Here is a 144,179-nt window from a genome sequence, read left to right on the forward strand (position 1 = left end):
TTTCTCGTATAAAAATACGCATGAAAGTTTTTTAACAAAGTATAACAACATTGTGCATAGCTACCCTATGTTTATTTCGGCTTGCCTATATATATCTTTACATGTGTGTACTTACAAGGCTGACATTTCGTCCCAAAAGAAAACATCGTATTTAAAAAAAGGCATCTGCAAGACAAATATCGATTATTTAACTTGATCTGAAATAGCTACATATATATAGTGGAGTACTTGAGACCTGAAGGAGCAATATGAGTGAGTTGGGTTTTACGCCGCTTTTAGTAATATACCAGCAATATCACGGCGGGTGACACCAGAAATGGGATTCATATAATGTGCCCGTGTGAAAAGCGAACGCTTTAACAGATGGACTACCACACCGCCCCACCAGGAGCAATATGACATCTATAGCTAGCACTATGTATTCTGACCTGTAACAGCACTATGGCAGTGAGTCAATGTGTGGATCTTTAATAATATATATATATCAATATGTATTCTGACCTGTAACAGCACTATGGCATATATGTCAATGTGTATTTAGATCTGTAGGACAATATGACATATATATATCAATATGTATTCTGACCTGTAACAGCACTATGGCATATATGTCAATGTGTATTTAGATCTGTAGGACAATATGACATATATATATCAATATGTATTCTGACCTGTAACAGCACTATGGCATATATGTCAATGTGTATTTAGATCTGTAGGACAATATGACATATATATATCAATATGTATTCTGACCTGTAACAGCACTATGGCATATATGTCAATGTGTATTTAGATCTGTAGGACAATATATATATCAATATGTATTCTGACCTGATTATGGCATATATGTCAATGTGTATTTAGATCTGTAGGACAATATGACATATATATATCAATATGTATTCTGACCTGTAACAGCACTATGGCATATATGTCAATGTGTATTTAGATCTGTAGGACAATATGACATATATATATCAATATGTATTCTGACCTGTAACAGCACTATGGCATATATGTCAATGTGTATATTAGATCTGTAGGACATATATATCAATATGACATATATATATCAATATGTATTCTGACCTGTAACAGCACTATGGCCTGTATATATGTCATATGTCAATGTGTATTTAGATCTGTAGGACAATATGACATATATATATCAATATGTATATATATAATATCAATATGACATATTCAATATGACTGTAACAGCACTATGGCATATATGTCAATGTGTATTTAGATCTGTAGGACAATATGACATATATATATCAATATGTATTCTGACCTGTAACAGCACTATGGCATATATGTCAATGTGTATTTAGATCTGTAGGACAATATGACATATATATATCAATATGTATTCCTGTAACCTGTATACAATGTGTATTTAGATCTGTATGGCATATATATCAATATGTATTCTAGATCACTATGGCATATATGTCAATGTGTATTTAGATCTGTAGGACAATATGACATATATATATCAATATGTATTCTGTCCTGAAACAGCACTATGGCATATATGTCAATGTGTATTTAGATCTGTAGGACAATATGACATATATATATCAATATGTATTCTGTCCTGAAACAGCACTATGGCATATATGTCAATGTGTATTTAGATCTGTAGGACAATATGACATATATATATCAATATGTATTCTGTCCTGTAACAGCACTATGGCATATATGTCAATGTGTATTTAGATCTGTAGGACAATATGACATATATATATCATATGTATTATGTCCTGTAACATGTCAATGTGTATTTAGATCTGTAGGACAATATGACATATATCAATATGTATTCTGTCCTGAACAGCAACAATATGTCTTACATTCAGGAGGACAATATGACAGATCAATATGTATTCTGTCCTGAAACAACAACTTACATTCATATAGATACATGTCATGATACATATACGAAGGCATACTCTTTATCAGGGCTTACTCGGTTCTGGGTGACGATTGTCATGTTGCTCGCAGCAATATATCAATAATCCATCAACTTCGTGACCCACGTAAATATGTCACCACGACGCACAATGATTCGTGTCACAGCTGAACATTGTCGTGCGATCCATTATCATTAGTCATACGTTTACTGCTCTCACACGACTGCACACGACACGCCTCTGTCCTTGGGAAAATTCTCCTTCGAAATACCCAACCAAAATGGCTGGAAATACCTGGACTCTGCGCGGTGGCAGCAAAGTCGACAAACATTATATCACAAAGATGAACCTTAGAGATCCCAACGAAACAAATGTTGTTGTTATTTATTTTATAAGAGCATGACAATTTTAACGTTGTTTTCTTTTATCGTTGAATGCAGCAATATTCCAGCTGTATGACGTCCATGTTTGAATAACTGTGTCGGGACCAGAAAGCCCACTGATTGAACATCGATCCACGCAACTGGGAAACGAAGAGATGCATCAGCCGAGACAAAGATGATGACCACTCGTCCCTTATGACAAGCATGGATTGCAGAAGCGCATTTCCTGGATCTTCACGGAATTACAAGTAACACCTGCCCAAACCACTGAGCCATGATGTGCAGTGAAGTTGCTTAAACAGCGCCTTCTTCACGGTTGTTGCACGCGAACGCACGCACGCACACACACATACGTGTAAGCTCGTGTTTACGTAGCTGCTTGTACTCGACCGGAATTTTGCCGCAGTTTTACACTCGCACAGTCTACTGACACCGAGTCGAGCATATCCTTGTTTCACATACAGGATAAGAACCAGTATTATCTTCTAAGGTCTTCTGTTATGACGACACAGGTGATCATAAGTTATAAATCATTAGTACATTAATGAACCGTGATATTGTCTCAAACACCCCTTTTAAATTAAAACCAAAACAGTTCGTCGACATCATAAACAATGTCCAAAATTGAGTGCAATCGATGATCGATACACGAACCATTGTTGAGTATTGCCACACTCGGCTGTGTACAGTAATTAACTAATGCATATTTCAAAACAAATTATTCACGTACCAATTCAACTCTCACAATGGGACATTATCTTGCTTACATGTTAGAGAAAACACAACAACGTATGGTATGGATTTACAACTTCTTTAATATTTACAACACGACGTTTCTGGGCTACTTCTTGCCCCTTCATCAGGTGAATGACAGAATATGATACAAGCAAAATGTATAGATATTAAGTGAGTGAGCCAGTGAGATGTAGATTGAGTATTACAGAGATTGAGATGGTATGTACAACGATTGAGTGATGTGTTCGGTGTTGATTGTAACACAGTTGTGGAACCAGTAACATCCCAACTATCTGTGAGAAGATCATTTGAATGGATGACATGATGTTTATACAGTTGAACAGCTTAAGGGCTAGTTATGAGTCGGAGAGAAGCCTGTTATGTATATCGGTGATAAGAAAGTAACAGATGAAGCCATTCATACAAACAGGATACATGTCGTCCTCGTGGTTTGGTAGACTGCCAGTTTTACCTGAAGTCATGGCGATGCATACGAAAGAAATGATCCCTAAAAATACTATGTATGTTAGAAGATTATGACAGAGTGGAATCTTTGATGATAGATCTAATGTCCCTAACATAAACATAATGTGTGCGTGCGATATATGTTTGGTAGTAATTCTAATAGTAGTTTAATTATATTTACATACATTTTTAAGTTACCACATTAACAGTAATTCAACATACAGCTAGGCATGGCAGGGTATGCCCATCTGCACTCACAATACCAGGTATCCTGGTAACTTGAGACGTAATGTGAGATTAGAGGCAATAACTCGCTCCCTTATATATACCCAAGGAAATGCCGAGCAAAATCTACAATAGTCTCGAAGCAGATAACTCGAGAATAGACTTTTCAGATCATTCTACGTTGTTTGAGCGCCACTAGAGACGCCTATGAGTGAATTTAGTTTTACGCCGCTTTTAGCAATGTTCCAGCAATATCACGGCAGGGGACACCAGAAATAGGCTTCACTCATTGTACCCATGGGGGGAATCGAACCCGGGTCTTCGGCGTGACGAGCGAGCACTTTAACCACTGGGCTACTCCACCACCCCAGACGTCTAAGAAGTTGTAGCACAAGTCTAAACGTAGTACAACACTGTCCATCACTGACGCTACAGGTACAATGTATAACAGGTAAAGGTTGTTGTCTTATAACAACATTGAACACGTTTTGACTATTAAAGCGTATTTGTTATTTAACGACAAGTTTGTTATCTAATCGACTCGTGACCAGGTAAATCAGTAACTGATCTGTAAGTAACGACCCACGCGGCAGAGGCATGATCACGATCATCCCAATCTATAGCCTGGATACAGGGGGAAATAATCTGCAAGATAACTGCACTGGGAAATGGTAAGAATCTAATGTGGCACCAACATTTACCATTGCTAAAAACACAAACAGACCAACAAATGCAAGAAGGTAATCAAGAACCCTGGAACCACTATCTCCTACATACCTAAACTTGTCATCCTTATTGCCGGTTCATTGCCATTTGTCGAACACTCCATTTGTCAGACGATCCAATTATCGGATAGACCAGTCAAGTGTTACCAGTATAACTGCCTGGTCTTACTTACTAAATAATGAGGTGCTCCCAACTGTGTGAAGCAGACAGTGAGCGACTCCAGCTTGTTTAGCTTGTTAACCAAGTTATTATTGTGATTATCAGTTGCGTCTAATCTCTGTTGGGTTGCATGTGTTTTAGAAACAGTAGGATTCACGGTATTTCCTGAGATATAGGACATAGGTAACCCTGGGAAGATTAACAAGAATCTTTAAACGCTTGAGTTTTACCCCCATCATGTTCATTAAATGCAATGTTAGGCTGAACAAGAACACATTAAACAGATTACACTTCTCCATAACCTGAGAGTGATCTCACATGTACCATATCACAGTCTAAGTCGGAAATCACCACCATGGCTGGTATACGGAGTGTTGAGTCTCGGGTCTCAGAGAGGAACCCCACAAATAGTCCGTGATGGGTTCACCTACTCCAGGAATCAAACCATATGTCAGACCACACACTGAAGATATAGCATCAAGACCTGCTGAGGGATATGTTTCACTGCTGGGAACTTCCTGAAAGGTGTCTCGGACTACTATCCATCCATCTTCAGATTTGACTCCAGTCAAGTTTATTAGTACATTGTACTTTGAGGAAACGGGCCAGAGAAGACGCAATACCTGTCCAGTTTATCTGCAGTGCAGGCTAACCTCAATTCAGACCGTTCCACATCTTCTTTCCTTCCCCAGCTTCAACAATGCCCTCTATCGACATTGCTTAATGACAACCCTTGTCCTGCCACTAACCAGACCTGATGCTGACCTTGTGGGGCAGTGGACTACAACCAGACATGGCAGATCCTTCCACTGTGCAGATGGTGGAGAAGACAAGATCCTGATCTTTTCCACTGATGAACATTATGCGGTAGACACCCTGAATTGTCAGATGCTGTTGGACATTCGCTGAAGCTGGTCTGGAAACAGACATTGTCTGTGTACGTTGTGTATATAGTGTCCTTCGCAATAATGTGATGAACTATATCCTTTAGATACTTCAAAATATGCTATTTCTAGTGTGACTTGGTGAATCAAGTTGCATGATAAACCAATACTGTAATTTATCCAAATGTGTGATCTGGTCTCACCCACTTTAGTGAAAGGTGAAGCAGGTAGTTACAAATAATAAAATCCTGATAATGTAACACGTGAGAAAACGTGAAATCAATGGTCCATTATAAAAGTCTAATTTTCATCAAGAAGTTAACCTGAATCAATATTCCCGTTGTAAAATATAGCTGTATTACAAGAACTCATTTGTTAAATTAAAATCAGCTTTAAGAAATTGTAAACATATCAAATTGTCTTTTTGTGTGCCAAGTGGAACGCACTGATTCACGGTTTCGTGTCTTGCACAGACACCCACCACCAGAACATCCACCTGATCATGATTGTTTCACTGGTGGGGAAAACATTTGGTACCCAGGTAGACAATTTACGTTGGCAAAATCAGTTATTAATGTCTCCATTAGACACGCAATGTCAAATGGCTGGAGATAAGCACTAAATCAAGTCATTAAACTTTCTACGCAAACCATCAATGTCCCATGATAACACAGACACTCTATTGTTGACGGTGTGCGACTTATTTCCATCCTGTGTGAAAAGATCCTGGGGCTTGCTGGATTGCTGAGCCCTACTATAACCGTCACGCTGTCTACTACTGCTCGCTTGTCGGTTGGTTCTCTCAGATCTCCCTGTTTCATGCGGATGTCTATCATTACTTGTTTTAGTCAACAGCTCACCATTCTAAAAGTACCCGATAATTCTCCCGTCCTTCACATCCTTAATTTGTTCTCGTTGTCTGATGGTAAAATCATTGGACACGCCATTACCATTATTTTTGAGTGCTGCTCGTGATTTCAGAGCGCCGATCCTGTTCCTAGAAAGGCGCCGTTTGGCCATGAGCGGTCACGGATTAGAAACAACGCGTTGGGAGCCGATTCGATGTGAGCGTATGGCATCACCACCAACCCAGGTATTGGTAACAACATGTCGCTCAAAATAACAAGTACCTTGAGTTAACAATACATCTCAGGTGCGTTCAGACTAAATTAGCATCTTTCATCATTTGATGCAGATGCAGTTATATTTCATAGGCGGACCCAGAGAGGGGTGCAGGAGTGCGCCCCAACCCCCCTTGTACTGAAAGTTTATTAAATGACAATTGAAACTCCCGTGAAAACGGGTGAAAATGAACTGTGCACCTACCCCTTTTCTCAAAAAGCTGTATCCGCCCCTGTATTTACAGACTCCGTGGCTGATGTGGGTGCAGTCGAATTTGGTATCAGTGGTTCACGAAGTGACATTGTTTTGTCACATTGAGGCTGGGTACATCTTGGACTCAAGAGTATTGAGTGACTTGTGTGGATTCCAGCTCATTTTTTGAAATGCGATAAACGACGAACTTGCGAACTCTGGCTTGGAATATCATGAGGTAACGATATTCAGAATTTCAGAATTCAGACCCCAACCAAAGGTTTTCGACTCCAATTAAGTAAAATCGTTCACCTCGAGCTGTCAACAGTTGTGGGATGCTTGGACTGCTGGCCGACACATATTCACAGGTTTTCCTTTAAAACTACATTGGACAACTCACCGACGCAGGAAAAGTGAGGAGGTCATAATTGCACGTCGTCTTAGACACTGCCTGACATTGATAAAGAGGTCATCCCTGTATGTTCGCACAGTGATGAATATACTACCGAGACAGTGAAACGTTATTCAATTGAATGCCCAGGCCACAATAACATTAAATTTAAGAAGTGCAGAAATTGAGAAAGAAAGCTCATTTTCTCTATTTACACTTTATGATCCAAACATATTCTATGGTTCAATTAAGGGGCAATATTAGAATTCCTCACCGTATCGTCAATTTAAAAATAGTGATTACCTGAACACTACCGAGACAGACTGGTTGATCATCTCATTTTCATTACTCACTCATTTGATGTATTTGGGCACACATGGACCTTAAGTTGTCCAAGTCGACATAAACCCAAATACCATACCATCACATCAGCTTTATCCCATTAATGTGGTAGGCCAAGTCCTACACAGAGGATGATACTTTCAGAATGAACCATGTCTCGGATACTGTTAGTCATTGGAACATGTGTACGTGTTAAGAGAATGAATGCCGATCTTGACGTTTGCTAAAAGTATGTTAAAATCAGGGTTCTTTGTGGACTAAGGATTAGGGTCTTTAAATGTCTCATTTTGATAGAACCAGCATTAATATGTATATTTAAAGACATAAGCATAAACGTTTTCGTGACATAGTGAGTTTAATAAGTTACCCAGGTATCGCGAAACTCAACATTCAGCACTATGTACATGTTGCATTGATTAAACCAAACAAAATGGGTGTGGTCATGAAAAAGGTTTTATGATCTGAGTGAGTGTGGTATTCAAACTCACAATGATTAGTATTCTGGTACGCCTAAAAGATACAACACTGAAACATGGTAGTGGAAGTGAAGTGAAATTGGGTTTAACGTCGTGCTTGAGAACATTTCGCTCATATGACGACGTGCATGCGTGTGTATGTGTGGCTGCTTGTACTAGCCCAGACTTAAGCTGGTTTTATGGTGCTAGCCCACTGAGATACCATGCAGCAGTGAAGCATGAATACCCCACTCAAACACATTATACTGACTCCGAGCCGACCAGTCCTTGTACCCATTAATGCCGAGCGCCAGGCAGGGACCAACAAGTACCATATTTTAACGTTTTTTGGTATGACGCTGCAGGGGATCGAACCCGCGACCTTCCCCTCTCCGGGCGGACGCTCTAACCACTACACCACGGAGGCGGTCACAAAGAATAAGAAGACGTTGTTATCCATAAAACGTGTCATCCATAAAACGTGTCATGTATTCATCATGTTCATCCAACTTCCAAATGACTTTCAAGAACTTCATTACTGGGCTGAGTTGTACAGTTCCAGCTGGTACTTTTATAGAACTGAATTCAGGGCAGATCATTGATCCACTAGACCAGAAAAAACACAATATAACATACAAGAACGCAAAACTTGATTTATACACATTGAATTTTAATGACATCTCGTAGAATACAATATACATGTGGCTGTATGCAGATGCTGATTGGCTCCACATCAGGACTGAGTGCCTGGTTCCGAACATCCTGGCGATCTCAGTATACAGAGTTGATGGCACCAGTCTCAGATCTTGCACCAGATCTGCCCAAATCAATACAATTAATGATTCAGTGTTTGGGAAACACATATGTTTGCATCAGACAGTGGTGATGTCAACAATGGCATCAGGTCAATGATCAGTAGGAGACTGACGAGTCCAGCGAAAATCTGATGATTAAGCACTCCCCTCCACACGTCTCTTAGTCTTCTTTAACAATGTCAACATCGGCTAGTTTGTCATCGGGCATCACCATCCCATACTCTTCTTCATCATCATCGTCAGCATCACCATCAACCTCCCGGTTCTCTTCCTCCAAACGCTCCAACTGTTTGGCGAGCTCAATCTCATCGATGTCGGACACCACACGGGCCTGCAACACAACATCCGTATCATTTTATCAAAGCTTTCAAGTCTCATACCTAAGATAAACCTTGCTATGCTTCAACACAGCCCCAGATAAAGACATTAGTAGAACATTAACAAAACGTCTGCATGGAGTTATGTCCCTTTCTGCAGAAAACGGAGGCATGGTGTTTGAGAGTTTGCATACTAAAGATAACTGGATATCAGTCAATCTATATTCCAGTGTTCAGTTCTGAAAAAGGTCAGCAAAGTTACTAGATGATGAAAGGTCAAATTCTCTAGAGGATGTCACACTCAGCCATCCTGGCTAGCCATCCTACTATCATGTGTCTAACTGTATGGAATACACCAATTGCACCACACACCTGCTGCTGGATGTTGAAGGCCCCTCCTGCATCCTCTATGCTCTCCTTGATCATAGCCACTGCCTGGTTCAGCTTGGCCAGCCCCTCTGTACGCTCCAGGGTCTGGGTTGTTATCACATACAGGGGAGGGGCAATCAGGTTGATCTGTAACAGAGGACAGGACATCAGGTCTGATATACTCGGATATATCAAAGGACAGGACATTGGGTTTGATATACTAGGATATAACAAAGGACAGGACATTGGGTCTGATCTACTGGCATATAACAGAAGACAGGACATAAGATCTGATCTACTAGAGTATAAAAGAGGACATGACATCAGGTCTGATATACTAGGATATAACAAAGGACAAGACATTAGATCTGATCAACTAGGATATAACAGAGGACAGGACATCAGGTCTGATATACTAGGATATAACAGAGGACAGGACATTAGGTCTGATATACTAGGATATAACAAAGGACAGGACATTGGGTCTGATCTACTGGCATATAACAGAAGACAGGACATAAGATCTGATCTACTAGGATATAAAAGAGGACAGGACATCAGGTCTGATATACTAGGATATAACAGAGGACAGGACATTAGATCTGATCAACTAGGATATAACAGAGGACAGGACATCAGGTCTGATATACTAGGATATACTAGCAGAATGGAAAAGTGTACCTTGATAGGCAGGTTCTCTGTGGACAACTCCAACCCTTTCTTCAGTGCTCGTTTCACAGCATCAACACCTTCATAATTTGTACACGCAACCTCAATATCTGAAAATAGTACAGCGCAGAATGGTTGTAATTAATATGTTCTTCAGATAAACAGGATTAACGGAAGGTTTAGCATTATTACATAGAGCATGATAAGTACACAAGCTTATTTACAGCCACAAAACCATGGAAATTTTATCACGTTAGGTCCCTGACAGATCACCCCACCGACTGAAACCAACCAATGTATGCGGTGTCTCCGAACTCCCATCACTCACATAACGGAGGGCAAGACAATAGAAAGTGTACTAGTTACCTGCCCTGATCTTCACTGCCTGTGGTGTCAGTCGACGTTTGATGTTCTGGAGCAGCACGTCCTTTGTCTCGTCATCAATGTTACACTCATCAAGGACCTCTGGGTTCCTGGAACCACACACACGTTCTATCAATATGGCAAACACCTGTGCATGTTATCTCAATGCAATCAACAACTGTTCCCCAAAGAAACCTTATGTCTAATTGGGAGAGTTAATGATGGAATATCACATCCTGATGTTATTTCACGGATTATTACAAAGGATGACTCAACATGGCACCAACAAAGGTGCCCATGTGCAATAACAACATTCACAATCTAAACTGGGCAGTTTTGACTCCCAGCACATGCAGTAACACATACCCAGTACTGCTTTGTGTTATGCATGGTTTATATATCCCCTATGTGGCTTTGTAGTGAGCCATACCACTGCAGGGCTCAATTTAAGGGATGTTAACCTACTTACACCAGGTGCAACCTAAGATAAAAACATAGTTGCACCATCCAAATTCCAGTTGCACTGCTTTTATTGCAATATGTAAAGAAAGAAATATGCTATTGAATTAATTAGATGTTTTATTCAGCAGTTTACCCACTCAAAAATTGACTTGCACCTGGTGCAAGTTAGAGTAATAACTAGGTTGCACTTTATAATATTGGGTTGCACCAGTGCAAGTAACAAAGCACTAAATCGAGCCCTGCACTGTCTTGTCCACTCTGCTCAGTGTAGCTAATAAATAAAATCAATGCAATGCCAATGAAAGCTGTCAAGAACAACATAATTTTTTGTATAACAAGCTCGAAGATTAGTCGTTATCGCGTGAATGGTGATCATGTTGGTTAAGAAAATTCTCGTGAAATGCAAGGAAGATTGTCATAGAGCCATTTGAGTGAGGCCCTTGAAACTAGCTATCCACCTCAAAGTCTTCAAAGAAACTGTAATAGATCATGCATATTATGAACAACAGCCAATCATGCCCATTTTCTAGGGATCATTTGTTCCATAAACTTATCTAAATGAACATAAGCTCAGATATCTGATTACTTCGTCTTGAAAGCAGTACTTATACTCAGTACTGACTGTTGCAGTAGTTATGTGGAAATGTCATCAGTGGCAATGTCATCAGTGGCAACCCCCATATAATGAGTTCATAACGATAATCATTGTTTGACTAATCTACATATTACAATGTGATGTGCTGGTTACAGTGTGTATGTCGTGTCAGTAAATAAGGAAAGAGTTACTTCCCCTTGTACATGGACAAAGCGGAGCTTTAGTGAAGGAACGGAAACAACACACTTATTTATCCAAATCTTTTATCAAATGACTCATATATGATTCAAGTACCATTAAATTAATGAAAGCATAAACCTCATGTTGACATGTTAAACTTTGGTGTCACATCATGGTGATTGCATATACCAGAAATAATTAAAAGAATCCAATTACAAAACTTCCAGTAAACATGGTAAATACTGTAATTTATTATTTAACTGTGTTTGTAACTGGGTAATTTATTAAGCCTAGTCCTGTTATTTTCCCACAAGTTAATCAAAGATGCAGAAGCATGCAGGCAATAACAATGCAAAATAGTCTTAACTGATCCATTACTGCAGCTAAAATGTGTAGCTTTGATCATGTTGATGACGTATACTGGGTGACTTTATTTCATAAAACCAAACAACTTACGTAACGGCATGTTTGAAGATTTCATATGAAGTACCAGGTTTCTTATACTTGTCGTCAAAGGCCCATGCAGTTTTTGTGTACAGCTCCTCAAACTGTTCATCAGATGTGTAGCCAAGTATCTCTGCCACGTGTCGCAGTATGCTGTTTACCTGGAGCAAACAGACAAAAGCAATCAAGCACTACACAACCACAGAGCACATGTTCTTTTCCACGACTTCCGAGCTATATTGTTAATACCACAACCTTTACCCTGAAGTCTGGACCAGGCAAACCAGTGGCTGACCATATGAGAAGCAGTCCATGTGGTCAAGACACGGCTACAAGCAGTCAGTGAAGTCACAGCCACGAATACACAATGCTATACTATCGACAAAAAATAAGGGAACTAAGAAATTGAATGCAGCAAACGTAGAGGTGAAAGGGTGCGTTACCGTAGCGTTGCACCCGAACGCAACATCCAATGACAATGAAATTCCACATGATGCATTACCAACACGGGATGCACTTGCACACAGAAGTCAACCACTGTAAACGTATTGGAGAACTCACAATCACTAATGCAAGAGAGTTGAACATATGCTGAAAAATGCCTCCGAGGCAGTATCTCAATGAACAAACAAAATGGAGAATTGTGGGGATGATAGAGGGGGGGACATCATTCTGTCAAGTTGCCCGAATGTTGGGTAAATCAAAAAGTGTAATTTCATGCCTGTGGGACAAGTACCGTCAAACGGGTGGGGTTGCAATGAGACCTGGGCGTGGTAGACCAAAATCAATGACACCACGACAGGATCGTCTCATTACATTAATGGCCCTACTGACAATGGAGGTTCATATCAGCACCTGCCATCAATAGGGTCTTCGGGCGTGACGAAAAAGCGCTTCCATTACTACCCCACACTGGGCGAATTTCACACTCAACCGTTAAAAACGGCTCTCTCAAGCACATCTGAAAGCAAAGGCGACCTTTCAAGGGTGTTACTCTTACAGCTCACCATAGGCCAAAGATTGGCATGGGCTAGGCAGCATCAGGGGCGGGGCTTTGCGCCATTGGCGTTACACCATGTTCTCAGATGAGTCAAGGTTTTGCCTCAGATTCACAGATGGCAGAAAACGCGTTGTTGGTGCCAGTAGCGGTGAGCGGTATGCCAGAGCGGCAATTATTGACCATGATCGATATGGGGTGGTAGTGTCATGGTGTGGGGCGGGGTTACACATGACAGGCGATCAGAACTGGTCATCGTTAATGAATCCTTGACTGGTCAGCGATACGTTGATCGAAATTTTGCGCGTCCTGTCGTGGCTCCACTGGCTAGAATCATCGGCAGTAATTTTGAATTCCAAGATGATAATGCCAGACCACATCGGGCCCAAATTGTCACAGCTTATCTCCGACGAGAGGGCATACAGTCATTGGACTGGCCCTTTAAGTCCCCAGACCTGTCCCTTATTGAACATCTATGGGACATTCTCGGTTGCAGGGTGTACGCCAGGGACCCCGCACCCGTCAACCTGGCCCAGCTTGGTGCAGCTCTTCAGGAGGAATGGCGGGCAATACCACGGGCAACCATCCGGAAATTAATCAACAGTATGCCATCAAGATGTCGTGAATGTGTTGCCCAACATGGTGGACACACCAGATATTGAACTTTACGCCCACATTTGATTTAGTGGACATTCAGAGCAATTTCACATTCACTGTCATTTCATCAGTTCCCTTATTTTTTGTCGGTAGTATATTTAGAAAGTGGTCAAATGAAACACGTTTTATTTCAGATTACACTTTCTCAGTAAAGTACAGATTCTAGTACTTTTGTTGGGTTGAGTCCCATCCAGGATTCAAACTCAGAGTCAGGTACCTGAAATCACAGTGCTTGACATCAGAACAATACACTGCTCAGTGCTACTGACAGCACTATCTGATTGGCCATCCGATAACCAAAAACACTTTTCACATGTGATGTAAATACATAGTGGGTAATACAGTTGTATGTTTATAATGTACAATGACATCATCAACGGGAAGTAATATTATCAGCTGGTATGTCTCAGGTATGTTTTCACACAGGTGTTGCAGATAGAAGGTGGAGTGACTTACAGCCTTGGCCTTGGCAAACTTCTCCTCACACTTCACCACCTCCTCTGGGGAAACTCGTCTTTTGGACAAGTCAATATATCCTGTTGGTTAAAAAGGTGTACAGTACAAGATTTAAGTCCCGATGAATATATTCACACAAAACACATCTTTAAAATGTAGAGTGCTTACTTATGACATCTTCACAGTTGTCATGATTACAGCTCTCTTTAGAATAATCATCATATTATTAATATGTCCAGTAATGTCAGAAGCCTGGCAAAATTTAAAGAAATAAAATGAATAAACAGCTGGTGGTGGGTGACTGAGAGCAGAGGAAAATAGATTATTAGCATAACCCAAGTTAAAGATCTAACATTTACTATTCTTAACATTTAACAAGCAACAATGATCAGCAAACGTTTCATGTCAGATGACCTTATTTCCTACTCCTTGAGGGTTAGGTGAGGTTATATGGGGTTTCAAGTCACGCCTAAGATTATTTCGCTCATATGACGACGTGCATGCGTGTCTATGTGTGGCTGCTTGTACTAGCCCAGACTTAAGCTGGTTTTATAGTGCTAGCTCACTGAGATACCATGCCGCAGCTAATTATGAATATCCCACTCAGACACATTATACTGACTCCGAGCCGACCAGTCCTTGTTACACCCATTAAAGCAGAGCGCCAGGCAGGGACCAACAACAACAACAATATTTTAACGTCTTTTCATGTGACGCAGCCGGGGATTGAACCCACGACCTTCCGCTCTCCGGAAGACACTCTAACCACTACACCACGGAGGCAGTTTACTCCTAGAGGGAACAACAGTCCAGTCCTACTGTATAAAAATGTGCTCCGGTCAACTGAGGAAGACCCTTCCAAGTCCAATCTTCTATTTGTATTACCATGATTAGAGCTTTCATTGGGGACATCATAATTATTCTTACCATGTTAACAGCTCTTTTTTTCTAATCTCAGACACTGGTTCTAAATATTTTTTCTGAGATGTTACTATTTCGCTCAGGGTTTAAGTAATGAATAACTTGGCACACACTGAAAACAGATAACCTTTTGAGCCATGTCAGTAAGGGCACCATGGAACATGTACTGAAAAACGTATTTACATATCCAACACATAAAATCCTATTAATGTATCTGGATGAAGCATAAAGATATACTGCCAATTTCTGAATTGATTCTTGAATGTATCAGTTTACATGAATCCTTTTACGACATTAGAATGTAAAAGAAACTTCAAATTCCCCTACAGAAGTATGAGATATTAACACAAGAAGTCACACCAAACCTTTATCTTTGTCAACTCTTATAACTACAACACATTCACTGCGCCCCACTCGGATGAGTTTGTTGATAGATCGGATACGTCTCCTGGACAGCTCACTGAGCAGAATCATGCCCTCAATATTGTTGTACTCTAGCAGATGAACATAGGCTCCCATCTCGGCAATGGAGCGGACGTTCACCATGACAACATCCTCCACTTCTGGGAATCTGTTCTTGTAAAATCGACATGACAGTACCATCTTGGCTGTTTATCCAACTCTGAAAGAAGATACCAAATCTTACAATACTGAAAACAAGGCAAATGTTCGATCTGTTCTCGGGTCTACACCTATCAAACCTCAAGGCTATTCTGAACAATCAAAACTTGGAATCACACATTTTGTACGCCCATGATGACAGACTGGTTAGATTTGTGCAATGGCTCATGATTGGATAGACATTTCAGTTTGATCTCAATATTTCTGACGCAAGAATTGATATATAACATTTAAAATGAAGCTATATAGGGTGCCTGACAAACCTATACATTCAGCATTTCAACAACAATTGTTCATTTGCGATTGTACACATATATGTCAGCTAGACAGTTGAGGTTGATTTGAGCGGGGAATTGGGCTTCACATGAATATTAGCCTGCTTCTAAATGGTCATTGCTATTTCTGTTTACTTGTAGATGTTTTTACATTAAAAGGACATGTCTTCTATATTGTGATCCATATTGAATGATCCAGGATTCAACATGAAAATGTCCAATACGGGAATGAGACTAAAGATAAACGGTTTCACTCAGGAGTACATATGAACGATCCAATCTGTGCGATTCTCCGTTAATCTTATAAAACATACTGAAATTCGGGAAATAGCCCAGAAACAAACCTACTAAACGGCTAACAGATTTCAGCAAAGCATACCTACATGTGCCTGATGCAAGAGCGACTGATTTTTAGACTGGGATCCTGTCTACACCACTGTGGAAAAATACATTTTCAATGCGATGCGCCACACAATCGGCAAACCAGTTAAATATATTTACAAAAGGACGAGTATGAATGCGAAACGAAGTAAATAGGAATGTCGATTTTACGTCTTGAAAGTTAGTCTGCAATCCATCTAAAATTGTATTGTAACATTAATATATTGAAACATTACTCAAAAGCTAAACGAAATGACTAAAACTGCCACACTGTGTATTCTAATGATACTACAAAGTCTAATAAACATGTGACAACTTTTTGCTTCACACGCCAAGGGAGATAATAATGCAGTCAAGTAATCCACATACCACTAAATATTTTCACAATCGCCACCTATTTTTCTGTTGTATTTGGGATTACAGATTCAAGTACTTATTTATAGTTGAGTCCCATCCTGTATTCGAATGAATGAGACACCTAATTACCACCTGACCTACTCAGCCGCCGAGGCTTCCCCAAAACTGGAAGTCTGACAACTGGCCCAGTCAATATCACGTACATTACTAATTATTGTGCACTCCTCCGGTTCCCATTACCGAAAACTTTGAATATACAGTGCCATATCGAACGTGGTCACTTGTAACATGTTATGTTTGTCAATTACAGATTGTTATACCGTTTTTGTAGTTAAGTCCCATCCCGGATTCGAGCCCACACTCAAATCGCCAGTACATACAGACAGCGATCTAGTCCACTCAGGCATCCACACAAAATGGTAGTATGATAAAGGTAGTCCAGATCGCATGGTGTGCTTTAGATTAGGTGCCAAAGTACATGATCTGGACTGACAGACTGGTACAGGTGTCCATCACCGCCACCCCACCAATGCATCCCCAACCCCCAACATTTCAAATCGGTCATAGTGCTTACAAATGTCCCAGTCAACCAACTGCATGGCTCTACAACATCCCCTGTTAAACCACTGAACATTAATACCACGGTGTCCAGTGTTTGCCCTTAACCCTGAAAAGCTGCAGGTCCTAAACCAGACCCATAAAAAGTTGTGGGTCCTGATTGGAATATGTAGGCCCTATATTTTAATATGGAAATAATGCTCTTAGTTATCGGGCATGAAAGAGTTGAAGGCCATGATAATGATCTGTAGAAAACAAAGGTTGTGGGTCCGAGTGTTTTTCAGTCATCTTCGGGCGTAAGGCGCGCGATGGTTATTTCGAGCGCTGACGATGTCTGATAATGAAAGTCAAAACAATATTCATGCTTGTAGTAACATAAAAGTGATGAAATAGGATGAAATCGCAAGACACAAGAACGATTTTGCGACACATTTTCTTTATCAGTTTCTCGGTACAATGTTTATTGTAATAAAATTACACATATCTCCGGTAGCTGAACAAGTACAGGCCTAGCATATTTGTAAGTGTCAGTGGAATGAACATCTTGAAGGGCATCTTTCTTTTTCATCCTGACAATCTTGATGCTCCTTTCGTAATGTACACAGTCATTTCCAAATACGTGATTGTTCCCCATTGTCTATAAATGCATGTATGGTCACTGATTCCTTTTCAAAACCTTATAGTGACTAGTCATCACAGGCAATTTGAATAATGCAGAGAAAATAAGAGTTATTTCCCTTCCATCGTGCACGAAAAGGGTGGTCCATCATCTTGATGGATACTTGAGTATCCATCAAGTACCACAGTGTTAAGAACACCTCACTACGTTCTTTTGGAAAATATCACCTGGACTCCCTTTGACACAATACATGATTGCCACAGTAGGTTATCAATAACCGATTCTAAAACTGAAAACGGATTTAATAATATGTCGAATCATTGCAGGGCCGGATACACACGTGTGTGTGTGTGTGTGCGTGTGTGCGTGCGTGCGTGCGTGCGTGCGTGCGTGTGTGTGCGTGCGCACACTAATGAGGAAAGAAGGGTGCACACATCCCCTACACCCCACACCCCACACCCCACCCCCTTCTGGATCCGCCTATGCATTGGATGCTCATAGGCTGCCTGATGTCAGGAGTGAGCAGACGTCCACAACCCACACATCACCCACCAATACGACAACACGAAAATTGCCGCCACAAATAATGTTACACGCTTAGAACTGTCACTCTTTCGAAATGTACTGTGTTATGATGTCCACTTTTGTAGCAGTTCGGTATTTGAGAAAACATGAAAACGAAACCATGAGCGCAAACACCCTGTGTTTTGTGACAAGACTTACGAAAAGGAACCGTAATTTACGTAATGTGGACCGCATGTCGGTTGAGCAGGAAGAATTTTAAAAATAGGTTTACCTTCAGTAAAACGTTAACGTAAATCCGGCATGAAAAACAGAGGTCGTGAAAGTCCCCGTGATGCCTGCAAGGTTGTCGAGGGTTGCTTCATCGGACTATAACCCGTGTTTTAGACATATAATGTAATTATTAATATTATTGCCATAAAATATATTTGACAGGTCGATACTAACTTTGCTGTAAGGGTAATCTGCCTTATAATGTTCAACCGATGACTTGGTTTTGTCGCTGGGCGAAACAACATTGAGACGTAAAATTACCACCAATTTGATATAGGCTTGTGGACACTCCCGTCTTGGGAAGATATGTTGATTAGAGCACTAGCTCCCTCTTTGTGAATCCAGACTTACAATTGATCACCAGTATAGACCCCCACCCATTCTTGTCGGATGAGGTGACTAAACAGATAAGTGATTGTACTCCGACTGTATGGCACGTTCGTTGCTCATTGTAAAAGTCCTTGGTAAATCTGGTCCCGATTATTTACATGGCACCGTGAGATAGCTGAGGTATTGGCGGCTGAGAAATTAAGCTAAAACCCCAAACAAACAAAACATTACATAGGAGCCGGATTACAGATGAAATGTCTGACTGTTGGTTTGACAATGAGCGCAGTGTTCACGACAACGTTTTGACACGAGATGTAAAGGTGCGGTGTCATGCCATGTTGTTTCAAGGTCATCCAAGGCTTGGCTCCACCACACCCGTTCACACTGAAGGAACGTATCCGCAAAGGTGTATTGAGTATAGTGTTTCTCCGATTCCTAAAGCATATGCCAGTTGACAGGATGAGAGCATGAAGAATGTTGCCGGACATCGGAACGATAACAAGTGTATCGAAAAGGGGACACCAAACTGCAGTTTTCCGGTTTCTGTGTGTCCATCATGGACTTGTAACAGTCAGTAATACATACATGGGTGCTTGTTTATAATATATTTGGTGTGAACATCTGTGTTGAAGATACTACATTGTGCGGTACTATCGTGAATCCTTTATGTTATTCCCCGTGAGTCCATCCTCTGAATCCCCAGTGAATCCATAATATGAATCTCCCGCGAGTCTATCATCTGAATCCCGCCTGAGAGAATCATCGGAATCCCCGATGAGACCACCATCGGAATTCCCTTTGAGAGCATCATCTGAATCCCCTGTGGGTCCAACATGTGAATCCCCCAAATCCCCCACCCCTCACGTGAGTCCATCCCCCTGAGTACATCATCTGAATCCCCCTTGAGTACATCATCTGAATCCCCCCTGAGTACATCATCTGAATCCCCCTTGAGTGCATCTTCTGAATCACCCTTGAGTACATCATCTGAATCCCCCTTGAGTGCATCATCTGAATCCCCCTTGAGTACATCATCTGAATCCCCCTAAGTACATCATCTGAATCCCCTTGACTACATCATCTGAATCCCCCTTGAGTACATCATCTGAATCCCCCTTGAGTGCATCTTCTGAATCACCCTTGAGTACATCATCTGAATCCCCCCTGAGTACATCATCTGAATCCCCCCTGAGTACATCATCTGAATCCCCCTTGAGTCTATCATCTGAATCCCCTTGAGTCATCATCTGAATCCCCCTTGAGTACATCATCTGAATCCCCTTGAGTACATCATCTGAATCCCCTTGAGTACATCATCTGAATCCCCTTGAGTACATCATCTGAATCCCCATCTGAGTCCATCATCTGAATCCCCTTGAGTACATCATCTGAATCTGAATCCCTGAATCCCCTTGAGTACATCATCTGAATCCCCCTTGAGTACATCACCTGAATAACCCTTGAGTACATCATCTGAATCCCCTTGAGTACATCATCTGAATACCCCGTCAGTCCATCCTCTGACATTACGTTGACAAGAGTGACTGGGACAGAAAGATGGGCCTTCATGTCAGTTGTTATGCATGCGATTTAGATCTACTTGCAGTATGCACAATGAACGTCTATCAATATGTGTATGTTCCCCGGATTTCAAGCTCATGTTTACACACACTGTACGTTCATATTGTCCACATACATTACCCAGAAGCCTGACGTGAGTGTAGAAAGTACAGCACACTTCCCCTCTTCACGATGTAACCCGACACTCACGCTACCCGTATTGTCGTTCAGCGCACTGATATAGTCTGTTGACTCATCACTTCAACCCTACCTTGTGTTCTTGAAAGAACAACTTTAACCCCTAGACAACACTGTATCCTCATGCATAAATTTAACACAGACTTACACTATTGCTTTGTCCAGGCAGTGCTTGGAACGTGACCACCGTGACACACGTGTGACCCCCTCGACTTTTCCCACGGTTGAGTCATGAAGCCCACCTGGATTCTTCGCTTCAGATTTGGCGAATCAGTCTGAAGGTGACTTTGACCATAACGTGTTGACCTTACAGTAACTATTCCTGTTAGTTAATTCATCCTTTACGCCATTCCTAATCTTCCTACTTCCAGGCGAGTGCTCACATGACTGTTAGTATGTTGTATCATTACCATAACACAACACTGTAAGTCTGTTGGGGTTTATTACTGAATAATTGCACGCTTTTATGATTTACAATTTGGAGACCTTCAAGCAGAACATTGCGTGAATCTTCCTTGAGCTGAGGCGGGTTGAAGTGTTTTGGAAGATATGGGCATGTAATACGGTTGATGTACATCCCAGGGCCTCCTTTCACAAAGCACTAAGGTGATCGTGAGTCACTAAGGTAACCTTAGTGCAATGTTACAGAATGGGAGTTAAGGTTAACCTTAGTTAAGGTTGCTTCGTGAAAGGAGCCCCAGATCTGTATGGTGATTATCCGGTAACCGGGTGAGGTGAGGTGAAATTGGGTTTAACGTCGTGCTTGAGAATATTTCGCTCATATGACGACGTGCGTGCGTGTGTATGTGTATGTGTGGCTGCTTGTACTAGCCCAGACTTAAGCTGGTTTTATAGTGCCAGCCCACTGAGATACCATGCCGCAGTGAAGCGACCAGTTCCGACCAGTCCTTGTTGTACCCATTAATGCCGAACGCCTGGCCGGGACCAAACGTACCGTATTTCAACGTCTTTTGGTATGACGCGGTCGGGGATCGAACACGCGACCTTCCGCTCTCCGGGCGGACGCTCTAAACACTACACCACGGAGGCGGTCTTATCCGGTAACCGACGAGCTTCAGGTGATCGGCTTCTATGCCGTATCCACACTGAACACTGAGGCCATCAGCTCTAGACTACCATCCCATTGTCACGTCGTACGGCCCAGCTATTAGATTCCGACGCTAGTCCCGTGTACACACTGACAATCCCACACCGATGATTGTCAATGCATTAAACTAATCTCCCCTCTTATGAAGAACAAAGCGCATATTGTACATTTGACCTCTTTGAAAAGAACACTTTTTGAGGTTTATGAAATGAAGGAATCTGTCTTCCCAGATAGAAACATACTGCCCACTGCTGGAAGACACATGTGTCAGTACGCTTGTTACGAAAATGCACTTATTTTCAATCACAATTACTGGTATTAATTTCATCTACATTAAACATTCTTTCTAATCATTGATTAATTTAATATTTATATAACAAGTAAACTGTCATTCTAGTATATATGGTGTTTATGTTCCTGACTCGACCATTGTGGACGACACGTAGGCACAACAGTTACCTTTGATTCACTCAGCAATATTCCAGCTATATGACGGCGGTCAGTAAATATTCGAGTCTGGACCAGACAATCCAGTAATCAACAGCATGAGCATCGGTTTACGCAACTGGGATGCGATGACATGTGTGTCAACCAAATCAGCGAACCCGACCGCCAGATCCGGCCGTCGCACTTACGACAAGCATGGGCTATGATGTGGTCGACATTTGTCAGCATCACTGACGTATGTCTACGATACGTTCGGAGAAACTTTGTCAAACCGCAACACGTGACAGCTGAAACTGGAGTGAATTTTGTGACAGTGTGTTGGGCTTTTGTCGAAGATGGCTTAACATAAGACGAGAAACCCCTTCAGTATGATTTTCATATTTTAGTCCTGTCACGACATAGCCATGTTTTTGGAAAAACAGTGGTTGCAATCGTGCCAATAAAATGAGAACCTCCTTGATGGAATTCAGAATCACAATCCACACAGGATTCAACTCAGTTACATCCCACACAGCCTAACAACTGGTGACGTAGTTACACGTGACCTGCTGCTCTGTAATCTATGATTGTAACTGTCAGATATCGCTGGAATAGTTCCTTAGTTTGAAGGATTGGTATAAGCACAAAAGTATGTTCAATATATTACATTGCTGGCATTCTGAAGATATATTGTACACTATTCAGGAAGGTGAGATAGACTTAACTGGTGACATTCAAGAGATCGAGACGTGTATGACTTTCAGAATGTCGAAATACACTTCATTGTTGACATTCAGGCGATTAAGGCATACTTCGTTGTATACATTCTGGAGGTCAATATGTACGGCATTGTTGACAGTAAGGAATTCTAGATACACGTCATGTTTGACATTCAGGTAATGACCCGTGAAGATGCGGGTTAGAATTGTTCTTCAACAACCCATGCTTGTCGTAAGAGACGACTAACGGGATCGGGTGGTCAGGACTTGGTTGACACATGTCATCGTATCTAAATTGCGTAGATGTTGATTTAGATCACTGGATTGTCTGGCCCAAACTCGAGTATTTACAGACCGCCGCCATATAGCTGGAATATTGACAAGTGATATGTCACACAACAAGCAAACCATTCAGAACTAGATACACCTCATTGCGTACATTCTGGAGACCTGGGTACACCTTACTGCTGGAATTTCGGAGATATAGATAAACCTGCTTGTTGTCATTCTGGAGATCTAAATACACCTGCTTGTTGACACACAGGGGACCAGGGTACATCTTATTGCTGTCATTCTTGAGATCTAGATAAACCTGCTTGTTGACATTCAGGAGATCTAGATACACCTGGCTAGCTATTCTCGAAACGTTCGTAGCCCTACGAACTTCTTAAACCCATTCTTAACACATTGGCTACGATCAAAGTTAAGAATTCTTAGGGCTACGAACGTTTCGAGAATAAGGGCCCTGCTTGTTAACATTCTGGAGATCTAGATATACCTTATTGTTGATAACACTTCTTGAGATTCAAGAGATCGTACATGGCATGTACACCTTCTAAACAAAATCTCCCTACAGCTCACAATTTGTACATTGTAAATTATTTATTACAGAGCAGTATAGCATATCGCATGCTTTCATTTCATACACTGAAGTAATGCCAGTAATGTATTGTAAATACTGCATTTGCCTTTTTATGCTCTTCCGAAATAAAGATATTCATTCATTCATACAACCCAAACTATCAGCCAAGTCGTAGACACATACTAATCATATTTCCTATCAAGATGTGTCATTTATATATGTATAATGGTTATCATTACATTCCGATGATGGACTGAGACTGTTGGTTAACATCTGCCACTTCTGCCTCCCCGAAAGCAGGCCACATGCCAACTTGTCCAATGTTTGTTGACAAGAAGCTTCAAACACTGCAGCGTGAAGGGATGTTTGCTTCCAGTTCAAACATCCGTCTTATTACAGAACCGTTTTCTGATCACATGACAACGTCCCGTTCATCATGGATACACACGAGGGCGGCCTGCTCAAAGTTTTGTGTCTGTTGTGCACCATCATATCGTCTGGAGGTAAGAAGGGTCCATCATTCTATGTGCACAGTGGATGCATTGTACTTTGATACATATAGCGCAGACCTTCAGACGGAAGTAGAACTTAAACGTTCAGCAAAAGAAACTGAAATTTACGGCATCTTGTGTAATTTCTGCACTGCTGATACTCTATTGTTCTGTTGCCAACCTTTGTCACACGGAAGGAGCTCTATCGTTCTATTACCAACGATTTATCACATGCTTACGTTGTAGTTAGATCTCAGTATAAAGCAATGTATTTACTTAAATGAGTGACGGGCATGCACGTGGATGTGTGGTTGTTTGTCTTTTTGGGACTGATGCCGTTTTTATTGTACGACCCAGTGAGTTCCCATGCGCCAATCCATGTTTTGCACCCTACAATGTGTAAAGAACACAAACCAACACTTTATAGTTGTATTACAAGCCTTAAGGACCTTGGGAAATACTTTATAGTTGTACAAGCCTTAAGGACCTTGGGAAATATACTTTATAGTTGTATTACAAGCCTTAAGGACCTTGGGAAATACTTTATAGTTGCATTACAAGCCTTAAGGACCTTGGGAAATACTACTTTATAGTTGTATTACAAGCCTTAAGGACCTTGGGAAATACTTTATAGTTGTATTACAAGCCTTAAGGACCTTGGGAAATATACTTTATAGTTGTATTACAAGCCTTAAGGACCTTGGGAAATACTTTATAGTTGTATTACAAGCCTTAAGGACCTTGGGAAATACTTTATAGTTGTATTACCAATCTTTACGTCATGGACAAACACTGCATTGCTATATTACCGCCCTCGAAAACAAACACTATGTTGTTTTACATGGACAAGCACTTTACAGTTGTGTTACCAACATGTATTACATGGACGAACATTTGACAGTTGTATTACCAACATCTGTTACATGGGCAAACACTTTACAGTTGTATTACCAACATGTGTTACATGGGCAAACATTCTACTGTTGTACTACCAACATGTGTTACATGGACAAACACTTGACAGTTGTATTTCCAACATGTATTTCATTGAGAAACATTTTACAGTTGTATTACCAACATGTATTACATGGACAAATACCTTATAGTTGTATTACCAACATGTGTTACATGGACAAACACTTAACAGTTGTATTTCCAACGTGTATTACATTGAAAATACTTTATAGGTTTATTACCAACATGAGTTACATGGACAAAGACATAAAAGTTGTATTACCAACATGTTTTACATCGACAAACACTTGGCAGTTTTATTGCCAACACGTGTTACATCGGCAAACACTAAACAGTTGTATTTATGAATTACCAACATGTACTAGTATTACATGGAAAAATACTTTATAGTTGTATTACCAACATGTATTACATGGACAAGTACTTAACAGTTGTATTCATTAATTACCAACATGTGTTGCAAGGATAAATACTTTATAGTTGAATTACCATGATGTATTACATGGATTAATACTTTAAAGTTTAATTTGCCAACATGTACTACATGGACAAACATTTATGAGTTGTATTTATCAATTACCAACATGTATTACATGGACAAACATTTTACAGTTGTATTTATGAATTACCAACATTCATTACACGGACAAACACTTTATAGTTGTATTACCTACAAGTATTTCATAGACAAACACTTTACAGTTGTATTATCAACATCCATCAAATGGACAAACACCTTTTAGATGTAATAGCAAAATTTATTGCACGGGCAAACACGTAGCATTTGACATGTGTATTGCCAACACGTATAACATGGATAAATCCTTATACCTGTATTGCCAAAATGTATAACATAGACAAACGCTTTATACCTTAGTTATATTACCAACATCTATTACAATGGCAATCACTTTAGTGTGATATGGCCAATTTTTGTTACACCGACAAGCACTTAATAGTGGTATTGCCAAAATATATTACATGGGCAAACACTTAATTTGTATAAGTAACTGCATGTTGACGAAAATGTTATATCTTTATTACCAACCTTGACCACATGGACAGATACTGCTGTAGCACCAGCTCACACCAGGTATATAGCTGCTGATGTTCAGCACCGTTAACCGAACACGCAAGTGATCTATGGCATTTCTGTTAGGTGTGAAGGGTTGCATCCCTTGGTCCAGCAGAAATAGCAATTTCAAGTTGAATACCCTCTTAATGGGCAGAGACAAACTTTCTACTTGGCTAGATAACGTAACTGCAATCCTCATGTTACTGAAATTTGTCACTGAAACAGTAGTTTTAATGATGCATTTTCAAAGCTATATTAACAGTCTCTGAAAGTTGGCTTTAATACCTAGATTTCACAAGGTCAAGTTAAACCGTTCTAATTTAAAATTGACTGATCGAAGAATGCAGCCAATGTGATAGAGGTTAGTTTTGACAATGAATACCTTTTCCACTATGTTTTCCTTGTCTGTAAAGACAAAGTTTACACTTCCCTTATGTATTTTGCAAAGACGGAGTTGGACTATTTGTCTTTTGGACTTTTTTGCTGCACAGATGCATTTGTTCATTTCCGGTATAACATCGAAGTAAATACATGGGCTTTTTAAGCAAAGTTGTGCGCCGACGCTGTACAAACTGTAGAACGAGTACAAAGTACAGGGCAAATAGATAAAGTCAAATTTTAATGTGCGAACGATTTCCTTGCAACAATGAACTGGCAATGGTTTGTTCTTTGCCATGCAGGCATTACAAGAGTGTTATTGTTCGTCAAAAGTAAGAGCAAAATGTTTCTCCCTTGCATTCAAATTCAGTGTACATGTATCGTGGACAGATTAACATAACGTTTGCTGATACCCTTGAAAATATGATTCAGAGTGACAGGAAGTTCTCCACAAGACTGTACGATGCAAGAGGCCGATAAAACTGCCTTAACTGTATCATCTTTAGACAAACGCATTCGGAAAGACATGACTGTATGTATGGCAAGAGGGATGACTTCAACTTTCCAACTTTTCTTTTTATGACTGACATTAGTGACAAGCTTGTTGACCTACACAGACATGTCACCTTGTCGGGAACACGTGGTACCATCACAATGTAATAGTGCTTCATCAACACATGCCTATGATATAGTCGAATTTAAAGTCATAGAGATTATCATTATGGTAATTGTGTTATCATTTACGCATATTGAAACTTATTACTGACAGTATGTACGTGTGAAATATGTCATAATATAATTTTTTGTTCTCTTTCACGTTTTGCTAAGAATGTTCAACAGCCTCCAAGTATATTGAAATAACAATTGTGATGTCATCTTTGTACGTTTGTGATGCGATTCAATACATATACTGAACTCATCATGTCACAGAATCAACAGCTTTCTCAAAGTGTCTCTCTCATTGAAATAACTCACCTGTTTCAAAGTGTGGCTGATGTCATCTTTGCGCATTGAGCATTATTGTGACATGCGATTCAATACATATTATATTGATATGACAATATTCGACTAAAATACCTAATACGGTAATACAACATGAAATAGAGCATAAATAATCATTATAAATATTGAGCAACATGCCCTAGTCTCAGCATTATGCTCTGGTGACTCTATAGCTGCTGCTTGATGCTTGTGGGAGATGTGTCTTTTGTTTATTTGGTTTTGGTTTTGCAGCTGTATAAACAAAACGTTTTGAAAAATGAACGGTCGCGATTGGATTCCCAGGTTGACGTCAGTGGTGTTATGAAAGCGGCATTTCACTATAATCACTCTTTGCATTCGCACTTATCTGATTGAACTGATATAACAGTAGCCAATGGTATTCATGTCTGGCTTGAATAACCAGTAACTATATTCATTCTGCTCTGATTGAAGCCATATTATGATTACATATATCCATTATTATACAAGTCTAATTTAACCATCAGTTATTATATTCGTTCCGCTCTAAATTGATAACAACAGATGTTGAAGATATTTCATGACTATAGTCTATACCCAGTATTATAAATGTCCTTTTTCCATAATCATGAATTATATTCGTTCTAATAACGACTGTATTGAAGACATGTTGAGGCTATACTAGTATTTCGTATATTATCTCCAGTTTCAATAATCAACGTGAATCACGTGAATGACGGAGTTAGTAAAATTAGTAAAACTCAGAACTTGGCATCCATAAATTCACTCCCGTATCAGTATAACTAATGCCTTCTAAATGCCGAAGATTTGATACGATAAACTAATTTCCAGTTAACCCATCCCAACTATTGAAGAATATGTTTAGTCCGTAATTGTTGTCATGCTACATTTTCAACTTATATTTTATTTCCTTCAATTCAGGAAATCCTGAGAATGTTTATGTAAGATATTGCTGGCAACATTGTGCTCTGGTTAGAATTATATCTCTGCAATGTTGTTAGGACCCGAGCAATCCATTTATGCATACACTCTCACACATAGACATTGTTCAGAAAGCATGGCACGTATCATTAGGAATCGGATGTGACCTTTCATAGTATTTGGTGTTTGAGTCAACACAAAGATATATCATCACACAAAGAGAAATCCCTATATGTGTCAAGACAAATCAAATGATCATCCTTGAGATAGCGATGCAATGTAAAATACTATCCATCTTAATCCATGCTTGCTGACATTTTGTAATTGGTATTTTCGCGTTCATTTCAAAGAAAATTAGGTTTGTCATCATTCCGACAAGGAAAGACAAGGCCAGCGCAAATCAAACTGTTTTTTAAAACAAACGCGTAAGGGCTTGCAAAGCGTGAGGGCTCATTTCAAGCATTCTTAACCACCACATTGGTTTTGTGATTTAGTATGCAAACAATGTGTGTAAGATGACTCTGTCAGAGACTGGTACTTAGTTAATGGACGTGGCTCCGTCATGGTATTTCATGCTTTGACATACAGCCATGATCATTTTGCCATTAGTTCGTTTTGTGTGCCAGAAGGAAAGGCTAGATGAAAGCATGATTTAGAGTGAAACTACTCCTACGGTCAGGTGAACTGGGTGCTCAGTGGTTGAAATACACAACAGTTGTTTTATTGAAACAGTCGGTATCCATTGTATTTATGCTTACCCATGTGTATAATTATACTGATAAGGCGCATATACTTTATGTTGACGTAAATGCAATGGCTAATGGGTGATCAGTGTTTGTATTTCAGCACTGAATCTAAAACTAAACACATACCATCATAATCAACGTCCACGGCACAGAATAAACAGTCACGATTATCAGGCGAAACCTATTCCATTGGCTTAAGACTCAAATTCTTTGACTGGATTACTACAAAATCAGTAACAGTTCCATGTGCCTACCCACATTTTCACAAGCCAGATGGACAATTTACTGGCACAAACGGAGAACAGAATTGAACATTGCGTACTTACTTGCTTTGTGCAAACATGACACCGTTATAGGTATTCCTGACCCATTATGGGTATTCCTGACACGTTATAGATATTCCTGACCCATTATGAGTATTCCTGACCCGTTATAGGTATGCCTGACCAGTTATAGTTATTCCTGAACCGTTATAGCTATTCACGACCCATTATAGGTATTCCTGACCCGTTTTAGGTATTCCTGACCCATTATAGGTATTTCTGACCCGTTATAGGTATTCCTGACCCGTTATAGTTATTCCTGAACAGATTCCAAAGCATACAATAATAAGTCAAAGGTCTTTGCATGAAGGCGACCATTTCCAAATGGCCCGCCGTTTGATTCACGTCAGAAGACATCTTCATGAATCACTGTCAACCTGAGATGGAACGAGGTGTTCGCTAAATGACGTGCCTATCCTGTCCCTCCGTGTGCACCTTTATAAACACTTGCATCGGTAGATGTGTGTAGCTCACCAAACACGGGAATATACCGTACAAGTTCAAATCGGGAATTGTATCAGAATTGTCCCTTATGTCGACCTTAACACATACTGATAGCTTAACTAATCACTTAGATATGATTATGGTGAAACCTTCCAGCAGGAATCGTGTGACGCTGTTTGAAATGTTGGAGTAGGAACATTCTCGATTATACCTTAACCCCATTTTGGAGTTCGCATGATACATCTTCAAACAAGAGAAAGTTAAACGGGAAAGTTGGGAGTCATTCCTCTTGTCATCCACTTTGGTGGATACTCCATACCTCTCTGCATAGGTTCGATTCCCTAACTGGGGATTCAATGTGTAAAGCCCATTTCTGGTGTCCCCCGCCGTGATATTGCTGGAATATTGCTAAAAAGGGCGTAAAACTTAACTCACTCACTCACCTCTTTGCATAGACCTAATTATGATGACTCGATTTCACTGGTACGTGTTATGTCTTGTTCGGATGATTAAATCAGTTGAGGGAGTTGCCAATGATCGCTGAACTTAAACTTCGTTTGACAAATTTCCTTGGTTAGACTTTGATCCCAGCTTAACCAGCCATTGTCTTCTGATTCCAATATGATAGGAGCCTGACCAGAATATCAGAGGTGAAGAAGGTTGGCTGGGTGTGCTAAAACGTGTGTGCTGACACTAAATTGCCCTGAAACTTACAACCCATGACATGCCTCATTAGCAGTTCTTAAACCCCTGAAACCCTATTTTGTAATAGTTCGTCTACCGGTAATGCATAAAGTCGGGACACAGCGAAACGTATGTACATTGACATACGTTGGTCCCGGGTGTTAAGCGACTGCATGTTACCCTATATCAACAGTCGATTTAACAGCATTTCTATTGTAATGTAGGACAATTGATAGACGCGAATGCTGTATTCTAAATTGTTATTTGTTGTGTTTGCGGTCTTTGGTTATATTAACATGATTTGGGTACCCGTGAATATCCGGGTTAGAACTTCAGTAACCCATGCTTTTCGTTAGAGGCGATTAACGGGATCTGGTGGTCAGGCTCTCTGACTTATGCTCGCTGACACATGTCATCGTATCCCAAATTGCGTAGATCGATGCCCATGCTGTTGACCACTGGATAGTCTGGTCCAGCCTCGATTATTTACAGACTGTCGCCATATAGCTGGAATATTGCTGAGTGCGGCGTAAAACTAAACTCACTCACTCACATGATTTAGTGTAGCCAGGAACACGTAGAACATGTTTCAGGAATACATGATATTGATATGTTAAGTAGATTGTCGGTAGAAGAAGATATTTTAACCTCAGCTGGACCTGCGACGGACGACGGACGAAAACGTTAATCTGACATCAGGCGTGTGGTTATTGACCTATGATGTGAACCTTGTTGTTAAAAAGGCATGACAACAACTACATATCAAGAATGTGAACATATGTGGAATGAATTTTATTAATGAACTCACCGTCGCTTGATGAAGGTTATCAGTGACTTGTTGGACCTGTACAATCTGAATGGCATTGCAGTATATATACTGACGCATTAATTTGTTATTCAGGTGAACGTAAAAGAATTCTATTGTGAACAATGATAATTCTATTTTGTAAGGTAATAAGTTACATTCGTAGGTGTGTAGTAGGTTTGCAACAAACAGCGATTTTGTTTTGTGTATGGCATACATGCAGGAATGACGAGTAATGAGAAATTAAGCGACTACTGGTTTCAACAGTATGTCAAATAAAATCTGTTATTTTCAGAACAAGGTATGAACGGAGATGCATCTAAGTCGTATTTGAAGCTTATTTGAATTATAACTCACTTCGGAATACATTTGTACAGTGTATCTGTATCAGCCGGTGTGGATACAGCATCCCTTATGTAGATGTTTCATATTGGACATGTTGCACGCCAGGTCACCCCCACGAGGAGGATGTTCTGGAGGAGCTGGACCACGAGTCGCATCTGTTCTCTCATCTCCTGGACGACCACCACTACATCCGTCACCTTCGTCCCGCCAGCGTTAACCAGACTCTCACCGTCAGGTTGGCAGTGGGGGTTACCGCCATCACAGATCTGGTACGTTTTGTTTTGTTAGTTTATTGTTTAACGCCGCACTCAGCAATATTCCAGCTATATGGCGTCGGTCTGTGAATAATCGAGTCTAGACCAAACATTCCAGTGATCAATATCATGCTCATCTATCTACGCAATTGGGATACTATTACATGTCCCGATAGGGTCAGCGAGCCTGACCACCCGATCCCGTTAGTCGCCTCTTACGACAAGCATGGGTTGCTGAAGACCAATTATAACTCGGATCTTCACAGTTTAGATCTGGTAAGTGACAGACACCTTGTTTTATGGTAACACGCTTACCTAATAAGCATGATGGCACATTTTCATGTTTAATACATGTATCTTTGTTGATCTCTTTCAGGATGAAAGTTCTCAAGAGCTGTCGGCATCTTTATTATTAAAGACGGTAAGTATTAACACACCATATACTAGACAATATTACTCTTACAAATCTCGACAATCATTCGGGGAATCCTAAGACGTCACGCAACTCCGCGCAGGTTAGGTTGTGACACTATATTATTTGAAGATATGATTTTTTTAGAATCGGTCATGATTTTGCATAAATTCCTAAAGGCAAAATGTGGCTGTACAGATCAAAATATGTTTGTTTAACGCCGCACTCAGTAATATTCCAGCTATATGACGGCAATCTGTAAATAATCGAGTCTGGACCAGACAATACATGATTGACATCATGAGCATAGATCTGCACAGTTGGGAACCGATGACATGTGTCAACCAAATCAGCGAGCCTGACCATCCGATCCATTAGTAGCCTCTTACGACAAGCATGGGTTACTGAAAGATCAATTCTAATCCGGATCTTCACATCTCATAAGCTGAAGTGTTTATTGAACAGGGTAAAATAGGCTTAAAGTATATGTTTCCTTGCTGCACCGATGAGTTCTATTCACTATGACACCCTGTGACGAGATGTAGCGCCTCAATTCATCTCATTCACAACGATGCACTGGCGGCAAGTATCTTCATGGACAGGTACGGCAAACAGGAGGCAGCCGTATTATGATGACAAAGTTTTGTCTTCACCCAGATAAGAGAAAATGGGTCTCATTGGGAGGCCAATGGAGATCTTAGATTAACCTACACTGTGTTGATGGCAGTGATCGTGTACTATTACAATACATAATGTCACAATTTAACTGTTTCAGTATTGGCGAGATTTTCGGCTGAGCTGGAACACGAGTCAGTATGGAGGCGTATCCTCATTGTCAGTGCCTGCCTCGCAGATCTGGAAGCCCGACTTCAGTATGCTACACACGTAAGTCTTTACTTCAATCAGACACGGCGTTGTCATGTGGTACAAGCTCAGACACAATTCCAGGGCATCAACAGTCTCCTGAACCTCCCACGTGACTGCTGTGCGACCACCCTGGGATCTGGGATCCGTATCACTACGCTTAACGCTAGGACCGAATTAGAAAAGGGTTCTAAATATCTACGGTGCATGAAAACTGTATCCTTGGTTACTCCTTATATTCGTTTTGATGCTTAAGCTATCAGTATATTCTTGAGTTCTATAATGTAAAGGCACAGCCACTCAGAACGTACTTTGAGATGTGGACAGGATGCATGGTACTGTAAACCTCCATTTGTTGCAGGATGTATGGCTCTTTGAACACCTATCCCACGACCTGGCGTCTATAGCAGCAACTGGCGATGTTTCCCTGTATTCTCACTACCGAGTCAGGAGCAGATGCCCCATCAACATCAGCAACTTCCCCTACGACTCCCACCTGTGTCACATAACGTTGCTCGACACCTCCTACTCCTCTCAGCTCATCAGGCTCCATTTCCTGCACCCTGGACATGATGACGTCAATCATGACCAGGCTGACCTCGAGGCCAATATCGGCAGTCAATGGACGGCCAAAGCTAGTACTGTTAAGAAGACCATTGGTCAACTGTTTGATCCCGAACTAGTTGACTACATCAGCGTGAGCGTGCGCCTTGTTCGAAAATCCCAGTTTTACCATTGCGTCGTTGTCGGTCCGGCCGTCCTCATTTCTCTTCTGGTTCCAGTGATCTTTCTAATGCACGTCGACTCTACAGCAAAGACAACTCTAGGTACTCTAACTTTGACACATTATCTATCCCCTTTCACCTTAACTTTGTTGTCAAGAAACTTACATATTTTGCCCATATTTGTGTTCCAGGTGCATGTGTCCTCATCTGCTTGACAGTGTTGCTGAAACATTTCTGTGACATCCTCGGTCCTAACAGGTCCGAAACTCCAAACATAGGTAATCATCGCCTCTTCATCTTCCACACACACTAAACATATAAATACCCACCAGTGCACCTTCTCCTGAAGGCAATTCTGAAATACATTTTGGGGATATTATATAGCTATGAACAGCCAGCGCCACGCTACAGTAAAGGTTAGGGCTTGACCCTTCACTGATGTCAAGTTGCGGATAATGTGATGTCCAGTGATCAAATGATTACACGGGTGTAGAGACCCCTATCTTACCCACTCCAGGAATGCTGGTCGGGAGATACAGCTGAAACTATTTGTATCAGCATGTAGTGAAAGGCAATGTTATGGCGATGTATTAGTATGTCCATATATTTCGCCTTCTAGAGTCGCCATCTGCCTTTACATTTACACATCTCCTGGCGTAGGTTTTAAGATGTTTGTTTAACCCAATCCTTTGAGGTTAAAGTCTCCAGAATTACTCTCTGAGACCAATAGATATGGGAACACTTGTGTACACTGGGACCTCAAATTTGCTTTGAAACTATAATAATATTATAATATAATAATTTAATGTGCAATGAAATATTCTTTTTATCAAATAAAACAAAGTGCAACCACTGCGTGATTTTGTTAAATAGATAATTTCATAAATGCCATTAAAGAAGGAATATTTCTTATGTTTAAAATATCCGGAACTAATGAAACTACTGCACGAGTTAAACATATGAACAGTTTATTAACCCCACATCATCTCGAGTTCTATGGTCTACTTGGCAGCGGTGTTCTACGTGGTGACGATGGCACTGTCCAGCGTGAGCATCATCATGGCGACGTTGGTGACGTCCACGTCGAGGCGAGGCAGCACAGGGAAGTCTGTTCCCGCATGCCTGAGTTCAGTAAGTTGCCCACATAGTAAACCAAATATATTTACTAAGTCCATAGTCTGAAGGAGCTGTTTAGTAATGTGCCTCTGTTTTGGCAGCTAAATATTGCAGCAGATATGCCTCTGGTTTCAGGATTATGATAGGGTGGGATGGAAGTGAATTATTAAGATAGTTTGTACTTGTTTCATTAACATGTATGTCATACATGTTTGTAATGTATCACTCTCTGTTAAATGTGTAAAACACGTGTAAAACACATACAGCGAGTCCCTTTTTGACAGAGTTTGCTGTCTAAACGCTGGCAGGATGATTCAAGTTAAGTCATGTCTCTCTGTCCAGGTTGAGATAAGAATAACCAGCTACTATGGTTACAGGCATTGTTTTTGGAACAGAGAACTCTTAATGAGAAAATATTTTAGAAACACCTTTTATGTGATGGGCAATTATTTGTTCTTATCATAGGTTTCGGGAAGTACTCAAATTCAAAGCACAAATGCAAACATTTAATATTGTGATAAACTGTAATCTTTTCCTGGTAAATGGCACATCATTGAGTCAGGGTACGAAAAGGGAGGCAACTCGTATATCATTAAATTCTCCGTTGCGTCGAGCAAGGTGATATCAGTACCGACGTAATCCCTCTCCAGGTATACTGGCGGTGAGTTAGATAAGGAGTTCGTGCATATATCTACTAGTGCTGATTTCACAATAGATTTTATAATCTATAAGTTGATGTTCTGGACAATACAAACAGGAGACCTGCGTGAGAGGCACAACTGAAGCAATATTTTTTCTGAATATTAATTATATATGGAATGTACATGATTTTTTCCGCATATAAACACGACAAATGTATTGATTATATAAACTACAAAAGGTCCAACTACACTGCTGCCAGGGTTTTAACAATACCAGGAAGTATGACCACAGAACACCGTCCTGCAAACACCTCCATTGATTACCATTGAAGATACTGGTACCGGTGTCCAAGTGCCTAGGTGTATCAGCTCCGTCCTACCTGTCCAGTCTTATTCACAGATACTAGCCATGTCGCTCACTCAGATCCAAAGGGGGCTCCAACTACAAGTACCAACATCACGCACAATATGCTTGACCACCAATATACCACCAAATCCATATCTCAAAGATGAACCATAATCCCAAGTACTAGCAAAGAAGGACTTTATATTCACAGAACGTATTTGAGAAAAGTGGTGTTAATACCGTGTGGGTTCTGATAAACGCATAGGATATGTTTGAATTTATGAAACCTCGCAAAAGGACCAAGTTCCAATGTGTCAAAACATTTGATTTTTCAACCGTGTAGTCCGCAGTTACACATAATAAACCCACAGCGAACTTGATTCCTTAATCCTATGAAATTTCGCTTCTAAACACGGTGACCACAAATTTCAAGACGTCAATCACCGGTTTGTCTGGTCCAGACTCGATTATTTACAGACTGCCGTCAAGCTGCTGTAATATTACTGAGTGAGGCGTTAAACATACAAACAAGCAAACAAACACATGGTCATAATATAGTAAGAAGTGTATACTTGCTAAGGGATGGAGAAAGGGTTTTGTTGCTATTATTTACATCTACATATCTGACTACAGTAGTTCAGGACCAACTGGCACGAAAACAACATGTGACATGCCGAAGTTCCTCATTGATAACATCTTTGTGAGCTTAAGTGCAAGAAAACAGTCAGTCAAGAAATACATATCCCTATGGAAAGAAATATCTGCTCCTCTTCTTTTGTTTCTCTATGCATTGGAATCGGCATTTCTTTAAAAGTCATCTGAGACGACGTCATTTGACAAAGAAGTAAATCCATGATCAGATTTCGTACAATAATAATCGGATATCCAATATCCTTCCATTGATTTACTGTCTGAACCAGAAATAGAGGATCCCTATGAGACCGTTGTACTAGTCTCATGTTTCAAGGCCTCAGACCACCTTTAAACGGTTCTGTAGTAGATATTTGGAGAGCCTGTCCAAATTGGACGGATCAGTGGCAGACATAGTGTCCGATGCAATTCACATATTAACTTGTACCGTATGTTCTCGTATTGTTTCTCTGTTGAATAATTGACTTGCTTTGGCAAGTGTTTGTGTCGCGTAAAACCGGTTCGACATACACACATGATCATGATATTGTCACAATGGCACAATCTGCTCTGCTTCCAGCAAATGTATCTAACTTTTTAAAGTTTAATGCTCTTGCAAAGAATCAGAGGCCTTTTGAAAAATTAGGAAAATGCCTTGACTTTTATTGGAAAATCATATTTGTTAGAATGATGGGTTTTAAATATCGGATAATGGTATCAGCATGTGTTAAGTTTCATCGTGAATATTTATGATGGTTTATTACGTTATAAATTATATTTGACATTTCAAATTCGTTAGCGAACAATTTGACATGAACCATGTACATTCATATGTCGTGTATTAGTAATAATATAGCTGATTCAAATTACCTTAGTCACTGTGCTTTTTACAAGATTAGTCAAGCCAGGATGGACAATGTGCTGTATACACTCGCACAGACAATGGAGGCTGCACAGCATGCACGGAAAGGGAAGGAAACAACGAGCCTAAATTCTATGTACGATAACACTGTTTCCGATGATACGTATGTGTTAGATATCCCCTTTATGTTGTGATAGGTTTTAGTGAGCGTGTAAGTTCAAGGGAAAGGCCACGGAACATTTAAAAGAACAGACACAGCATCATCTATTCACATTATCAATCATGGCGTCACTGTGCCCGCATTACGAATATGCTTGTACTTTGAGTATTTAATGATAACTGCCTTGCCAAGTTGAACTGAAGCGTGTATCTGAATTGTTTGTGTATATTAACAGCTCAACACTGTTTTGTACAGGTATTTAATGATAACTGCCTTGCCAAGTTGAACTGAAACGTGTATCTGAATTGTTTGTGTATGTTAACAGCTCAACACTGTTTTGTACAGGTATTTAATGATAACTGCCTTGCCAAGTTGAACTGAAGCGTGTATCTGAATTGTTTGTGTATGTTAACAGCTCAACACTGTTTTGTACAGGTATTTAATGATAACTGCCTTGCCAAGTTGAACTGAAACGTGTATCTGAATTGTTTGTGTATGTTAACAGCTCAACACTGTTTTGAACAGGTATTTAATGATAACTGCCTTGCCAAGTTGAACTGAAGCGTGTATCTGAATTGTTTGTGTATGTTAACAGCTCAACACTGTTTTGTACAGGTATTTAATGATAACTGCCTTGCCAAGTTGAACTGAAACGTGTATCTGAATTGTTTGTGTATGTTAAGAGCTCAACACTGTTTTGTACAGGTATTTAATGATAACTGCCTTGCCAAGTTGAACTGAAACGTGTATCTGAATTGTTTGTGTATGTTAAGAGCTCAACACTGTTTTGTACAGGTATTTAATGATAACTGCCTTGCCAAGTTGAACTGAAACGTGTATCTGAATTGTTTGTGTATGTTAAGAGCTCAACACTGTTTTGTACAGGTATTTAATGATAACTGCCTTGCCAAGTTGAACTGAAACGTGTATCTGAATTGTTTGTGTATGTTAAGAGCTCAACACTGTTTTGAACAGGTATTTAATGATAACTGCCTTGCCAAGTTGAACTGAAGCGTGTATCTGAATTGTTTGTGTATGTTAAGAGCTCAACACTGTTTTGTACAGGTATTTAATGATAACTGCCTTGCCAAGTTGAACTGAAACGTGTATCTGAATTGTTTGTGAAACGTATCTGAATTATGTTAACAGCTCAACACTGTTTTGAACAGGTATTTAATGATAACTGCCTTGCCAAGTTGAACTGAAGCGTGTATCTGAATTGTTTGTGTATGTTAACAGCTCAACACTGTTTTGAACAGGTATTTAATGATAACTGCCTTGCCAAGTTGAACTGAAGCGTGTATCTGAATTGTTTGTGTATGTTAACAGCTCAACACTGTTTTGAACAGGTATTTAATGATAACTGCCTTGCCAAGTTGAACTGAAACGTGTATCTGAATTGTTTGTGTATGTTAACAGCTCAACACTGTTTTGAACAATATTCCGTACGAACATTGAGTATCAGTTTGATTGAGTTTTCAAAGACGAATATTTGTCTTTTGGTTACTTCATGCACGGGGGCGGTTTGGTAGCCTAGTGGTTAAAGCGTTGACTTGTCACGCCGAAGGCTCGGGTTCGATTCCCCACATGGGCGCAATGTATGAAGCCCTAAAACCAAACTCACTCACTCACTACTTCCTGCACACGGTTGTGACGTTGTCAAACCAAAGACAATAATCAGGGTAAATCTTGGATTCAAAATCAAATTATGCGGATCCTGCCACAGCTCAGGGAGTATAACTGCGTTGAGAAAACTCGCCAACAAGGCCCCATTTAGGAATTGATTGTTTGTGAACAATAACGTGCCTCACGTATCATTTATCAGATTCCAGATATAGCTATATATGCATTTATATGGAGTATAGATCTCTTAATAACTAACAATATTCAATAAAAGGAATTTGAATATTTGAGACTATTTAAGAAGTTGAGAAATATTATTTTGAGCTTACGTGATGGCATAATGCATTTCTAAAACCAATTTGCTTTCTCATTAAAATAATTTTAGTAACGTTGCAGTTCAATAATCTTGAAAACGTGATGTGAATTTTCATCATGATTATGGCGTGCCGGAAAATAAATCTCCTGATAAAAGTGATATCCTGGTCCTAATGAGTTTGTGCTGTCCCTTGCGATCAATTTGTATTGATAATGTTGGACGTAACGTACTGTAGACCGAGCACACAAATATCCCTTTGCTGCTAATGATTTCGAGTCCCATGCGGATTCTGTATAATTACGATGTGTCTGTCCAGATGCTGCTTGGTCGATACGGCCTCCGTCGGTGGCTCTGCATGGACTCCTACAACAACGTGGACCAGACTGCGAGCTTCGTGTCCATGAAGACCTCGGCCGACTACCCTGAACAGGACTCTGATGTCACACCTCTGAAAGACGGCGAAAGCGACCTGAAGGAGGTCTCGCGCAATCTGCGCATGCTCGTTGGTAGATATTCTGCGGATCAGGTCATCAAACACAACGACTCGGAATGGCGGGAGGTCGCTCTTGTCATCGACCGTCTACTTTTCCTGATCTTCCTCGGGCTTTTTCTTCTGACCACTTTGTCTCTTCTCACATGATGGATACAGCTAACAAGATTCCTTCAGGGGTATTCAGGGGTTTCTCTGATAATCACGATCCCGAAGCTATTCTGTTAGTTTGCTTAATTAGGCATGACCTGTGTTGTATGAGCTCCAACTGCCTAGTCGCTTGTGTATGTGTTGTAAACTTTATCTCTCACTACCCCACATGGACAAATGGGTTACTGCCTTGAATTTTCTTTATTGTCAAATGTTACAACCGTATTCACAGTCTAGTGATCAGAGCTAAACTCTTTCGTTTCCCGTACTGTATTGAGGGTTTGTTCCGAAAGAGAATAGTATAGGATGTTGTCATGTCATGTTACTGATACGTGCAGGAGGAGCATGAAGCTGAAGAAGGGGATGTTTCGGTGGGTATGTTTGGGCATGAGAGTATATAGGGGTTGTACCTTCAGTGGGCCTGTTTGTTTAGAGAGTGCATACGGGTTGTACCTTCATTGGGCCTGTTCGTTTAGAGAGTTCATAGGGGTTGTACCTTCTTTGGCAGGTTTGTTTAGAGATTTCATAGGGTACCTTCATTTGGTAGGTTTCTTATCTGAGAGTTTATAGGGGTTGTACCTTCGTTGTATGTTCATTTGGCAGGTTTGTTTTCAGAGACTTCTTAGGGGTTGTACCTTCAGTTTAGAGAGTTGATAGGGCGTGTACCTTCATTTGGCAGGTTTGTCAAGAGAGTTCATGGGGTTTGTACCTTCATTTGGCAGGTTTGTTTAGAGATTTCACGGAGGTTGTACCTTTAGTTGGCAGGTTTGTTTAGAGATTTCACGGGGGTGTACCTCATTTGGCAGGTTTGTTTAGAGATTTCACGGGGGTTGTACCTTCATTTGGCAGGTTTGTTTTGAGATTTCACGGGGGTTGTACCTTCATTTGGCAGGTTTGTTTCGAGATTTCACGGAGGTTGTACCTTCATTTGGCAGGTTATTTTTAGAGATTTCACGGGGATTGTACCCTTACTTGGCAGGTTTGTTTAGAGATAGATTTCACGGGGGTAAATCCTTCATTTGGCAGGATTGTTTAGATATTTCACGGAGGTCGTTCCTTCATTTGGCAGGATTGTTTTGAGATTTCACGGGGGTTGTACCTTCATTTGGCAGGTTTGTTTAGATATTTCACGGGGGTTGTACCTTCAGTTCGCAGGATTGTTTTGAGATTTCACGGGGGTAGTTCTTTCATTTGGCAGGTTTGTTTAGATATTTCACGGGGGTTGTACCTTCATTTGGCAGGATTGTTTTGAGATTTCACGGGGTTTTTCCTTCATTTGGCAGGATTGTTTTGAGATTTCACGGGGGTTGTACCTTCATTTGGCAGGATTGTTTTGAGATTTCACGGGGGTTTTACCTTCATTTGGCAGGTTTGTTTAGAGATTTCACGGGGGTTGTACCTTCATTTGGCAGGTTTGTTTAGTGAGTTTATGGGGGTTGTACCTTCATTTGGCAGATTTGCTTAGAAAGTGCATAGAGGTTGTACCTTCGTTTGACAGGTTTGCTTAGAGGGCGGTTAAAGACTTTATTTTCTTTGGGCACGTTTGATAGCACAGGGGCTATGCTTAACAGGTGTGTTTAGAGAGAACGTAGAGGTTGTAGAACGACAAAACCGAGGACCCCAAATATCAGTTGACAGTTTTCCTTTGTAGATAGGATTGCCATATTTGTGTTTACCATTGTGATTCTTCTCCTTTAGTGCACTAGTACCGAAATCCAACAAATAAAGACGAAGCAATAACATCTACTGTGTAACATTTTGTCGTCTTTCTATATGTAACAGATACATGTTACATATATTTATATACGCTAAGTAATCTCGCATAATGTGATGTCGTACCATGGCCTCCCTCAGGAAGCACACTTCACTATTGTACGTACATCTAGAGCTGTGGCGTGGCCTAGTGGTTAAAGCGTTCGCTCGTCACGCCGAAGACCCGAGTTTGATTCCCCACATGGGTACAATGTGTGAAGCCCCTTTCTGGTGTCTCCCGCTGTGATATTGCTGAAATATTGCTAAAAACGGCATTAAACTGTATTCACTCATTCACTATAGTACATCCTGTTACACAGTACACCATCTTACCATACACCAATACATCCTACACGTTGTATTACGTCCTACCATGAGGATTTTTTATTAGTATTTTATTTTTCGAAGCGGTAATAATGCATTACACTGGACACGTCAGTCATGTTTGTGCCTGTTCGGTCAATGCATTTATTAGAATTATTTCAAGGGGTTAGGTACGTTAGGGGTTAGGGTTTAGGGCTTAGGGCTTAGGGTTAGGGTTAGGGTTAGGGTTAGGGTTAGGGACCTAATCCAATATAGTAGGTACATGTCCGGTGTAATACGTGAGTACCATTTGTTGTTTTTCCTTTTGCATTTTAATACTGCCGGCTCGGTCAATGCATTCTATTTATTAGGATTATTTCAAGGGGTTAGGGTTAGGGTTAGGGCTGAGGGTTTAGGGTTTAGGGTTAGGGACTTAATCGAATATAGTAGGTACATGTCCGGTGTAATACGTGTAACCATTTGTTGTTTTTCCTTTTTGCATTTTAATACTTTTTTTTTCACACAAAAACGGGAAACCAAAAACGTCGAAAGTACACTATGAAATGGTTTAATGTAGAAATTTTGGGCTAATGGAAATTGGCCTGGAATTTGCACTCAAGCCTCTTTCACATGCAACACAAATTTTGTAAAGTAATGATTCGAAGGCTAACTCACCCTCGTGCCGTCACTACACATGCTCATGTCTCCTTCGTTCCTCGATCCACATTATCCTTACAGTGTTCCCTACATCACTTTTCTGTCACAAAATCACCGATTTATATAAAAGCGCGTCATTCATGCATGCACCGTGAAATCTACGTCTGACGCCTGACGTCAACAACCCTTTTCAGTTTGAGGCATGTCGGCTCATTCCACGCTACACGTTAATTTGTAGATTACGGAATGGGACGAGTGTGCCAAATGGCATCGGATCCATTCGGCAATTGTCCGTAGAATAAAATCACGAGACACCAAGTCTACCCGTAACCTTCGTAATTGTCCGTGACCTTTTCGACTCTTTCCGTTCATTTCCGTGACGTCACAGGAATCACTCGATAAATTTGCACATTGTGCAACAGTGTAGACGTAGCTCAGTCGGTTAGCTGTCGAGCTAACAATCCAAAGGTTGCGGGTTCGCGTCCGACGGGTTCTCACAAACTGGTTGCTTGTCTTAATGAGACGTGACCTACGGCAGAGATCGTCCTCACGAGAAGTTGTGGTGCTGTATTCTAAAGGTGCTCCACACGTTGTATTACGTCCTACCATACACCAAAGCATACTACACGCGTTATTACGTCCTACCATACACCACTACATCCTGCACGCGGTATTACGTCCTACCATACACCACAGCATACTACACGCGGTATTACGTCCTACCATACACCACAGCATACTACAAGCGGTATTACGTCCTACCATACACCACTACATCCTGCACACGGTATTACGTCCTACCATACACCAATACATCCTACACGTAGAATTACGTCCTACCATACACCACTACATCCTGCACGCGGTATTACGTCCTACCATACACCACAGCATACTACACGCGGTATTACGTCCTACCATACACCACTACATCCTGCACGCGGTATTACGTCCTACCATACACCACTACATCTTACACGTAGAATTACGTCCTACCATACACCACTACATCCTGCACGCGGTATTACGTCCTACCATACACCACTACATCCTACACGTAGAATTACGTCCTACCATACACCACTACATCCTGCACGCGGTATTACGTCCTACCATACACCACTACATCCTACATGTGGTATTACGTCCTACCATACACCACTACATCCTACACGTGGTATTACGTCCTACCATACACCACTACATCCTACACGTTGTATTACGTCCTAACATACACGACTACATCCTACACGTTGTATTACGTCCTACCATACACCACTACATCCTGCATTTTGTATTACGTCCTACCATACATCACTACATCCTACACGTTGTATTACGTCCTTCCATACACCACTACATCCTACACGCGGTATTACGTCCTACCATACACCAATACATCCTACACATCGCCAAGCTTCACTACATCCGAACACATATTGCATCGTACCAGACACAAATACATCCCACCACACAGTACTACATCCTACCACACAGTATCATATCCCACCACACAGTACTACATCCTACCACACAACAACTACATTCTACCACACAGTACTACATCCTACAACACAGTACTATATCCTACAACACAGTACTATATCCTACCACACAGTACTATATCCCACCACACAGTACTATATCCTACCACACAATATCACATCCTACCACACAGTACTACATCCTACCAAACAATATCACATCCTACCACGCAGTACTATATCCTGCCATACACTATACCACACAGTATCACATCCTACCACACAGTACTATATCCTTCCACACAATACTACATCCTACAACACAGTACCTACACAATATCTATCCTACCACACAATACTACATCCTACACACAATACTACATCCTACAACACAGTACTACATCCTACCACACAGTACTACATCCTACAACACAGTACACCTACCACTACTACATCCTACAACACAGTACTACATCCTACAACACAGTACTACATCCTACAACACAGTACTACATCCTACCACACAGTACTACATCCTACAACACAGTACTACATCCTACAACACAGTTCTATATCCTACCACACAGTACTACATCCTACAACACAGTACTATATATCCTACCACACAGCACTATATCCCACCACACAGTACTATATCCTACAACACAGTACTATATCCTACCACACAATATCACATCCTACAACACAGTATTATATCCTACCACACAACACTACATCCTACCACACAGTACTACATCCTACAACACAGTACTATATCCTACAACACAGTACTACATCCTAACACACAGTACTACATCCTACAACACAGTACTACATCCTACCACACAGTACTATATCCTACCACACAGTACTATATCCTACCACACAATACTACATCCTACCACACAGTACTATATCCCACCACACAGTACTATATCCTACCACACAGTACTACATCCTACAACACAGTACTATATCCTACAACACAGTACTACATCCTACCACACAATACTGCATCCTACCACACAGTAATATATTCTACCACACAGTACTACATCCTAACACACAGTACTACATCCTAACACACAGTACTATATCCTACAACACAACACACTACATTCTACAATACAACAGTACAACACACTACATTCTACACCACAGGGGCACCTGCTGCCACACAGACCAGCCTGTATTCTCCAGTATTACAGCACCCATACAATCTGTGTTACTGGTGCATCACGCCCAGCTTCCCCTCCCTGCACAGTCAGCGGTCCGCTTCACGCCCTGTAAACACAAATAGTCTTCCCACAAACAAGTTTCGTGTCCCATCGAAATGACACACCTCCCTTAAGTTTATATACAGAGTGATCTGGAGAAGTCAAGGACTCGGATGTGGGAAGAATACACACACATGGTAAACAATTACATGTTGCTTACTATATATTTCTATATCAAATAGCAATTTAATTTATATCGTCCTATGTATATTTCTATATTTGGAAACAAACAATACGTTGTTTGCTTACACTGTTTCACTTAATGAAATACCAAACGGAAGTGCAAGGGTGTTTGGTAAGAAATCATGTGATTAGTTCTTTGACTACTCTCACACTGCATCCGCTGCCTATTGCATTATATGACATGACTTGGGGCTTGCGTCCTTCTAGGAGGTCATGTACTCATTTAACCTTTTACATAGGATATAGGTGGTATCATAGGTATTAGACACAATTAGGTCACTGCTATGTGTGGACGCTGACCTAAGTTAGCTTAGGCGTTCGGGAGTATGAAGGAAGACACGGTGTCACGCTTAACGTTATTCAAGGTGCGTGCGTGAGTGAGTGAAGATACGTATGTATGTCTGCGTGCGTGCGTGCGTATGAATGTATGTATGTATGTATGTATGTATGTATGTATGTATGTATGTATGTATGTATGGATGGATGGATGGATGGATGGATGGATGGATGGATGGATGTTTGTATGTATGCATGGATGGATGTATGGATGTATGTATGTATGTATGTATGTATGTATGTATGTATGTATGTATGTATGTATGTATGTATGTATGTATGTCTGTCTGTATGTATGTATGTATGTATGGATGGATGGATGGATGGATGGATGGATGATTTAAATGCACGGAAAGAACTTGCTTTTACAGCTAACTGCATTCACTCAGATCGATTTGCTCTTTATATTGCGTTCATCTGGAAGTCGGCGATGTTCGTAAAGAGGATTTCTCATTAGGTTTATGACAAAACTAAGGGAGATTGGATGATTTGAAACACGGACAGAATGCTCCAGTCGATCTGGAGATAGCAGAATCCGACCGTGATGGGCGCGATGGTGAACCATTATTGAGCATTGGCTTAACGTGTTTGATGACCGACGCCGCCACGCTTTGTTCTGTGGAGATCACCGTGTCAGTGCACCCAGTGTTCGGAGCCATGGATTCATTCAGGTGTGGTAAGTGATGTAATAACGCGATGCTTAGAGTTTTGTCTAACCTACCGGACACGTTGTACACGGGATACAGACGCATTGAAGATTTTGATGTAAAAGTTTTCGACAAAAAGCAATACAGAAATTGTGCTCATTATGCTAACGCAGAGTGAAACGATATGACTAGGTGTATAACAAACGAAATAACTTGACATTAACGTGTTCACCCGGGTGTTGTTGCATGAGGGCTGTAAATATCGGATCAGCAGGATTGAACTCCATGTTATGTCTCCATAGTTGGATTGATTGATAGCTTACCTGTCGCACGTAACCACTACGAATAGTACTTCTCGGTGTGCTGATATTGGGTATATGTCAGCTATTTAAAGCGGTGATATGAGGTTTACTTCAGTGATCGGGTTATGTTTCACCTAGATCACGGGGACCTGTAAATCATCCACTGCGAGCCAGGTTATCTGTTGACTTTGTGTACAGGTCAACGGGGTACAACATGCATGGCAAAGTCAGAGATTCGTGGTAGCACGTTTAGTTGATCTCAAGGCAATACTTGACTTATCGGTTCTTAATTTGGTTTGAGGATGTAGTTTTCAAATACTGTTTCACATTGACAGTACTACTGTTCACCCTTTCTGTTAATGAGTGAGTGAGTTTAGTTTACGCCACACGCAGCAGTATTCCAGTTATATGACGGCGGTCTGTAAATAATCAAGTCTGGACCAGACAATCCAGTGACCGACATCAAAAGCATCGTTCTACGCAATTGGGAACCGATGACATGTGTCAACCAAGTCAGCGAGCCTGGCCACCCAATCCCGTTAGTCGCCTCTTACGACAAGCATGGGTTACTGAAGATCAATTCCAACCCGGACCTTCACGGGTATCCCTTTTATTACCATTGCGCTGGTCACAAAGATCGCAACATTCAAATCCTGTATAATAATGTGAAAAGCAAACGAAACTCTGCCTCTCATATCATATGATTCTTTTCCAACTGATATTTTATCCGAAAACTGTACTGTATTGGCTGTTGCTGTGCACTCATAGAATACTTCTGAAGTTATTTTCATATTTGACGTACATCGTTTTAAAAACATGTTCGCATTATACACTAATTGTGACTTTTGAAATTCATTACATTTGCTTGTTTGACAGAAACTTACATTTAAAAAATGTGGGACCATGTAGTTGCACATGTATATCTTACCCAAGTCTTAGTTAAACCAATATATGTTTACACAAAAGAAACTAGCCACAATATTTTAAATATATTTGCAGGTATGAAGGATTGTTCTAGAGCCATAGTATTTGTTTCTCAAAATACAAGTATGTAATAAAGAAGCTCGGTGTAGTTTCTTTGCTCACAAGTCAAAACATTGATTACACAACAGTCTCGTTTCCTGGCGACTCGGTTTCGTTCTATTGCACAATTTAGTACAATAATCAGTCCAGAATGTTGAGACCAATTCATTCAACTGGATACATAAATATTAATCAGTGTTATGTGATACATCTAAGCACTTGTATATTTCAACACTACGCTCCTTCTAATCCTTACAAACACGTCGTGCAGCGTGCTCTGTCGTACAGCGTGCTCGGACAGACGGAAATCTGGAAATCTCAAAACGAGGCTCTGCCGCTAGAAACGTTTGGCGGTCTGGTACGGACTTGATATTACATTAATCATATTGTGCGTTACAAAACTACATTGAATAAGCGCAAAGAACACATAACAGGTGTAACCAGTGAGTCAGATGAATTGTGAATCATTTTACGACCTCATCAAACAGGGGCAGTCTGTGACGTCTTAGTTAAGGTCATGCGGCCTACACCTCGCCATAAAATATAGAAATACGATGTTATTAAAGTTTACAATTACAATTAACGGGTAAATACCGTTTTCTTATGATACAAGAAATTGGAATTCAGTGTAACCATAGTTGTTTGTGGTGTTGTCTTTTCACTTTCACACGAGAAAATTCAGATCGGCTGATAAGTAGGTCATTGTCTGAATAGGTTAATGAGACTCATGTTTCGGTTTCACTATATACGCATGAAGAGACACATTCGACGATCGCGGCATCAACAGAATACACGGAGAATACTATTGTGCGTAGGTTGGGAGGGTTTTTCACAAATCATTAGTAGATTCCGTTTAAAGACTTTAGGTTTCCATGATCTATGTGTCGTGCTTATGGAGGGGCGGTGGGGTGGCCTTAATGGTTAAAGCGTTGGCTCGTCACGCCGAAGACCCGGGTTCGAATCCCCACATGGGTACAATGTGTGAAGCTCGTTTCTGGTGTCCCCGGCCGTGATGTTGCTGGAATATTGCTAAAAGCGGCGTAAAACCAAGCTCAGTCAGTCAGACAGTCGTGCTTATGGCAATATACCCGTCGCTTATCCCTTGATAATTCGAGCCTGGGAGATATATTGCTATGCTGCTATCACCTGAAGGGAATTTTTTTCCATTTCCGTCTTATATCCGTCAAAGGTCAAGGTTACCTGAGGTTATATTAAAAAACAGGTTAAACGGGCTGACAATGAGCTGAAGAGTAGCCAATATTTCCTTTTTCAACATTAGCTGTATATGTCAACGCAGTTCGATGCCTGATTGAATAAATATTTGTTAGAATTCGTGAAGACCATTTGACAGCATGTAAACAGGTTCTAACATCTGCTGAGCGGTTGGGTAGCCTAGTGGTTAAAGCGTTCGCTCTTCACGCCGAAGGCCCTCGTTCGATTCCCCACATGGGTACAATGTGTGAAGCCAATTTCTGGTGTTCCCCACCATAGCATTGCTGGAATATTGCCAAATGCGGCGTAAAACCCAACTCACTCACTCACTCTAACATCTGCATTTTCGTAGCGTGACATTATGGTAAGTTTTTCAAGAAGACAGTTTTTGAAATAGTACATTCATAATGTCTAAGATGGAATCAATCTGATCTTGTACCTAGATCCTCATTGGCCAGATAGACTATTGGTCGACAGTGTGAAAACACAACCCATATACTTCCCGGGAACAGTGACACACAACGAACCATGTCTCCGCATACGTTTCATTGTTATCACTTATTAAACGCATGGATCGGTGGAGCAGCCTTGTCGTTAAAGCGTTTGCTCGTCACGCCGAAGACCCGGGGTCTATTCCCTCATGGGTACAATGTGTGAATGCATTTCACGTGTTCCCTGCTGTGATATTGCTAGAGGCGATGTAAAACTATACTCACGCACACGTCATGCATACACAGCAGCCATTGTGGTCATCCCCAGTTTGAACATCATGTCATTGTTATAACTCGAGTCTAAACATATTTTGATATCTATTCTTAGCAAAGACGATCGTTGGGGTAGCCTAGTGGTTAAAGTGGGTCAGCCTGGGTTCGATTCCCCACATGGGTACAATGTGTTAAAGTGTTATGATATCCCCCGCCATGATATTGCTGGAATATTGCTGAATGCGGCGTGAAACTAGACTCACCTACTCGCACTCACTCATTGCAGTGACGCGCGACAGGTACCTGATCAAAGCGCTACCTTTACAGGATAATACCATAGTGTATACCTGATCCAGATTAGTACAATATGTAATTTCTACTTGTGTAAGCTGGGTCGCCCAGCGGACATTACGAGAAACGCTGTCTTAGACGGAAGGTTGAAGGTCAGTACGTATCAGCGCCACTTCGATCCTGCCTGGATCTTGCATCGCATACCATGGCCTTGTGAGAAGTTGTATAGCGGGTCATTCCGTACCAAACAACTCGACAAGCGCTCGGTTACACGTATCCAACCAAACATATATCTTATGTACTGCACTTTATTCAACTTTCCAGGAACAGCACCACGAAGAAGCCGTACAGTGTGCCAAGTACATTACCAATGTACTGTACGAGAACTGTCCCAGCCAATGCACTTGTCATTGGTTTTACGCCGAAATGATAAACATCATGTGTTCTTGTCTAACAAAAAGAGTTCTCTCAGTGCATACAGATCAGTGCATACACTGGAAATGTAATCTTTGAATGCGGGACATGTTGCACCAAGGTGATCTAGTCATCCTAAATGTAGTGCACATAACGTCGTGTTAATCTGGTAATGTTTGTACACAGTTCATGTTACATCCAAGTAATCATTTATTGTCTGATTACAGTGCCTGTAACAAGAATAACGTTTGAACACAGTGTTTGTTACAACAAGGTATTCTAACAATGTTTGAATGCAGTTCATGATATTTCAAGGAAGCTAGTGTTTGACGGCAGCAAGGTTCTGTTCGAAAAGCAGTGCATATTACACCAAGGTAAGCTAATAATGTGTGAAGTCAGTTAATGTAACACCAAGGTAAGCTAGTAATGTTTGTACACAGTGCATGTTACACCAAGATAAACTAGTAATGTTTGTACACAGTGCATGTTACACCAAGGTAAGCTAGTAATGTTTGTACACAGTGCATGTTACACCAAGGTAAGCTAGTATTGTTTGTACACAGTGCATGTTACACCAAGGTAAACTAGTAATGTTTGTACACAGTGCATGTTACACCAAGGTAAGCTAGTAATGTGTGAAGTCAGTTAATGTAACACCAAGGTAAGCTAGTAATGTTTGTACACAGTGCATGTTACACCAAGATAAACTAGTAATGTTTGTACACAGTGCATGTTACACCAAGGTAAACTAGTAATGTTTGTACACAGTGCATGTTACATCAAGGTAAACTAGTAATGTTTGTACGCAGTGCATGTTACACCAAGGTAAACTAGTAATGTTTGTACACAGTGCATGTTACACCAAGATAAGCTAGTAATGTTTGTACACAGTGCATGTTACACCAAGATAAACTAGTAATGTTTGTACACAGTGCATGTTACACCAAGGTAAACTAGTAATGTTTGTACACAGTGCATGTTACACCAAGGTAAGCTAGTAATGTTTGTACACAGTGCATGTTACACCAAGGTAAGCTAGTAATGTTTGTACACAGTGCATGTTTCCTCGTAATGTTTGAAGTCTGTACATGTTAAATCGTAATGTTTGTATGCAGTACATGTTACACCAAGAAAAGCTAGTAATGTGTGTACGCAGTTACACAGTACACCAAGGTAAGCTGATAATGTTTGTATGCAGTGCATGTTACACCAAGAAAAGCTAGTAATGTTTGTATGCAGTTACACGGAACACCAATGTAAGCTGATAATGTTTGTACGCAGTGCATGTTTCCTCGTAATGTTTGAAGTCAGTACATGTTACCTCGTAATGTTTGTATGCAGTACATGTTAAATCGTAATGTTTGTATGCAGTTCATGTTACACCAAGGTAAGCTGGCAAAGTTTGAAGTAAGTGCTTGTTACACCAAGGTAAGCTGATAATGTTTGTGCGCAGTGCATGTTTCCTCGTAATGTTTGAAGTCAGTACATGTTAAATCGTAATGTTTGTATGCAGTACATGTTAAATCGTAATGTTTGTATGCAGTACATGCTACACCAAGAAAAGCTAGTAATGTTTGTATGCAGTTACACGGTACATCAAGATAAGCTGGTAAAGTTTGAAGTAAGCGCATGGTACACCAACGGACCAATCGTTCGTATCATTCCCACATGTCACTTAGCCCTGTCAGCTAAAAGGACGTCGCTCTCTAATGTCACCTGCTGGTCTCATTCCTCTGCAACAAAGGCGTTAGATGAATATATTAATGAATCACAAATTCAAAACATACAATGTGGAATTCTTAACAGCATATTTAATAGACAGTATGTAACACATATCACATTGTCACATAAAACAAAAACGCACTTTTCTCTCATTCATTATATGCATTTGGTTTTCTATGATGATTATTTATAAAAAGATGAATTGCACAATGTCTATAGTTGTGGATTGCCCCTCCACCTCTACAGCAAATCATCGGTCTCACTGCTAGACAGAACTAAACAGCATCTTAAGGGAAAATGTGTGGCGACAAGTCGAGTTGAAATCGTGACTAATTATCTGTCAGTAGATTCTACTATAGGGTGGGGTATGCGTAGACGTTTTTCTTTTCTCGTCATACTGTAACTTTAAATTAACGTTGTATCTGCTACATACCTAATACATCACTCACTCAGCATGTAAGTTTATTCTTCTATTCAGTCACTTATTAATATACATATTTGAACTACAGTAACCCTCAGTCTGCCTCTCATATGCAAATCAAATTTAAAATAGGGTTTTAAAAATACAACGACTCATAGTAAGTTAAGTACAGTTACAATTCGGTCACATCGGGGTCAAAGATAATAAAACTATTCATATGAAATCAACATGATTTTCAACACGAAAGATACATAAATGTGCCCATCATGAACGCCACAAAAAATACATTTTCAATATGGCTGTCGTGACAGCCATGTTTCTAAACGAATAGGAATTCACTGAACAGTGTTAGTGAAACTATAGCTGTGGTCAGTTTAAGACCACTGCTGTAGATAACTCGCGGACACAAATAGAGCAGGTAACAACGCTTTCTAGACCTTGTAATATCACTAGTAGTTGAGCATAATGGAAAACTGTAAATAACAAGTTCTGATTGCCCCGGTATTATCCCAGGTTATATCATCTGTGATATTGACATGTGTAGATAAGATCGCCATGTGTGACTATTCCGCAGACTGCCTATAGTGACAGCAATTCAGTTTAATGGATTTGCAATAATAAGTGTGCACAGCCACACCCAACATTGGTTGCTATGGTTTTTGCACTGCCGATCAACATATAGACAAGTTACGTTATCTCTGCAGCCATTTGATTTATGTACATTGGAGACAACGTGAACTATCAGCGGACTCCTTGTTATTGTACTGGTATTGTACAATTACTCAGTCTCAGCCTAAGATACCTAATACAATTTGCCGACATGCACAGTATATAGGTGTCGATACTGTGTACATTCTTTTCGACGATGGCGAGTCAAGCGTTGTCACTGAAATCGAGTTTTGGAACATTCTCCTCCATCGATTAAAATATTTAATTTAAAACACATATCGAATTTCGCTTCAGTACAACCGCATCCCACCACGGCGACGTGAACTGTTTTCATTAATCGATAATTCTTAAGAGTGAAGATAGTTCAGAATATCCAAATACTCTTTGTTGAAATTTCAGCTGCACTGAAGAGGTGATGCTGTCCTGCCCTGCATCCCTAGCAGTTAACAACTGAACGTCCCTCCGTTAATTAAACAAAGGCTCATCGAAGCTTAAATGAATTTTAGGTTTAATCAGAATTTATTAGAAAATTAATCGCTGTGTTATGTGAATAGTGGTCCGACAGATCGCCTGATTCGTATCGGTGCGAAGGTCTGTTATTCGTTACTAATAGGTCCTGGCAAGCGTGGTAATATTTGACACATTGTTCATAGTAATGCATCTTGTACATGTGGTTTGGAAAGTTGGGTTTAAGTACATAACAGGTGTACGTTGTTACTCATAATACCCTCACTCTGTTACTGGTTATGGCATGTGGGCACCACTTGGCATTTAAAGACAGACGGTGGATATTTCGGTAGGACGTGATTCAGGAGCTCGCTTTCTCTCACGGACCTACATATCTTTCGGTACCTATGTACTGAATGACTTGGCCTGACTGGAAGGTGTAGTGGTGTGAGGTAACATGGGACCTCAATTGACAGGCATAGCCTCGATCTCCTCCATTCAACGTTCGCCATCTTGACCTGGGCACGCGCAGCATTCCCAGAGGTCAATCTCTTGCCTGGGAATCCCCGGCTCGGTAAATAACCTATTGCGGCCGCCAGTCAACTCATAGCGCAGCGGCTTCACACTGAATCGATGTTCCTACGTCTGCAAAGACAAGCCCACATTCCACGAGCAATTTCTAAATTTGAATAAGAAATGTCTAGGAACAGACCCAACACCAATAATTCAGAAGTGTAATCTACAACTGATGGGATTCGTCTGCTTGAACTATTACTGAGCATGCGCGCTGACCTTCGCTGAGGTGAGATCGTATGATCAGCCAAGAGTGGTATAATAGGATCATATCGCGTGCTGTCCACACTTCAGAGAGGAGAGGCGGAGTTTATAGAGCAGCCCAGTAGCAGACGATACAGAAAGCAGACGACAGAAAGCAGACGACAGAAAACGGACGACAGCGCTTTGAGAATTGTTACCGTGACCAGCAGTGAGTGTCTTTACGTCTAAATTGTATTTTTATTCGTAAACATTACAATGACATGAAGAAACTTCGTCAACTGTTGATGGTATGATCCTACTTAATGCCAGTAAGAGGATGATTTAACGACCATTGACAACAAATAAAATGTTTAAAAAAAGACATTTTTGTGGCGTCACTGAACATTATACATCGACATCAGTGGGGTCAGCTGCACTTGTATTATGTACATTTCCTGGATGGCACCTGCAAGTGCATTGTGTTATAATGTGTGTCACAGCTGGTACTGATCAATACTTTTCAATACATATGTACAATGTTCAATGTATATGCATGATCCGGCACTTGTACAGCACTTTAAGTATTGCAACTGATGTGAACTTTTTTATCACAAGAACTTAAAACACTCTCTAAAGTGAGTAGTTTAAACCTGTCAACATTGGCTACTGTATACAGGGGACCTCTAGCAATGCTTACCGGACACTGTAACACTGTGCAGGAAAGAAAACTCATGATAGCGTATATAAATATTGATATATCTGTTTCCATATTCATGTCAGGAACAGAACACACATGACGGTATGTGCAGTACATATATGCTTACAGCAATATCAAATCACGCTCGGCCCGTTTGCGACAAATATATCCTCCAGTCGTATTCAGGTCATAAGATTAATTAACATTCCGATATCATGAGATCAATTAATGTTACAGTAATTCACAACATATTGGAATGTACATGGGTCTTGTTAGCTAACTATAGAGCCGAGGAGTTACTATCACCTTACGTACGGCGAGACTGACGTTGTTCCTCATCAGGAGGGGAATGTTGTACCCGTTGTAATATGAATGTGGAGTGTATACACAGTTTACTGGACTCTGAGGGCTATGGCAATGGTACATGGTGTATCTGCTTGTACAGGGTATGACAATCACACTTAATGATGTGCGGTATGACAATGGTGCATGGTGTGTCTGGTTGTGCAGGGTATGACAATCACACTTGGTGATGTGCGGTATGACAACGGTGCATGGTGTATCTGGTTGTGCAGGGTATGACAGTTGTACATGGTTTATCTGGTTGTGCTGGGTATGACAGTTGTTGTACAGGGTATGGTCACACTTATCTGCGGTATGACAATGCTGGGTATGACAGTTGTACATGGTTTATCTGGTTGTGCTGGGTATGACAGTTGTAAATGGTTTATCTGGTTGTGCTGGGTATGACAGTTGTAAATGGTTTATCTGGTTGTGCTGGGTATGACAGTTGTAAATGGTTTATCTGGTTGTGCTGGCTGGGTTGTGGGTAGTTGTAAATGGTTTATCTGGTTGTGCTGGGTATGACAGTTGTAAATGGTTTATCTGGTTGTGTGGGGTATGACAGTTGTAAATGGTTGTAAATGGTTATCTGGTTGTGTTGGGTATGACGGTTGTAAATGGTTTATCTGGTTGTGTTGGGTATGACAGTTGTAAAAGGTTTATGTGGTTGTGCTGGGTATGACAGTTGTAAAAGGTTTATCTGGTCGTGTTGGGTATGGCAGTTATAAATGGTTTATCTGATTGTGTTGGGTATGACAGTTGTAAATGGTTTATCTGGCTGTGTTGGGTAGGACAGTTGTACCGGGTTTATCTGGTTGTGTTGGGTATGACAATGGTACCGGGTTTATCTGGTTGTGTGGGTATGACAATGGTACCGGGTTTATCTGGTTGTGTTGGGTATGACAATGGTTACCGGGTTTATCTGGTTGTGTGGGGTATAACAGTTGTAAATGGTTTATCTTGTCGTGTTGGGTATGACAGTTGTAAATGGTTTATCAGTTGTGTTTGGTATGACAATGGTTACCGGGTTTATCTGGTTGTGTGGGGTATGACAATGGTTACCGGGTTTATCTGGTTGTGTTGGGTGTGACAATGTTACCGGGTTTATCTGGTTGTGTGGGGTATGACAATGGAACCGGGTTTATCTGGTTGTGTGGGGTATGACAATGGTACCGGGTTTATCTGGTTGTGTGGGGTATGACAATGGTACCGGGTTTATCTGGTTGTTTGGGTTATGACAATGGTACCGGGTTTATCTGGTTGTGTGGGGTATGACAATGGTACCGGGTTTATCTGGTTGTGTGGGGTGTGACAATGTTACCGGGTTTATCTGGTTGTTTGGGGTATGACAATGTTACCGGATTTATCTGGTTGTGTGGGGTATGACAATGTTACCGGGTTTATCTGGTTGTGTGGGGTGAGACATAGACTCACATCTAGTCTCTGAAATGAACATATTTTACTGAAAAAAGTTCATAGTAAAAAAATATACATATAATGAAAAGGAGCCCCGAGACTTTATCTGGCTCATTTTCTAGACTACTTGTGGGGTATTCTTGACAATTTGCTACAGGGTCTGTACGAGAGACTATGTGACAATGAAAACGGGTTTATCTGGTTGTGTGGGGTATTGCAATGTTACCGGGTTTATCTGTGATGTGACAGTTGCACATGGTGTATCTGGTTGTGTGGGGTGTGACTATAGTACATGGTACGTCTGATGTTGGATATGACTATAGTACATGGTATGTCTGATGTTGGATATGACTATAGTACATGGTATGTCTGATGTTGGATATGACTATAGTACATGGTATGTCTGATGTTGGATATGACTATGGTACGTGGTATGTCTGGTTGTGTTGGATATGACTAAAGCTAATGGTGTGTCTGGCTGTGTTGGATATGGCTACAGTACATGACAGTGTGCGAAATAGCCACTGGCCCGCTAGCCCGTGAGATGACTATTAAAAATCCAGTCGGGCCAGTAATTCTCCACAATCATTGGGCCGACTGGCTAGTGAATTTTCATGGGGTCATGTTGTAAATATATCACTGTCTCCGACTTGTTAAGTTACAATACACTTTTAAATCATGCAAGATTACGGCCTGATAAAAAAGTTCATCATATTAGGAGCTTAATGATGAAACCCGTGTCATGCCGTCAATATCTTATTTTCATCTATTTTTGTAATCTTTTGCTTAGTTTCTACATTCAAATTTCGAGCTATTGAAATATGTTGTGGGATAGTAACTTTCCGGCATAGCTAGCCCGACTAGCTAGCAAAATTTGGAAACTATTTCGCACATTGGTGCATGGTATATCTGGTTGTGTTGGGGATATGACTATAGTACATGGTACATCTGGTTGTGTTGGGGATATGACTATAGTACATGGTACATCTGGTTGTGTTGGGGATATGACTATAGTGCATGGTATGGTTGTGTTGGGGATATGACTATAGTACATGGTACATCTGGTTGTGTTGGGGATATGACTATAGTACATGGTATGGTTGTGTTGGGGATATGACTATAGTACATGGTACATCTGGTTGTGTTGGGGATATGACTATAGTACATGGTACATCTGGTTGTGTTTGGGGATATGACTATAGTACATGGTACATCTGGTTGTGTTGGATATGATAGTGGCACATGGTATATCTGGTTGTGTTGGGGATATGACTATAGTACATGGTACATCTGGTTGTGTTGGGGATATGACTATAGGCACATGGTACATCTGGTTGTGTGGGGTGTAACTATTGAACATGGTATATTTGGTTGTGTGGGATGTAACTATTGAACATGGTATATGTGGTTGAGTTAAGATGAGGTATCTGGGTATTACTATGGTAAGCTGTGTATCTGATTGTGTTGGTTGTGCAGGATGTGATGATGGTACCTGGTGTGTCAGGTCCTGTGGGGCATGAGAATTGAACTTGGTGTATCTTTGCAGATTATGACAATGGCCCATGGGGTAATTGGTTGTTTGGATAGGACACTGATACATGGTGTATGAGATTGTATTCCCTAAGACAATTCTACAAGGTGTGTCTTGTGTGGGACAAAAGGCTGGTAAATTTGGTACCTTGTTGTGTGATGCATGCATGTTGATGGTATCAGATTCTACAGGTTATAACAAGTTTGCATGTTGTGTCTGGTTGTGTATGATATGACATTTATACACGATGAATCTGGACTATGATGCTGGGACAATGTCACATGTTGTGTCTGGTTGTGTATGATATGACATTTATACACGATGAATCTGGACTATGATGCTGGGACAATGTCACATGTTGTGTCTGGTTGTGTATGATATGACATTTATACACGATGAAACTGGACTATGATGCTGGGACAATGTCACATATTGTGTCAGGTTGTGTATGATATGACATTTATACACGATGAATCTGGACTATGACGCTGGGACAATATCACATGTTGTGTCTGGTTGTGTATGACATGACATTTATACACGATGAATCTGGACTAGGTGCTGGGACGATGTCACATGTTGTGTCTAGTTGTGTATGACATGACATTTATACGCCATGAACCTGGACTATGATGCTGGGACAATGTCACATGTTGTGTCTGGTTGTGCATTATGGCATGACATTTATACATGATGAATCTTGACTAGGTGCTGGGACAATGTCACATGTTGTGTCTGATTTTCTAGATGATCTAGCTGCCAGTGGCATGACAACGATATACACCGCGTAGTATGTGAATAGTGTGACGATGGCCTACAGTGCATAGTAATGCTGCTAGAGATATCTGAATGATGAAAGTGTTGATGGTGTGTATACTTTTGTGTTACATTGTTGCTGGGTATATAGACAGGAACTGTGGGGTAATGTATAGCTATACTTGTCTTCTGCGTATTACGGGATACGAACACTGCTGCTAAGATGAGAGTGTTCACGTCACACAGTAACTGTCCTTATACACGTTTCGCAGATGATAGTTACACCATGAAAAACATAGCACGTCACATAGGATGCGATAGTTATCTGTATACAGATCATAGCACGTCGCATAGGACACGGATGTTATCTGTATACAAAGTAAAGCAGGTCACATAGGACATTGATGTTATCTGTATACAGATCATAGCACGTCACATAGGACACGGATGTTATCTGTATAACAGGTCATATAGGATGCGATAGTTATCTGTATACAGATCATAGCACGTCACATAGGACACGGATGTTATCCGTATGCAAAGTATAGCGGGTCACATAGGACACGGATGTTATCTGTATACAAAGTAAAGCAGGTCACATAGGACACGGATGTTATGTGTATACAGATCATAGCACGTCACATAGGACACGGATGTTATCTGTATACAAAGTAAAGCAGGTCACATAGGACACGGATGTTATCTGTATAACAGGTCATATAGGATGCGATAGTTATCTGTATACAGATCACAGCACGTCACATAGGACACGGATGTTATCCGTATGCAAAGTATAGCGGGTCACATAGGACACGGATGTTATCTGTATACAAAGTATAGCGGGTCACATAGGACACGGATGTTATCTGTATACAGATCATAGCACGTCACATAGGACACGGATGTTATCTGTATACAAAGTATAGGACACGGATGTTATCTGTATAACAGGTCATATAGGATGCGATAGTTATCTGTATACAGATCATAACGTCACATAGGACACGGATGTTATCCGTATGCAAAGTATAGCGGGTCACATAGGACACGGATGTTATCTGTATACAAAGTAAAGCAGGTCACATAGGACACGGATGTTATCTGTATACAGATCATAGCACGTCACATAGGACACGGATGTTATCTGTAGGCGGGTCACATAGGGACACGGATGTTATCTGTAGGTCAGTCATCTGTATACAGATCCAGCACATGCAGGATTCACGGGTCACATAGGACACGGATGTTATCTGTATACAGACCATAGCACGTCACATAGGTCTCAGATGTTATCTGTATACAAAGTATAGCAGGTCACATAGGATACGGATGTTATCTGTATGAAGATCATAGCACGTCACATAGGACACGGAAGGTATATTTATACAAAGTATATCAGGTCATATCAGATACGGAAGGTAGATTTAAACAAGGTACAACAGGTTACATCGGATACGGTATTTGTCGTCATGTCTGTTTGTCTGTATGCCTGCATGTCTGTCTGTCTGTATGTATGTATGTATGTCTGTGTGTATGTATGTATGTATGTATGTATGTATGTATGTATGTATGTATGTTTACTCCGTGTACATGTATATGTGTACTAGCGTATGTGTCTTTTCACCTATATGTGTAGCTATGTATGTTTGCGTATGTATATATGATTGCAAATGCATATGTGTACGTCCATATTTTGCATATCTGTGCAGGTATGCATGTGTTATCTAATGTGTACGTTCTCCCTGTTATACACTGGTACACCAGTAGCAAATATGCATGCCGCCTTCCTGCGATGAGATAACATACGATCATGCTATACCGCTTTATGTATATCATTGAATTACATCAATATAAAACCATGTATTCTGCTTTCACACACAACAAACGAATAATGCATATAAATCCCTTTTCCTTACAACACTTGTCCCCCACAAGGAAGGAGTAACTGCTACTGTTTGTAGCGATGGAACACGTTGCCAGGGCAACACATTTGACAAACTGCTTGGAGTAGGTGTGAGATACAACCGTCAGGCGTGCAGACTTCATTATTACCTCCTGTGTTGTAATTTCAGTTTCGAGATGTGTTTATCTACAATACGAGGCATTTCACACACAAACTCATTATTTCTATCTTAACGCTGTATATAATACGAGCGCAAAAGCAGCAGGAAACAGTGATATTCAGCCACACATTGACCTCCCTGTAGTTTCAGCATTCATAAAAATAAAGGTTCCACATTAAATATAAAGATAGAGATTCATCTCTTTGGCAAACCCATGCACATTGACGTGTTACTGGTGTAAACAGCTCTCCTGCCTTACAGACTTCTAGCAGATGTGTTCAGGCCAAAATAGCTTTTCGTGGTTTCTGTGTTAATTGGATTCGATTCTCGTCCCATCTTGAGGTGCCATCCGACCCACAATGTCGTCGATTATGCTGCTTAGAAATCGATGGGAGATGTCCTTTGTTCGGTGTGCTGACTCGTCTGGATGCAATGGATCAGTTACTTGTCTTGGGTCTGATATTCTCTGTTGGGATCACTTTCCCTCTCATTTCAGACGAACGAGGGGCTCTTTTTCCAGAATCACTTCTTTCTCTCCGGCTTAACCGGACCTACTTTATCTCGCTTCTACACATTTTCCTCTCACTTCTATATTTTACAGAACTAGTTTTCATCTCTCTCTTATTTAACAGGACCCTCTCCCTCAAATTTAACAGAACCCTCTTCCTTAAATTTCACAGGGTCACCCTTCATCTCGCTCTTATTTAACAGCACCCTCTTCCACTCACTCCCATTTAGCAGGGCCCTCTTCCTCTCATTTCTATGTAGAGACCCCTCTTCCCCTGTTTCCCACTTAACAGGATCCGTCGTCCTCTCACTCCTGATCAACGGGATCCGTCTTCCTCTACAATAATGTATACGACGGACTCCTCTATGGTTTCTATAAATTATTCACCCAATACAAATCTATCTCTATCATGTTGCGTGAACCCTTTTCCTCCCGCCTCCCTCAGTACAGCCAGTGACATAGTCTACTGATAGACTATACTGTTGGGTATTTAACTATGTTACGAATTTCGTGTCATAAATTAAAAATTGAAACTGGGCGTTATGAAAATATTGATCAGGAGAAAAGATATTGTATCTACTGTAAGTGTAATTGAAGATGAATACCATTTCGTTTTAATTTGCCCAAAACATACAGTACATCCAAATCAGCTGATTAAACCTTATGTTTGGAAGAAACCAAATATGTTGAAATTTTTGGAATTATTAAGAAACCCATCTAAAGATAGTATTGCAAAATTATGTAAATACATAAAGTTATGCATGTAAGTACCGAAATGTTTTGTCCAGCCTCCTTCTGTAAATGTAAAAAAATATGTACATGTATATTGCATTGCAATGGATAACCATATTCTATCATGTATACAGAGTAAAATGAGACGAGGGGCATATAGCCGAAGTCTTTACTGAATAAACAATCGACTTAACTGATAAAAGCGTGACGACCAGGGTTCGATTCCTCACTTTTCTTGGGCCCCCCGACGTAATATTTGCCTGCAGAATGGAAAAGCTGAGCAAAACTTAATTCATATACAGTAACAAGGACATGTGTCCTCTCACTCCTTTCCTACAGTCATTGGCCTTCGTGATGTATTTATTTGTAGTGGCGTTCTCTTTTCTTACGTGTGATGACCGCGATTGTGTGTACACGTGTGATGACCGGGATTGTGTGTACACGTGTGATGACCGGGACTGTGTGTGCATGTGTGATGACTCGGATTGTGTGTACACGTGTGATGACCGGGACTGTGTGTACACGTGTGATGACCGGGACGGTGTGTACACATGTGATGACCGGGACTGTGTGTGCATGTGTGATGACCGGGATTGTGTGTGCACGTGATGACCGACTGATGATGACCGGGACTGTGTGTACACGTGTGACCGGGACTATACGTGAAATGACCGGGACTCTGTGTACACGTGTGATGACCGGGACTGTGTGTGCACGTGTGATGACCGGGACTGTGTGTACACGTGTGATGACCGGGACTGTGTGTGCACGTGTGATGACCGGGACTGTGTGTACACGTGTGATGACCGGGACTGTGTGTACACGTGTGATGACCGGGACTGTGTGTGCATGTGTGATGACCGGGACTGTGCGTACACGTGTGATGACCGGGACTGTGTGTACATGTGATGACCAGGACTGCGTGTACACGTGTTATGACCGGGACTGTGTGTACACGTGTTATGACCGGGACTGTGTGTGCATGTGTGATGACCGGAACTGTGTGTGCACGTGTGACGACCGGGACTGTGTGTGCATGTGTGATGACCGGGACTGTGTGTACACGTGTGACGACCGGGACTGTGTCTGCACGTGTGACGACCGGGACTGTGTGTGCATGTGTGATGACCGGGACTGTGTGTGCATGTGTGATGACCGGGACTGTGTGTGCATGTGTGATGACCGGGACTGTGTGTGCATGTGTGATGACCGGGACTGTGTGTACACGTGTGATGACCAGGACTGTGTGTGCATGTGTGATGACTCGGGATTGTGTGTACACGTGTGATGACCGGGACTGTGCGTACACGTGTGATGACCGGGACTGTGTGTACACGTGTGATGGCCGGGACTGTGTGTACACGTGTGATGACCGGGACTGTGCGTACACGTGTGATGACCGGGACTGTGTGTACACGTGTGATGACCGGGACTGTGCGTACACGTGTGACGACCGGGACTGTGTGTCTATGTGTGACGGCCGACCTTGTACAGATGTGACGGTCATCATTGTGTGTACATGTTAGACGCCTGGGGCCGTTTGTACACTCGTGATGACCGTTCATGTGTGGAGGTCTGCACTTTACGATGACATTCACTATTCTCAACACCAACACCTGGATACAGTGTCGCGGTTTCTCATCGTCCCGTGTCAAATTACCAAGTACTAAAGCACTATCTCGGTCGGCATTGTCGGTCTGAATGGTTTTGCGACTGTATAAAAGAAATATTATGACCACTCGATAACATCTCTACACATGAACAGACCTTGGAATGTGCCGTGAGCGCACCCTTGTCCAGCTCACACTGGATACACCGCTGAGCGTGTAATATTCCCAGGCAGGCAGGGGCGGGCAGGGTTGGGTTGAGCGATGTCTGACAGGATCCCATCTCACTGACTGTTTCTGTTATTACAGCCTAGCGTCGACCCTTGTCGGTTTCCACCTCAGAGCGACGTTATCTCCGCTGTGACTCACACCTCTCTGTCTTCACCATCTCGGTCTCCATGGAGTAGCGCTCACTATCACTTGGCGTGTAAGTACCTCTGACCAATTGCACATAATTAGGATTATTACCGTTATGATATATTTAGCTATTTTCTCCAGTAGTGTTCTGTGATTATCATTTTGGTCTATTGATCAAATTATCCATTAGGTTATTTCGCAAAGGTTCCGCGTTAAATTGGACCATTTATCAAATCCCTCGTATCTTGCCCATGCTAGCTGTAGCATTGCTTCAGAGAGAAAAATATTCATTGAAACAAGTTTCAAATGTCTATTGATTGTTTTGCAAATGGGTACGATCTGCCGATTTTAGTTTTTCTCTGATATTATATATTTCGGTACAGCATTATCTGAAAGTCAGATTTTTATATATTAAAATTTAATCAAAAAGGATGTTCTGCTTAACAATGGTTTATTCATAAAAGTGAATAATATATTCCTAACACTAGACCTGACTCGAATATTTAAGTCTCACTTGTAATTCACATTTAGTGGTGCCCAGTTCATGCTGGCTCATTGCATTCCCATGCTGCCCATATTCCGTGACTATCATGTGTGAATATTAAGTTATGCGATGGACAAATATTATGTTGGGGCATATACACCTTTTAAAGTCTATTATCGATATTTCCTAAATTCAGTTTGACAACCTCCTGAAAACATTTTAGTCCATTAGTGTCGTTTCACCAAATATTTTACTAACACTAAAGTTCGCCTTTGCGTAGGTTTGTCATGATAGAATATAGCAGTAGGTGCCGCCATGCGTGTGTTGTGAATGACAAGTTGATGTCGTAAACCTCAGTCTGCTGGTGTGGCTGTGTTTTACAGAGCAACTTGAACCGTCGCGTATCTGGGTGCTTGAACGATATACTTCTATCGCTAATATTGGGCGGTGAATACAAACACAGATTAAGAGTCAAATCGCAGCACTATATCAAACAATTATGAATTTAGAAATAACACACCCATTCTGGTTGGTCCATCAAGGGTTTCAGTTGTTTGACGGCAGCACAATTGTGGAAACTTGTGTTAAAACTGTTTTATATCATTGTCGATAGATATTGTTATGTACAGTTGTGGGTTATAAAATGCACAGGTGAGGTTATTAGGCATTTTCAAAGTTTATGTGGCAATGTGGGAAATACTACAGAAATCAAACTCAAAGTGTATCGCGAAAGAGCATTGTCAGTACCCGACCATGACGCCATGCTTGTAGTGACAATGGACGATTCAACGTCATATAACCGCTAGGTTTGATTTCATTTCATAATGGGTGGGTGGTGGCCGTGCTATACACTGTTAATACATGTCATATGTACGAGTAACACATATGAATGTGAAAAACAATACTGAGCTCATAGCCATATTTCCGTACTGTGCTGTGCAAGGACTGGAGGGTGGGGTTGATTAAGGGTGTCTCAGAGGAGGGGGTGATGGCTGTATGTTGAAGGGCGTCATCGCATATAAGGTAGAGCGGTATTCCAGCCCAGACATACACATATTGACCACAGTTGACCCGAGAACCGCCACTATGGGCGGAACTTCAGCTCAGACATTACACGGGTTGGGCGGAGCTTCAGCTCAGACATACAAGCATTGGGCGGAGCTTCTGCTCAGACATACACGAATTGGGCGGAGCTTCAGCTCAGACATACAAGAATTGGGCGGAGCTTCAGCTCAGACATACAGGAATTGGGCGGAGCTTCAGCTCAGACATACAAGAATTGGGCGGGGCGTCAGCTCAGACATACACGAATTGGGCGGAGCTTCAGCTTAGACAAACAAGAATTTGGCGGAGCTTCAGCTTAGACATACAAGAATTGGACGGAGCTTCAGCTCAGACATACAAGAATTGGGCGAAGCTTCAGCTCGGACATACAACAATCAGGCGGAGCTTCAGCTCAAATATATGCAAGAGTCAATCGCAGATTTAGCGCAGACATTTATAACATATATTCAATGCTGATTGTCGGTGTATTCCCCAGACTCATACAGGTGGACAACACACGTAAAACACCGGATACCACGTCACTCCGCAAATCCCCATTTATACAAGTTCCGAAATTCACATATGATATTGTTATAGTAAAATTTGCAAATAAGCATGCTGTGTTTTCAGTTTGGAGCAAAGATACCTGTAGATTTAATCGCATTCAACTGAGAGTGCGTCGTTTTGAACCCGCAGCTTGAGGTTTTAAATGTACAATTTTACGATCTCAAATCTGCTGGAAACCAAGCCCTAGATGAAACAACACAGTATGTTTAGATCTACATGTTACTCTATTCCACCATGACAAGAAAAAAAGTCAGTCCTTTAATTTAGTGCTAGCCTAGAGTTTGAGTGAAATTCAACCTTTATCTATTTTTGTTTAAAAAGTTGTACCATCAGTAATACCTCTCTGCATAATTGTTACCATGGAGATCCATTTGGCGTTTTATATCAAAGGATGTACAACCCTCTGGAATATTCTTAAAACAACCCGGGGACATTCCTCAAATAGAAATCCATGATTTATTGCTATCAAAACTATTTATCCGAGAGATTGAAAAACGGTTTGAAACATAAATCTGTCCATATATATTGCAAATACATTGATGATATGCAATAATAGTCTCGGATATCAATACATTTATGGGGTTTATTTATGGGTTCAAAAGCGAGCGGAGGATGTATTGATCCGAACAAATGGATAAAAGTACCATGAAACACGTCATGAAAGATGATGGCGCATCATAAAATGTCCCAGGGATCAGATGGGAAGTGTGAAACAGTCGTGCTAGATCATCAGGCACCGTCATTCGCTGTCTTCCCGTTTTACTGATGCCAGATTCCTGTTGTGATGGGTTGGTAACTAGAAACGCCTGTTTACGATTCTTGGTTTACCAGCACTGTACCCTAAACGAACACGTGGTCTCAGAAAACGTAGATTTTTTTATCGAAACAAGGAACTGCATGTAAATTGAAAAGAGCTTAAGTAAGAGATAGGAGTTTCAGAAAATGCCTACTTGTAGACTAACGCTTGGTCTCTGAATATATATATTTACAAATGAACCCATTTAAATAATTGAAAAGGAGCCCCAGTGAAAACGGAGATTCAGAACCTGAGGAAATCTAGACTTGCTTCATTTAGGGCTTTAGGATTACAGGGAGGGCTAGGCAGTAGGGAAAATCATGCGGTTCAGGGACTATGAGGCAGGTTAGTGTACTTACTGTATTTTGGGATATGACATTACGGCAAGGGTGGGTCGAATGGCAAAATAATGTGGTTTGGGGACTAGAGACTACACGTGTGTCCGTGGTTTTCAGCGATATGGACAAGAACAGCATCAGATTATGTTGGGCACTTATGTCGCTAAGATCCTGGGTCGAAATAGGCTTCAGCAACTCATGCTTGTCGTAAGAGGCGAGTAACGGAGCTCTGTGGTCAAGCTCGCTCATTGCGTAGATCACGCCTCATAATTATGTCAATCACTGGATTGTTTGGTACAGGCTCGATTTATTATAAATTGCTTCCATGTAACCTGAATATTGTCCAGCGTTATACAATAAACTAAGACGCAGACATCCCAACATTACAGAAATACTACTGAATACAACTCATTTTCCCGGGCAGATAATGCTTGGCGACAGCAGCTCTCCACGAACACATTGTGTGACGTCCATACTGTAAATATATCGGGCAGTAAACAGCCCTGAATGTCACCACATAAGTCTGATTATACGGACATGTATACACAGAGCTATTAATTCTGAAGAAAACAACAAACCTATTTTGGTACGAGGAGGTTGACGTATGAGGATTGGTCATGTTAGGCCTGGGGTAAGGGATGTGGGTGGGGTTAGGGGTGGGGGTGGTTCTAGGGCAGGGGTTGCGGAGCTGATGACGGAAGGCGAGGAACCTGGAACTCATTATCAAAATCAGTACCCGAATATACAATCGATAGTTATCGCGCTACGGTAAATTCCAGCATGGGACCCAATTTCACCGAGCTCTGACAGAAAGCATTATGTCCAAGAAGTAAGTGTCGTGTACTGAGCGGCCTGAAAGTATGTCATTAACCCGGCCCAGTTCATGATATTTCCTTATCTAAGGTGCCGAAGGTGTGATTAATAGAGCGGTGTATAAATACATGATATCTTGTTGCCGACCATGTAACTCTGTCCGGCCATCCGTCATGTCTGTTGTGTCTCTTAGTCTGTCTCACAGTCCCCGAACCACATTAATTCTCCTACTGCCTAGCCATCCATGCAATGTAATCTACCTGCAATGCTAAAGGCTAGATTAATGCTTAGTCTCTGAAAATATATAATTTTGAAAGTAACAAACAAACTCATTTAAACTAAAAGGAGCCCCAGGGAGACCAGAGATTCTGAACCCAGGTCTAGCAGGTCTAGATTCCTCAGGTTCAGTTTCTGAATCCGGATCTTGTCTCCCTGGGGCTCCTTTTCAATTTGAATGGGTTTATTTGTTGCTATCAAAATTATATATATTTAGAGTTAGTCTGTGTGTCCCTCTCCACCTTCCAAAATTAACTTCCTGCTCCAAACAAACAAATAACTTTTATAATCAGACATTCACGCCGTGAAAGAAAATACAGAAATAAAAAGCGTTCTGTGTCAAAGTGATGATTCTTGAAGAAGCACCTCCGCTGATCTCTGTCTACACCGGCACCATGAATATATTCGGCTTCGAATATAGATGATCAGATGGCATACCATGTTGGCAGGTAGATGTAACTAACAATTGGCAAGCGTCAACATGCGACATGATCACATATGAACGTCTTCGTGTATGGAAAGGATAGGATAAGCATGTGGCATGTGTGTGAGACCGACACGCACGATTATATGATCTGCCACGCCCAAGCATTTGCTGAGGCTGCGAATATATGGCATGTGCACAAATGACAGTATAGGAAGTATGAGTGAACGAACACACCTGAGAGAAGAATGTCGCCCGAGTATGTGAACACACCCCTGAGAATGATGTCAGCTGAGTGAATAAACACACCCGTGAGAAGGATACCACCCGAGTATGTGAACACACCTGAGAATGACGTCAGCTGAGTGAATGATCGCACCCGTGAGAAGGATACCACCCGAGTATGTGAACACACCTGAGAATAACGTCAGATGAGTGAATGGACATACGTACCCGTGAGAAGGATACCACCCGAGTATGTGAACACACCTGAGAATGACGTCAGCTGGGTGATTGAACACACCCGTGAGAAGGATACCACCCGAGTATGTGAACACACCTGAGAATGACGTCAGCTGAGTGAATGAACACACCCGTGAGAAGGATACCACCCGAGTATGTGAACAAACCTGATAATGACGTCAGCTGAGTGAATGAACATACGTACCCGTGAGAAGGATACCACCCGAGTATGTGAACAAACCTGATAATGACGTCAGCTGAGTGAATGAACATACGTACCCGTGAGAAGATTACCACCCGAGTATGTGAACAAACCTGATAATGACGTCAGATGAGTGAATGAGCACACCCGTGAGGACGATACTGTCACATGTATAAGTATACCTGGGAGTGTGATATGAACACGTCGCATTAAAGGGAATGCATGTTCAGACAGCATGTTTGGCACTCTCTCGAATATACAACACGTCCCTTTTGTTTCCAAGATCCTTGTCGCTGCACAGGCTTCTTGTGTCAGCTACTTTTGACAGGGACTTTACAATTCTCCGTTCATCTCACGTTTCAGGATCCCATTAGCACTGATGGGTATTTCAGGAATAGCGCTCTGTAACGGATTATTTAGTTTGCGGATCTTGAATGTGAATCATTTGGCATCCCTGCTCCGCGGCGCGGGGGGCTATATACAGGGCGCTCTCCCGTCGTGAGGGTCTGCATGGGTAGGGCAGATACTCGGGCCAATCTAAGAAGCACAAAACATTTCTTCAAACCAGACGTTAGGTTTCCTTCTGTCAGCAGTAGTAGCCTCGTGTACACATCATATTTATTCAGGATTTGGCATCATTTCAATTCCATTTCTTTTTCTTGCAAGCTCAAATCAGAACGAGATAAAAACGTGTTTGTGAGGAAATAGAAGGCGATAAATGGGCTAAAACGTAAACCCTCGAGTAAAAATATTTCTATTTTAATTAACTCATAGAAAGATCTCTCGTTTCTTCTTTAAGACGATAGCATCTGGGATTAATCAGTTAACACTTCGATGCCTCTTTGCTGCAAGTGGATGCCAACCTTGTCCCACTGGCTCAGTTGTGGAGGGTAATCTGATACCCTAAATTGCCTTCCAGACCGTGGAACAACTACATTCCAGTATTCTGTTAGTGACATTATGAATGTATTTCCTAGTAACACATGTTTAGTTACTATCTAAGTCATCCTTTTGTCGCGGTGTTATGACTTTCAATGTTTCCTTTGAACCTTTTCGTGTGTGTGTAGTGCGTGTATGCGTACGTGCGTGTGTGAACCTTGCACTTGATAGGGTATTAGGATATATAGAGAACGTACATTCCAAAGTAGGTGGAGCTAAAATGATTCTAGTTATTGCCTTGTTTAACAGTCCGATCGAGTGAGTGAGTGAGAGAGTTTAGTTTTACGCCGCTTTTTCTTCGGAATTCTTGTATTTTATAAACAGAACGATTATAACTATGACGAGTTTCATTTGCATGAAGTAATATGGAGAAGAGACCTAAGAAACAGTAGCCTAAATATGAAAAGTTCACCAGTACTTACCTTTGTGTAATTGTCTTATTATATAGATAATGTATCCTCACTATTTCAAACAAGCCATGATTTCTTTAAAATTTGCAAAAGGATGGTGAATTATATGAAACTGTTAGGCCTCAGTTTTACCTTCACAGATACAGCCGATAAGACAGATACATTGATTTTATAACTGATTTATGTCCAGTATTTGCACTTGTAATACTTTTAATGATGTTTTGAAATGTCCATTACCCATGTGGTAATTAGTTTCTGTCTATGGATATAATGAAGGTGACTCTTTGCCCACAATTTGATATGAATATGTCGTAGCCCAAGCGTTACTTAAAGATACTTGCAGTTTGGAATTTAAAAATATACAGAAGAAAAGTATGATATGTATGGCTATATTTATAATAGTCCTTGTATATCAATGAAGAGAAAGGACAGACAGTGTTGTCTGCTCACTGAAAAGTAAATACTGTCTGCTATCACATCTGGCTTTGAACGGAAGGGTTATCACCGCGAGGACAAGAAAGTAAACTAAAATGGGATATCGTGGAAAAAAGATCTCCCCGACGTTAGCTGAACGCGAGAATGTGTATGTTGTTTGTTTATCCATCTGTTGTACATGTACCTTGGTTGTATAGCCTGCAGGCCTGGTTCCATTCGCATTTAATGGGCAGATAAACATTTGCGAGTTATGTGGCAATTTGCTGTGTTTCATGAACAAAGTAGTATATATACATTTCTACCGGTGACGGACAAGGACAGAAATAGATCACAGCTAAAACTTATTCAGGATGCCTTAGCCAGTAATGTCATGTAAAGGAAATGTTGTCCTTCTGAAATGTATTGCGTACAATCTGTTGTAGATTTCAGTATCCACCACGGATAAAGAACAATAACGTTTTCACGTTTTTCTTCCTATAAAACCACGAATTCTTTTCCAATATGTCCGGAGAGCATGCATGAATTATATTTTATGTCACATTCAGCGATGACAAGCAATGCGCCGAGCTTAACATTGTGTCCATCCAAGTTTTAGTAATCTTTTCCGCTAGCATGGCGAACCGTATCCGTCTGGTATTCCCATGAAGGCATCTCCTCTAGAACCACAAAGTTTATGAGCTTTGGATAGAGGCTGAGTCTAACAGCAGTGGCACGAAACGCGCTTACTAAATTGTAATTCGATCTATCATAGCAACCGTTAGAGTGATTTATAACAGTAAACAGCGTGGATGTGTCACGGTAGATATAAACAATTGGTCTGAGATATTTTCCAGCATTCAGGTGAGCTATAGATCATGACGCGTGTATATGACTTGTTCTGTGGTTGAAAAATACTTCATGATGCATTACCGAAGTTGAAGCCCTGTGGAAAGTATGTAACGGGTCTCATTTCAGGTATGACCGTATGTTCGTGTTGTGAGACCATTAAAATATATATAAAAAACTTCAACAATAGTACCTAGAAGATAATATCGGTAATTTACTGGGATAACAATAGTGCACAGTGTTGTTTCCTATATGGTGAAGTATACCTGCACGATCGATAGATATTAACATTCACAATAGAATATGTATAATTTCATACCACAAGCATCCTTGCCTTCCTATTAAAATGAATCGAGTAATGCGGCTCTCTGATTGTGTCTCAGTCTATCTCGATGACATTGGACGATTTGTGTTGACGCGCGGTATTGCACAACCGTAACCCTCGCTAGTGGACAGTCGTGCTCGGGTTGGGTACAACTGTCTTCTTCCTGCAAGTGCTAGTGTACAGTCATCCTCTCACTACACTTTTTACTTGTCCTGTCAATATAGCTCTGTCAATATATAGGCTGATAAATAAATGACAACTTGATAACAGTGTCCCACTGTGTGACGTCACACAAGATAACCAGTCATCGTTAATGAGACACCAGACTGTAACCAGGGCGCATACGGACACCCCTGGTTTGTACCTGGACGTTTGTTTTTCTGTTATTAAATCATATGGATGCTGCTTCCACAAACCTGTGCATGTCAACATTTTGTGTGTACAAACCTTTGTATGTCGAAGTATATCAACTATATATTGACCCATCTAATATCTGATGTTGCAGGAAGCACCCCAGAGACCTTCCGAACAGATCTTCTGAATCACGCCCAACCGGACCCAGTCCATCTAAACCTGCACTTCACCGACAGCAACTGACATGGTATTGTTGAGAATATTTTGGTTGACTCTTGTGTAAGACTGAAAACTTATGTAATAACTTTCTGCGTGGATCTTTTTCAGTTTTTATTTCAGTCAAACAGATAATAATACCACGTACAGCTGACTGCATAAATATTCGAGATAAATCAAACTACTTCATTTCTGTTTTCCAGACTGAGGCTACCCACCGGAAGTCAAGCCAAATGGGCAAAGAAGATGTGCTCCAGAACGGTTTCCAAGGATACAAGGAGGGATATGAAACACTCTCTCAGAATAAGTGGATGCTCAAGCTTCGCCATGTTTTGCAGACTACCGTCTTCCCACTACTGCTGACACTGACCACACCGAACTTCGTCATCATCTTGTGGTACACCGCGGTGCACAGTGAAGGTAGTTACAGCAAGATGGCTGACGTTTTCCAGGGCAGATCCATCCTGGGAGGTCTGCTGTACATGTGGGGTCAGGTCCGACCTTACAACACTTTGATAACTGCCATACTTGTAGTATACAGTTTCTATGCTCTCGTCACGATGAAGCTTATCCCCGGCAAGACTGTGTATGGACCTCTAACCCCTAAGGGCAATGTTCCCGTGTATAAGGATAACGGCTTCGCGTTTTTCATCCTGACTATGGTGCTATTTGTTGTGATTACTGCATTCCTTAAACAACTAGGTATGACCCCCACAATAATATATGACCAGTTTGACACAGTGCTTTCAACCCTGAATATTTTCAGCCTTATATTTTGTTTATTCCTATACGTGAAGGGTATAGTATCTCCCTCCTCGACCGACTGCGGGGCAACAGGTAATTTTATTTTTGACTATTACTGGGGAACGGAACTGTACCCAAGAATCTTTGGCTATGACATTAAGGTTTTTACCAACTGTCGGTTCGGTTTGATGGTCTGGGCTCTTTTGGTTTCGATTTTTGCCCTTAAAAGCTACGAGCTGCATGGATTTGTTGACAGCATGTTTGTTTGTTGCACACTCCAACTCGTGTATTTGGCCAAGTTCTTCTGGTGGGAGGCGGGATACATGCGGACCATTGATATCATGCTTGATCGTGCTGGCTACTACATCTGCTGGGGCTGTCTAGTGTTTGTGCCAGGCTTCTACACGTCCGTGAGTCTTTACCTCGTCAACCAGCCTGTCATTCTCGGACCATGGCTCACAGCGTTGTTCCTCACATGTGGTATCCTCTCCATCTACATCAACTACGACGCCGACAACCAGAAACAGGCAGTAAGGGGCGCTGACGGTAACTGTCTCATCTGGGGACGCAAGGCTGAGGTGATTCGAGCAAAGTATCATCTTGAAAGTGGAGAAGAACGCGAGAGCATCCTTCTTGCATCTGGCTGGTGGGGCTTTTCTAGACACTTTCATTACATCCCGGAGATACTGTTGGCCTTTTTTCTGGTCAGTACCCGCCCTCTTCGTCAACATCATGCCCTTCTCATACACCATCTTCCTCATCGTGCTGCTGATACATCGCAGCTACCGGGATGAGGCCAAGTGTTGCCAGAAGTACGGCACTTTTTGGGTGGAATATTGCAAGAGGGTGCCCCACAAGATTGTCCCGTATCTCTTCTAATCACGTGGCTGTTGTTTCATCGATACGGTGTAGAAGTATTTATGAATTCCCGGTTTGAGACAGTTAAGGCACAACAATGAACTATATGTGTTCATTGAAAGGAGAACTGTAACGAAATCAACTCGCTCGTGTTGTGCTAGATACCCGCCAAAGATTTCTTGCCTTACCACCATCATATGTGGATTCTTGGTCATTCGGTGCACAAAGGTGTTATCATTGTTGGTTATCAGGTGAAAGTTATTCAACGTGCTCGTACGCTAAACTTTGATCTGGGTTAACGGTTGAGTTAGCTGGATCTAATATCCAGTCTGTCTCTGAATGGACATGCGTCGTCGGACGGCAATATTTAAGCATTTTGTTCACAGTTGATGTTTTGTTACATTCTGTTATTTAGGCCAGCATGGGCCATATTCAGTCACATTTGCGTATATGCACGCGTGGGGAAGGATACGACAATTTTTGTCTCTTAATCGGTTTATGCCAACTCAGTTTTAATGCTTCTTTTTCTTGTTGCTTTATCTGCAGCATCTGTCACACGGTAAATTCCACACTAAGAACTAGGGAGGTAATTCTGATTGAACCCACATCATTAAGACAGCCTGTAGTAGACACTAATGTTACGGCAGCCTGCTATGGACACTATTGTTACGTCTACGTTACGGCATCCTGTAATGGACACTAATGTTACGTCTACGTTATGGCAGCCTGTAGTGGACACTAGTGTTACGTCTACGTTACGGCAGCCTGTAATGGACACTATTGTTACGTCTACGTTACGGCAGCCTGTAATGGACACTAATGTTACGTCTACGTTACGGCAGCCTGTAGTAGACACTAGTGTTACGTCTACGTTACGTCAGCCTGTAATGGACACTAATGTTACGTCTACGTAACGGCGGCCTGTAATAGACACAAATGTTACGTCACGTTACCTCCTGTAATGGACACTAATGTTACGTCTACGTTATGGCAGCCTGTAGTAGACACTAGTGTTACGTCTACGTTACGTCAGCCTGTAATGGACACTAATGTTACGTCTACGTTACGGCAGCCTGTAATGGACACTATTGTTACGTCTACGTTACGACATCCTGTAATGGACACTAGTGTTACGTCTACGTTACGGCAGCCTGTAATGGACACTAATGTTACGTCTACGTTACGGCAGCCTGTAATAGACACTAATGTTACGTCTACGTTACGGCAGCCTGTAATGGACACTTAAGGACACTAAAGCGGCGTAAAACTAAACTCACTCACTCAGACGCATTCAGGAATATATTCGAGAACACGTAACACATTGTCGTATGTAAAAACATTCATGAGTTCGTGTCATGGGAGAACGTCTGTTGCGACATTAATTTCAATTACCCAATAACGTGTAACAGTTCATTACACATGTACACAATTTTCATCTATGAAACAGCTGACCTAGCACAAATGATGAGTCAGTCCTCCCGTATCGATCCCGTCATTGTCACCAGCTTTCATGGATGTGCCCACGGCTTATTCCTTGCATATTTTATCTTTGTTTCCATGGCAACGATTGTCAGTGAGCATTAAGCGTAACCCAAGCTGGAACGTCGAGTGCATGTGTGGGACCCAGAACCGACGGTGTGCCTCAGATTTCGAAGTTTACGGATGATACAGTTGATAGCTCATCTGTCGGTAGCCTTGTGTCATTTGATCTTGGATTATTGTGCTTGTGATGCTGCGAAAACCACCACTAATATTTGTACTATTTGTCAATACAATGTGGTATGCGTAAGCGTGTTCGTGGCGTGGTTTGCGTCAAGTCTCATAGCAAACATTGGCATGACATTGTTTCTGACAGATAGTATGGTGATTTCTGTTTAGGAATGTATCTGACAGAGGGATATGACTTATCCCAAGTATGAATGTGTTCGCCACACCGACATGGACGACAAATACAGCCAATAAACGTACCAGACACACAGACAAATACTATGACAAACAGTTTCCCTTATACACGACAGATGGTAGGAAAAGACCAAGAAAGCAGTTTCTCGAAGACAGGTTTGCCTTTTCCATCTCTATTGTATTTGATTTCATAACGTGTCAAAGTTGGGGGTATCGGTAGGTAAGATATCCGCTTTATTTCACCAAATACGGTACCTTTTGTATATAGGAAGTAATTCGTGTACCACCAAGGTGAATAGGTGAGAATTACTGGCATCGGGTAGAATGGTGATTCATAGGAAAGAGGGCTTTTAAGAGTCCAATATATTGTCAGATGAATATTCAAGTCCCATATACCTCACAACCAAAGTTGCATCATTCAGGATGATTCTGATATTCAGAGCAACTACATGTGCAATATGTATACTTGGTCCATCTTTCCATCAGATGGATTGATGTTTGAGACGTACGCCACTAGTCCCATCTGCAATATCTACAGTGTTACCATCGGATTCCATGACTTCCGCCAACCATACACCGGGTTCCTGGACTCGGTGTGTGGTCGGGCACCTGCTGAGCAATATGACAACGAGCTGTTGTCCACTCAGGGTGAACAGATGCAAGAATTGATAAACGGATTTATAAATGCAAAAACATTCATCAATTTTGGTATTTTTTGAGTTCGGTATCGTCTTGCATGTATATTACATATTTTCTGTACATAAAGAAATTAAATCCATCTTTTGTTGGTATTTCATTGAATGAATTCAAGAAAACTGCCATCTTAAAACTCGGACATACTTTCCTGTGTTTGGTCCTTTGAACCTTATGCCGTACCACCAACGAGGTCGGTTGTGGTGTTGTCAGACATCAGCCTTGAAATCAGACCAAAGATGTTGAAAGATGGCACATGCCGTTAACCTGCTTGGCTCTCGGCAAAACAAACACACAAAAGCACTGATAGGCGCGGGTGTGTACTTTAGTTTGGAACATATCTATCTACGTCAAACAGCGTGGTGACATCACAGTTGACAAGTTCAAGAAGGTACCCACACAAGCACACACAACCTCTGCAACCAAGTTGAAATAATCGTACCCTTATGTTCACACTGAAAGTGAATCGGAACTGAAGATATGTGAAGAAGATAAAACGTTGAGTCGATCTGACCCGGGACAATCCATGCCACTTCAGTTGTGTGGCGTCACCCAAGCTGTCCGGTGTTTAGTGCACATAGATACCTGACTACGTGACGATAGCTGCAGGCACACAACAAGTGTTTGATTGTGGGTTGGTGTAATCAGGGCGAATCTGATGCTGTGACTATGAACAGATGGTCGTGTTACCAAAGGGACGCAACTCTATATATATAGGTAATGACGATCACGATGTGCATTGAGTATGTATAAACGTACAGAGAGAATGTAGAAACAAAATATATACTCCGTGTCCAGGGATATATAATACTATTCCCTGTTACACGTTCTGGGGGAGGTGGGATAGCCTAGTGGTTAAAGCGTTCGCTCATCACGCCGAACCCCCGGGGTCGATTCCCCACATGGGTACAATGTGTGAAGCCCATTTCTGGTGTCTCCCATCGTGATATTGCTGAAATATTGCTAAAAGCGGCGTAAAACCATAGTCACTCCCTCATCCAGTACACTACACCATACACCTCCGGACCCCTAGTGGGTCAAGGTAAAACCCCGGACTATCACTTCACTATGTATGTTGTTTTAACCGCAATCTGAAATCTGAAGCCATGTAATGAAGATAACATATACACTGTCATATCTGAGGCTACGTACATGAGGTTAACGCATGGTGAACGCTTTACGCCGTCCGGATTACCAACAGCCACAGCTGTAAGGCATTCGGGAAGTTGGGTGATGTATTCTCACACGAAATGCCCACAAGGTACCCTAGTATGTAGTAGAATTAGAGGTGAGAAGAGGTTGGCGTTGCGTTGAAGATTAAGTCTTATGTACAATGTAGTGCCTTGGCGGTCGACACCTCAGAACACAGAACACGGACTCCGAGGTGACTGGGCCTTGTTTTATTTCCATAAGCTGAGCGTCAGGCAGGGTAGGTAATAGTAATAGTAATAGTCCGCTTATATGGCGCTCATATCCAAGCACATTGCCTGCTCACGGCGCTACGTACATTACTATCCTCGGTCATAGAACACTATCGTACTTTCCGGTACGTTTTCAACTCCCTGGGGATCATACAGCCATGCTGCCTGTTAGGCGCAATGAACTTAACACTAACATTGCCAGCACATCCTCACGGGTACCCATTTTACAGCTGGGTGAACTGAGACAATGTGGATCTAAGTATCTTGTCCAAGGATACTACGCAAATGTGCCCACCTCGGGACCCGAACCTAGGTGCCTCCACCGGGGATCAAACCCGGGCCTTCAGCGTGATAGGCAGACGCCTTACTGACTGACTGACTGAGTTTGGTTTTACGCCGCTTTTAGCAATATTCCAGCAACATTACGGCGGGGGACACCAGAAATGGGCTTCACACATTGTACCCATGTGGAGATTCGAACCCGGGTCTATGGCGTGACGAGCCAACGCTTTAACCACTAGGCTACCCCACCGCCCCCAGACGCCTTTCCACTGCAATACTACAAGAAGTACCATATTTCAACGTCTTGTAGTACCACAGACTGGGAATAGAACAACAAACGTTCCGCATTCGGGATAGACCCATCCATCTATATCCGTTATGTACCGGCGTGTAAACGTCATACGAGGGTGACGAGTCAGCGAGTGAGTTTAGTTTTACGCCGCACTCAGCAATATTCCAGCTATATGGCGGTGGTCTGCAAATAATCGAGTCTGGACCAGACAATCCAGCGATCAAGATCATGAGCATCGATCTACGCAACGAGAATGAAGAAGTGATGTGGTATTAGACGTTCACCGCTGTAGTAAAACACATACACAGATCACAGTGCTGACGCACTCCGGAACATCAGGTCGCGGCTGGAGTTTGGGAACAGCGTCACATCTCTGGTTGAGACGATGACGGACAAACCATCACATGGCTTATCTCAGAGTTAGCAATACGAAAAACTGGGAATAAACGCGTGCAATATTACGACATTCTTATTTTTACTACAAACAAAACTCTCATCAGAAGTAATTATTGTAGAAATCACTTTATGTCCAAGTTCATTTACTGAGCATGTAATCACCTGTCCGACAAGAAGGGTGACTTTTCACTGGCCAGCTTTCAAGTTAAATCAACAATATGATTTCTGCTATAGTGTCGGCATTTTACTTTTGAGGTCAATCGAACAATCTCTGTCCATGTTGTCAAAGATTGTTTTATATGTGATCTCGCTCTAAGGTTGTTTGATCAGGTGTACAGACCAATCGGTCTTAGGAAAGCATTTAAACGAATATATGGCCGACATTTCCTAATTTGACGCATCAATTTGTCCGATGCAATCACTGATTCTGACTTGCATCAAACGTTCCCGTGCTGGTTCGGGTGAAAGGGTAACTGATCAGTCTGTGTGCACGGCGTCTCTTTCATACTTCGAGAGTGCACGGAGGTACTTCCTTGTGATGAACCCCTGAAGATCCGGGTTACAATTGGTCTTCAGTAACCATGTTTGTCGTAAGATACTCATGCTGTTGATCACTGGATTGTCTGGTCCAGACTCGATTATTTACAGACCGCCGCCATATAGTTGGAATATTGCTGAGTGCGGAGTTAAACAAACCAATCCTTGTGAGGATTCTCAAGGTATACAGTACCTTATGTTTTATATCCTCATAGATTCCTTGGGAAAACATCTTCATCAGTACCCCATATTCGTCCTATCATGTGAGTCACTTACCGACTCACACGTCAAAATTGGTGTCTTGAGATTAACGGTTTATTTCATATCATGTACGTTTGAAGACCTCGTGAATACCTGGTTTGGAGAGAGAGTCTATAGAAACCTATGCTTGTCTTAAGGGGCCAACTAAGCTGATCGGATGGTCGGGCTTGCAGACTTGGTTGATGCGTGTCATCCTATTTCGTATGTTCTTGATGCGAGTCACTAGACTGTATGGCCCAGACCCGGACATTTACAGGCTAATGTCATACAGTGCAGCGTTAGGCAACAAACACGAACAACTACATACACAATCTAAACATACAGATGTTTTACAGGAGATGTTGCGATATGACCACACATCCGGGTAATTTATGTTCGAGGGGTTACGTCAGTGTGGTCCCGACCGTTTGATTGCACGACGCTGGCAAAATACATGTTCGTTCAATATTTACTCATTTTCAAATCATAAGATTAATGTGGGAGTGTCCCGATAGGAAACAGAATCTTTTGTTGCTTTTAATACAAGTTCCGGATACAGATAATGACTTTCTTTTCATAGGATTTGAAAACATTTCATCTGCAAAAAAAAAAAATAGGCAACACCTGATCCCCTGCAGCCCGATCCTCGTTCAAAAACTAGTGATGCAAATCTAAAAAGATTAATCTAGCATTCTTCCCGAAACGATGTTTGATTTAATGGAGATTTAAAACAAGTAAACAAGTTCAAAACCTGTGTGAACAAAATACGCTCACTAAAGTAAGCGAGTGAATAGAGTTTTATGCCGATTTCAGCAGTTGTCCATAAATGAGCTTCACACACTCACCAAGCAAAAGAAAAACAAAAGAACACCCCCACCCTTCCCCTAAAAATACCAACCAACAACAAACACACACTCAAACAGCGTTTCAGTTGTTTCATCACAGAAACTTCTCATTTAGATTCAGAGGAATTTGGAAAGAGGAATACTGAATGTTTGTGGAAACTGATGACAAGCATAGACCTCTTCATACTCTCGCATTGAGCTTCCCAGAGTTACACGAGGATGGTAGGATTTCTAGGGCTCGCACCTCCCACTGGTCAGCAGAGTGGCGGTCTCAGTCGGATGTTCGACCACCAGCCCAAAACGTAGTGTTCCAAACGTAAGCACGAAAAAGACACCCACTGCTTCTCACATCGAAGATGAAAACATATGGAGTGAGAGAGTGAGGAATACTTTACACAACTGTATGATGTGGGAGGGGAGCTCGAGGTGATGTAGATTAGACGTTTACTGTTTTGTGACATCCACAAGTAGAGGTCCGGAGGTAACAAACAGAAACCAGGAGAGTCTGGAACATGCAACCACGATATTGCGGTTCTGGAATACTAAAGGACGCAAATTCGCAATGTAAACTGCGACGGCACAGAAAGCACAAATCCAGATACACCTCACCTCTCATCATATTTTAAGGTTCTGAAAGCCGTATGTTTACATCATGTATTGATATGCCACTCATTTTACAGATATATATCAAGCCGTTTGTATTTATGTTTTTCTCATCTCCTGTCGAATAAGAAAGATTTCCTAATCCACCCACTTGTCCGCTTTCATTAACCCGATCTGAGAAAGAACAGTTTCGATGTTAGCTTCTAGGACACTTGCCTGATGTTTTGGGTTTCCCGAGTTTTAAGCACCCATTGCACTTCAAACAGTGATGCGAGATAAAGAACACGTTCGCCATGGAAAATCGTCCAATATCTATCACCAGTTCTGACCACTGGGAGCCGGTTTGCACATGCTGTATACATCAGATAGCTTACGAGTTGTTTTGAAAACTAAATAGTATCTTGTACTACTACAATGAGGTCATATGAGGTGAAAAGATGTTGAAAGTCGTGGCCCTCATTATTGTAGACCACGTATGGGTGTTTGGGTGACTGCTTGTGCCGACTAATGCCGGTGTTATACTTCTTTCCCACTGACTTACCATGCCGCAGTTAAACATGGATATCCCACTTAGAATCAGTACATACCGACTCCGACCCGACCCTTCCTTCACCCCCTAGTGCCGAACGCCACTTTGTTTTAAAGTCCTTAGTATGACCTTCCACTTTCCGGGCAGACACCCAATCCACTAGACCACAGGGGTAGTCCGACTTCTCTTACTCTGAGTACGGAAATTAGATCTCTAATTACATCATACTGCTTGTTTACTGTAGGCTGTGATTGCATGCGATCCACTGCCTAAATATGTTGCCAAAGGGATAGAATTCGATACTATTTTGGAACCAGCCTAATTGCAGTTGAAAAATACAGTTTAAGACACAATTCTTGGAGTTGGGTTTTCAGCAGTATGACATATCCGAGTCTCCCCACCACAGATCGAGAAGTAACAGCATTGCTTAGAACATGTCAATAGTCATTAGCAGTGGCCAAAAACTGTCCCGTAATTACAAAACGTTTTTGAGTAAGTGGTCAAATGTAACTTCTAATGTAGCTTTCTGCCATGCGAATCATCACATCAGAGGGGTACATAAACCACACAATCTTGACTACCAGTTCTTCTTCTGATTTTGTGGTAGCCGCATCTCATGTGTGGGTTAGGTCGCTGACTTTGTGCGCTGGATGCCTTAGTCTGAGAGTGTGGAAAAAGTAGTAGAATCTGAGATTTACCGAGAAAGTGTAATCCAAACCTTACGTATTCACATATGTTCAGCCCTCAGATTGAAACTGTTACAGTGAAGCATCCTTGGTTACCTTGTTTAACCTATACTGAACAATGCCAGAAGCAACCGAAACCTCTACAAAAGCATTTTAAATCATACATAAAATGGTTTAATAAAAAAGCACAACCTAACCAAACCTGTGATCTTTCGTCCATTGGTCGACATTCCACTGCAACTAAATTTCCAGTGAAGAAAGGGGCGGTGGGGTAGCCTAGTGGTTAAAGCGTTGGCTCGTCAAGCCGAAGACCCGGGTTCGATTCCCCACATGGGCACAATGTGTTAAGCCCATTTCTGGTGTCCCCCGCCGTGATATTGCTGGAATATTGCTAAAAGCAGCGTAAAACTAAACTCAGTCAGTCAGTCAGTCCAGTGAAGAAAAGTGTATCAACCAGGAAGTAGGTAATAGATTCGCTCTATAGTTCCCAAGGGAAATGCGTTATAAATAAACAATAATTTTACTGCCCTTTAGTAGACCTTTGGGCCTAGTGAAACATGAGATATGTCAAACCTATTAACAGTTCATGCTTCATCCAAGGTTGTTTATTAGGTTATCAACATTGTGAAAGTGAAATATCCAAAGGTCTAAACTCGGGAAAAAGGACCATAACACTTGTGTCGTTGGCAGAAGCTATAGCATCAAAAGGTCACACTTCCTGTTCATTTAAACAACTTGTGCTTGCCTAAATAAATGTCAGCATTCGTCTTCTTGCAGATGTTCAAAAGCAAGTTATAGTAGGGCGGAACTTGATACAACACAACACAAAAAATACAAACTGACCCAAAGGTGTCAGAAAATTTCGGTTATGGTTTGTATGTTGATCATTAGAAAATTGGGGATACAAGGTCTCCTACTTTGAGAACTGACGTACAAATACCATTAGGACATTTCAGAGGCATCCGATGTGGAGTGAGCTGAAAAAATCAAAGAGATCTGATATTTATGCTGAAGTGTAGAATATTCCAGCTGTATACAGTGGATCAGGTAATCCAGTGATTCACAAAATGAATATGGACCAATTGGATTTTATGACATGTAATCAAACATGTCACTGACGGGCTTATCCTTTCAGTAGCTTCTTACAACAAGCACAGGTTATTAGAGACCCTTCTTACCCAGAATCTCAATGGGTGTAACAATATGACTGTGGGTGGGAAGGACAGTTCACCAAATCCGTTTGTGGCAGGAATCTGGTGTGATGCAGTTCCAGACATATGATATTCCTGGAATCCAATGCTGGCATCATCTGACAACAAAGTCCACCAACTATCAAACAGGTTGTGTATGACATGTTTATTGACACCAAGACCACAGGCCAGACTAGGTTTGCCTCAAAATAACTTTGTAATAAATCATAAAAAATATCACTTTAGTCATTCAATCAATCTCACGAATAGGTTCTGAGACATGGATATATCCCAGAAAATATGAACACATTTCTGTTTAATGAACATTCACACCATCTCTTACATAATATAATGTTTGAAGAACAGCCTTTTAAATATCTCAAGGGATGCATTCTCATTATGCCTTTAACCATGTGTATCCTGCCATCTGCATATTATGCTATTTAAAATGTCTGTCTGCCAAGAGTTTTAATGCCACGTTTACCTTTGAAGTGTCAAAGGAGCTACAAATGCACATGAACTGCCTCTGGTTAATATGGATCAATCCAGGTTAAATAGGTTCAGTAGGATGACCACCACAATCCAGTTGTGTTGAGTAGTCACCTGCTCCTGGTTACATGGCGGCTACGATTTGTCCGAGAGAAAGTGGACTACTTCATCAAAGTAGGTCAGTCCTTTTTCTCGCCATCTTTCCTCCAAGCTGTCAGAACGCTCAAGGATCTCTACATTGTACCGATTACCTGTAACATAGAGAGAGCTCCACATTATGCAGACTATCTGTTACACAGAGAGAGCTCCACATTGTACAGACTACCTGTAACACAGACAGAGCTCCACATTGTACTGACTACCTGTAATACAGACAGAGCTCCACATTGTACAGACTACCTGTAATACAGAGAGAGCTCCACATTGACAGACTACCTGTAATACAGAGAGGCTCCACATTGTACAGACTACCTGTAACACAGAGAGAGCTCCACATTGTACAGACTACCTGTAATACAGAGAGCTCCACAGAGAGACAGAGCTCCACATTGTACAGACTACCTGTAATACAGAGAGAGCTCCACATTGTACTGACTACCTGTAACACAGAGAGAGCTCCACATTGTACAGACTACCTGTAATACAGAGAGAGCTCCACATTGTACAGACTACCTGTAACACAGACAGAGCTCCACATTGTACAGACTACCTGTAACACAGAGAGCTCCACATTGTACTGACTACCTGTAATACAGAGAGAGCTCCACATTGTACAGACTACCTGTAATACAGAGAGAGCTCCACATTGTACTGACTACCTGTAACACAGAGAGAGCTCCACATTGTACAGACTACCTGTAACACAGACAGAGCTCCACATTGTACAGACTACCTGTAATACAGAGAGAGCTCCACATTGTACAGACTACCTGTAACACAGACAGAGCTCCACATTGTACAGACTACCTGTAACACAGACAGAGCTCCACATTGTACAGACTACCTGTAACACACACAGAGCTCCACATTGTACAGACTACCTGTAATACAGACAGAGCTCCACATTGTACAGACTACCTGTAATACAGACAGAGCTCCACATTGTACAGACTACCTGTAATACAGACAGAGCTCCACATTGTACAGACTACCTGTAACACAGACAGAGCTCCACATTGTACAGACTACCTGTAACACAGACAGAGCTCCACATTGTACAGACTACCTGTAACACAGACAGAGCTCCACATTGTACAGACTACCTGTAATACAGAGAGAGCTCCACATTGTACAGACTACCTGTAACACAGACAGAGCTCCACATTGTACAGACTACCTGTAATACAGACAGAGCTCCACATTGTACAGACTACCTGTAACACAGAGAGAGCTCCACATTGTACAGACTACCTGTAACACAGAGAGAGCTCCACATTGTACAGACTACCTGTAACACAGACAGAGCTCCACATTGTACAGACTACCTGTAATACAGACAGAGCTCCACATTGTACTGACATGACAGACAGAGCTCCACATTGTACAGACTACCTGTAACACAGACAGAGCTCCACATTGTACAGACTACCTGTAATACAGAGAGAGCTCCACATTGTACTGACTACCTGTAACACAGACAGAGCTCCACATTGTACAGACTACCTGTAACACAGACAGAGCTCCACATTGTACAGACTACCTGTAACACAGACAGAGAGCTCCACATTGTACAGACTACCTGTAGACTCCACATTGTAACTACCTGTAGTACAGAGAGAGCTCCACATTGTACTGACTACCTGTAACACAGACAAGATCTACATACTGAACTAATTCACGGCTCGCAAAATGCCACACTCCAAAATTGTCCTGCCAGGTAAATAGATAGCATTTTCTACTCATCCAGCATCAGATTCATTTAGCCTCATTGATAAAAAGTTAATAAAGTTTCATGCTCTCAGTTATTAAAACCATTTTCTGTACTTAATCTTTCAAGAACAAACCACCAGCACAGCAGGAATACAAGAGTTCTCCTTCTGTAGGCCTAACCTCACAGATACTTCTGTAAACAACTCGCATGACAGCATCTGCATACACCAACATTACATAAATCAACATTGGTACCATCTATACATCATCATCATCATCATCATCATCATCATCATCAACTCACCATACAACTTTGGAATCAATTCCTCTTCCACATAGTGTGGTGGACCTAAAACCAAGAATCAGACAGCTGTGTGTGAGAATGAGTGAACCACGGTTTAGAGTGAGTGAGTGATAGCAATACAGCAATATTCCAGCTATATGGCGGCAGTCTGTAAATAATCGAGTCTGGAGCAGACAATCTAGTGATCAACAGCATGAGCATCGATCTGCGGATTGGGAACTGATGACATATGTCAACCAAGTCAGCGAACCTGACCACCCAATCCCGTTAGTCGCCTCCTATGACAAGCATGGGTTACAGAAGATCAATATTCTAACCTGGACCTTCACGGGTCACCATGGTTTAGACCATTTTAGATACAGTATTAAATATGTGGACTGGACATTCTAACATGCTTTGCTAAAAGATCAATGGCGCAGACTGTACTTAAAAAGGCGATAAAGTACACTTTTGTACTACGTCACTACGCTATTCTAGTCTGCCCCCTTGTAATCTAACATACCCTTGGTAACCGACATTACGATGCATGTCAGTTGTCATTGCCATTGTCATTGTCTCCTGCAGTACAACTAACTCCATAGCACACCGTTTCTTGGCTTGCAGTTGCTTCACTCGGCTAACATCACTTGTGAAAACATCACGCATCACTTTTTTTACAGAAAAAATTCTTAGCTCAACTCACAACTAAACAGCGACATGGCAAATTTGCTGACTGAGGAACTACAGTCTACTATGTCTACAGTCCCACAATGCATCCGTGGAATGTCAGGTGACCAGTCAGTTTCATCTCGATGTACTGATCTAAACTTATATTGGAAGTAGAAATTCAACAGTCATAATGTCCCATATGGTTTACGATAATCTAACATTTAATTCAAATTACATAGAGATTATATTTCACCTGATCTTAAACCGTCTTCAAACTGTTTATCACTTGTTTTCATGGTAATGTGAGTGTTAATGTTGGGGGGGGGGGAGAGGGGGGGAGAGAGAGAAGCGTGCCAACAGAACAGCACGTCAGTTAGCACTGAATGCAGGATTGTTAATTTAGGTCAATAATTGACACTGTCATTTTTCTGAGGTGTTTTTGCCTCATTAAGTATTAAATTTGGCATCTTAGAAAAGAAATACAGTTCATTCTACCCCTTTGTATAGTGTAATAATGTACAGTTAGGACGAGGACGCATGCATGGAGCCAATCTACAATGGGGTAAAGCAAACTGTATTTCTTAATGACAACCAGGAAGAGCGAAGGCAACATTCCTGGATACACATTTTGCATCAATGTTGAATCTTTTATTTCTTTTGAGGGCTTTTCTGGCAAAATTATGTTTCCTTGCTCAAATCAGAAACAAGGATGAAACTCCCTAATATGATACCCTTAAAAACAAAATCTTTTCTTCTTTGTCAAATCTGATATTAAAACTGAATACACCACATATATTGCTCACACATATATGATTCACATTGAGATAGTATCCATTGTTCCCCAGCTGTTTGGTTGGAATGGCATATGTTGTGTCCCAGTATCTGATAATAGTGTATGACACCATAGAATTGTCACCTTACCTTGCTAAGATTTTATGGTGGTCAGCTTACTCCCCTTGTGTGTTTATCTGCCTGATGACCTACTGAACTTGATGCATGACCTACTGCTCCAAGTACTAACCTGGATGGAGAGCTGGATCATAGTTCACCGTTACGATGACCATCCTGGAACCTGGAGCTGATAAGGACTTCATCAATGTGGCATATCTGAATGTAAATAAGTTACGCGGTCCATGAACCATTGACAGGCAGCCTTGTGACTGTATATACTCTAGTCTTGGTTAATGAAGGCACCATATGTTGGACTAGAAGTAACTGTGACACTCGTGACAGATCCATGTATTACAACAAATTGTAGTGACAGATCCATGTATTAGAACAAATTGTAGTGACAGATCTACATATTAGAACAAATTGTAGTGACAGATCCATGTATTAGAACAAATTGTAGTGACAGATCTACGTATTAGAACAAATTGTAGTGACAGATCTATGTATTAGAACAAATTGTAGTGACAGATCCATGTATTAGAACAAATTGTAGAGACAGATCTACATATTAGAACAAATTGTAGTGACAGATCCATGTATTAGAACAAATTGTAGAGACAGATCCATGTATTAGAACAAATTGTAGTGACAGATCAAATTAGAACAAATTGTAGAGACAGATTCACGATTAGAACAAATTGTAGTGACAGATCTACGTATTAGAACAAATTGTAGTGACAGATCAATGTATTAGAACAAATTGTAGTGACAGATCTACGTATTAGAACAAATTGTAGTGACAGATCAATGTATTAGAACAAATTGTAGTGACAGATCCATGTATTAGAACAAATTTTCTAACAGATCCATGTATGAGAGTGAGTGACTATCACTTTACGCCACTTTTATCAATGTTTCAGCAAAATCATGACTGGGGACAGCAGAAATGGGCTTCACACTTGTAAGATATTTGGGGAATCAAACCCGGGTATTCACCCTAACGAACAAATGCTTTAACCACTTTATCCCACCGCACCCCCACATATTGAACAAATTGTACTAACAGATCCATGTATGAAAACAGATTGTTGTAACATATCCATGAATTAACAGAAATTGTAATAACAGATCCATGTATAAGAACAGGGGTGGTGGGGAAGACTTGAAGTGAAAGTGTTCGCTTGCCACATCGAAGGCCCAGGTTCATTTCCCCAGATGGGTACAACGTTTAAAGCAGGGTTTAATGACACCTCCATGTATAAGATCCTGGTCTAGTAACAAGCCCCTGTATCTGAGCAGGTAACAGTCCTATGTAGCTGGCCACGTACCGTTCCCTGTCATCCCTGTTGATGGCTACCAGAGCAGCTCTGTCATACACAGCATCAAACTTGTCCTTGTACGATCTGTAATGGAAACAAAATATGTCCATCATTTATTGGAACGACATGCTTTGGGGCAGAACTTGTGGACAACAGTTGAATGGGATATATGTAGGGTTTTCCCTTGACCTACAGAAGTAAGCATTAAGTGGACCCCAAAATTAACTTTAAGTGAGTGAGTGAGTTGAACCACACTCACCAATATTCCAGCTATATGGCGGCGGTCTGTAAATAATCGAGTCTGGAGCAGACAATCCAGGGATCAACAGCATGAGCATCGATCTGCGCAATTGGGAACTGATGACGTGTCAACCAAGTCAGCGAGCCTGACCACCCGATCCCGTTAGTCGCCTCTTACGACAAGCATGGGTTACTGAAGGCCAATATTCTCCGGGTCAGTAACTTTAAGCTACTCCACAGCAAATATTAGGCTGGCTCTGTAAAGTAATGTACCTGGGTTATGTGCTGTACTATAAGACTTGATCTGTACTTAACCTACAGCACCAAATACTTATTGTCAAGATATATGATCATTACTGTGCATCTTGGAAGGATGCAATATATTTTTTCAAAGTTCATTCTATATGCATATGGGATGCACATGTAAAACACTACATTTGTCTAAGGACTTAAGTGTCTGCTTTTGTGGAAGATTGTTCTATTGAAAAAGCTAGCAAGTGTCCAGATATCCATAAACCATGGAATAATGCAGGTGTCTTTCTAGAAGCATGTAACAGTCAATTACACCATCAATTGGAATTGAAGGATCAACAGCATAATAACTTTCAGACATTTGTGGAAGTGATTCTCAAGTTGTTTGTTCCCCTGAAATAATATGACATGCAAATGCTGCATGGTTGTTGAGAAATATACAGTTAAATGCCTTTTTATGAATAATCATGTGAGCTTCTCTATAAAACAAGAAGATAAATAGCAATGGCAACATACTCTTCATGAATATGTCTACTAGTTATGATGATGTCAAATGTTTTGGTGTGTATATGGCAACGTGGAAGGAGAGTATTGAAAGGTTTTTAGGTTCTGTTCCAGAAAGGAGCACTACCACCAAATTCAGTTGAATCCAAACTTGTAAGCATGGAAACACAAAAAATATTATATTCAGAATTCCAAAACTACCAACAGGTACCAGTACACCACCAGACCTATCTTTGTGCCACGTTTGGTGAAGAAATAGTGAACGGTTTTAAAGTTCTGCTCCGGAAAAGAGCACTACCACCAAATTCAATCAAAGTTGAACTCGTTGCCATGGAAACGCCAAAAATATTTTATTCAGAAATCAAAAACCATCAAAAGGCACCAGTACACCACCAGACCAATCTATGTGCCAAGTTTAGAGAAGAAATATTGAACAGTTTTACAGTTCTGCTCCAGAAAAGAACACTACCACCAAAGTCAGTCAAAGCCGAACTTGTTGCCATGGAAATGCAAAAAAATATTTTAAACAGAAATCCAAAAGGGACCAATACACCACCAGATCTATCAAGAAATAGTGAACAGTTTTGAAGTTCTGCCTCCGGAAAATATGAATGTGCACAGACGCACGGACGAAGCGCATTTTAATACCCCCTGCAAAACAATAAACTTTTCCCAGACGCAAGAATCCTATATACTAGACACGTTTTAACTGCAGACTGACAAAATACCAAATGAGTTTCCAATTATATACATACAGAATATAAACATATATATTCAAAAACACCAATAAAATCCAGAACAAATTAAACATAATGTTGTTTGGTTAAATAAATTCAAACCTAAAGACAGAAACAACAATTCCCTCCACATTATTATATTATTTATCTTTCTCTCTGTGATCTTCATGTGAATGAGCTCAGCATGCTAAACAGTTTCAAATGCAGTGATTTGAAGAAATGATCTACAAGTAATATTTTGAGACATTTTTATTTTTATTTTTTTTATATAGATATTTGGCTATTCCCTCCAGTAGATATTTTTTCCTGACTTGCTGATAATACAGTGGATAGGGCTTGGGTTGTATTATTGCACTGGATGGTGTCAATCTTCTTATCTTAGAGCTGTGTTTTGTGTTAAGATCAAACATAAAGTCTGAGTCATAATATTTAAACATATCTATAAATAAAGCGATTTGGCAGATTTTTGCAGCGAGTATTGTTTTTTCAAAGCAATTTCTTGAGTGAGTGAGTGAGTGAGTTTTACACCACACTCACCAATATTTCAGCTATATGGCAGCGGTCTGTAAATAATCGAGTCTGGAGCAGACAATCCAGTGATCAACAGCATGAGCATCGATCTACGCAACTGGGATACAGTGATATGTCTCAACCAAGCCAACGAGCCTGACCATCCGATCCCGTTAGTCGCCTCTTACGACAAGCATGTGTTACTGAAGATCAATTCTAACCCAGATCTTCAAGGGCCCTGTTATCTCTAGGGACAGTGGGGTAGTCTAATGTTTTAAACATCCACTCAATACACGGAAGACCCGGGTATGATGCCCAACATGGGTACAACGTGTGAAACCCATTTCCGGTGTCCCCCGCCGTGATATTGCTGGAATATTGCTGAAAGAGGCGTAAAACTATACTCATTCACTGCTATCTCTAATGTTATTTTGCAAAGTAATCTAACAGCTGAAGATTCCGAGCCAAGTGTCTCAGTCAGTGGCTATCGCCCTGATCATAGCCCTTGTATTAAACTCAACTTGGGTGACTGATGGGTTTACAGCTGCTGTAAACAGTAGTTGGTGTCTTCTTTGTGTCAGTAGGGAAGATAGGGCAGTGGGACAGGTTGGCGATGTGGGACAGGTCATGAAGGTACTGAGTTCACACAACCCCAGACTAAACTCAAATATCAACATCAATAATAGAGAATCACATCTCTGTTCAGTAATTTCTAACTGCATCAGCTCAGGAGATTCTACAGACTTTGCAAGCTGAATTCAACACACGTTAGTTTAAAGGTAGATTATTTCATAGCCACATACCTGTTGAAGTCAAACACATCGCATCTGTACACACTGATCCGGCCATCACTACTCTGAAAGAAAATGTTAAATTTTGACAGAAAAAGCCTTGTGAACTAAAGTCAGTCACACTTTCATGCTAGGGGTGTGTTGAAGGACACTGGCTGTTCCATATCCATTCAATCACCAATTCTACTGCATCATCTGTGTGCGATGAATTTCTGAACATATTTGCTGTAAACCTCTTGTAAATGATCCACTTACAATGTATTTCATGAAACTGCCACAAACATGACAAGAAAGGATCAACCTCCTCTCACTGAGTAGCTCAGTTTGATCCACTCTCATGTCCATATAAGATGGACATCGGTCATTAAGATACCATGATACATGTGTGATAACTAAACTAGTACAATGACCGAGACAATGACCGAGACAATGACAGACACAATGATGTCACATTTCCAGTGTTCACGAATGGTGTTTCAAAGTAACAGGACGTTGGATCTTGTAAGATTCAGATGTCTGTCTGACCCACTGAAAATTCACAGGACCCACAGAAGAACATTTCAGATTTAACATGTCTTGTAACTGGTTCGATTCCCCACATGGGCACAATGTGTTAAGCCCATTTCTGGTGTCCCCCGCCGTGATATTGCTGGAATATTGCTAAAAGCGGCGTAAAACTAAACTCAGTCAGTGTAACTGGCATTGAAATGATTAAAAAGCATACAATTTATAAACAGGAAACAAGTGTCACATGTCACATAAAACAACTTCAGTCAAAGTCTTTGTGAAATTTACAGTCGGTCACTGGGGCCGGCAAGCTGTCGACTTCCATCTGACCGTCAGCGAATCTGACGGATTTGTCTGAGGGTCTGAAGCTATTCGTGAACACTGCATTTCCCACAAATTAAGAGACATGTCAACACTAGTGGTGTAATGATTTGTCTGAGGGTCTGAAGCTATTCGTGAACACTGCATTTCCCACAAATTAAGAGACATGTCAACACTAGTGGTGTAAAAATGCGGCTCTGTACTGAGAGTATATGAACTTGTGAAATACAAGTGCTCTATTGGGATACCAATCGTATTGCAAGCAATTTATCAGGATACCACACCATATTGTGCCTCACCATATTTTCACACCTCTAGTCTGGCCATAGAGTGGGTTTTGCTTTGTTCCTGGGGATGAAAGAATTATTACTATTTCTGGTTATCACTCACAATATGCAGATCGATAATCAGAGCTCAGTGATTAATCAGCAATCGATCAATAATCGGTTTTAATCGTAAACCCCACCAAAAAACTCATGTGGGTGATATCGAGGCACAATCATAACATCTTACAAACACAACAGGGTTCAAGACGACTGAGGATGTTTCTTGTTGAGACACGCACGCGAGTATGTTGTTTACGTTGCAGTCTTAAGATTGCCTATCTGTTGATCTAAGAAAGAAAAAGAACCCTACTTTCTAAAGTTAACTTGATGTTGCTTAGTATTCCTAGCTCATTGATAAACGTGATTCGCTCAAAGACTCCAGCACTAATATTATTACATTCCTAGGCATCTGAGATTCAAATGCAGGGATCAAAATAGTGCTTCATTTGCATATCATGGCATGGTATATATTGAAATGGCATGGATGAAATATTTTGATGTGCCCTAATGGCACACATCAGTATTCATTCATTGGAAAATGCGATGAAATTTGACCTACTAAAATGATTCAAAACCTATTTCTGCACCCCACCCAACTGTTAATCAGTGGCACTCTCATTCTCACAGTATGTGGCATTTCTATCCCTGTAATCAGTGTAATGATTCACATTCTGTAACATACAGGGCCAATTTTATCGCAACAGTATAAGCTTGACTTTTGCTTTTTGCAGATGCTATGATGAAATTCATGTGTGGTAGAAAACAACTGCAACCTGAACTCTTATACTGACAATATTTTCAGCACTCACCCCTACTTTGAATGCAATTATAGTTTGATTTAAACTGTTACGAGGTGCTTTGTTTCAGTCTGTCTGTGCTGAGAATGTTTGTTTTTTTAAATTCTTGGTTGATTCTGATTATTTCCCGGTTATTGTCCGGACTCCACTCCAGATGAAGACTGAACACAAATCCGCTATGCTGTTACTTCAATGACAACACACGGCATGTGTGATGGTCAAATTAGTTTTGAAAGTTCAAACAGCGGAACTCATTAATTTTATTCAAACAAAAGATAATGCAGCAACATAAGGTTATGTTTAATATGGAACAAACTTTAAGGATAACAACTTCTTTTTATTCGTGAGTGCGACGTTTCGATACAGATTCTTGTACCCTTGTCAAGCATTAAGGATTAGTGCACTGCTGTTGTTATTTTAAGCTGTCTAAGATATGGCTGTCGAAGTTTTGGGAGGTTACCCAATTTGATATGGAGAACACTCGTTGTAATAGACAGATTATTAGATCATCGCTCTAATCTCATTACGCAACATGTAATCACAACTTTTGAGGAGCCATCCTTTACCCCACAGTTGAACCGAATCTACGGTACTGCAAAGAGCGTTATTGCGAGGGATGACTAATTCAAAACAAAATCATAGTTGGTTGGTTTGTTGTTTAACGCTGCACTCTGCAATATCCCAGCTATATGGTGGCGGTCTGAAGATAATCAAGTCTGGACCAGACAATCCAGTGATCAACAGCATGAGCATCGTGATACGATGACATGTGTGAACCAATTCAGCGAGTCTGACCACCCAATCCCGATAGTTGTCTCATACGACAAGCATAAGTTACTGAAGACCAATTCAACCCTGATCTTCACGGTTAAATCAAACTCTTCGTCCGCCTTATTGTTGTTCTCACATGTGTATAAATATCTGTTTCCCAACTTTATCTGCATCCTTTATTAGCAGATGGACATGAAACACTATATTTTCCCTCCCTATGTCAAGACTCCTGTTATTTAATGAAACAAATACAATTACCATGAACAAAGACGCATACACACATACACAGAGAACAATTATTTTTTAAGGCTCATTTACACTTTTACACAAAAAGAATAAATTGTGTAAAAAATTATATGCTCAGGACAGATTCCAACAGTAAATTATAAAGTTTAATAAAGCTAATCAATCAAGAGAACTACCCACCCAGTCATAGGAAAAATACTTGAATGAAACCATCTAGAACTGCCAGTAAACACTGAAAAATGCAGTTGCCCTTGGAAGTGATCTAACTTGGTCACTACCAGAGATGCTTATTGTGTGACAATACCTCCCATTAGACAAGCAAGCTACTTATTATGACCATGAACACTGCATGAAGCTGGTGCAAAGAGCAATAGCTAAATGGTGGGATGAACAAAGGGGGATAACTCCAGTGTTCTCCTATTCTGGTATGACCTTTGTGAAAGTCAATATTGTGCCTTGCTCATCTGGTGAATCTAAAAGTGCATGTTTACCTAATCAGATATGACCACTCATGTCGGACTGTCCAGCTAGCTCCCTGCCTACCTTGTATAACTCCTCTCATGTCTCATTGTGCTACTTACTCTGGGGAAAACCGAGAAGATCCGGGATAGAACTGCTCTTCAGTAACCCATGCTTGTCGTAAGAGGCGACTAAAGGGATCGGGTGGTCAGGCTCGCTGACAACAAACAGACAAACCAGAGGAAGTTTGGTTGATTTACGCCACACTCAGCAATATTCCAGCTATATGGCAGCGGTCTGAAATAATCGAGTCTAGACCAGATAACCCAGTGATCAACAGCATGAGCATTGATCTATGCATTTAGGATACGATGACACATGTGTCAACCAAGTCAACAAGCCTGACACGTTAGAAGCCTCTTACGACAAGCATGGGTTGATGCAGACTAATTCTAACCTGGATCTTCACGAGTAAGTTACTCTTCTACCTACCTTGTATACATCTCCTGGAATGTCTGTAAGGGTTTCCTTGCTGTACTCTATGTTTTGCTCAGTGAAGAACTCCAGCACTGCCTGCTCTACGGCCTCGACGCCGACGACAGTATGTCCCTGGTCAGCAATCCTGCAACATTCCATCTACTACAGCACGCTGAGACGATCACCCTGCAACATTCCATCTACTACAGCACGCTGAGACGGTCACCCTGCAACATTCCATCTACTACAGCACGCTGAGATGGTCACCCTGCAACATTCCATCTACTACAGCACGCTGAGACGGTCACCCTGCAACATTCCATCTACTACAGCACGCTGAGACGGTCACCCTGCAACATTCCATCTACTACAGCACACTGAGACGGTCACCCTGCAACATTCCATCTACTACAGCACACTGAGACGGTCACCCTGCAACATTCCATCTACTACAGCACACTGAGACGGTCACCCTGCAACATTCCATCTACTACAGCACGCTGAGACGGTCACCCTGCAACATTCCATCTACTACAGCACACTGAGACGGTCACCCTGCAACATTCCATCTACTACAGCACGCTGAGACGGTCACCCTGCAACATTCCATCTACTACAGCACGCTGAGACGGTCACCCTGCAACATTCCATCTACTACAGCACGCTGAGACGGTCACCCTGCAACATTCCATCTACTACAGCACGCTGAGACGGTCACCCTGCAACATTCCATCTACTACAGCACACTGAGACGGTCACCCTGCAACATTCCATCTACTACAGCACGCTGAGATGGTCACCCTGCAGCACGCTGGAGACGGTCACCCTGCAACATTCCATCTACTACAGCACGCTGAGACGGGTCACCCTGCAACATTCCATCTACTACAGCACACTGAGACGGTCACCCTGCAACATTCCATCTACTACAGCACGCTGAGACGGTCCATCCCTGCAACATTCCATCTACTACAGCACGCTGAGACGGTCACCCTGCAACATTCCATCTACTACAGCACGGAGACGCGTCACCCTGCAACATTCCATCTACTACAGCACGCTCGGTCACCCTGCAACATTCCATCTACTACAGCACTTTGAGACGGTCACCCTGCAACATTCCATCTACTACAGCACGCTGAGACGGTCACCCTGCAACATTCCATCTACTACAGCATTCCACCTACTACAGCACTGAGGCCACCCTGCAACATTCCATCTACTACAGCACGCTGAGACGGTCACCCTGCAACATTCCATCTACTACAGCACGCTGAGACGGTCACCCTGCAACATTCCATCTACTACAGCACATGGCGGACGGTCCCCTGCAACATTCCATCTACTACAGCACGCTGAGACGGTCCTGCACCCTCTACTACAGCGCACTGAGGAACATTCCATCTACTACAGCAAGACGGGTCACCCTGCAACATTCCATCTACTACAGCACACTGAGACGGTCACCCTGCAACATTCCATCTACTACAGCACGCTGGAGACGGTCACCCTGCAACATTCCATCTACTACAGCACGCTGAGGTCACCCTGCAACATTCCATCTACTACAGCATGCTGACCACCCTGCAACATTCCATCTACTACAGCATGCAACATTCCAGCACGGACGGTCACCCTGCAACATTCCATCTACTACAGCACACTGAGACGGTCACCCTGCAACATTCCATCTACTACAGCACACTGAGACGGTCACCCTGCAACATTCCATCTACTACAGCACGCTGAGACGGTCACCCTGCAACATTCCATCTACTACAGCACGCTGAGACGGCCACATGGGACCACAACACTGTCGAGACTATTGTTCAGGGGATAACAGAATTGTCAGTTTTACATTAAATTACAATTACTTCACTTTGCATGCACAATACCTAACTTCTCATCTTGTGTTATGGTCATGGCTGTAGTAGGAGTGAGTGAGTGAGTTAAGATTTAATGTTACATCGGCAATATTTCAGCCATATCGAGACGAGGCTGTAGTAGGAAACTGTGGACTTGTTACATCAATCACAATTATCCAATATGAAACTTGCTGAATGTCACACAATGTTTCTTATGCAGAGATAAAGATTACGGCGTATGACAACTTCTTGTTTATTGCAATGCTTTGGTGAGGATTCTTATCATGTATTTTAAATGTGTCAGAATCTATACAGAAACTTTCCAATCACTTAAATCCCTTAACATCCTAAATACCAATCAAACGAGATGTTTTTGTTGTCAGCAACTGAAGCAACATGCAACATTCCTAGGCCAGTTGCTGAAATGCACAGTGTCACTTGATACTTGTTGTCTGCGAGCCTCTTATATTGTAATAGACCCATGAAGGCCTGGGTTAGAATTGATCTTCAGTAACCCATGCTTGTCGTAAGAGGCGACTAACAGGATCAGATGGTCAGATTCGCTGACTGGGTTGACACATGTCATCATATCCCAATTGTGTAGATCGATGCTCATGCTGTTGATCCCTGATTGGTCAAGACTCGATTGTTTACATTTATATTGACTTATATTGTAATAGGGAAATATGGTATTAAAAGTTGGGAATGAAATCTGGAATCTTTTCATTATCTGATCCATCAGGTCATGGATCTCACCATTTCTATGAAGCCATTCAAATTTAGATACAAACCATTTTATGTCCATAGATTTGCCACACAAAGGTATAAGAATCTTCTGTGCAGATTTCCCACCAGTCAGCTTATCAGCATACTTCACGAGAAGGCTGGAATGATATATGATATGAATCACTGATGAAATCCTAGTGAATGCACTGGCGCCACTTGTGTTAGTTTTAATGCGTGTGTCTTTACAACAAAATGGTTAAAAGCCATATAGTAATTTATAAAGAGATTATCATTGATTATTTAGCTGTTTATTGTACCGTGTTTAACACAACATACTCCAGAACAAGTGTAAAGGGATTCCTAAACCCAGGATCATATACATAGGCTATATAAAGGGATTCCTAAACCCAGGATCATATACATGGGCTATATAAAGGGATTCCTAAACCCAGGATCATATACATGGGCTATATAAAGGGATTCCTAAACCTAGGATCATATACATGGGCTATATAAAGGGATTCCTAAACCTAGGATCATATACAGTGGATATATAAAGGGATTCCTAAACCTAGGATTATACATGGGCTATATAAAGGAATTCCTAACCCAGGATCATATACATGGGCTATATAAAGGGATTCCTAAACCTAGGATCATATACATGGGCTATATAAAGGGATTCCTAAACCCAAGATCATACACAGGGGCTATATAAAGGGATTCCTAAACCCAGGATCATATACAGTGGATATATAAAGGGATTCCTAAACCTAGGATCATATACATGGGCTATACAAAGGGATTCCTAAACCCAAGATCATATACATGGGCTATATAAAGGGATTCCTAAACCCAGGATCATATACATGGGCTATACAAAAGGGATTCCTAAACCCAGGATCATATACATGGGCTATAAAAAGGGATTCCTAAACCCAGGATCATACACAGGGGCTATATAAAGGGATTCCTAAACCCAGGATCATATACATGGGCTATAAAAAGGGATTCCTAAACCCAAGATCATACACAGGGGCTATAAAAAGGGATTCCTAAACCCAGGATCATATACATAGGCTATATAAAGGGATTCCTTAACCCAGGATCATATACAGTGGATATATAAAGGGATTCCTAAACCTAGGATCATATACATGGGCTATACAAAGGGATTCCTAAACCCAAGATCATATACATGGGCTATATAAAGGGATTCCTAAACCCAGGATCATATACATGGCTATACAAAGGGATTCCTAAACCCTATAAAAGGATCATATACACATGGGCTATAAAAAGGGATTCCTAAACCCAGGATCATACACAGGGGCTATATAAAGGGATTCCTAAACCCAGGATCATATACATGGGCTATAAAAAGGGATTCCTAAACCCAAGATCATACACAGGGGCTATAAAAAGGGATTCCTAAACCCAGGATCATATACATAGGCTATATAAAGGGATTCCTTAACCCAGGATCATATACATAGGCTAAATAAAGGGATTCCTTAACCCAGGATCATATACATAGGCTATATAAAGGGATTCCTAAACCCAGGATCATATACATGGGCTATATAAAGGGATTCCTAAACCCAGGATCATACACATGGGCTATATAAAGGGATTCCTAAACCCAGGATCATATACATGGGCTATAAAAGGGATTCCTAAACCCAGGATCATATACATGGGCTATATAAAGGGATTCCTAAACCCAGGATCATATACATGGGCTATATAAAGGGATTCCTAAACCCAAGGATCATATACATAGGGCTATATAAAGGGATTCCTAAACCCAGGATCATATACATAGGCTATATAAAGGGATTCCTAAACCCAGGATCATATACATAGGCTATATAAAGGGATTCCTAAACCCAGGATCATATACATAGGCTATATAAAGGGATTCCTAAACCCAGGATCATATACATAGGCTATATAAAGGGATTCTAAACCCATCATACACACTATATAAAGGATATCCTAATCCCAAGATCAATACACACATTCCTAAACTCCAGGATCATATAAAGATAGATTCCTAATCCCAAGATCACATATACACATGGGCTATAAATAGGGATTCCTAAGCCCAGGATCATATACATAGGCTATATAAAGGGATTCCTAAACCTAGGATCATATTCATTTGCTTTATAAAGGATTCCTAAACCAAGGATTATACACAGGGGCTATATACACAGCTTTCTAAAACCAAGGTCTTTTTGAGGAGATATACACAGATTGCTACACCAAAGATCATATACTATAAACAACTTTCTTTAACCATCCTGAACCAATATCTACTCACCCACCATACTTAACTACTACTTACGGGTGTTCAATGTCTTTGTGAAAGCCGATTTTTCCAGCTTGCCAGTTCTCAGACCAGTCATTGACATTTAGCACAGAGTATTGGGAAGAGTCAGTTTCCTGTGTGTTAGATGAACTGTCAGTCATCTGCAATATAAGTCAAACTTAATAAGTCAAGTTTCAGTAGGCTGACAGGTTGCTCCTACTAGTTGTATACCACTGTCCATATTATGGCTGCACCTATTACAACAAACAAAAAACCAAAAAACAAATTACCATCATTCTTCATCACCTCAACTTCTAAAATGCCCATCAAAGAAGTCAATGTGTAACCTCAATAAAAGTAACTTAACATTTTAAACAATAAAGGTGGAGTAAGGGACACAAGCATTCTTTTAATTAGTAATTAATACAGAGAGTTTCATGTGGTTATCTCCCAACTGACAGACACCCATTTGACAGACAGTTGATTGACAGAGATTGAACTAAAAACAGGCCTACCATACAAACGGTCAACAAATCATCAAAACTGAACTCATATACACCAAAACAGAACAAAAATCACCAAAAACTGCAACAATATCCTCTAAAACCGAAACAATACATCTGTAACGGAAGACAAATCGTTTGAAATGGAAACAAAACTCGCATATCAGCTACAACAGCGCATGAGAATGGTCGCCGAGCGTACAAAACGGCATTCATAGCATCCCAACACGGCTTTTATTCATTCAAGAAAAGGATTGGGCACAAGTTATCCAACTTAGAAAAACCCTCTCCCAATAATAGGATGTGTACAACAGAAGTTAACTGAGAAAACGTTTTGTTTGAAAGACATAGATATGTACACATTTGCAAACATTCTGATTTTCAGTAACTGAGAGACCTGCATTGCCATGTATGATACGATTAATACCAATCAGCGTTCTAATTTTAACAATACCTTCTAAAGATTGTAACAGTTTCTGTCTTTGAATAGTATACAATGGACATTCAAGGAAATAATGAAAAACATTTCCACATCCATGGCCACACAGACATGATGCGTCATTTTTTAAATATTTATTCTTAATCAATCAATTAAGTGTACTCATCTTATATCTTAATTTTGTGTGCAAAACATTTAACTTCATTAATGTATTCCATATGAATGATATTTAGGTGCACATTTTTCTTCCACATGGATATAAGATTTAAATGATGCAACAGAGTCACTATTTCTTATAGCTAAGGGAATATCATTCCACACTTTAACTGCTGATGGAATAAAAGATGATGTTGAGTACCTCAGTCTTGTACATGGTTGACTAAAATTATTGGAGTTTCTAACTCATAACTTGTCTGGTTGCCTACTACAAGTGGAAATAATTCCTGGAGAAAAACTGAATGTTGTTCTATTTAGTAGAAACTTTAACTTCTGAAATGCTCCAATCATTTTAGATGTCTTTTTGACAATGTTTTCAATTTGATGGTGCCAACTCCCGTTAGACGAGGTTATACCAAAATGTTTATGAAAATCAACTGTTTTTAAATTCAAGTTAATGTCTTTTCGGACATCTTTCAAAGTAAATAATATAGCTTCAGTTTTTTCTTCTTGTGTTTTTATTATGATTGTATTATCTTAATTATTAAACTATCGATAGTCATACTTATGCAATGATAGTTTTTCATTTGTTCCATCAATTAATTGCTATCAGAGACTCAAGAATTGCAATCCAGGGGTGGAAATAACTTTAAAATTGCTAGTGTACTCCGGTACAGTGGCACGTGTAATGTCACTTGCACTGATAATGTTTCCACTATACCGACCGTTTTCCTGTTGATTTTTTTAAATAAACAACATAATTAACATTGGAAAGTCAACTGGACACCGGTACAGTGTGATATACAAATTTGCTTGCCCGACAGAAAAAACACTGGACTCGGACGTCGGGCAATGGGTTATTTCCACCCCTGCAATCCATCGACAGTTTGATGCATCGTTACAGCACTACTACAAACAATCATCTTGAGTAACACATGTTATATTTGGGATTACTTAGTAAAGTACAGATCCTAGTACTTTTGGGGGTTGAGACCCATCCGGGAATCGAACCCACACCCTCAGCGTCAGGCACCTAATCGCCAGCACACAAAGTCAGCCGTTTAACCTACTCAGCCACTGCGGTATCCACAAATATTGAAGTCGGACAACTTGTAGTCTAGACTGCGGACTTTGTGTACCCCTCTATATAAGTGTAAATTGGCTTGGCTCCCACAGCCGAAAACTATGAACACACAATGCCATTTAGAAAGTGCTCAAATGTAACATGTTAGATTTGGGATTACACTTTCTTAAATTCATAATCATCTTGAGGGTTGGCACATCAAGATCAACAGGCTGTGCAATAAGTGCAACCCCAACATCTTTGAGATCATCTCCTTGTTTCAACGTGAGCAGTCTCAAACAGAAGTATTCATCCTCAGATTGTCAGCTCACTGGACCTCCCCAACCAGAAAGAAGAAATATAAGAATATGGATTCACATATCAGATCTCTGAAGAACCAGAACTCCCCCACATTTAGTACACAGACCAAGTTGGGGAACTGTTCAAGTCAATGAAAATTGAACTTAGTGAACTATGGCATTGACATAGATATCTTATTGCACAAAAGCATAACAAGTCAATGAATTTTACATAATGAATATTTCAATATTAGATACCCACTAATTATTGTAACATGGATTAGCTATTAGCGCATTGCCAGGAGAGACACATTCATACAATCACTCAACCATGCCCATTGTGAATTGAGCCACACCATTTTCAACTCTGCTTTTCATAAATGTGGCTTTCCTGGGCTATAATCCTGTCTGCATAATGGGAGGACACCCTTCAAGTGTGTTCACACAAACAAAAGGGGGCAATTTATGGATGCCAACTTCTTTATTATGAGGTGTATGATGTTTGGGAGTATATTGTAACACTTCATCATATATTCACCAGATGAAATGAATCGTTGTGCTCCTCATATAAAAAAGTTGACATCTATAAATTTTCATCTTTTATATGTATCACTTACAAAATTCGGTAAAAGACTTTATGCTAAGAGTAATGACAACGAATTTCAAAGATCAATTTTTCTGGCGATACACTTCCTGATTCTTGATTGGCATTTGAAGTTGGACGATAACATAACAACGCATGGTATGAATTTACAACTTCTTAATAATTCACACCACAACATTTCTGGGCTATGTCGTGTTGTAAATAATAAAGAAGTTATAAAATCTATAGCATGTGATCGAAACTTAGTGATGATGAATACATATTGAGTATAAAGCGTAATACTTGTTTTTTTGTGTTTTCAAATCTTATTTCTCATTCGTCTGTTTCGAACTAGAGGCAGAGAAATATGCCTTGATGATCAAATTGGCAAGACTACTTTGACCAGTTTTGAGCTAGTTCATATAACAGCCATTCTCAGTTAAAATGTACAATTGCCAGTGGAAACTCGCGGGAAAAAAATGTTTCATGTTCGGTATATTGCATTACTTTTCATGAAGTACAAGCATTAGAGAACCTGTTACTAAATATTCAACACTCAGGCACAGACAATTACCCTGCAACAGCTCTTTATACTACTGTACCCTGAAGTTACAATGAAACTTACGTGCCGACACCCAAGCCACAATGACCAGCTGCCTTTCAACTAGCAATACAGTGATATTTTCAAAAACAGCAGAATAAGATAGACAGTTTCACATGTCATCTATGTGGAAAAGCAATATGAACATCCGGGCATGTACTTTATTATTTCAGATTTTTTTATACTGGGTATGAAAGGAAATGACATTGTTAAAACTGATACGCTTTCTCATCGATAATGCTAAAACAGAATTGCTGCGTTTCATATTTGATTATCACCTGTCCTTGTGATACTGTATTGTCTCGCATAATCTCACATGCTGGTCCAAACGATCTTAACAGTCATCTGGATAACAACGCATTCTTTTTGAGTGACGTAAATTACAATGTTTCATTAATTTTGATACAAATAAACAATACCAAATGACAAAAGGTGCAACTCTTAAATGCCTATATTTAGAAGTTGTTTTTTTTCAAATTGACAACTAATTAATGAAACCAACAACTTTTGGTTAACCTGACCTTGAACATTAGACCCTGATCAAAATACCAGTGTCACGTAAATTACCAGTCAACAATTGCAACTTTAAATATAAATGGTCATTGGTTATACTATCATAAGCAAGGACCAAAGCAGAGGTTTTCGAAGAACATTTGGCGATATATGAGCGTATAAAACACAGAAACTTGTATATGAATAAAAGCAGGTAGCTTAAAATCACTGGTCCGTGTGTTGTACTGGAAACACCATTCTCATCAGACCTTTTAGTCACTACAGGCTCCCGTAGAACAACTTCTGCAGTCGCTTCATTCTGGGTCATAGTAGCTAGAATGCCTTTTACATTTTCTCCATATTTTCTGACATTTCTTTTTGTTTCTTTTCGCTAAAGGTTAATTTTTCTTTTTTCAGCTCTAAACAGTGTACTGGTCTGCTTATAATACTTTTAACACGTTCCAATTCTTTCCTATTCCATTTGTTTCCCAATTCTGATTTTCCCGTTCTCTGTATTCTCTTTCTTTCTCTGCTTGAGAATTAGCTATAATATCTGTAATAGATGACCACAATTCAAGCAATAATGTATAGATTCCATCATTTAACATAATACCACTTTCCACACAATCCCAAATAAAGTAATGTAATTTACGTTAACAGTTAATATTAGACTTCATAAATGCTTTATTATGAATGCATGCAAATAACATCACTACTTTGAAGAGTATCCCAATAGCCATTTGTTTAAGGATAAAACATGCATGTTTTTAAGTATTATCATCATTGTGTGCAGTTTCACAAGTATCATATAAAGAACTACATCAATAAATAATCAAACACTGAAATTAGTTCTGTTTACATCTTTAAATTTAAATCTCCGCGATCCAATCACAGGTTTACTGCTTTATCACTTGATAGGAAACAATATCTTTCAATATTCAGCTTACTTTATACACCTGTGCTTTATACAGAAAAGATTAATGTAGAGGCAATGAAAAGTAATTTACGTCACACTTCTTGTAATTTACGTTACAGGGCCATGCATGGAAGGCAAAGAATGGGTTTCATAAATCATGTCTGAATTATGAAAGTATTTAAACTGAGTAATCAATATATTATCGTAATGTTGCAAAAATGTAACTTGGAATTATTATACAGCATGTGTCAAAACAGTACAGTCATCCTTATCATTGGAAAAAACTTATTCTACTTCAGGATGAATCAGGAAACTCCGGTTCATCAAAGTTCACATTCGAATGAGGTGCTGAAATGACCACTGCTTCCAACGTGTGATTGTATAGGGTATTTGTGGTGCACTTTTGCACTTACTAGGGATTTCTGAACATCTACTAAACGTAAATTACAAAACGTAAATTACATCCTTATATTAAATTCCAGGATGAGGGCCACATTACTCCGTTTTGGTGATTTAATGTTTGGAAACATACACGGTTATGCTATCCATGTAAATGGATCAGGGCCAGCATCGATTCCCATGAGACTTATTTTACTGTGACCGTCCGCATTGGGATTACATCCTTAAAAATCGTTCCAATAACTGAAGATAAAATGGATTAGTTCGTTCTATTAATTTTACTTGTTGATCAGTTGACATTTGTTTTGCAAGCAATATTGTGTTCGGCATAGAATACAACCCATTTTACTTGCTAAACTTGTATATATGTAGTAAATGTTATGTACATCAGTTACCATAACGTAAATTACGTTACTTCTACCGACAAAATTAAAACAAAAAATTCTTTTTGTTTCTTTCTCATTCTTGATTTGTATGTTCTTAAATATAAAAGCACACTTTGAAATTTCATTATTTGGGTTTATTACGTTGACTTGTAAGTAATTAGTATTATCTAGAAGAGAATCATTGACGGCAATATGCTTTGCCGACAGCAAGAAAATCATAACCAACTGTAAAGAAACAGTCAGTTTCAAATATTTTCTCAAATGTTTGTGACTATTGTAGTTTACCAAAAATTTCTATTACATCTGACTATTGAATACTGTCGATTTCATAGGAAAAACGGTTTCACGGTATGGATAGCGGGGCCTGTAACCAGTCCGACAGCATTTGTACAACTTAACTGAGAATGACTGATAAATAACCTCGTATTCCAGGCCATGCCCGAGCACACCTTGGTATAGAGCAAAGTCCTCTACTCTAGTTATACATGCTGGACTAGGTTAGGACTTAGATTACAAATTAAAACACAACTGCATTTCAAACTACACAGATACTGTCTGGCATGATGAGGCCACTGGGAATATTTGGTAGACTCTGAGAATCGTACACTAATCGTGAAAAATTAGGAAAATATACGACAGATTTGCTACAGTACAGGCGTTCGATGGCACGTGACGTTCTGGGACAGAGAACGTGCCAGTCGCATATTATATAACTTACCTTGTATAAGTGGTTAGCAATACAGTAATGTCTGGATTCCACGCGAAGGACTCTGAAGGCTGCCTTTGTAAGAAAGTTTAGCATCAGAATGTGAAAACATACATCAATACCCTTGTTCCTGATACGATGTGCTAAGTGACACTTGGAATCTCGGGACCTCCAGTACTAGAGATCGATACTCCGGTTTTCGTGCACTCGGCTGGAATGATCAATTTATCAAGCGTTACGCTGACTTGAGTCCCGTTTTCACTCGAGAGTCTCAACTTTGTGATATTAAGTTCAAAACGGACCAGCGTCAAAACGCGTCGTACTTATAAACAGTACCTACTGATATCCTATTTGTTTTACCCCGTTTAAACCCTGAGTAACCTCCCTTACTTCAGCGCCACCTATGTCCGTTCAAGCCTTCCGAGCAGACGACGCTTGTTTGAGTTGGGCAAAAGTGGAACCTTTAATCTGGAGTGTCTTTCTGCAATGTTGCTAGCTGTCTGCAAATACTGACCGAAAGGAGCGAAAGAAGTGAGGCTGGCGCTCTTACGGCGGAAACTTTTGACGATATTAGTTGACAGTGACACCGACAGAGCAGCAAGGCGCCAAATGCATGGATGTGAAGCATGTTTTTATAGGTACACAGAGAACGGATGGTGACGCGTCTGAGGGACTTTCTGTTTACGGGATGAAGAAATAGAAACGTGAAAGGCAACTTGAAAAACTACGGAAGATCGACAAAGAAGCGGAGGTGTAGATAGGTGAAGGTGTTTACAGTGTGTAGAGTTCGCGGGACCACGTACCGCGTCACACCCACCAGGCAGCATCACACTCACAGCTGCTTGATATCGTACGTAGGCGAGACGAAACATCCTAAACGGGATCCTAAACCCAGGGGATAGATCAGGGCAAAAACTGACAGCAAGAAGGGCACGTTCATAGAGACAACAAGCAATGCTTAGTGCAGTTTTAACATAGATATGCGTTTCAATAATTGGTGTTCTTTGGCCATTGTTTACTTCTTATGCGTGTATGAGAGAGTGAGTGAGTAAGTTTGGTTTTAACGCCGCTTTATGGTGCCAATAGGCCTAAACACGCAATCGGTGCGAATAGGGATTCGAACCCACAGTCATAGCTAGGTTTCTGGCATGGCAAAGGACGTAACGTTTCACATGGAACTGTGGTGCCTTCGACGACAGGGTCGCTCATTACCCGGCTGTATTATGCCATGGCCCACATCCTAGATGAGCATCCCTCTGACATGATATCCTGAATGAGAGGGAAAAGCTGCTTCTCAAATATGTATATTGACAATCAAAATGGTGCACTTTGATAAAGTGCCAGTAGGCGCCGAGATACATGCAATATGCATGTACGTAGACCAGGGGCTTACTTCAATTTGTTTAGATCTACTGGTCAGGGGCGTAGTTACCATTATCAAAAATAAAGCCGGGCTTACACATGATTGTTGCTAAAGAGGTTGGGCAAGCCTCCATACTATATAAATATAAAGCTTTGCAATCTATCGGGTTTACACGAAAAAATTGGCTTGCTACGCGCCTGCCGGTCCATTTGAAAGGACAATGCACTGGCATTGTCAGTGTGAAAAAAAGCTGATTGTGTTTACTTATAATTTGAATGCAAGTAACGCAGTGATCAAGGGTATTTCTTCAAGTTAAGTATGCATGTATCAGAGAATTCTCCTGGCAGAATCTTTTGAGACATTTGCCTGCTGTGGATCTGACAAATCAGAGAATATCATAGCCGATCGCGACGCTGTGGCTCTGCCAGCACAGCACACCACACTTACTAAATTGTTAATTAGCAGTTGTCCGTGCTAGCCTTGATTCCAGGTGGTCTCGAAAACGGCGAAACGAAGTACCAGCTTCTGTCAGTCGCCTTTGGGAACAAGGCTGGGCACAGTATGTAAAGGGAACATAGTAGTCAAACAGTGTTTCCTGCATATTAGCTGTCCAGTGCATGAGTTTGAGCCAGTACCCTGTCTGAGCAGAAAATCAATCTGCTTATTTGATGGAAAAGAAGTTGGCACAACTGACAGAGCCTAATTTACATGTGTATCTAATCTCCATGGGTCGGAAGGTCAGTTGGGGTGTCATCATAACCTAAATGGTTTTAAGCGTGAGCTTTGTCATGCAAAGACTCCAGACATACCAGACACCCCAGATTTACATCTTCATGTGTGGGATTGGCTGGGCTTTTGTTTTGTGTATGCTACATGTGTCGACATGGGCTGCATGAAGAGAGATACTTGACCATACTATGGACATACAACGACTTTCCGGGAGTCTTTGCCTTCGTCTGAGGCAGAAAAAGACACTCTTGTTTCGTGAGACTGCATTGCAGGCCATGCTTCCTGAGTTTGGGGAAAATACTGTTTCATGACCTCCCCCAACAGAACACTCGTTTGGTCGAAATGAGGGTAGGGTCTTTCATGTCAGGTACTTCAGTATGTTTTATTCTTTTGGAGCAGTACCTACAAGAGGTATCTGGACATAAGCTTAGACGTAAGGTTTCATGCCATGTCTTTGTTTGTTAAAACTCTACCTCGATAGTCCTCCAAATCTTATCTTTGTACATATCATAGTACATGAAGGTTAGTTTTTGCCCTCTTTCCACGAAACACAGTTGGTAGATGGGGGCATGGTTTGTGCTTTTACTATTTACGGGATTAGAGCAAAATATGTGACAAAGAGCATTGTATGGTAGTACGATTATATTTCTATTTGCTATTTGCATTTTGCATTATTGAACTCTTACTGTAGTCCTTGTTTCTCATTACCCGATCTGAGGGTTAAACGGTCAAGTCAAATGTTATATGCCTGGCATGTTTACGTTATTACTATTTTGAATATAACAGAGCTTTACATTTAAGCAATAACTCGCTTCTAATTCCACTGGAATATCATCAGTGACGGTGAGTATCGTAGATATGGTATCAAGACGCAGAAGTAGAACTTGGGCGAACGTCGCTTTCACAAAGAGCTGACAATTCTCTTTTAACAATGATACAGTGTTTTATTTCGCGCTGGTTTCTGCCTCAATGTGCCCTCCTGTAACTCTTTTTGATATATGCTACGTCCAGAGACGGATTCATGCAAGAACACCTGTAAAAACATTTTGAAATCTTGATAAAAACAGCATGCTCCATTCTACCTCAAAGGTAGTGAAATGTGAAAACCAAAGGCTGGAACCTGCTGGAATATTGTTCGACAAAGGGGAAAGCAACTGATAATAGGAAAGTCATCCCTCTTGTTACAGCCTTGTTGGGAGTGTTTTGTGACTTTGAATCTTTACGCATAGATCTAAATATGACACACATGAAGCGGTCTCACTGGTCTCCATCAGTTCAGGTGGGTAGATCAGTTAAAGGGAATTCGATATTTGATTGTTATTGAACGAAAACATATCATCAATGTACCTCCTGAGGCTAAAATTAAACTTCTTGGCAAAGTAACTTGGTTTTGATTTTGCGGAAATCATGTCAACTGATCCGCGTAGGAAGGTATGACAAGAGTAACCTCTGTGAAAGAGAAAGAAAAGAAAAACAACTATCGTCCCGTCCTTTTCTATCGCATCAATGAAACGATGCACTCATCTGATTTATCAGCCTTTGTGCTATTTCCAACTTTTTAACTATTGCTGCATTCAAATGTTATAAAAAGCACCATGGATTTCAAAGTGATGAAGTCGGCGAAACATTTGAGTGGACATGCCCTAACTACGGATCTGTCACCATATCTACAAGTTGCCTTTCTTAATAATGGGTGAACTCGCAAATGAAGAAAACAAATATGAAGAATAAAAGAGACTATACGTTTAGTGTTACATTTTTATCAATATTTCCTCTTTTTAATATTGTGGCATAAATGAAGCATATACCAAATTCAGAATTCCTTCTCTACCATGCATGCTTTCCTAAACCAATCAGTTATTCCTGCAATGTACATACAAGTCATCATGGATGAAATAATTCAATAGTATATATATCCACATTATTGTGTTCCATACTAAATGTGGCCATCATTTAGCGTTGTTACATGTTATGACAGGTGAGTGAGTTTAGTTTTACGCCGCACTCAGCCATATTCCAGCTATATGGCGGCGGTCTGTAAATAATCGAGTCTGGACCAGACAATCCAGTGATCAACAGCATGAGCATCGATCTACGCAATTGGGAACCGATGACATGTGTCAACCAAGACAGCGAGCCTGACCACCCGATCCCGTTAATCCCACATGGGTCGAAGCCTCTTTCTGGTGTCAAGCATGTTGGGAATTTACTGAAGATCAATCATTCTCAACTCCGACAAGATCTTCACGGGTTTCACAGGTTGTTATGACAGGTGTTAACTGACCCATTTCAGTACATGTAGTGCTTAACCCCCACATATGGAATACTGACTTCTGCATAAGGATGCATAGGGTACAAAACTAGATTTACATGATATGGATGGTGTAGGCGTAAAACACCAATGATTCACTTTCCTTACATGCCCACTTATAACACTCTTGCCGTTGTTTTTATTGTCAGTAACAATATGTTTTCTATTTACCAAAACGCGACTTGCTTCATAAAAACTCGAGTGAGGACACCATCGATGCTGCTTTGGCTTGGTTGTGGAATACTAAATAAGGATCGCAATCTTCTGCACAGAGGGACGACCCTCAGACTGCAGTCCAAGCAAGTTGGATTCTAGCCCTCCAAACATCGCTTCGGTTATCTGCAGACTCACAATTTATTATGTACATCAGTCAAAAGTTAAACCTTCCTTAATATCAGTGATACCCAATTTATTATGTCGACATCAGTCAAAAACATACCTTTAAACTTACTTCCATAAATGTGTAAAATGACAAATACGCACAAATTCGTCGGTAACGGAACATAGTATTCATAATACCCACTCCAAAAAAACAGTGGGTAAGGACTAATTTCTAACTCAAGGTGAAGTCTGAAAATAAGCAACGGTTACAAAGAGACCCCCTGTCAAGCGGGCTTAAATGAAGACAATCGGAAACAATGACTGATGCATTCGATAAAGGGTCGCACTATTTGACTAGAAAGTCGTGAAAATGGAAACACATTGAAATAATATAGGATATAAACTCTCCTGCCGCGTAACACACGCACAGCCACTGACTGACCAGCAGGTTCAACTGCAAAGGTAACCGGTCGTTCATATCCTGGAGAAAGCTTTCTCAGTCGACAGACGACACCATTTCTGCAATTGCAACGAGAATGGCAGACAAACTAATTTTCTACGCACGTGGCATTTTCATTTCCCAGAGTTCTTTGTCTAATAATTAATTATTTTTCATATCGATGTGATTCAATTAGTGTCATGCAAACCCCTTTGTCGATATATGGCACTTTAATTTAGTTACGATTATAATGGCCAGCCAGTTTTTTTTTTTGAGTAAATACAAGCATTAGAATCTAACTTGACTGATGATTAGCCTCGAAGCTATTTCCCAAAGCTGTTTCCCAAAGCTGTTTCCCAATTCCCTCCCACTATATTTCGTCCATAAAGTATCTAACACAATAAATGTTCAGAGTTGTGTTTTTACGTCATAATGAGCAATTATCTCTGTCAAACATGTTGAGGGGACCATGATGATTTATGAATTGCAACCCACATCTTAGTCGCTACAAGCCGGGTGCGGCATTGGGGTTCGTAAGTCAAGGCATGGCTTTTCTCGAAACTCCAATAGAGTATAGAAAAATAATAAACCTTCATGACATTTATCTAATTTAACATTTCCTTGCAGTTAGAATGTGTGATATGTCATAGATGTCAAGTTTGATATAGTTGTGTTTGACATTATTTACTACCAATTAGAAATCTTGCCCGTTTTCCAGCTTTGCACATGTCCACCATTTCCTCGCGCTCTTCACCTTCCAGATGTGGCACCACTTCACTATTCGCTTTTTCACGGCAAAGAAGTGTTTCATTTCTCGGTGATTTCGCTTAACTAGAGAAGGTCGACGCAATCCATTACAAAGCGTCTGTTTCACCTTTTCGTTTTATCTTCTTATGTGTAATTTATTCTAGGTGTTTATGGTAATTAGATCAGCCTTTCTCCTTTTCACTAAAGATATACCGGCCAAATGGAATATGCGGAAATTGCAACGAACTTCTACAGTGGAGCGCGTCGTTGGTGGGATATATTTTTTAAATCTCCGATTCACAAGATCCCCAGGAACTACATTAACAATAATTTGGATCATTTCAGGGGGCCTGGATAGCCAGATGTTGAATATGTTCGCACGTAACGCCGAACGTCTGGGTCTCATACGCTGCAAGGGGACAGTGTGTGAAGTCCATTGTATGTGGCCCCACTCGCAAAAGTATATTACTAAAAGAGGGATCAAAGCATTTTCTCACCTTTGTGATTTTATCAAAATTGGGGGAATCGGGCGAAGTTAACGTAAAATCATTTTAACACGTTTACTCAATGTTAGTTGTGTACTACTATATTCACTCGAGCAGTTTTGTTGGTGTTAACTCACTACTTAAATGTTTCTACAACTCCATATTCTTCACCAGCCTTTCCATACAATATAGCTCCAATATTTTTCACCTAATGTTTCCTTCAATGTTAATTTCAATGCATATCACTGTTTCACTTTCAAATAAAAATGGAATTCATATTCAGTTGAAAATTAAGATTTATCTACCGCTATAGGCATGAGAAAAAACAACGCCATGCCTTAACAGCCAGCAACACTGGACACGGGCGCTAATCTTGCTGTTCATGTCATGCTGGCATAACACGGAGGATTAGTTGCCTCTTAGGATTCTGTCGTTAGAATGAGATAAGAGGAATTGAAATTAAGCGGAAATCGCTATATGGAATAAACGTATTCCCGCTTGTTTCAGAAACATATACACTGGATGATATAACCCTCGATTGTGTATACTGAAAGAATGTAAAGTTGACCTTAGAATCAATCTGGAGTACCGACAGCATTATCTCCCTTTGTACATACTGTTTATTGTCGGTTGCATTTACAATAGGACAAGATATGGAAAATATTACATGTATTTTGGTCATGTTAATATATTGAATGTATTTTGGTTATGGTAATATGAGGTGCCTGGTAGAAATAAATGAACTTTCCTGAACTTTTATCATTTGAAGCGAGTGTTAAGAAGCGTCGGCACCAAGCTTACCAATCTGCACTTTCCCATGTGCTGTCCATATCAAATAGTGTAAAGACAAAATCATAAAATTAGTCTCATTTTATAAATTAAAAACCACACATAATTTTGTTGCAATTTCTGAAATGGTGTTATTTGGTCTCTTAGCTCCTTTCCGAAAATATATAGGAACGAATATGTTAATGACGACTACAGGCATGCATGTCTTCAACCGGAATTACCATGAATTATCATATTACTGATACGGTCAACTACACAACTTTTATACCATAAGGATTTTACGAACACCAAAGCTGACACCCGTTGTCAAATCGTTGTCGATTTTCGTGGATCCTTTTGAATGCGTTTTCTGAAATGTTGTAGTTTTTTAATAGACAGCGTTTAGCGGATGGATCTCTGTGAATCACATTCTTTCAAATTGAAACTGCCATTCGTGTAGTTAAGTCGATGTTGCACTTTGATCAAACAAAGTTGATTCATTTTTAATCTGTGACATTTATCTTCTTCTTTGCGTGGCATTTTAGAAGTTGTGAAGTACAATGTTGAAAATAATTATAGATAACCACTTCCTTTACTTCGTGCGCGCGACGTTTCGATACAGATTCTTGCACGTCTTGTTTCGTGAAACGTCACACTGAAGAATGAAAGTTGTTATCCATAACTTTGTGAGTATTTACCTTCTTCCTATTACTGTTGACAGCTTTCAACAAATGTAGTTTGGTCCTGTCTTGGGTGAGATAAAACATCAGCGGTGTCTCCCACTCTTCCGCCTGCCAGTACGTGTGGCCGCTATACACATGTGGTGAGTGATTATTGTTTAGCGCCGCGACGGTGGTAGCAACCCATCAGCTATACGCGGCGTGTGGATAGTGTCGGTCACTAGGACCCGTTTTAATAGGCGTATTGTTGAATGGAAGAAAATGTTTATCACCGGACTATTTGTTCTAAATACACCCTCACAATCCCACCCCACCCCCCACCAAAATTAAAAATAAATAAATAAAGGAACGCATAAGCCATTTTAAGAAGAATTTATTGCGTTGGTTTAAGAGCAGCAATCACTGCTCGGCACCGTCTCGACACAGACCGGATAGGTCGACGAAGTCGCTCTTGTGGAATTCTTCCCCATTCTTCCTGCAATGCGATGGCTAGTTGTGGAAGTGTCTGAGGCGTGTTTTGACGTTGACATACACATCGACCGAGTTCATCCCATAGGTGTTCTATCGTGTTTAGATCTGGTGATGGGGAAAGCCATGGCAAGACATTGGCGTTAGAATTGGCAAGGTAGCGGACCGTGACGCATACTGTATGTGAAGTAGCGTTGTCATGCTGAAACAACGCCCTCTGTCTGTTCATACAATTCAATTCCCCTGAACCACCATTAAATCAGATCTTTTTGTGCTGGATAATCCACCCCACACCATGACACTGTCGACACCGAATATATCGATCTGTCGAATGCAATTAGGGGCAAAACGTTAATTTCACCGACGGTAAAGACGCTGTCTTCCATCTCGCCAGTGAAGAAGAAATCGTGATTCATCACTGAACCAGAGTCGCCTCCAGTTTCTAAGGTTCCAGTTCCGGACTCTACAACATGAGTGCAAGCGATTGCGCCGATGGAAGCCTCTCAAAACAGGGGCGACAACTGGCCTTCTGGGTCGAATCTCCACTTTGAGCAATCGATTCCTGACAGTGTAGCGGTCCGGGGCTTGGATGGATACTCTTGGACGGCCGCTTCTCTGGCGACCTTTGGCGGAATTGATCTGCAGGAAACGATTCCAAAGACGCGATATGGTGCTTTGATGGACGTTGAAATGTCGGGCAACTGCAGACTGCGACTCACTATAGTCTGTTTGTAGTGAAAACGTACCGATGAATTTCACTCTAAACAAAAAGGTAAGTCGAATAAAGTGAAAAATTAAGATTGCGAATCCTCATAATTTTACCTTGCCAATTGAACATTCAAATCTCAGAATTTTATTCAACTGAGGATAAAATTTGTTTAACAAACTACCATAGCTTCAAATCGCTATTATTGGTTTGTATTACAAGGGCGTATGTACTTCAAATGAAACATCGAGAACAAGTTGAACATCGAGAACGAGTTGGTGTAAGTAAACGCTCATCACGTATACCGCACGTGCATTTGTTTCACTGTTCCTACTGCGCTCACCCCCTCACTTAACTTGATTTACTTTTTTGTTTAAAGTGAACATCCATCGGTACGTTTTCACTGCAAACAGACTATAGTTTCATGGCGGCCTATGGCGATGTTTCGATTGGCGGAACTCAGTCGTGGCATGATGATTTCCTCTCTTCCAGGTAAAAACGACTGACAAAATTAAACACAGCGTTTGCCTTTTTATAATAATCGATATTGCATGCTTTTCCGCCTATTTGCACATGCATTTTGCTTAGCATATTTTCTTGGTGACGATTTGGCGAATATTTCTTCAAACGCTTCTAAAATACAGGAAAAGCTTGAAATTGCCGCGTTTTGGCACTGAAGCTGTTTACAATTACACAACGCAGACGTTTTGGAAAGAAATAGCATATTTTTATTGTTTTTACCGCAGCTACTTGAGTCCAATATTTTCAAAATCACCTGTGCGTTTCCTATTTGAAAAATGTACCTTGTATGCACCAACAAGAAAATATCAAACTATGTCATGAGAAATGTGTTGTTATTTGAATAAGCGCCGTAAAATGCCCGAGTGAGTTGTTATGCTTGTAACATCGAAGACTGACTGACTGACTGAGTTTGGTTTTACGCCGCTTTTAGCAATATTCCAGCAACATCACGGCGGTGGACACCAGAAATGGGCTTCACATGTGGCCATGTGTACCCATGTGGGGATTCGAACCCGGGTCTTCGGCGTGACGAGCCAACGCTTTAACCACTAGGCTACCCCACCGCCCCGTAACATCGAGAATCAATGGTGGTGGTAGTATAGTTTTAGGGCGACTTGGACAAGAAATAGGGTTTATTTAATTGAAGTTGAACTATCATAAGTATGAGTAGGCATACTCCAAGAACAGATTAATATTGTATTTACCATGTAAAACCCCCAATTATATTCAGATATTTTGATGAAATGAAAGGATCCGCAGTTGATTGAAATATATCAAGACATTAAGCAACCGTTATTAGACTTGAAAAAAAGTATGATATGATTTTTCAATAGTAAATAGCAGAAAATCAAATAGAATAAGAAAATGTTAAAACGATTTAAAAGCAAAACATATATTGTGTTTAATGTTTCTACCAGCTAGACGACATATGCTGAGATGGTCTAATACCTGCCTGATACAGTTACGTACTCTGGAATAGCCGTTTGAATTGGACAGTGTAGGATGTTGGGGCCACTATTGCAGCAAGGGAAATGTATTACGTCTCTCGAGCACGTCACGTCACGTCAATGAGATTCTGTCTTAAGTTCACACAACGGGGACGCTCTAATAGATAAAGTTACCTGTGAAGGTCCGGGTTAGAATATTGGCCTTCCGTAACCCATGCTTGTCGTAAGAGTTGACTAACGGGATCGGGTGGTCAGGCTCGCTGACTTGGTTGACACATGTCATGTCATCGGTTCCCAATTGCTTAGATCGATGCTCCTGCTGTTGATCACTGGATTGTCTGGTCCAGGCTCGATTATTTACAGACCACCGCCATATAGCTGGAATAAAACTCACTCACTATTAGATAAACTTGAACTGTTTCAGGCGAATTTTCAGTACATTGGTTAAAGAGAGCTGATACTCCTTTTGTAGGTTTGTAGTGCACGGTGATCAAGACGAGGACTAGTTAAATCAACTTCATCACGTCTCTTACGATGGCGACTTTTGTAGGCTTGTAGTGCACGGTGACCAAGACGAGGACTAGTTAAATCGACTTCATCACGTCTCTTACGATGGCGACTTTTGAAGGCTTGTAGTGCACGGTGACCAAGACGAGAACTAGTTAAATCGACTTCATCACGTCTCTTACGATGGCGACTTTTGAAGGCTTGTAGTGCACAGTGACCAAGACGAGGTCTAGTTAAATCAACTTCATCACGTCTCTTCCGATGGCGACTTTTGTAGGCTTGTAGTGCACGGTGACCAAGACGAGGTCTAGTCAAATAAACTTCATCAGGTCTCTTACGATGGCGAATTTTGTAGTCTTGTAGTGCACGGTGACCAAGACGAGGTCTAGTTAAATCAACTAGTTAAATCAACTTCATCACGTCTCTTACGATGGCGACTTTTGTAGTCTTGTAGTGCACAGTGACCAAGACGAGGTCTAGTTAAATCAACTTCATCACGTCTCTTACGATGGCGACTTTTGTAGGCTGGTAGTACACGGTTAACAAGACGAAGACAAGTTAAATCAATTTCATCACGCCTCTTACGACGGCGAATCTTACAATTTTGCTTTACTAAAGGACAGAGTCTGTACACATGGCTTCCAGTAGATCCCACATCCCACAAGTCATGCCATTTAGTTGAGACCGACTTCACAATGGCACATACCAAATCTCTTCGGCAAGGCCTGAATTCAGAATTGTCAGCCTCATCCGTGAGCACTCCTGACATAGCAAGAATATCTGCTGATTCTTAACCATGCAAACCGACATGAGCTGGAACATATACAAAGAAACGTGAGGTATATTTAGCGTTCTAGTTTCGACATTTTGTAACAAATATCATTTCAGGACCCATTAACTCCATGCTCAATAACGTGAATGGCTGCCAATGAATCGGTGAAGAAAAAGACTCCGCCATGATTATATTTATCCACCCATCTCAGTGCTTGAAGAATTGCTATAATTTCTTATATATAATCCTGAAGTCTAAACACGTGGGAGATAGTTTGTGCGGGGATCCAGAAAACCCCAGCAGTACGGATCATGGAAGAATCCGCGGATGCGTCAGAATTAATGTGTGTTAAATCTGCATAACGTTCCCGTACTTAATCCTCAGAAATCTCTCTCACATTTGGATTCATATCCTTGGTAACAATGGAACTTAGTTTCTAGCACAATCCTGACTTAAGGCATCGGGGAGTCGCTCTTAGCTATAGTTGTCTCCCTTGTATCAGTGTTTCCTTGCGACAATTTACAAACTGAAACAAATTCGGATTGATTTTGAAGAGTCGTAAAATGTCTCCTTACTCCGTGGTAATCGTGTCGGGTTTATTCTTCTGCGTGTCAACATTCCCGGTCGCTCTGAATTTCTATTCCAATGTAAAAAACTATTTTGTATCAGTTTTTCCCGTCGCAGAGGAAATTGTTGCCATTGGGTGATAAAAAAGATACGCTAGAGCACACTGTCCCGGCCAGCTGGATCTTTCTTCCGAAGCGAGCGACGCGATTTGCATCTTTAACCATTTTGAAGACTAAATTTATATCTAAATTATAAAATTCAATAATTTCTTAATTGTTACACAATTCTTGAAAAGTATATTTTCTTCTTGTTAATCTAAAAAAATATATCTTCAGCTTTTTCGCCTGACTGCTCCCTTGATGGTAGAGATTGGAGATGAGAAACACAAACATGAAATATAGAATATGGTTGGCTTAATGTTCGTAATAAGCTTATTCTATATTCTGTGTACATTCGCGATGACGAGGGCAGAACGAATACCACGTGTAGAATGGTTAAACAGGACACAGCTTGACTACATCTTGTTGGACAAACGTATTATTAACTGCCCCAAAAGTGGCTGAATTTTAGCTATAGGATGCACGTTATGATATCGAATTAACTAAACACTTCAGGGAAATACTGTGGCATACAGATAGGAAAAACCTATGATGTATTTAAAACTATCTCTTAATGAGCATTCAGTCAGTTGCTATGGTTTGAACATTTGGCAGGATATGAATATTAGTAAGCTATCAATGGTGTAATGCAAAAGCAAACGAACAAAATAAAAAGGCAAGCTGAAAGAGCAAATCAACTTGTTTAGTCTCAACACTGTCTCTGATGACTGACAAAGTCTTCAGTACAAACACACTAACTATCTGTATAACTACTGTTCCACCACCTTGTCTGATGACAGGTACACTCAACCCAGCGTCCCGACACCTTGCCTGATGACAGGTACACTCTACCCAGCGTCCCGACACCGTGTCTGATGACAGGTTCACTCTAACTAGCGTCCCACCACCTTGCCTGATGACAGGTTCACTCTAACTACCGTCCCACCACCTTGCCTGATGACAGGTACACTCTAACCAGCGTCCCGACACCTTGTCTGATGACAGGTACACTCTAACCAGCGTCCCGACACCTTGCCTGATGACAGGTGCACTCTAACCAGCGTCCCCCACCTTGTCTGATGACAGGTACACTCTAACTACCGTCCAACCACCTTGCCTGATGACAGGTGCACTCTAACCAGCGTCCCCCCACCTTGTCTGATGACAGGTACACTCTAACCAGCGTTCCACCACCTTGTCTGATGACAGGTACACTCTAACCAGCGTCCGACCCCTTTGTCTGATGATAGACACTCTAACCAGCGTCCCACCACCTTGTCCGATGACAGATACACTCTAACCAGCGTCCCGCCACCTTGTCTGATGACAGATACACTCTAACCAGCGTCCCACCACCTTGTCTGATGACAGGTACACTCTAACCAGCGTCCCACCACCTTGTCTGATGACAGGTACACTCTAACCAGCGTCCCACCACCTTGTCCGATGACAGGTACTCTCTAACCAGCGTCCCACCACCTTGTCTGTTGACAGATACACTCTAACCAGCGTCCCCCCACCTTGTCCGATGACCGACCCGCTTCTAACCAGCGTCCCACCACCTTGTCTGATGACAGATACACACTAACCAGCGTCCCCCCACCTTGTCTGATGACAGATACTCTCTGACCAGCGTCCCACAACCTTGTCTGATAACAGACACACACTAACCAGCGTCCCACCACCTTGTCTGATTACAGATACACTCTAACCAGCGTCCCGCCACCTTGTCCGATGACAGATACACTCTAACCAGCGTCCCACCACCTTGTCTGATGACAGATACACTCTAACCAGCGTCCCACCACCTTCTGTCCGATGACAGGATACAGATACTCTAACCAGCGTCCCACTACCTCGTCTGTTGACAGATACACACTAACCAGCGTCCCCCCACCTTGTCTGATGATAGACACACTCTAACCAGCGTCCCACCACCTTGTCTGATGACAGGTACACTCTAACCAGCGTCCCGACACCTTGTCTGATGACAGGTACACTCTAACCAGCGTCCCGCCACCTTGTCCGATGACAGATACACTCTAACCAGCGTCCCGCCACCTTGTCTGATGACAGATACACTCTAACCAGCGTCCCCCACCTTGTCCGATGACAGACATACACTCTAACCAGCGTCCCGCCACCTTGTCTGATGACAGATACACTCTAACCAGCGTCCCCCACCTTGTCTGATGACAGACACACTCTAACCAGCGTCCCGCCACCTTGTCTGATGACAGGTACAATCTAACCAGCGTCCCATCACCTTCGTCCGATGACAGGTACACTCTAACCAGCGTCCCGCCACCTTGTCCGATGACAGATACACTCTAACCAGCGTCCCGCCACCTTGTCCGATGACAGATACACTCTAACCAGCGTCCCGCCACCTTGTCCGATGACAGATACACTCTAACCAGCGTCCCGCCACCTTGTCCGATGACAGATACACTCTAACCAGCGTCCCCACCTTGTCTGATGACAGATACACTCTAACCAGCGTCCCCCACCTTGTCCGATGACAGATACACTCTAACCAGCGTCCCCCCACCTTGTCCGATGACAGATACACTCTAACCAGCGTCCCCAGATACACCTTGTCCGATGACAGATACACTCTAACCAGCGTCCCCACACCTTGTCTGATGACAGATACACTCTAACCAGCGTCCCCACCTTGTCTGATGACAGACACACCTCTAACCAGCGTCCCCCACCTTGTCCGATGACAGATACACTCTAACCAGCATGCCCCCACCTTGTCCGATGACAGATACACTCTAACCAGCATCCCCCCCACCATGTCCGATGACAGATACACTCTGACCAGCGTCCCCACCACCTTTTCTGATAACAGACACACTCTGACCAGCGTCCCACCACCTTGTCCGATGACAGACACACTCTAACCAGCATCCCACCACGTTGTCTGATAACAGACAACCTCTGACCAGCGTCCCACCATCTTGTCTGATGACATGCGCGTTCTTCCAAGTATCCCATCTCTGCTCCAGATGATAACTTAGCTCATGGCGGACTAACACTATACATCGTCCCAACATTTTGTCTGAAACCTTACTTGCTCCCCTGGTGGCTGACTAACTCTGCCCCTGTCCAAACCCTCACTGACCATCTCTCCACAAGGTGTCTCATGAGACACAATATCAACCCCACTGAGAACTGACCGACCAGCTCTAACCATGTCCCATCACCATTCGATGGCAGACAAGCTCTATCCTACGCCAAAACGCAGTGTCTGATATCTGTCTGACTAGCTCTATTATGTGTCCGAGCATTATGTTAGATGACTATATACATTAATCCCCATCCAAGCACGATGCCTGATGACTATCTAGTTCTACCCCCGTCCAAGCACAATGTCTAATGAACGACAAGCTGACACTCCGTGTGCACGTGTTTGTTGATACTGACACGTCTCATACAGACGAGCAATCTTTCATTTCTGTGCTAATTACAGCATCACATTTGACTCCTATTCCTGACACAATCCAATCTTTTAGAAGGCCTCTTTCAAAGGAATTACGAGCACAATACTGATATTTTAAAATGTATGGAAATAGGCAGCATTTTTTATCCTAAATGTATATTTACACATCCGATGTTCTCTGGAAGTGTCAGTATAACATTAACACGGCATTCTCTCAGTCTGTGGCGTTCCATGAACATTACAGACCTTTCAAGGTCACTTAGGACACACCAAGACTGAATACATAAAGATGGCAACAAACCCATCAGGGCGTTATTTCCTGGCCAGCTTCTGGTCTAAAGAGGTTTAATATTGTCCGTTATATGTGGACAGTAGATAATCACTATATATAGCATGTATGTGAAGTGGCAGCGATTGCACTATGTGGAGGCTGTGAATCAGTGGGCAGTTCCCCGCGTGTAGGTTGGACGAGGATGCAGGAATGTGATGGAGATAATGTGTGGGATGGCTTCAGCGGCAGCAGACTCCTTCAGTCGCTACATCGCTACACACAAGCCGTGGGGGATTCTCACAAAGTTGCCATAGCAACCGTTGTGAACATCAATAGTTGAAATTGTCGAACTGGGAGCCTACGTACACTAGAAAGTAGACGTTATTAAAAACCGGAGCAATTTTCTTGGAGAGTTTGGTGTACATAAATTGTAATTGGCAACAGTGCGATGGGCAACAAAGTCCTTACGTCTGGCCAAAGGACAGTAACTTGTCTCTGCGAACATCCTTCTTCTGGCAGTCCTGTCATTAACACATATCAGATTGTAAAAAGCTGTAAATAAGGGTCCGTATACACATAATATCACGACACCACGAGGCACACAGATGGAACCTGACATCCCCAACCATCCTATACATAAGGGACATACAGATAGCACACCGCATCTTCAAACGCTCTGCACACGACTGGACATACATCTCTGGACACCCTGTACATTAAGGCATATACAGAGAGAACACTTCATCCCGTGACACCCTGTACATGACGGACATTTAGAAAGAACCATATCTAAGCACCCTGTACATTAGGAGACATATAGATTGGAACACCACATCTCTAGACATTGTACAAAAGGAGACTATCAGATGGAACACCATGTCTCTAGACACCCCGTACACGAGGAGACATTTAAATGGAACACCACATCTCTAGACATCCTGTGCATAAAGGGGACCTTTAGATGGAACACTACGTCTCTAGACACCCTGTAGATAGTGGACCTTAGATGGAACACCACGTCTCTAGACACCCTTTTCACGAGGAGACATTTAAATGGAACACCATGTCTCTTTACATCCTGTAGATGGGGGACCTTTAAATGGAACCCCACGTCTCTAGACACCCTGTTCATGGGGGGGCCTTAAGATGGAACACCCTGTGCATGAGGGGGGCCTTTAGATGGACACCGTGTACATGAGAGGGCCTGTGGATGGAACACCACGTCTCTAGACACCCTGTAGATGGGGGACCTTTAGATGGAACACCCTGTACATGTGTGTGTGTGTGTGTGTGTGGGGGGGGCTTTAGAAGGAACACCACGTCTCAAGACACCCCTGTGAGATGGAACACCACGTCTCTAGACGCCCTGTGCATGAGGGACCTTGAGATGAAAAACCGCATGAGGTGGCATATAGATTGGAACACCATGCCCTTAGACACCTTCTACATGACGGGTAAAGAGATGGAACACCACGTATCAAGACATTCTACACATGAGGGGACCTTTAGATGGAACACCACGTCTCTGGACACCCTGTACATGAGGGGGCATATAGATTGGAACACTTCTTATATTGTAGGTCTCTGTCAACCTAGTGGATGAGATGGCATTAAAGCCACTCTGCTGACGGCCAGAAAGGCGCTTCATACAATTATCTAAGTCGTGAACACGTTCAAATCTTCTATCAAAAGAAATTACGAGAACCCAAACTCGATTAGATGCCGGTCACATCTTGGGGAGGTCGCGGATTAATTTTCTCAGATCGATTTACTGTCGCGAATCTTTCTGCTGCCTTGTCTAAGTGGTTTTCGCATTTCACCAGATAAAAGCAGCCCTCATCTTGGCGGTGAACTGTCAGCCAGCGCGCGGAGGTTCCCCCTAGAACGGCCTACCTCCTAGCTCAAGCATCCCGCTTCTCAGCAGAAGTTTCGGCATGCAAAAATCAGACGTCAACTTAATGTAGTAAATCGGCTTGTCAAGACAAAAGTGATTTCCTTAGCTCGATTGCTTTTGTCCTAATAGGCCCTCATAACACTAGCAGCGTTTTATTACTCGCCCAGATGAAGGGCTTTACAACTTGAAAGAGCGACCGTTAATTTTCTCTCGGCTATTTTTATGTTTTTTCTCTCCTCGTTCTAAACCTTGCTTCTTTAATGTGACAGGACTGTTTTCTCAACGATGCCACCTCAACGACCCACAGGCAGGAGCGATCTGGTTTAATGGTGTACACATCTAGCAAGTAGACACGATTATCGTAAGGGTTACCCGAGCAGGAAGGTGCATACATTTCTAGGAGTGAAGCAGAGTGCACAGTTTCTCACAGAAAAAGCCGACATGGCTGAAGAAGCCTACGGTGTCACACACAGAAGCCCACTTATCACGTGACGTGGGACAACTGACCAAACTCCTGTCCATCAATCTCAAACTGGCTTAATGTATAAAGACATTTTACAGAATGACGAAAGTGTCATGTAATTGTACAATGCGACGATGTGTCAAGCGGAGTTGGCTAAGGAGGCTGGGATGTGGAGCAGTATGAGCTGCTGAAACAAATGCAGTTATGTTAAAGTAGAGAAGCCGAAGGGGCCGCTATTTATGAGGGCAGAACTGTAGATGGCTAAAGGCGTGCATAGTATAGATGGAAACCTTTTAGACAGCATATAACCACACACCGCTGTGCTGGAGAACTGCATATATCCTTCAGCGACAAACTTTGCAGTGCTTTTACCGAATAAATGCATTTATCCTATAATGGCGAACGTCATATATTCTATATTGACTGAGTGTATATAGCTGATATGTGTTAACTACATATGTTTTATACTGGCGTACTGCACATGTCATACAATGAAGAATGTCATGTCTATCACACTGGAGAACAGCATGCGTCATATAATGATGGTCTGCGTATATCCTCATCCGACACAGGCACATATCTTATACTGTAGAACTGAATGTATCTTATAATGTAGCGGCCATAAAATTTCCGAGTCCCGTGCTGGGATTTGAACCACGAACCTTCTATTCCGAAGTCGGACGCCTTGTCCACATGACCAAAGAGGTTAACCCCGTCAGCAAGCTGACAAGGTAAGGATGTCATCTGTGGGATGACTCCACGCCCTGCTACAGTAGTACTGCATACCTCGTACTGGAGACATGTACACATGTAATAAGGAACTGAATATAAGCTATACTGGGAGCCTGCATCTACCTGACTCTGGTCAACTGCACATATCGTATACTGTAGAACTGAATGTATCTTATAATGTAGTGCTGCATACCTCGTACTGGAGACATGTACACATGTAATGGGGAACTGAATATAATCTATACTGGGAGCCTGCATCTACCTGACTCTGGTCAACTGCATATATCGTATACTGTAGAACTGAATGTATCTTATAATGTAGTACTGCATACCTCGTACTGGGGACATGTACACATGTAATGGGAAACTGAATATAATCTATACTGGGAGCCTGCATTTACCTGACTCTGTTGAATGTCATATATTACATTCTGTATATATTTTTCATACTGGTAAAATGCATGTATGATGTAATGTGGAACTGCATGCATCTCATACTAGGAAATTGCATGTATTCTGTACAGGGAAACTGCATGTGTCATGCAATAGGGAACTACAAATATTTTATGCTGGAAGACTGGGTAGATCCTGTACTGGCTAACTGCATGTATCGTATAATCAGAAGTTGTATGTACATGTATGTGGAACGGCATTTGTCATATAATGTGGAACTGCATATACACTTTATCGGTGAACTACATATATCTTAATACACTGACGAACTGCGTATACCTCATACTTAAGAACTGCACTTTATACCTGTAAACTCTGTATATCATATGCCGGGGAACTGCATATATCTTAATACACTGACGAACTGCGTATACCTCATACTAGAAAACTGCACTTTATACTTGTAAACTCTGTATGATATATGCCGGGGAACTGTATATATCTTATTAGGAATCTTTATTGTGCAAGAGCACTATCAGTGCACAAGGGAACTGCATTTGTATCATGCCGTGAAGCTGCACATATCTTATGCCGGTAAAATACTGATATCTCTTACTGACAAAAAGCATATATCTTATATAGGCAAACTGTCAGGGGGTGGAAATAACTTTAAAATTGCTAGTGTACTCCGGTACAGTGGCACATGTGAAATCACTTGCCCTGATGATTTTTCCACTATACCGGCCGTTTTCTTGTTGATTCTTTAAATAAACAACATAATTAACATTGGAAAGTCAACTGGACACCGGTACAGTGTGATATACAAATTTGCTTGCCCGACAGAAAAAAACGCTGGACTCGGGCGTCGGGCAATGGGTTATTTCCACCCCTGACTGTATATATTTTCTGCTGGATAACCGTATCCGGAAAACTGAATATATATCATACTGATAAACTGCATATGTCGAACTCGGACAATCATTGGATGGGTGACCGTGTTTGGCAGCTTGACTCCTGAGAGTTTCTAGGACTTCAGTCCTGCCCCACAACGAAGCACATGTGATACATGTGGTATCACCTTAGGCAAGTGAGTTTGTTCAAATTGCCTCTGTTCACCCAGCAGAAAATGGGTACCCGGTTGGATAAAGTCATGTGACTATAACCTTCTAGCGCCTAACAAGCAGCTTGTGTTATCCGGGGTAATGATAATCAGATTCTGATTAAGCGCTGCGAGCAATCACTTGGTGTTTGGAAACGTCTTATTATAGAAGATGACTTATTATTAGGGAGGCGCAGGTAGGCCCAGAAAATTGAATGCGATGACAGGAGGCGGCTTGGTATTCTTGTTTCTAAAAACAAACGAAGGAGTTTAGAAAACTTAAGGCTGGATATGATTGATAGAGAAACTGTCGAGGAATTCCATCACCGATCATGAAACCTGAACAAAAGGAGCGAAGGTTGAACTGGTGCTTACAGCATAGAAAGTTTAACTGGGACAATGTGATTTTCTCAGATGAAAGTTCTGTATGGATGTTTCCTAATACACTGAAATTCTGGACCAAACAAACTGAAAAAACCTTTGTATCAGCGCCCAAAGTACAGTCCGAAATTTAACGTGTGGGGTGGCATATCTGTGTTAGGGGCAACGCCCCTCTGTGTTGAAGGGAATATGAACAGTGAGCGATACACAGATATTCTCGAGGAACATTTACTTCCATCTGCTCACGTGTTCTATGGAAATGTTTGGAATTTCCAGCAGGACAACGACCCAAAACATCGTTCAAAGCATTCACAGGCCTGGCTTTGGACCCAAAATATGACATTATAAGATTGGCCAAGCTATAGCCCTGACCTAAATCCGATAGAAAATGTTTGGGGACTTATGAAGGAAAGTGTCAATAAGAAAAATCTGACAAATATTGCTGAAATGCAAAAAGAGGTGGTCCGATATTGGGACAGCATGGACCACGACTTTCTAACTTCTTTGATCAGTAGTATGCCCCGCCGCATTGAAGCCTGCATTGCTGCCCATGGTGACTTGACAAAATACTAACTGTTCACCTGTCTTTGAATCTGGAGTTATGTTCTGCTAATATTCACATTTAATACGTGAGTAATGAGTGAAAAAAATGAAAAAATCACAACCTTTAAATTCACAAAAAATTCTGGTTGTACTGTATCTTATACCGGCAAACTGTATATATTTTATGCTGCAGAACTGCACATATATCATCTGCCAAATAATGCATCTCGTATTGTAAACTGAACATACCTCCTGTCGGTAAACTGCAAATATCTGAACACAACATGCATCATATGCTGGTAAACATGCATACTCAATAACTGCATGCATCTTGTACTCCAGAACTCTGTATCCTACACTGGGGAACAGCATATGTCGTATATTAGATAGTTCCATATTCTTTCTGTCGGAGAAAAGCATAATATATCTTCCAATGGGGAATTGCATGATTTATGCTCGCTGAGACGAAGTTTGGACAGAAGCATAGCCTGATGGTTTGATCAATCAACAACTGTTGAGATACTTGGTTACTATATTCAGTAAACATACCGCACACACGGTTCTGATACGTGGGTTAATAGGCGAACTAAGCACGTCATTATCTGTACACTGTATCTGTAATGTGAATACAGACGTCAAAACACATGATGCCGCATATATATGCCTGTGCGTAGTATGTTTGTAGTGCAAGGTAGTTGTGTGTGGTAGTGCCAGGGACAGGTTATTGTTGCATGCCATATGTCACAGGCAATATGTATTACAATTGTACTTCAGCCAGAATTGGGTAACGTAATACAATGTTACAGGTTGTGTGTTGATAGTGCCACGGTGATATCTCAGCTATGTTCTTCAGGAAGAACTTTCATAATCAATATTTACTACTGGAATATTTCTGAAATATATATTCCAAAACGGTTATCTCAGAGCTGGGCCAGACACTTATTGAAAAGGTCTATGCAGCAGCATACATCAGTTCGGCAATACATCCTCACGCATGTTCAGTACGTCAGTTCGGCAATACATCCTCACGCATGTTCAGTGCGCACGTCATTACTCCCTTCGCGTATCATTCAGGAGCATACATCTGTTCGGCAATACATCCTCACGCATGCTCAGTGCGCACGTTATTACGCCCTTCTCGTATCATTCAGCAGCATACATCAGTTCGGCAATACATCCTCACGCATGCTCAGGGCGCACGTTATTACGCCCTTCTCGTATCATTCAGCAGCATACATCAGTTCGGCAATACATCCTCACGCATGCTCAGTGCGCACGTTATTACGCCCTTCTCGTATCATTCAGCAGCATACATCAGTTTGGCAATACATCCTCACGCATGTTCATTTCGCACGTTATTACGCCCTTTTTGCATAATTCCGCAGCATATTTCAGTTCGGCAATACATCTTCTCGCATTCTCAGTGGGCTCGTCATTATGCCCTTCTCGTGTCATTTAGCAGCATACATACATGAGTTCGGCAATACATCATTAGCTATGCTCAGTGGGCACGTCATTACGCCTTCTCGTATCATTCAGCAGCAAACATCAGTTCGGCAATACATCATCAACCATGCTCAGTGGGCACGTCATTACACCCTTTTCGCATAGTTCCGCAGCTTATTTCAGTTCGGCAATGCATCTTCACGCATGCTCAGTGGGCACGTCATTACTCCCTTTTCGTATCATTCCGCAGCATACACCAGTTCGGCAATACATCCTCACGCATGCTCAGTGGGCACGTCATTATGCCCTTCTCGAGTCATTTAGCAGCATACATCGATCAGTTCGGCAATACATCCTCACGCATGCTCAGGGAGGACGTCATTACTCCCTTTTCGTATCATTCAGCAGCATACATGAGTTCGGCAATACATCATCAGCTATGCTCAGAGGGCACGTCATTACGCCTTCTCGTATCATTCAGCAGCATACATTAGTTCGGCAATGCATCATCTTCACGCAAGTTCGCTCATGTATCATTCAGCAGCATGGGGCAATACATCATTAATCCGTCATTACGCCTCTCGTATCATTCAGCAGCATACATTAGTTCGGCAATGCATCTTCACGCATGTTCAGTTCGCTCGTCATTACTCCCTTTTCGTATCATTCAGCAGCATACATGAGTTCGGCAATACATCATTAGCTATGCTCAGTGGGCACGTCATTGCGCCTTCTCGTATCATTCAGCAGCATACATTAGTTCGGCAATGCATCATCAACCATGCTCAGTGGGCACATCATTAATCCCTCTCGTATCATTCAGCAGCATACATTAGTTCGGCAATACATCTTCACGCATGTTCAGTTCGCTCGTCATTACTCCCTTTTCGTATCATTCAGCAGCATACATTAGTTCGGCAATACATCATCAGCTATGCTCAGTGGGCACGTCATTACGCCTTCTCGTATCATTCAGCAGCATACATTAGTTCGGCAATGCATCTTCACGCATGTTCAGTTCGCTCGTCATTACTCCCTTTTCGTATCATTCAGCAGCATACATGAGTTCGGCAATACATCATTAGCTATGCTCAGTGGGCACGTCATTGCGCCTTCTCGTATCATTCAGCAGCATACATTAGTTCGGCAATGCATCATCAACCATGCTCAGTGGGCACGTCATTACGCCTTTTCGCATAATTGCGCAGCATATTTCAGTTCGGCAATACATCCTCACGCATGTTCAGTTCGCTCGTCATTACTCCCTTTTCTTATCATTCAGGAGCATACATCAGTTCGGCAATACATCCTCACGCATGCTCAGTGGGCACGTCATTACGCCTTCTCGTATCATTCAGCAGCATACATTAGTTCGGCAATACATCATGAACCATGCTCAGTGGGCACGTCATTACACCTTCTCGTATCATTCAGCAGCATACATCAGTTCGGCAATACACCCTCACGCATGCTCAGTGGGCACGTCATTATTCCCTTTTCCTATCATTCAGCAGCATACATCAGATCGGTAATACATCCTCACGCATGCTCAGTGGGCACGTCATTATTCCCTTTCCCTATCATTCAGCAGCATACATCAGTTCGGCAATACATCCTCACAGATGCTCAGTGGGCACGTCATTATTCTCTTTTCCTATCATTCAGCAGCATACATCAGTTCGGCAATACATCCTCACAGATGCACATTGCGCGAGTCACTCCTACCTACTCATACCAGTAAGAGTCTGTACAGCTAAAATCTTTCAAACATCACTGGACTCTATCCGTGTCCATCAGTGGTCAAATACATATTTCAATATTGGTTTAAGAATGAAGTTATCTGCTTAAAAGTCGAACAGAGATCAGGACGACGAAAAGTAAGCTGTGACGTCACGATAGACCCTGATTTAACGCCAAGTTGTATTGTGATCAGATTTCTACACACATTTTTTTACTGTAATCAATTCCTTGCAAACAGTTGAATCGTAATGATAACTTCGTCACATTTGTGTCACGGGCGAGTTATATAGTATGCGAGTACATCATCTGTTTTGTTGTTCCGTCTAGATTGCTGAACCCCCTCCACCCGCGTATTGACGCATGTAACACATCTCACAGCTAAGTCACACAGTACCAGGAATGGTCCAGGGCCTCCTGCATAATCAACCAGGAAATACCATACATAAGTAAGATGAATGGAGAGGGCTTTCGATAATGGGAGATAAAATCAATTTTACTTCAACTGTGCGGTTTGTGCAAAGAATAGCTCTCGGACAAAAGATAGCATGCATATATGCATTTAATGATATATGCATTTAATGATTGCTAAAAATAAACAAACGAAAAAACATATACAATGGGATGTGTTTGAGGCGGGTATCCATGAAGATTTTAGACCGCAAGTTTTTGGCTATTTTGATAACATTTGGATTTTTTGTCAAATCTGTTTATCAAATATTCTTTCTTTATGCCGCCAATTGATGTTTTACATAAAATGTATATAAATTAAAACATTGCATATATTGTTCCCTTCAGCCTAGGATTATTTTGATAACATTAGGAATTTTTTGTCAAAACCAATTTATTTTATCAAACATCGTTTTCTTTTAGCCTTTAATTTATCTTTTACACAAAATGTATTTAAGTTACGAAAATCGTATGGATTGTTCCCTTCTGCCTAGTACTATTTTGATAATATTACGAATTTTTGTCAAATCCAATTATCAAGTATCCTATCATTTAGCCTTCAATCTATCTTTTACATAAAATGCATATAAGTTATCAAAATTGGATGTATTGTGCCCATCAACCTATTATGATAAGTTCTTCTTCAAATACACATGACGTCAAACGTCTAGCGGTAGATATTTGCTTTTTAAACTGTGATATCCTTGATCTATTCACAGTCCTCGCGATATAGACATTTACGAAGTATCATAATACACACTTTTATCCACATATATATCACGTCATGCTCAATAGACATGACGTGTCCATCCATCGAGTAAATATACGTCATTGTAGTCACCAGACACCTATCTCCGATAACGAGGGTGGAAATTGATCGCAGTCGACCAAACCACGGCATTGGATGTCATAGGGCAGGACAAAAAGCAATATAGTGTAAGTCAGGCCTGGTCCAGACGGCTAATGTTGTAGATAAGCTAATATGTCCGAACAGGAAACGTGAGGGAAGCCCCAGCCAGTCCTGTTTATGTTGACAAATGGGACGTATCAATACTGAATGTCCTCAATACAGAAGTAGGTCTCAACAAGACAAATGATTACAACACTAATGTAATTCTCGCATTGACGAGACGATGTGTGGTTGATTCAGTTCTTAAAAGCCCAATACCCAGCTAACATATATCAATTGATTAATTTCATCAATAACTGAAGTAGAATCATTTCTGGACAATATCTATTTATTCTTCTAATGTGTACAGTCACCATTTGTGATCAATAACCTTTCTTTCATTGACCTTATATCATATTCAAGGAAGTACCGTTAGTTCTCAGAAACCCACTTGCAGGATAACGTCTTGGATGCTTGTGTAAATATAATTGGACTGACCACGTGTTATGCTTCATTTGACAGAGCCATTCCCATCCGAGTTTATGAGGCATCACTGGATACCAGCAACGGACATCCTTTAACTGATATATTCAGAGTGACTGTGAGTTAAAATGCTAAATCACAGTAGCAGTGTTTCAGACATATTGGAGCTAGAGTAGTTCCAAACTTAATATCAAGAACACAATTCTGTCCAGGAAGAAATAAAAAAACAAACAGACAGTAAGATATCAACCGACTTACATTTCAAACATGGCGTAGAGTATCAAAATCAATACATTATAAACAACGACATATTCTAAAATGCGGCCAAAGATAGCCAGTAGCCAGACACACTACCAGGACCGTTTGTCTTCAGGTACCATTGCCACCTGCACAGTCTCCCAGCAGGATTTACACTATCCTTTGAATGAGTGAGTTTAGTTTTACCCCGCTTTTAGAAATATTCCATCAATATCACGGTGGGGGGACACCAGAAATGGGTTTCACACATTGTACCCATGTGGGGAATCGAATCCGGGTCTTCGAACGCTTTAAGCGAACGGTTTATCCACTGGGCTACCCCACCGTCCCCTACCCCTTCAAATGATGATGGGTGCACTCAAGGAGCTATAGGACGTACTGTAATAAATCATAACACATAGTTGTGACACGATTTATGCCACTTAGAAACTGCAAAAGAACACGCTAACATGCTTATTAATACTTGACTGATAGGGTATCGAAAGTGTTGCAGGACCAAGGGATATTGACACTGGAATTGTAACAGTAAAGTGCATACCAGACAGACAGACAGACATATAGACAGGTTTATTTCATAAATGTGACCAAGAGGCCAATAGTACAAAATGACAACTTGGAATATATTTTTACAGGGCGCATGGACATGATTCTCTTTAAAAAGATTGCAAGACGGAGTATGATATTATGGTTCTTAGTATTTAGAAGATGTACAAATTTCAATAAAGTACATTTCATTAACACATGATATTCATTTTCTGGTACACTTTTACAATAATCACACATAGCTACACTAATGTCATTGTCTTTAGATCTTCTATGCGAAACTATATTTAAATTGGTGTAGTGAGTGAGTGAGTTTAGTTTTACGCCGCACTCAGCAATAGTCCAGCTGTATCGCGGCAGTCTGTAAAAAATCGAGTCTGGACCAGACAATTCAGTGATCAACAGCATGAGCATCGATCTACGCAATTGGGAACCGATGACATGTGTCAACCAAGTCAGCGAGCCTGACCACCCGATCCCTCAAATTGGTGGAGCCGCATCTGAATTTTGTTAAAACTCTGCGCAGATGTAACGAAGGGAGTGCAATCAAATACAATCCTGGAACAATATCAGATTTAAAAGCAGAATACATGTGCAGTGATTTTGAGTTTCGTATATCTTGCGTCCATAATTGACACATACCAGTCACATGTATGCATAAACACTGGCTCATCAAAACATTTTAAACGATGGCTTGGCTGCAGATTTTAAACACAGAATCCAAAGATGCAGCCACCAACAGAGAGAAAACGTCTTTGGGAGCGGCACCGTTGGAAACATGAAGCCGCCATGGACGTCAACGTCAGTGCCTGCATGATACGTCAACGTCAGTGCCTGCATGATAGCTCAGTGTCCAAGTGATAGACAGGGCTATTCACATTGACGTTGCTGGTGATTTATATAGGATGGTGTAAAGTAGGTGTCAATGGCTGTTGACAACAGATCATTTCATGTGATTTCTATTGCTTTACTGAGTGTATATCACTTATTATGTTCTCGGATATAGAATCATTAGTGACAACAGTTTTACCGTGACTTCCAAACTGGGAATGTAGTAATTGGGCGCGATTAGTTTCTTGCCACAGCTGCGAACACACAGAAACTCTAAACCATGTTACTTTTGAACACATGACACTTTATGGATAACACCATCAATGTTTGGTACGATCTTCATGGCTAGGTCTCGCTCCATTCCCATAAACGGACAAGACGTCATCAAGCATCGTTACAAACAATAAAGAATTTGTTTTCCATGGTATCATATGTCTTCGAGTTCTCCTCATAATTCTTTTGTGTTTAACGCCGAACTATGCAAACTCTATATGGACAGTCTTCAAATAAGCAAGTATGAGCCAGACAATCTAGTGATTGGTATTGAGTCTGATACAATAACATGAAATCATCGAGATTCCTGGATAGAAAACCAAATCATTTGAGCCCCTCTTAAACCAATCATGCGCTGCAGGGGGCCGTACCGGAGTCCCCTCTGATCGGACTATCCATTAAATATATTCCTTGGTGTTTATCCATTCTTTTCAGTCAAATATTTATTTTCTATCATTTAATAGATGAATGGTTTATCTTACAATTACATCTATTCATCCAGCCCATGGCATAGTGCTTCCTGGCAATAACCTACTCTTCTGTCCAAAAAAATAAATACTGTCTATTTGACATTTCCCTTTTCTGTTCAGCCAAAATACGTTTCGGATTCCATCTGAAAAATACATCTGTTCTGTGAAGATACTATGCAGTTTTCATCCGACAACTTCTTGCTGACAATCACGGCGACAATAACATGTCTGTCTGACGATTACCTAAGTCATTGTAGGTAATGGGTTCCATCACATCCCGACTCGCTGACACATCAAGACAGCGGATAATGTGCCTGGTTTCAACATATTGAAAAAAATGATGTAGGAGAAGAGCAGTGGTGATGATCAGTGTTTGTAGAGACGATGGGGACATACACGGCAGATGGGATCCATCATCATCCATACCGCTCTTCCAAGTCACTGTTATCTTCAGGTCACCAGATAATTAAGTCTGACTTTCTTTAACAGCACGACCGTGTATCTAACCTTTACAGGCCAGCTCTCTCAATCAAGCAATGAAATGACTTCTCTAAAGGTCAAAGGGCAGGTCATCTGAGGGTTAGTCACCTCAAGGTCACAGCTATGGTTGTGCCTGAACTGACGGTGGAGTTTCAACGCCTCGAGGGCGACTACGTCGTCATGCTGTACAACTGAAGGAAGGACGGTGTATTGATCTGGGCCCGGGCGCTCCTGGGGACGGTACAGACAAGCGCACCGCCGGAGTTCTGTCCACTTTAGTAATTAGAAACACGGACCACGTACGACTAGCTAGACAATTCTCGGCTATATTTTGTCCAGACTCGTCGGAATAAAATAGCGCCAAAAGTAAATTGGAAAATATTCGCAGAACAATTATACCGAATATGACAATGTCCAGCGCTATTTGGGCCAATCTCAAAATCTGATCGATTTACCCTCGGCGATGAATTAAGCGACATATTTGTATCTGGAGTAGTGCCTTCGCGTCATCTTCCGACAGTTTTTTAAAGACCGCCGCTAGGCCGCGACACTCAGCCTCTTGTGACCTTTGCTGGAGGCTGGGAATAGGGGAAGCGAGAAGATCTGTAATAGAAACACTAAGTAGAAATGGTTTCATGTATTTGGAAGTGTATATTGCGAGGTATTTGTTGCTAATCAAGCCTCCCGACCATGTATGCACGGTATCTCGACCACCCTCTTTCTGTACAATACTTCCTACTCCACGCGTATCTTGTAATGTAGGCAGAACCTTAGGTAAAACAGACTAGCTACAAACATGGAGAAGTCTGGATGATGGACCTTCTCATCAGAAGCACTTGTCTCTACACCATATTGTTGGCCTCAACAGAGAGTTCCAAAGACGAACACAAAGTAGATGGGGAAAAAGCTATAACAATCTTTTTTCAGTGGAATTTTACTTGCGAGACAAGTTCTCTAAGTTCTCATTCATTTGCTACTGTGGCCAGTGGGAAGACTCGCGCATTCTTCAGGACGTGTTATTGATGGTTTGTGACACAGGGCCGCGAGCCGCGTCTCCATGGAGACGAGCAGATCGGAAAAATGATTACCTCGGAATGAAGATGCCAACCCGGGGCAAAAGACACAATTTATTTTTTTGGGCAGATTTCAAATTTTTCAAAGTCTTCAAAAATAATCATTGTTAACATGGATAGGACGGATAATAGCTTCTTCACACATCTGACGATTGGTAGCTGTCCCGATGCAAAGGTTGAATGCGTATATCACTCATTGCCAGCCCCATCTAGCAGTCACCCATCCATCTGTCCCTCATCCATCGCATTCATCTGCAACGCTTTCCGCAAGTAATTCACTGTTTCACGTTCTGTGCGGTTGGAATCACTGCATTGCCTCCACTGCATTTCATGGGATACAACTCAGTTTGATATCCATAGACATCATCTTACACTACGACGACTCCCGTCACCACCCACACATACCGCCCACTCAGTTCCTCTCCTATCCACCCCCTCCCCAAATACCGCCCCGACTACTCCAAGCATACTTCCTAAAAACAAAGAACGCACACCACACACAAGCACACTTTTGCTTCCTCCATATCCCATCTCATACCCCATGTAATCCTCATAAAAACATACACCCTCATTGTCCTTCTCAACTGTACCATTCTGGTGTCCTATTACAACCATCTCACTGAGCTTTCCCTACCGAGCTCCTCAATCCTACCTAGCTCACTCCCCCAAAGCCCACGACTCACATTCCTTCACCCCTACCCCTCCTCCCACCCATACCCACTCTCAGTCTTCCCTCCCCGAACTGTGCTAACGTCATTGCCGTCAACCTGACATTGCCTCTCCTTCGCCCGGGTCAGCAGACAGAAGCATAATGGGGTCCATCATTCAAGTCGATCTGCCATAGAATCCCATCAAATCCACCAAATACATCCCGTGTCTCTCCCAAAGGAAAACATCCAATTCGGCGTCCGCTCCTCCTTCACTGGGCCAGAAAATCAAGTCGTTATTAGCCGTCATCGATTTACCATCTATACTCAGGAACTGAGATTTCAACTTCAGCCTAGGTCAGAGGTCAGGTGATACGGTGGAATGAAATTTGATAACTTACATCCACAGGATAATTAGGAAAATATAACACTTATCGACACTAAAAAACACCAGCTGACGCGTCAAGAGCAAAATATGTATCCCCAGTTGAGTCCTTATGTGGTTTGTTTAACAACCTCATGGACCAGGTAATGGCGCTCCCTTGTAGCTAACAACAGCTGATTCGCACGAGGCGTTACGAAACACAGTTTACTATTTACCATATTCACTTCTTTAAATTACTAGGAGATAGTTTCCGTGTTCACGTCGCTAACACATTTTAGTTTCACCTCAAGTGGTCAGTGGGCAAGACTGATCAGATGATGTCTAAAGTGTCCACTGTCACCATTAGCTACGACTGAAATGTCCACTGCCACAATGAGCTACGACTGAAATGTCCACTGTCACCATTAGCTACGACTAAAGTGTCCGCTGTCACCATTAGCTACGACTGAAATGTCCACTGCCACAATGAGCTACGACTGAAATGTCCACTGTCACCATTAGCTACGACTAAAGTGTCCGCTGTCACCATTAGCTACGACTGAAATGTCCACTGTCACCATTAGCTACGACTGAAATGTCCACTGCCACAATGAGCTACGACTAAAGTGTCCACTGTCACCATTAGCTACGACTGAAATGTCCACTGCCACAATGAGCTACGACTAAAGTGTCCACTGTCACCATTAGCTACGACTGAAATGTCCACTGCCACAATGAGCTACGACTAAAGTGTCCACTGTCACCATTAGCTACGACTAAAATATCCACTGCCACAAGGATATCAGTTTTACATGGTTTGGGCTTTCTCTCATTTGAATATTCTTTCTTCCCCAAGCTCTCTGATCTGGAAACATTACTCGTTCACATTTGGATGGATGCTATGTTCAGTGTTTTCGATGTATTGTTCGGTCAGTGCTTGGGTGTAGATTTTAGTCAGTTCATTTTTTACCGGTGCGTGCAGGTATTGTATGTTTAGTGCGTGCAGGTATTGCGCAGTCAGTGTGAGAATGTATTTGTATTCAGTCTGTTCATGTATTGTCCAGTCAGTGCGTGGTTGTATTTTGTGTTGAGTGTATGCATGTATTTATGTAATGTGTGTGTGCATATATTAAGCTGATGCATGTGATCGTTTTTTCCCCATTCACTGTATGGCGAGTACGTTGATTGTTTGTGTGGCCAGCGCGTAAATGTAGTTCATAGTGCCTGTATTTAGATATATCCCACATGCAGTGTTGTGCATGAAAATAAAATTACATAAGAATAACAAAGACGAATCCTGTGTTAATCCATGAAACGCATGAGGAGACAGAACAGAACAGAACTCCTCAGGCAGGGGAACTCGGCATAAGAGGTACAAATATACAATTTTAAGGATAGTATTACAAAATATACACAGCTTTCTTTTTTTAAAACACTAACTAGTTTGCAGTTAAACAATCGTTAAATTTTACCACATTGGTCTTTTAACAGAATGGTTTGGGATGTAAGTTTTCCGATGATTTTTGAAGAAAGGGCAGAGAATAATGTAATGAAATACGCTGCCAACACCATACGTGTCGCAGAGGTTACACATTCTTTCTTCAGATGAAATTTTGTGCCACCTACCTACTTCTATAGGTAAACGATGACTGGAAGTTCTAGACAAGAGAAGTGTAAGAGCCAAGGGGATAGGGATATATACTAAATATTATTCAAGGACAAATTCAGTTTTGAATACGCGATAAGACGCAGCGCGTATTTGAGTGCATTCCGGTGAATGTATAAATGACGCGTTGCGACGTTATATGTGAATATGTGAAGGCGTTCATTCAAGATAAATAGCTTCATATACATAATTTTGAACCCCATAATTTGACATGCAAGAATAATTCCGTGCTGATGCTGACGTGACAGAGTTTTCCTTGGGGATGGGGGACAGGTTGAATGGAGTTAGGGACTAATTTGTCCCGAGTGAATTACTCCTGTAAATCCGAAGCCTCTGGGAAAGTCATTACAATATTCAGTCCCGGGGGACAAACATGCAGCAATGTCATGCTTCTCCCTGAGTCAATATCAGAACATGTCATGTCGCCCCTGACAGACAGCTCAACAAACAACCTGCTGATACCAAACACCTGCTGATATCACTACTACAACAACAACAACAACAACAACAACAACAACAACAACAACAACAACAACAACAACTACTACTACTACTACTACTACTACTACTACTACTACTACTACTACTACTACTACTACTACAATAAGAGTCAGCTCATGTACAGTTTGTTGAGAAGAAGAGGCACCCTGCAGACTCTTCGACTGGCCTGCAAAGTGAAACAGAAGGCTTTCGTTTTCTGCTCAGGACCAGTCACTTTCCAGTTGAAACCGTCAATGTGTGATTTTACATTAAAATGAGAATATTTAGTTAGGATTATGCAATGAATTTAATGAAACTGTCCGACAGCTTGCTCAGCGTTGGCACCAACACAGTTTCTTAAGTGGCATCATGTTGTGGATGGGAGAGGTCCATCCATGGCAGAACACAGCATATTTGGAGGGAGTCATGGAAAGTGATAATTGTAAACAAAACTTTGGAATAAACCCGAATACAGTCTCAGACGTATCAAAGGCGACAGACCAGACCTGATTGTTTGTAAAAGAAATGAAATTATCATTTGTATATCATTGAAGTTTTTGAGGGTTGGTCTGTGCGAAGTCGATCCCGTTGCTACCGCTACCGTAACAACAAGCCCTGTCCTAAGTCACGGTTTTGCCATGGTGTCCCAGATCCGTATATTCTGTGCTTGCTTACAGAGCGTGCAGGAGCCCTGGGTTGAAGATGAACCCTATCCGCATGGTTCTGCCAGGATCACAGGAAACCATTATATGTATTAAATCTGTTAGATATTTCATTTCTGTACCGCCTTGTTTCAATCTACTGGCCTTTAAGTGCTCAAAACAGGTTTTTAAATTTCATACGTACCTACAAATGTTCAGGTGAAAGTCACGTAACATCTGTGACTGCCCTAAAAAATGTCTGCTTCAGTGTTTTTGGGTGTAACAGGGATGATGTGATCTGACGTCACAATACATACCTGACTACTTATTCATTCC

At 41.2% G+C, this 144,179-nt stretch overlaps 4 protein-coding genes across 9 annotated transcripts; 2 read left to right on the top strand and 2 right to left on the bottom strand.

Moving 5' to 3' along the window:
- Positions 1–8,653: 8,653 nt before the first annotated feature.
- On the bottom strand, positions 8,654–21,317 carry LOC124292305 (eukaryotic translation initiation factor 2 subunit 1-like). Of its 5 annotated transcripts, none has more exons than XM_046729374.1 (8): positions 21,092–21,317; positions 15,615–15,871; positions 14,329–14,408; positions 12,231–12,379; positions 10,541–10,647; positions 10,187–10,284; positions 9,509–9,652; positions 8,654–9,150 (listed from the first exon to the last, which is right to left on the bottom strand). In XM_046729374.1, the coding sequence occupies exons 2-8, from the start codon at positions 15,850–15,852 to the stop codon at positions 8,980–8,982; spliced, it is 987 nt and encodes a 328-aa protein (XP_046585330.1). In that variant the 5' UTR covers positions 15,853–15,871; positions 21,092–21,317; the 3' UTR covers positions 8,654–8,979. The 5 variants fall into 5 exon arrangements, with proteins under 5 accessions (XP_046585330.1, XP_046585327.1, XP_046585329.1 ...); XM_046729371.1 differs by lacking the exon at positions 21,092–21,317 and adding an exon at positions 16,529–16,631; XM_046729373.1 differs by lacking the exon at positions 21,092–21,317 and adding an exon at positions 16,525–16,558.
- A 3,177-nt stretch (positions 21,318–24,494) lies between these two features.
- Positions 24,495–41,473, top strand: LOC124292297 (acetylcholine receptor subunit beta-type unc-29-like). Its single transcript, XM_046729363.1, has 8 exons — positions 24,495–24,561; positions 32,332–32,495; positions 32,865–32,901; positions 33,668–33,777; positions 34,118–34,583; positions 34,673–34,759; positions 35,494–35,612; positions 40,492–41,473. The coding sequence occupies exons 1-8, from the start codon at positions 24,495–24,497 to the stop codon at positions 40,813–40,815; spliced, it is 1,374 nt and encodes a 457-aa protein (XP_046585319.1). The 3' UTR covers positions 40,816–41,473.
- A 13,844-nt stretch (positions 41,474–55,317) lies between these two features.
- On the top strand, positions 55,318–76,883 carry LOC124292304 (7-dehydrocholesterol reductase-like). Its single transcript, XM_046729370.1, is given in 5 exon segments — positions 55,318–55,644; positions 65,377–65,494; positions 74,270–74,365; positions 74,538–75,773; positions 75,775–76,883. Coding segments are annotated over 3 exon segments (1,422 nt in total). The 5' UTR covers positions 55,318–55,644; positions 65,377–65,494; positions 74,270–74,362; the 3' UTR covers positions 75,958–76,883.
- An 8,816-nt stretch (positions 76,884–85,699) lies between these two features.
- On the bottom strand, positions 85,700–109,812 carry LOC124292306 (thiopurine S-methyltransferase-like). 2 transcript variants are annotated; one of them, XM_046729378.1, is made up of 9 exons: positions 109,581–109,812; positions 102,952–103,076; positions 100,667–100,759; positions 98,026–98,155; positions 94,119–94,171; positions 91,082–91,156; positions 89,884–89,969; positions 88,215–88,259; positions 85,700–86,292 (listed from the first exon to the last, which is right to left on the bottom strand). In XM_046729378.1, the coding sequence occupies exons 2-9, from the start codon at positions 103,074–103,076 to the stop codon at positions 86,177–86,179; spliced, it is 723 nt and encodes a 240-aa protein (XP_046585334.1). In that variant the 5' UTR covers positions 109,581–109,812; the 3' UTR covers positions 85,700–86,176. The 2 variants fall into 2 exon arrangements, with proteins under 2 accessions (XP_046585334.1, XP_046585333.1); XM_046729377.1 differs by having other exon boundaries at positions 109,471–109,812.
- Positions 109,813–144,179: the final 34,367 nt, after the last annotated feature.

The sequence above is a fragment of the Haliotis rubra genome, unplaced genomic scaffold (genome assembly GCF_003918875.1).
Source record: "Haliotis rubra isolate DU_JTF1 unplaced genomic scaffold, ASM391887v1 Scf512, whole genome shotgun sequence".
In the NCBI taxonomy this organism is placed as follows: domain Eukaryota; kingdom Metazoa; phylum Mollusca; class Gastropoda; order Lepetellida; family Haliotidae; genus Haliotis; species Haliotis rubra.

What these genes read in the sequence shown, in the direction of transcription:
- LOC124292305 (XM_046729374.1), bottom strand. Translation starts at nt 15,852, where the DNA reads ATGGTACTGTCATGTCGATTTTACAAGAACAGATTCCCAGAAGTGGAG. An exon ending in AGTTTGCCAAGGCCAAGGCT is followed by an intron (nt 12,380 to 14,328) that starts GTAAGTCACTCC and finishes TGTTTGCTCCAG; the next exon opens with GTAAACAGCATACTGCGACA. An exon ending in CCTTCAACATCCAGCAGCAG is followed by an intron (nt 9,151 to 9,508) that starts GTGTGTGGTGCA and finishes GTTGTGTTGCAG; the next exon opens with GCCCGTGTGGTGTCCGACAT.
- LOC124292297 (XM_046729363.1), top strand. Translation starts at nt 24,495, where the DNA reads ATGGATACACACGAGGGCGGCCTGCTCAAAGTTTTGTGTCTGTTGTGC. An exon ending in TACAGCAAAGACAACTCTAG is followed by an intron (nt 34,584 to 34,672) that starts GTACTCTAACTT and finishes TTTGTGTTCCAG; the next exon opens with GTGCATGTGTCCTCATCTGC. An exon ending in GTCCGAAACTCCAAACATAG is followed by an intron (nt 34,760 to 35,493) that starts GTAATCATCGCC and finishes TCTACTTGGCAG; the next exon opens with CGGTGTTCTACGTGGTGACG.
- LOC124292306 (XM_046729377.1), bottom strand. Translation starts at nt 109,554, where the DNA reads ATGCTAAACTTTCTTACAAAGGCAGCCTTCAGAGTCCTTCGCGTGGAA. An exon ending in TTGCTAACCACTTATACAAG is followed by an intron (nt 103,077 to 109,470) that starts GTAAGTTATATA and finishes CTTATATTGCAG; the next exon opens with ATGACTGACAGTTCATCTAA. An exon ending in ATTGATTCCAAAGTTGTATG is followed by an intron (nt 86,293 to 88,214) that starts GTGAGTTGATGA and finishes TCTATGTTACAG; the next exon opens with GTAATCGGTACAATGTAGAG.